This window comes from Ptychodera flava, chromosome 6 (assembly GCF_041260155.1).
Source record: "Ptychodera flava strain L36383 chromosome 6, AS_Pfla_20210202, whole genome shotgun sequence".
Classification (NCBI taxonomy): Eukaryota; Metazoa; Hemichordata; class Enteropneusta; family Ptychoderidae; genus Ptychodera; species Ptychodera flava.
Window position 1 is genome coordinate 17,365,877 of NC_091933.1, and position 143,274 is coordinate 17,509,150.

At 40.0% G+C, this 143,274-nt stretch overlaps 5 protein-coding genes across 7 annotated transcripts; 3 read left to right on the forward strand and 2 right to left on the reverse strand.

Moving 5' to 3' along the window:
- Window positions 1-208: 208 nt before the first annotated feature.
- On the forward strand, window positions 209-9,518 carry LOC139134998 (uncharacterized). Of its 2 annotated transcripts, none has more exons than XM_070702151.1 (5): window positions 209-352; window positions 2,746-2,824; window positions 3,949-4,003; window positions 7,548-7,844; window positions 8,697-9,518. In XM_070702151.1, exons 1-5 carry the CDS (start codon window positions 315-317, stop codon window positions 8,759-8,761), a joined length of 534 nt encoding a protein of 177 aa, XP_070558252.1. In that variant the 5' UTR covers window positions 209-314; the 3' UTR covers window positions 8,762-9,518. The 2 variants fall into 2 exon arrangements, with proteins under 2 accessions (XP_070558252.1, XP_070558251.1); XM_070702150.1 differs by lacking the exon at window positions 209-352 and adding an exon at window positions 2,410-2,600.
- A 4,270-nt stretch (window positions 9,519-13,788) lies between these two features.
- On the reverse strand, window positions 13,789-32,561 carry LOC139134997 (uncharacterized). Its single transcript, XM_070702149.1, has 17 exons — window positions 31,583-32,561; window positions 29,600-29,673; window positions 29,030-29,102; window positions 24,714-24,788; window positions 24,100-24,262; window positions 23,612-23,685; window positions 21,759-21,842; window positions 21,357-21,427; window positions 20,734-20,811; window positions 19,997-20,057; window positions 19,638-19,707; window positions 18,585-18,835; window positions 17,232-17,346; window positions 16,853-16,941; window positions 16,429-16,506; window positions 15,772-15,906; window positions 13,789-15,444 (listed from the first exon to the last, which is right to left on the reverse strand). Exons 1-17 carry the CDS (start codon window positions 31,931-31,933, stop codon window positions 15,307-15,309), a joined length of 1,980 nt encoding a protein of 659 aa, XP_070558250.1. The 5' UTR covers window positions 31,934-32,561; the 3' UTR covers window positions 13,789-15,306.
- Window positions 32,562-36,257: 3,696 nt separating this feature from the next.
- LOC139135000 (fez family zinc finger protein 2-like) lies at window positions 36,258-74,856 on the forward strand. 2 transcript variants are annotated; one of them, XM_070702153.1, is made up of 2 exons: window positions 36,258-36,319; window positions 70,251-74,856. In XM_070702153.1, the coding sequence occupies exon 2, from the start codon at window positions 70,271-70,273 to the stop codon at window positions 71,783-71,785; it is 1,515 nt and encodes a 504-aa protein (XP_070558254.1). In that variant the 5' UTR covers window positions 36,258-36,319; window positions 70,251-70,270; the 3' UTR covers window positions 71,786-74,856. The 2 variants fall into 2 exon arrangements, with proteins under 2 accessions (XP_070558254.1, XP_070558253.1); XM_070702152.1 differs by lacking the exon at window positions 36,258-36,319 and adding an exon at window positions 69,566-69,910.
- A 53,198-nt stretch (window positions 74,857-128,054) lies between these two features.
- LOC139135001 (gem-associated protein 2-like) lies at window positions 128,055-134,562 on the reverse strand. Its single transcript, XM_070702154.1, has 6 exons — window positions 134,041-134,562; window positions 133,217-133,304; window positions 132,068-132,217; window positions 131,428-131,598; window positions 130,507-130,686; window positions 128,055-129,223 (listed from the first exon to the last, which is right to left on the reverse strand). The coding sequence occupies exons 1-6, from the start codon at window positions 134,148-134,150 to the stop codon at window positions 129,119-129,121; spliced, it is 804 nt and encodes a 267-aa protein (XP_070558255.1). The 5' UTR covers window positions 134,151-134,562; the 3' UTR covers window positions 128,055-129,118.
- Window positions 134,563-134,964: 402 nt separating this feature from the next.
- LOC139135003 (MICOS complex subunit MIC19-like) lies at window positions 134,965-139,485 on the forward strand. The gene is made up of 7 exons (XM_070702155.1): window positions 134,965-135,123; window positions 136,924-136,972; window positions 137,452-137,480; window positions 137,624-137,716; window positions 138,114-138,184; window positions 138,354-138,489; window positions 139,149-139,485. The coding sequence occupies exons 1-7, from the start codon at window positions 135,055-135,057 to the stop codon at window positions 139,185-139,187; spliced, it is 486 nt and encodes a 161-aa protein (XP_070558256.1). The 5' UTR covers window positions 134,965-135,054; the 3' UTR covers window positions 139,188-139,485.
- Window positions 139,486-143,274: the final 3,789 nt, after the last annotated feature.

The window sequence follows — 143,274 nt, forward strand, 5'->3', positions numbered from 1 at the left end:
AAGAAGACTGAATTAAAAGAGCGAAACGAATATCGTAATATACAGTATAAATATATTCTGGGGACGGGGTAATGTTTGTTTGTTATGCAAATTCATAATCCATGATGTGTCACATCATGTCTGCATTAAACCTGTCTTAAAGAAATAAATTTTGATGACCAAATTAATGCCAGGCTTTCTTATGTTGATGTCGATTTCGATCGCAGTTGACAACGTAAAACTGATCGCAGGCCAAAAAGTTACAGGAACGCGGTACTAGTCAGCGCAAAGTTGCGTCGTTGGTAACATCTATCAGCCCGAGCTCCGTTACAGGTATGACGTTAAACGTGGACGGAAACGCTTATCAAACTCGGTGAGTTTCGACCATGCGTTGATTGTCGACATCTGTAAACATTTAAGAATATGCAAACCATCGTAAAGCGTCAAGTCTTCCAACATATAATGAACATGAATTGTTTCTTCATGCTTGCTAAAGAGAAGGGCCAGGCCTGGGTTTATAACGCGTCATTGTGTTTTGTATGCGTAAGGGTTCGAACAATAGGCTCCATCGTTACGGCAGTGTCTGGAACGGTTGTGTCTCGGTTGAAGTCAATGTTAGACTTAACGGACAGTTACCTGTCGTATTTAAGGCGCTTTCCCATCAAGTTCATGGCCAAAAGGAGCGGAACGAGAACCACTGCTTCTGAAAGGGGTCGTTAAACAGACAGAATTTTCAATATTTTTGAGGGACATCCAAAATGTGGCAATGATCGGTTGATTGATTGTTCACACATAGCAACAAAAAAACTGGTTATTCTTAGATTTGTTCCTTACACTCTGACATCTGCTGTAGAAAAATAAGTCAAAAGGGACAGGACAATCACACATAAAAAAAACTCGCACTGTTGGTACTAATTGTAACCATAGCAACAGGCAAATTAAGTTGACGAATTTTCTTTCTACCGAAAGATTAAAAATGAGTCATTGTTAATACCTCACACTATAGATTAGAAGCTACATCGACACAAGATATTTTGATCTCATGACCAGTGCACAGGGAAAATCCAGTACTGCCTTTATTGTTAAATTGCATTGTTCAAACCCCGAGAACACACCGCAGCGTATAATGTATACTTGCTTGAGAGTCTAGCTTGATTCTGCAATATACTCTTTTTCTGCGAAGTTAATGCAATCTTTCTAGAGTTGTCTATCGAGTATATTTCCTTATAAATTGAAAATATTGATATTTTTGCAATCTAAAGAGGATTGTTTTTGGTCCATATAGCAGATTTTAGGTACTTTTCGAGTACTTTTAATCCATACGGATACGGATTTTGTAAAACCACCTGTTGAATGACTAATTTTGTCATTGCACTGAATCGCGTTCAGTTTTCAAAGATTATTTTATTCGTGTCATTAGAGCAATTTCGCCAAGAAATGCTGACAAAAGCCTAACAGACATTAATCACGTGAATACCATCACGTATTCATCAACATTTAACAACAACATTTGTGAAATTTGTGTATAGTTTAGTTGTAAGAAACCGCCGTGTTCATTTTTAATACCCGTATATATACGTATCATAATGCGTGGGAAATCGCTTGCATCGACTTTCAGCGAGGATTTTGCTTTCTGCCGATGATGTACAGCTTTGGACAATCCGTCCCTTGTCCTCCGTCACGCCACGGAATTTTTCAATTGTACAGGATTGAGACCAATTCGTGCGTTGTATGCCCCAGGCGCAGGCGAAACTCTATTAGCCAATTGTAAGAAATAAAATTCACAGCTTAACCCCAGGCCATTGTGGCCGATTTACCAGAGTGTCACCGGGTCATTGAGAGTTTTTCCAGCGAGCAGTAGCAACTTTGGGAGTTAGAAGTCAGTTGAATTGGTAATGGATGGATCCAATCGGTGAAGCGCTCTGATGTGCATGCTTGTTGGATTGTAATCATCACTTAGGGGTCATGTTGGTGGTCCGGTCCTATCTGAATCTGTGAACCTGTGATAATGTGCCACGCTCTGAAAACAACCGTGTACGTTAGTATTGCGTCGCTTCACGTATGAGCTGATCTGAAAGGGTAATGTTCGGGAGGAAATCCCGATTCATCTCAGCGCGGTTCCAAATATAGCAAATCAATTTACAAGTTGTCATCGTCAATACATTGATGAAAGTCAAATCTAACTTCAGAAGCTTTTTTGTCAAAATAGTAAAGTCACTGTTTGCCTCGGCCCTTTGACAATAAAAAAGATTTCAGAATAGTTGGCTTTGAAAAGGCATTGATCGTTTGTATTCTCCAAAATTTATTGAATTCCTGAGTTGTCAATTGTGCAGTCCCAGGGCGACGGCGTTCGACGTGGTGTGCATGATACTGTATATGTCTGGTTGCTCATTTCCATAAGCCGGCTTTGTTGTAGTAACCGGCCATTGTCATGCAAATTACGAGCCATGCTCGATTGCTACTCACCAGCTCAGTGACAGCCAGTTACGATTGTCGTACAGTGTCAGTGATATAGCTGTAACATAGGGGTTCAACCGAGAGCAACTAGCCTGAACGCCGTGAAACCTAACCATGCCGGCCAGCCACGACCTCTTAAAGCCGAGTTGTCCTCGCAAGTCTGAGTGAGTTTTTCTAGTGTCAATTGTGTAATTATGTCATACTTGTGTTGTCAAACAAATCGTAATGTCACACGGCATGTTAGCCTGTACCGAGTGTATACAATTAGTGATGCTGACGACGTCCATCTTTATCTGATAACTCCCACAGAATGACATGGTGGTCGAGGCACGAGCCTGTCAAACTCCCCCAAGGAAACACAGATCATTGGAGCAAGATGAAAACTAAGGTAGGGACCGTCCATCGTTTACAAAGTCTCACAGTGGCGCTCGGATGTGCAAACTTTTCGCACACAGAGGCGCATTGTGCTAACAATGGTCGCTAAGCCACCTGAATAAATCATCAAGTTGGTAACGCGTTGCAGATTATGGTTCCTGCGAGCGTATTTAAAAAGGAATCCGACCAGAGTCGGCACATGAAATCTCACCCGAAATGGCTCTATTTTGAAACTACCCATCCGGGGATTCTTGAATGGGACTTCTTAAAGGAAAATTGAGACGTCACAACATGCTAGTGTTACGATAAAACATCTGCCGGGCTTTTTTTGCTTCTGGACGCGCTGTCGAATCCATAAGAAAGTGCCAGAGTTGGTCATACATCGATAACCAGCAGCTGTTAACGACTGACGCAAAACAGTCGTATTTTACTTGCGCAGAGAGAGCAGAAAACATCGACAACGTCAGACCACAGTACTTTGCATACTTGCTTTGGTTAAATACACGCAGTTTCCGGGGTTGATTATGAGATACTCAGGTGTTGCGAACGCTTTCGAGATGTAAACAATGTAGCGCGTGTGCCGATCAAACCGAAGCGAAACAGAGCGGGATAAGACTTCCACTTTTCGGTGTGACTTTATGCACGTTACTTTCACATTACGATTTTGAACTTTAAATCGTTCTCCTTGTGTAGAGGAAAAAGACGACAACAACGCTTTTTGTGTACCTGGCATATTTGCTTAACGGTGTTGTAGACCTAAACTCAATATTTGAGACCCTGTTTACGGTACGCTAATAGCCCATAATCCGAGACACACCGCCGTAATTTACTGATCGGGACTGAAATCAATATCAGCAGTCTTTTGCTGCATAGCCAGATAATTTCTGAACTAGTGGGACTATAGAATTCTTCTCTCAAACTGTTGTGTTCGGTCGCATTTCAGAACAGAATTCGAGCTACCATCAATAGGTCTGGAGAGATCTTAGTTACTGGTTCTTTAAGTATTAATATGGCGTCCGCTCTACCAATTGTTACCTCTCACCCTTGACCAATAGTTTTATTTAACGGTGTTAATTAGCTCAACAACCCTCATTTGCATGTACATTTAACTGTGGTTGTTTGTCTCTTTATCTACAGTGCACAACGTTCCAAGTTAATTTGCAAGGAGACTCGCTTCGTAATCCATACAAAAGTAAGTTTACAGACGACACTTTTTTGTCATAGTGTCTCCGTTAGGTTTCTTTTCATTCCATTGTCTTCATTGTCCAGAGGACTTTTATCGGCGCGTATTCCTCTGTTAAATCGGTGACATGAATTTGTTCACGAGGTGCTCAGCGCCGTTGTCTTCGAAGAAAAGCACGGCCCGGTGAGGGAGCTAACGGAGGTATGTGACGGTCGATTCTCGAGTCGCGCTACATACCTATCAAATGACTCGTCACGTCCGACCCTGAGTCACTTGAATGCAGATTAAAGCTACGGCCCTTTGCATATTTGTGCTCACCGGGAAGATTTGGCACGAGGAAAGACACAGGACAGTTCGTGGCACGATTGACAGTCTATCTATGAGCATTGATTAGTATTTTTCAGGTAAATTACAGTGAACAACGAGACTGTCCAACGGTGTTGTCTCGAGTCCTGTGGATTGCATCAAACTAAACCGACATTTTGAATGTCCTGTTTGTATGCACAGGAGCTTAAAGATCGATCAATAGTACGGACCACAGACGTCAAATAAATACAAAATTAAAAAAAAAGTTAAATAATTTTCCTGCCAGTGGAGCAAGTACAGTAATAATTCAGCCTTCATTTCTGACCTCAAAGTGGTCTGATCATCGATTTTTCCTCAGTGGACAATTCAAAGAGCCAGATCCCCCAGTACAAACATCACGACTCGAAGATCGATAGATTGTGAGCTTGGTGACAATCATAAGGAGTGGGTACCCTCCAATTACCTTTCAATATTGCAAACACGACTACGAGATTGTATTATCGATATCCGGGTCGATTTTGCTCCATGATTTAATGCCCTACAATTCACTTTCTGGTGAAAAAAATACTTAAAAAAATAACAACCTTATAAATCAAAACAGAAAACGTCAAACGTTGACTGTTTGTCTGTAGTCCTAGTTAATGGACAGCTTCAAAACACACGTCACGCCGGACCGGGGAGTAACCGGGGAATAAACCCGGAAGATTTACACATTTCGTGACAAAGTTGTACCCGGTAGTCGACATTGCTCTCTGAGGCCTTTCGCTTAGTTCTCTAGTTGGAAATTTACCGTCCTTCAGAGAGTAGTACTGCACATTGTCGGTTGAATCAAATAACAGGTCTAGGTTCCTGAAAGTTGTGTTAAACATAGGGAAAAAGCTACTCTGCTATAGAGGAATATTTGTCGGCCCGTGTAATTGATGAAAAAGAAAACCTTCTGCGTGAGCCATGGCCATGGCCATGGCCGGTTGTTAGAGTGGTTCCGTCAGCAAACACATTTATTTCAACACGGTACCTATCACTTAATATAGACACAGTCGTTTTACCCCGTGTCATTGCCCGGCCAGAACATGGTAATTTGTTTACGCTACGTGAGGATATAAAAGTAATCCGGTATGAAGGACGAGAATTGAGAATTTCGCTTGAGCAAACAAGCAAACGGTCGACATGCTTGTCAAGCATTCAGTTACAACCGAAGCCAAGTAAACATGACCTAATATCAACACATACACAAGACTGTACCACGCGCACATAATGCAATGGTTGATTACCGTGGTAACGCTTTGCGTTTCTCTCATTGGTATTTAGAATCTCTTGCATTTGGAAGTTCATATTTCTCCCATTTAAACGCGGAGAAACAATTTACGAACTATCATACCGTGGTTTCAGAGGAACAAATGAAGGTCGACCAAGGTTTGTCAGCGATCTGTGCTGTTTGTTCATCCTAGGACTTTGCACCAGCCACTGAATCGTTTCATTTGAGTACCTATGTCATCATTTTCTACTACTCCATACTAGGCCAATCACACCGCCATGTGTGTTTCAGCCTTTGAACGCATGCCCGTCAACTTGACCGTCAATCCCATCTATAAATATTAAGTTGTCAGTGTCATTGTCAGTAAATTGTCTCCCTTCGTATTTGTCCCTTCAATATTCGTTTTGTTTTCGTTGTCTCTGCCTGTTTTATCTCTCAAAGTATCTCCCTCACACTGTCATTTCGTCTCGTCTCTATAGTAAATTCAGTGATATCGTGCATGGACACGTGTCGATTCGAGTGTCGTCAAGATTTATGTTATTGGCATATAGATTTGACGCGTTAAAAGTTTACGGTCTATAATTGAAGGAAAAATGCCTGTATATGCTTTGGTAGTTTGGTCTCTCAATTAAACCATAGACTCTCGAGAAAACCCCCGAAGGTCTATGATTAAATCCACAAAAAACAAAAAACAAAAACAAAACAAAACAAAAACGTCATCCAAATTCCCCAAACAACAACAACAACAATTTAACAGGTCTAAAGTTATAAAGGCTGAAATTTACAACAATATCATTTTTCTATTCCGTGAGACCTTGTTTGTCACGGTGATAATTGGGTTGATCTGAACAATTAATCACACCATTAAATTCCACTGGACTGTAACGTACATTACGACTTCTACGCAATCGTTGTGAAGCTCCAACTCAGAACCCAATATCGAAAACAATCAAATCTGTTGTGCGTTGCTTTGCCCATCGAGTGAACCTAGACCTGTGGCCATGGTAACTGCATTGATGCCCTAGACAATAGGCGTCTTTAATAATCCAACGACTTTTTAAATTTTCTATGAGGAGCACACTTCTCTGGCCTTCAATTTTCGAGCTGACTGTTTATGTAGTGGTGAAAAGAGGGGAAGAGAAAAGCGAAATAGCGATGTCCCTACCATACCTGTGGAAACCGTACTTGGGTCAACAAAAAGGACCTTCCGGCAACTTAATCCATACTGTTTTAAACTGCCGGCCTCAAAGATTACTCGGGCACGTTAGTTGAGAATTGAAGAATCGGATGATGTCACCGACTGTGCAATTGTCATTCAATAGAACGCCTCAAAATCGTGGAGAAAGTTTCCTATTAATTTACAATTTTTTCGGAGACCAAGGATAGGGAAAGTAAGCATATTGAATCAACGATTGTTTAATTTGTGTACAAAAATCACGAGAAAATGCAAAATGTAAACAAACACACAACGCTTTGTGACTGAATCGGTGTCGCTGGGAATTAAATATACATACGGCATTCCATCGAATAAACATATCGATTTTTCATCGCCAGTCGTGATGTGTGAATTTTGAAGACAGCGTTTGTGCGTGGCAACAGTGCTAGTCTCTGCAACAACGGGCAGTAATTCAATGAAAGATTTATGATGCGTGACGACGAGTCAGATTATTTTCTGTTTTTCGTGGAGGGTTTAAAATCCCCCCACAACATTGCTCATTGTGTAGGGATAAGTTGGCAACAATGCCGCGATCTTAAAGAGTCTTTGACAATACCTTTCACCGGAGTGTCAAAGGGGGATCTAGACCCCTCCCGAATTGATATCAAACAGCCGGCTTGACCCGACAAAACCTCAGATCAACTTCTGACCTGTACAGATCCTTGACAGTAAACAACTTCTTTAAAGTCGTGATAACTTGTCCGGAACGCCGACTCTTGGTATTCTTGTCAGCATCGTCTGAATTGCATTTTCTATTTCTCTGCTTTGTTCCTCAGCAATAATAAACAGATACGGTGCCAACACAAATGACTTACCGGGATATACTAGGTCAAAGTCAGCTCCCCCGGCCATAGTTACGTTCAGGTACAACGAAGACGGGACAGTAAGTCGCCTGTCGGAGAGGTCGTTCCACGATCAAATAAATGCCAGGCTGAGCGGCCATCTGCCAGGCTCATACGCCATGAAGAGACCCAAGGCAAGACCTAGGACAGCCGTTGTTACCACGAGTTTCAACGAGAGAGCAAAAGCCGGCTTTAAATATTGGCCAATGGACAGACCCAAGCCAACGAAATGTAAGTTTGGTCGTCTCGAGGAGAATTAAATACACAGGAATGTGCGAGAGAGAGAGAGAGAGAGAGAGAGAGAGAGAGAGAGAGAGAGAGAGAGAGAGAGAGAGAGAGAGAGAGAGAGAGAGAGAGAGAGAGAGAGAGAGCCATATACAATGTATTATAGAAAGAGACGTCTGATCACGTAGTCTGATGTTGGAAGGAGTGTTTCCGTACGTAGTCAATGTAGTTCGAAAACTTTTTAGTAATGCTAGTACACAACTTCAAAGAGAGGGACCCTTCGTGGAATCTTTATAATAAGAGTGTCTAGTTAGATGTTGCGGCGGAGGCAAGCTGCAAGAATTAGTTTGATCTTCCTTGTGTGACAGCAGATTTTTCGTTTTCAGAATTTTAAAGCCTTCATAGTCGTTTAAACGGAAAAAATTCCAGCTTCTTTGGGTTGCTCTTTTTCGTGTTTTGTATGCTGATGGCAGTAACATTCGGTACTTAATTTTCAAAATTATACTATTAGGCCTACACTGTCAAATCCAGCACATTCCAGTTGTTTTTCCAATGTTTTGAATCAGTAGTCTGTACAGCTTATTATAAGCCAAAGGTCAACTGAGATTTGACAAGCAACCATTCGCCACATGTCATGATCCGCAACGGTATGACGTCATCTTGCCAATACTCTCTATTTAGACGACGCAACACTAGCAGAGACGATGTCAAAAGGTTGTGAACTTTCACCGTCTACACTTTTGACACAAATCTTTTATGATATTGAGGGGATATAGTGAGGAAGTGAATGAAGAAGATTTCTTTTCGGCACAATCGTTGTATTTTCTCATTGTCCGACTTTTTCTGATTTTCTTTCAGTTGGTCGCTACGGAATAGGTGCCGCCTGTACTGTCCTTGGATTGGGCAGTGCATGCAGGACATAAACAAACGACGGAAACATTGCTGGTTGTCATAACGACGGACATTTCTACCGCCACTCTCAGTATTCGATAGCCGTCTTGAAAATCTGATGGCAATTTGTTTTAATTTTCACGTAGACTTGGCAGCTGCAGGGTCAAATGAATTTTTCTTTTTCTGATCAGTAAAGATAAAGATCGGAACACTTTAAATCACAATACCTGAAGAATCTTGCTTTTCGTCTCCGTTACTAGCCTCTACAAGCGCGGGCAGTGGGTCTCAGAAAGCTTTAGAAGTTACAGATGCGTTTTTTTCATACCTAGAGCCAAGTCTATGCCAGTGTTTCAGTTGTCCAGCCATAGCCAGAATTCCCGACAGCGCCATCAGCGCTCACGTCGTATCTTCTCTTGTAAATAGTTGACCGTGAACAATGAATTCTTATCTTTGCGCAGACACTATCCAAAATGTATAAATATTCAATTTAGCCCTTCTGTAAGGTTAAACAATAAATCTTCTATAGGCCAATACAGATATGTGTATTTTCTAGCCGAATTATTGAAGGGTAATTTTTGATGCCGCAACCCGAGGAACTCCATCACATGTCTTGACTGACGTCGCAAGTTTGTTTACAAAGTTCGTTGCCAAGTTACATCAAGATTCACAAATGCGAATATTTCTGTGTACTGTATAGATGTGTACGAAGTGTTACGTGAATTTTTTTTTAGTCCTGTGTTTTCTCTGTTGAATATTTATGTAAAATAAATGTTTTTATTACGTTGTTTCCATCTGAGAGTTGCGTGTTTGACGGCCAATTTGCCCGTGTCCCCTATACCCTAGGAGATAGGTGGCTTTAATCAGAATTTTAGGTGAGGAAGGTTTGAAAAGTCCATTCTATGTAAAAAACGGCGCTGATTCCAAAAAAAGCAGTCTTATTGACCCCACTCAAGACAAAATTGCCATTTTGGCCACTTTTTCCTCAAAAAATGGTCATTTTTGGTCAAAAACTGAAAATCAATTGTTTTTTTCACATTTGGAGATCAAATGATGTATGAAAAGTTCATTCCATGTAAAAATGGGTGCTGATTTCAAAAAAAGCAGTCTTATTTTCACCAAACTCCAGACAAAATTGCCATTTTGGCCACTTTTACCTCAAAAAATAGTCATTTTTAGACAAAAATAACTTAAAACGATTCATTTTCTTCGCAATAATAGATAAAACGATGTGTGGAAAGTTCATTCCATGTAAAAATGGGTGCTAATTTCACAAAAAGTAGTCTTATTCACCAAACTCAAGACAAAATTGCGATTTTGGCCGATTTTCCCTCAAAAAATGGTCATTTTTGGTCAAAAACTGAAAATCAATTGTTTTTTTCACATTTGGAGATCAAATGATGTATGAAAAGTTCATTCCATGTAAAAATGGGTGCTGATTTCAAAAAAAGCAGTCTTATTCACCAAACTCCAGACAAAATTGCCATTTTGGCCACTTTTACCTCAAAAAATAGTCATTTTTAGACAAAAATAACTTAAAACGATTCGTTTTCTTCGCAATAATAGATAAAACGATGTGTGGAAAGTTCAATCCATGTAAAAATGGGTGCTAATTTCACAAAAAGTAGTCTTATTCACCAAACTCAAGACAAAATTGCCATTTTGGCCGATTTTCCCTCAAAAAATGGTCATTTTTGGACAAAAACGGAAAACCTATTGTTTTCTTCACATTTGGAGATCAAATGATGTATGGAACATTCATTCAAATGTAAACATTGGTGTTGATTGAAAAAAACAGTCTTATTTGCTCCACTCAAGACAAAATTACCATTTTCGCCACTTTTTCTTCAAAAAACTTGTCATTTTTAGAAAAAAACTGAAAAAAATGTTTTCTTCAAATTTCGTGAGCAGATGATGTATGGAAATTCCATTCAATGTAAAAGATAGTGCTGATTCAAAAAAAGCAGTCTTATTACTTGCCATTTTTACCAATTCTTTGTTAAAAAAGATCATTTTAGAAGAAATTAAGGAAAAAATTATTTTTTTTTCACAATTGGAGATCTATTGATGCATATTAAATCGTGTGTTTGACCACTATCATTTCTGTCATGGTGGACTAAAAAGCTCCCCGATGTTTGGCGTAAACCCACTGTTTCTGGTTTTGTATGATTGTTTTGTGCTTTCTGTTCGTGTGTGTTGCGTAAGTGTGAATTATCCCCTTGCGTAAATAGACTCTCATATGGATAGCAACATCTCTAACAGTGCGCCACTGAGTTCACTTTGGTGACGTCAGTGAGGCGTATTAGGTTTGTTTACGTGCGACTATTTGCGAGGCGAATTGGTGCCGAAAATCAGTGTCGGATCAAGACCGGTCGGTGACCGATATTAATTAAAAAAGTAATATATCACATCAGATAGGTTATATTTAGAACATAGAATGACGTTGTTCGCCAAATGTTAGCAGTTTTTGTGATGAAGATTGATTTCTTTGCCATGTGGTTCGGATTTTGGTGTTGTTTCATTATTCCTAAAAAGTAAAGAAAGGTATAGCAACATTCACATTATACGAAAAATTACAAGTACATTTGAATGCTAATAAGGTTCAAGAGATTTTTACGAAATATTCATGTTCTTTCTCGTTTAAGTTACTCGTGTTGGCTTTGATGAAGCAGAGCTGAGAGAAAAGCTTTCATCATCTGTGCTGATATAATAGGCGTATTGTACACTTGTGCTTCCATAAAAGTTTAAGTACAGATAATTTCTCTAAAATCCTGTATCAGAACAATCTACAGCTATTAAATGAAGTAACAAGTTACTAGTAACTCTTTGTGGCTCCGAGATACAAAAAAAATCTTCAGAGTATACAGTACAATTTGTTAACTTATTGAATTGAAAAACAAAATACTGTACAGTGGATCGATATTTGAGTACCTTTGTAAAAAGAAATCAAGTAGGTGTCTACTTTCAAGTCTATCCCTCCATACTATATTCTCTTTATTAAACAGCCTTCCTGTCTTTTAATAAGATGAATGATAATCTAGAGTTGCCTTTGCAGTGTGTGCTGCATGTGCGTGGTGATAGAGAACATTTAAATGAGGCAGTAACTCATTTTACAAAACAGACATGGGAGACAGCAGGCGAGATAGCTCAATTACGGAAAGCATATCAGAAGAGATCAAAGTACCTTGTTTTATGTGATTCTATTAACTTTGAAGTTGAACCATTGCCACATTATGGTTTTCACAGTAGTTGTTACAGTAACTTTACATCATATCAGGTACATTCAAAAGAAAGAAAAACTTTTTCTGATGTTGTGGAAACTAGATCTAGGGTGGAGAAATCAACAGTGGGAACTACTACAACTACCGGAGTGCTTCAAAGCAAGTGTATTTTCTGCAATGGCCTAGATCGCAAGCATTTTCCCGGTGGTTTTGAAACACTATCTGAATGTGTGACTAGACCAGGACAAGACAGCATTTTAAATGCAGCGAGGCAACTAAAAGATGAGCCTTTCCTCCGTGATTTTGGAAATATTGATTTCATAGCTAAAGAAGTCAAATATCACAATACATGCAGAAGAAGGTATATTTCAAAAGGAACTAAATTAGAAGAAAACGAGATGGGCACAACAAATACAAATAGACGGAAAAATGCTTTTCTAAAGTTATTGTCATATATAAACTGTGAAATTTTTTTGAAAGACTCACGAATGAAATTGGTTAATGTCAATGAAACCTACATTGAATTCCTCAAAGAAGAAGGATTAGTTGAGCCTAACCCAGAACCATACCATCTTTTGTCCATGTAAAGTTATTTTTGTCTCAAATTGACCATTTTTGAGGGAAAAGTGGCCAAAATGGCAATTTTGTCTTAAGTGAGGTCGATAAGACTGTCTGTTTTGAAATCAGCACCGATTTTACATGGAACAGAGTTTCCAGACATGGTTTTATCTCCAAACGTGAAGAAAACGAATCGTTTTTAGTTTTTTTGTCTAAAAATAACTATTTTTTGAGGGAAAAGTGGCCAAAATGGCGATTTTGTCTTGAGTTAGGTAAATAAGACTACTTTTTGTGAAATCAGCACCCATTTCTACATGGAATAAACTTTTCATACATCATTTGATCTCCGAATGTGAAGAAAACAATAGGTTTTCCGTTTTTGTCTAAAAATGACCGTTTTTTGAGGGAAAATCGGCCAAAATCGCAATTATGTCTTGAGTTTGGTAAATAAGACTACTTTTTGTGAAATTAGCACCCATTTTTACATGGAATGAACTTTCCACACATCGTTTTTTTTCTATTATTGCGAAGAAAATGAATCGTTTTAAGTTATTTTTGTCTAAAAATGACTATTTTTTGAGGTAAAAGTGGCCAAAATGGCAATTTTGTCTGGAGTTTGGTGAATAAGACTGCTTTTTTGAAATCAGCACCCATTTTTACATGGAATGAACTTTTCATACATCATTTGATCTCCAAATGTGAAAAAAAACAAGTGATTTTCAGTTTTTGACCAAAATGACCATTTTTTGAGGAAAAAGTGGCCAAAATGGCAATTTTGTCTTGAGTGGAGTCAATAAGACTGCTTTTTTTGGAATCAGCGCCATTTTTTACATAGAATGGACTTTTCAAACCTTCCTCACCTAAAATTCTGATTAAAGCCACCTATCTCCTAGGGTACTACGCCCACTTCGCTCTCTGCCCTCCGCAGAACCATTCGTGACGTGCGATCGATACTCAACATAAAATTGTGTTTGAATATCCCACAAACGTGACAACACTGAATATAGGTCTTGAGTCGTCATTGGCTGACATGCTTATTTTAACGGCTTGACACCCTATTTAATGGCTAACATCCCTATTTAACGAAATAAAACACAACCCTGCAACTTTCGATAAATCCAACACCTGAAAAACTTGACTGTTTTCCAAAATCTGTCGTACTTTTGCACTCAAACTGTCCGGATATTGGACTACCCTCATTGATGATCATGGTGAATGCTTCCCAAAACCGGTTTTATTGTACTGGTCATAACAGCGACCACAAATGAGATCAGTCAAAACACTTGTCCAACATTGAAATATTGCAAAGACTTTATTGAATAAATATATCATTAAAGAAATCTGTGTTCTTGAATTCATGGACAAACTCTCCAATAGACAATATAATGTCAATTAAGTATGCTATTAAACACTTTATTGCAAAACTTCTCTCAGGCCTACCTATCAATGCTAGTCGCATCGACAGAATAGTTGTAAAACACACACGTGTGCTTGGTTATTGATCAACTTGAAAAAAAATCCTGTAGCACAAAGGTTAGGTACCCACAGTAAGTGAGGCTACCCACAATTCTCCATGATCCGTACACACGGAGATCACTCACTGAACTGAAGCAAATTTCTTCTGTACACAGAACAGCTCGGTCCATATTTCGAAATTCTGGGATCATAGTTTTGATAATCATAATTCTCTAATTTCTCACTTTGAATACTATGAATGAAACGAGCAACCCCTTTTCCGCAGAGGAGGTAGCAATTTTGTGATTTTGTCAACATAGTTTTTTGACAGCCATATGCAATATTTTCAAGGAAACTAAGGGAATAAGTTGCATCTGTGATGGCAAAAGAAAGGGTATTGATTTTTTGAATGTTTGTAACAAAGGAAATTTGCATGTCTGACAGGTGGTATGATGAGACCATCTTAGTTGCTGATAACTTTACCTTGACAAGTGTACAATTTTTAGCACATTCAAACGTCAAATTGTTATTCAAAATTACTCCTGAATTTTAAACATGATCCTGACAATTATTTTGGACCACAGTTTTAACCAATAATTCTAAAATTAAATTTTAAGTTTCAAGAAACTAATAAAATTGAAGAAGCCTTTAGCAAATAATGTCTGAGCACACAAATCAAGGAGAATTGTGGGTAGTCTTACTTACTGTGGTACCTGCAGCCAATTTCAAAATAGCTTTAAAGTTCTGGCGGGAGCACTCGAGGTCTGTTGCTTGTCGCTATTGTGCCCGATTAAAAGTCGACTTAAGGGTGGTGTTTTCACGCAAAACACGAAGAATTAAAACGATCGTGCAACCATTTTTCACACCCGCAAATAATTCCACGTAAATAATAGTCGAATGAGGGCGTCATCTGTGAGAACGTTTGTCTGCTCCGGGCTGAGTCATGCCACGAAGAGACACACATAAAAGGACTCACCCCCGTACCAAGTTTGAACCTGTGACAAGTACAACTGAAAACACCTGTATGTCATATAATTTATACACAATTATTTTTTCGCCCGAATATTACAGCATTTATAGTCATAGCACCGAATGACTTTGAGTGGTAAAATGTAAAAATGTAAACAAATATTTACGTCTATACTCTCCTGATTTCGGAGTAGTCTGCGAGAAGTACGGCACGAGAAAACATTAGATTAAATTGAAAGCCCCCCCCCCCCCCCGAGGTCATGGCGTGACCTCACTTAATGAGTTGATGCCATTCGAGTTAGTGGATGCGACGTCACTGGTTGTAAACGTCGTCCGGTCGTTCGCGACAGCAGGCAGGTAATATTGGACTTCAGAAATCACAGCGACACTGCCGTTCGTTTGTAAGGCTTGCGATGTTGAACGGCCGAACGATAGCGGTCCTTTGCGTAAGAAGCCCAGTGGATCTTCTCCTCAAGGTCTTTAGTTAACATGTCTTCTGAAGGATATGGACGCATCTGGTGAACATAGCACAATAAAAAACTGAGTCAGATTTTTCATAATTTTTGATGATGCCCTGCTGTCCCATTCACCCCCTTCTCGCTGTAAATACATTCATATGTACCCCAAAAACAATGTATAAAGATTAATAAAAAGGTCTTCAACATACAAAGTCATTGCCAGATTAGGAAGCAGGCTGCAGAATGACTATTTCAGTTATGGACAGTCAACTTTTTTTGCATACTGGCACAAATTGAGTTAGAAGATGCGTTTTTCAACCCTCTGGTCGATGTTCATTCCTTTGGGAGAAACAAATTCTGCGGTAGATACAGCTGATAGCTTACTTTATCTTGTATGATGTTTATGTTTTCTTCTGAAGCGTGTTTGAGATAGAACTTCTTCGAGATTAGAATGCACTCCGCGCCATTACTGACTAGGCTCAGGCTTGGCTGTTCACCGAAGGCAGCATCCAACACTCCCTAGAAGAGAAAGTTGTTTAAAAAATTAAATTCAAAATTTGACCTTGGACTATCGGTCACCTTCAAAATTGACATAAATCCAAATAAGGTAATCTGACTTGTCAGTATTTTTATTTTATTTATTTTATTTTATTTATTTAATTAAGTAGCAACTAAGACAGATGAAAGGAACTACTAGGCCTACTCTATAAGGTAACACTATAAAGTCCTGGCAGTATACTTGTTTGAGCGCCCTCACTAGCAAAATGACCACCAATGACCGTCTACTATCAAAAGAAGCGATCGAATTACTTCAAACTCACGTCGATTGCTTCTTCAAAAAGAAATGTTAAAATACAATAAAAAAACCCTAAAACATTCAAATAAATACACAAAAAGAGAACAAACAAAGGATGAAGTCCAATGATAATATGTGGATGTGTTCTATTACAAGCCCAGACTCTTGTAAGTTTAGATAAGGCGTTGGATGACAAGAAAGATGAGTCAAACTACAACTCCTTAGCCAGGACAACGTTTACTTACGAAAACTCCTCCACGTTCCAAAGTATCAAGCTTTACAAAATAAGTGTCTCGTTTCCGCCGATGTATACCATTTGAACTCTGTAGGGAAATGGGACGAGAAGTCGATGTTACTATAAAGTACGTGGTACTGTATCAGATCAGATGTACTAGCGAAATATGGCACTTTGAATCCATCGGGAGTAAAGCGCCCTCATCGGACATATTTGGAAACACACCGCACCACCTTCCGTTGTGTTCGTAGTCTCTTAAACGATTATTCATATTTATTTAAGTGTGACGTCATGGAAACAATATCAACGAGAGCAATAATGACAACAATGAAAACATCAATTATGACAAAACATAAATGTAATTGTTAATTTACCACTTTTTGACCTTTATAATAAAATAAAAAATATATGAATAATAACGATGTCTCCTTTACCTTTCGTGACCTTTTAGTTGCTGTCGTTGACGTACTCGTTTGATTCGATGACACACTGGCCATATCGAAACTAACACTCTGCAAAGAATCTAAACACACAGACTTTGGTCAAATGCAACTTCTAGAACTGTCATTTTGCATTCAGTTCACGTGACTTCAAAACGCACATATGAAAACCTATTATAAATGGGCGGAAATCATTTTATGGCAGTATTTCCAAATCTGATCGATAGGATGACAGTTGTTCTTCATCGATAAACCAATAAAGCCACTCTATTTCAGCACACTCCTTTCACATTTCACAAGGTCAAAGCTATTAAACAATTCCATTTGAAATTGACACTTCAGGCTTACTACTTGCATCGCCTGAGTTTCCCACCTCGTCTGTTTCTGATTCTACTCCTGGCGGCCATTCTTTTCCTCCTGGCCTCGGCCGCCGTCGTCATCGCTGTTGATCCCTGAGGCAGTTTCAGTGTGTGAGTGAGGAACGGACCCTGATAACGAAAATAAACCGAACGAAATTGATTTCAGTGCATGTGAGGGCTCGAATAAAATTGGTTTCAGTGCATGTGAGGGATGAGGGCTCGAATGAAACTGATTTCAGTGCATGTGAGGGCTCGAATAAAATTGATTTCAGTGCATGTGAGGGATGAGGGCTCGAATGAAACTGATTTCAGTGCATGTGAGGGCTCGAATAAAATTGATTTCAGTGCATGTGAGGGATGAGGGCTCGAATGAAACTGATTTCAGTGCATGTGAGGGATGAGGGCTCGAATGAAACTGATTTCAGTGCATGTGAGGGCTCGAATAAAATTGGTTTCAGCGCATGTTGAGGAATGAGGGCTCGAATGAAACTGATTTCAGTGCATGTGAGGGCTCGAATAAAATTGGTTTCAGTGCATGTGAGGGATGAGGGCTCGAATGAAACTGATTTCAGTGCATGTGAGGGCTCGAATAAAATTGATTTCAGTGCATGTGAGGGATGAGGGCTCGAATAAAATTGATTTCAGTGTAGTGAGGGATGAGGGCTCGAATGAAACTGATTTCAGTGCATGTGAGGGCTCGAATAAAATTGATTTCAGTGCATGTGAGGGATGAGGGCTCGAATGAAACTGATTTCAGTGCATGTGAGGGCTCGAATAAAATTGATTTCAGTGCATGTGAGGGATGAGGGCTCGAATAAAATTGATTTCAGTGCATGTGAGGGATGAGGGCTCGAATGAAACTGATTTCAGTGCATGTGAGGGCTCGAATAAAATTGATTTCAGTGCATGTGAGGGATGAGGGCTCGAATGAAACTGATTTCAGTGAATGTGAGGGCTCGAATAAAATTGATTTCAGTGCATGTGAGGGATGAGGGCTCCAATGAAACTGATTTCAGTGCATGTGAGGGCTCGAATAAAACTGATTTCAGTGCATGTGAGGGCTCGAATAAAATTGATTTCAGTGCATGTGAGGGATGAGGGCTCCAATGAAACTGATTTCAGTGAATGTGAGGGCTCGAACAGTGCAACTTTGTGCTTCTCTTGATCGCGCGCTTGTTTCTGATATTAATCTTTAGAAGGGGAAACTTAGCATTTTGGAGATAGAACCCATCCATAATTGTCTTCTGTGATGCATTGTGAATACATTTCCTGATGGCGCTGTACCAATTCGAGATGCAAAAAAATTGCCATTGGATGAAACCTGATAACATATTTTTCCTTTACATGTAAAATTATGTCAATCCTACCTGAGAGAAGGAGACAGAAGACAAAGATTTCTCCCCGCCTCTGCTGTCTGTCTTCGAAGTACCATCCTCGTCCTCGGACTCTTCTTCGATGTCGCTTTCGAGGCTATTATGAACTGGAACCTGGGGCATGTACGAGGACTTTGTCGACGCCACGGAAATGCGCCTGTTGTGACCGCTGTTCCCCGAGGAACCGAACAAATCTCTGTTGCTGGGTTTCCTTTTGTGGTCGGGCGATGAATAGCTTGAGGATTCTGTCGGTGGAACAGAAAGCTGTCTATTCCTTATCTAAGCTAAATACTTCTATAATGCAACGTTCAACTTACTTGTCTGCTATCACTGGAGTACGAATACACCGACACAGTTTTTAAGGGCAGCTTACTCAAATGCGGTCAAGTTTCTTTGTATGACTGGTTCTCTTTACAGTACTCCTGCTCAGCGTTGGCTGTTTAACCATTATTGCACATGCATTTATGGCGAAGTATTTGGTAAGATAACCAGCTAGAAACGATTGTAGATCAAAAAATATCTCTGATTGTGGCAATTTTAACAGCAGAGACACGAATCTTTGATGTTACATATTTACCGGCGCTCTTTGTCCCTGATTTTTATGGTATAACAATTGCCAAAATGAAAACTAAAGAAAATCCCATGTAATTTTATTGAAATATATAGCACGCTATTCAGCTTCTTTCATCACGCCCGTCAGAAATAATCGAATAATGAATTTGACGGTCGTAGGGGAGGACGAACGTCACTGGATTGATTTCACATCACAGTTTTACGGCCAGCCTTGTATACTTTCATTAATCGTTCATTATCGTCGCTGTTACATTAATCTGTTTTCCTGTGCATTTCTAAAATTTGTTGTCCCAGTACCAATGAAATGTCTTTTCTATGATGATATCAGACGACCAATTATGAGCGTAATCTACATGATGGTTTGTGAAACAATGTAATTAAATTGATTGAATTGCATTGCATATTTTTACATGCTTTTCCGGTCATAAACTTTCATGATAAGCTGACGCTGCCGCATGATGTACAAGTGCTTACCTGCTGAAGAGTGTTTACTGTCGTTTTGGTCAGATTTCATGGTCAGTGTCTTTAAAACAGAGCAGGTACCCTGTAAGGGGGGCAGTTTAAACAAGTTAATAATTTAATGAAACATGGCTTATAAATATATATACATATACAAATACATACATACATACATACATACATACATACATACATACATACATACATACATACATACATACATACATACATACATACATACTCTCAGGCTGATACAAGTATATTCTAATATTGTACCCTTGTTTCTACAGAGTCGCTAGTCACGCACATCTACCATGACGACGAAATATAAATAGTCCTTATGGAAATTGGAACCTCTAAACATTTACACATACCGATTTGATGATGTAAATCCATTCTGACTTGTTGCTGTCTTCCTCGATAACTGTTCCACGCCTGTAAAAACGTGAATAGTAAAGTGTTATTGTGAGTTTTAAAATCACCTCTACAATGTAGTGAAAATTTTGGTAGATGGAATGTGCTTACGTGTACATGAACGAGTACATAGGGTTTACATGGGGGGGGGGGGGGCTGGAAATGAAAACCCGACTGAAAATAAATAAATACTCATTAATCAGATCAGTAAAATGAGTTCGGAGAAAACCAGTAAACACAGCGCAAGACCAAACAAATATCCCGAAAACTTCATACATGTTTAAACGTCAAAATATTGACGAGTACCCGGATGAACTATCCCATAGATTATTTGATATGTGCAGTTGTGTGTTTTATTTGTCTTGTCATTCTGTTATTATCTCTCATTGTTCTTGTCAGTGTATTTTCACATGATCTTCACTAATGCGCAGTCACCTGAACTTCTATTTGCTTATAATTGTGCATGTTATTAAGGTCCCCCCAGCCAAGCCAAAACACACTTGACATTACTAAGAATACAACTGTATGCAGTCGAAAAATCAATCTTACCAGAGCGAACTACATGAAAAGTTAGGTCAAAATTTTATCAGAAGCATACCGACAACAAATGGGTTGGTAAATATATTTAGTTTACCGTTCCATCGATATTTGAAAGTTGGCAGTGCACACAAGGTTTTGTTCACCGTTCTAAACTTACTTGTAATATTTGAACATACACTTTTTCGTGTTGTAGTTGAGTACATGTAGCGGCCAATTCTTAAAAATAAAGAGACTCCTGCAAAGATAAAACGCAAAATACAGAGTGCGTCGTAAAACCAAAGAACGCAATCAGACTGTTTTTTATTTGATCATTTTGAAGAAAGGGATATATCCAGCGTTTAAGCTACCAGTTTCTATTTTTGACTACTGAAGAACAAACAGCCGTGATCCGCCTGGCAGTACAGAGACGTAAGCACAACCATTGTGTCAAATGACCGCGACTGCAGACGCCCTACAAAACCGCGTTGCAAAATATTAATATTGCATGAATAGAATACGCAGGTAAATATTGACTTTATTTAAACATTCGTGGCACTTGGATTAGTGGCCATATATCGCGTTGACAGCTTGAAAAGCTAGTTCAGACGTTCTAAATCCCTTGCAAGCTTTTGGTGTCTAGAAGACCGGTAACTTGATCAAGTATTTTTGCTCATGAAATAAGGACGGGTAATGTCATGCACAAGCCCGGAGGAGATGAGGGCGGTCTTGTTTGCGAAGTGGAGGTCTGACAGTAGCTCAATCCTGCGCTGATCTGATCGACTGCCGAAGATGGCAACTTACTTGATAAAGACGCTGTGCTTTTTGTCGAGAAAATTCTTCATCCCTCCTGACATAAATATATCTATAAAATCCTACAAAGGAAAAAAAGAAAAATAGTTCAGTCGACTTTCTATTTTCAGCGAATACATTTAAACTTGACTGTTCAGCTTAGTAATGTTCATACATATTCAACAATCCAATAACTTGAGTTACGGATAAACTCTTGCCGACCCTAGAAAGCCGGGCAAATTTGTCTAATGACGCATGGCCTCGTCGGTCTTGTTCAGAAAAATTCCTCGTCACGATTCGGTGAAAAGAGGTAAATGTCAGACTGATTTTGAAACATAAGGATTCAATCGAGATGATAGCGTTGATCCTTTTATTATTAATGAAGTGCGCATTTGAAAATTTTAATACTCTCACCTCTTTCGATATCACCAGCAGCTCAACCGTTTCCCTGGAGATGACAGTGCACACTCGTCGAGTCTGGTTGACAATGGATGCATCCTGGAAGGAACGCGCAGAAAGTTATTAGTCATAGACGTTGGTATGACTCCTTGGCGTCCACATCGGTGAATGAATACATGTACTACCAATTAAGGTAGAACGCGCCTCGGGGACAGATATTCGGACCCTCAAACTTTCACAATTCTTCTCTGATCTACCACTTGTGGGGGTTCATTTTAAAGCTCTTGGTGTAAGGAAACCTTTCACCTGCTCAAAATTTCGAAATTCGAAAATTTTATTTTTCTCCATAGCGTTAACTCAGGGATAACGGTCATTTTGACTTTTAAATATCGGTAAATCTTGAGTTATTTGTTTCTCTGGTACCAAAATTTGTACGGTGACCCCCAATTTTTATTCTTGAGTTTGAAAGTGAATGGTTGAAAGATTCCTTAAGGAAAGTTTGATGAGCAAAATTTTGTCTTTCACTTTGGAGGCGCATACTACCTTAACTTAGTGTATAATGTAATGTAATTGAAGTCTATTACCCAAGTGCTCACTTCGTTTTGTAATAATTCGGTCATGACATATGCCTACAATACGATGATCCAATTGTACACTTATGTGATGTGGACTACGGAAGTATATCATGTGAATAACAGCGTTTCATCTATTGGTACAAGGTCTTGGAGATATTTTTCAATATTAATCCTCGTTGAACTATGCTGTGAATAAACACTGGGTTTCATTTTCTTCGGAGATCTTCAGAAGCTTTGCAAAGCACTTCGCGGGTTTGTGAAAGAATTCACCCTGGGACTGGCGTTCGTACTCTCAAATTGGATGTTGCAATCTTTCATAAGTATTCAATTTGTGTTGAATCCTTTTAAAAAAATTGTTCGGCGAGTTACGTTTTGTCGCTCCGATTTTAAGAAAATTAAAATTTCCATTTCTCTCCTATAGAGTTAAAACAGAAAACAGAGATCGCTTCGCATTCATAGAACCGGATATTTGAAATAACTTGCCTGTCAGCAAAGCAAAAATCCCCTAAGACACACACAAACACGCACAAAACTTAGTGAGATAATGTTTTCAAAGTGTTTTGCATCAAAGTCTTGACGCTTTAAACCGTCATTCTCAATCTGTGTATTATCCTAATAATTCTGTTTTATTGAAAAAAGGAGTTGGCGTGTTTTACATTTGGAATGAAGGTCGAATATTATTACAAATACACTGTTTTCGATCGATTATAAACCTGCATTCAGAAACTGGCAACAAATTACATCATTGCGTGATACACCTATCAAAAAAAACTGTTGGCAGAAGATATCTCATCCGTAGGTAATCATTTCTAATAGGAAGGGATACATTTAAAAAGCACGGTCTGTTAGACCCAAAGCACGAGCTGGGGGAGTTGCAATCATCAGTGGATTTTGCTTTGTGCCAAGTAATTGTTCCACGTAGATCGGTCATTTGTTCTGGTCCATGCACACTGTTTTACATCCTATAGCAAATTCTGCCTCAAAAAAGTAAAATCGATTTTGACGCCGTGTAAATATTGAACACTGCAAATTAATTCTTAACTTCGCTATTTACACAACATATTAAATTTTAAGAAGTCTTGCGTAAGTTTTCCTTCCAGTTAACGTTTTATTGTACGCCTAATTAAATATTAAAGACGGCAGCGATATCGCTGTACTCGGGCGAAACCACTTCCATTTTATCTTTTAATTGTTGTCATTAGTAAAATAAAGACCAATTTCCTGTACTCGTTCTGTTGAGCACACATATTGCATTTAATGCGTAAAGATGAAGAATATTTGAAAGACACTTACTCCATAACTATCTCCCTTGTTAATGACGCGAACTGCTCGGCCGACTTCCTCCGGATCGCCATCAACAACTATGGCTGCAATGAGAAAGAGAGTCCAGTATATGTGGAATGGGAGATCTGAACTTTTATAACTCGACAATGCCGTCATCGGCTGTATGCGCTGAAATATATTGACAAGCCCCGTGTCGTCTTTTAGTGGCGCTTGACCCATGCCCTCTGTTGTGCCTGCGTCGTCGGGGGGGGGGGGATAAAACATGCCGTTCTACAGCCACCAAGTCGACCAAAAACCATTAACAGACTATTAATAGTTGCACTTTACAGTTTACATTATTTCAACTAAACAAGCCCCACCATTACACAGATTAAACTTTATTTAAAAAAATATCTCCCATCACATCCCGATGATTTTGTGTAATGGCCGTCACCATGGTAACGCCAGAGCGTCTTCACGTCATGACAACGAGAAAACAACGAGATCACAATTCTCACCTGAACCGGACAATAGAAAGTAGAATGCCTTTGGGCGATGTCCATACCGGATGATGACCCTCTCGGCGTCATAGGTCGAATACATTCCATGTTTGGCAATCCTATGTTGCATAGATATCGGGTATTCTGCCACTGACCTCACGCTCTGTAGCTCTGCTTGAACCTGGAACGAAGAGTCAGATTATCAAGGTACAGAATAAACTATTAAATGCTTGTCAACTTTTGGTGGGGAGTCACTATGATTATTGACTCATTATCATCAGCTGACGAGTAAAATCTTTACAAATGATAACATTTAATCCTTTGAAAAATATTTGTATTTAATTTTTGACTTTTCTATACTCTGAAGGTGAAGCTTCCCGCTGTGTGATTTTCTTTGTTCCTCCAACTACAAATATAAAATATATGACGATGAAGTTCACAGCCTATCTTCTCATCTGACAACCAATCAGGCACTTCGTAATTCGCTTTGGCAGACTAATTTACCCGTGACCTTTTCAATGGGGGGACTCTCGCAAATTTGGGTGGGATAGTGAGACCTGGCCATACGAGGTTGACCTCAATGAAACAGCGGTAAACCCTTTATGTTTTTTTTTTTGTTATGAGTCGTTCACCTTATGGAGCTCCTCTGGCTTCCTCTTGGACGCCGGGCTGCTCAGTATACGCTCCGTGTCCTCGGATATTCTCACCTAGGAACGTAAAAAAGCAAGATGGCGCTGAAACAGATGATCATGTCATACCCGGCCATAGAGTCTAAACTCGAGTCCTAGCAATTCACAAAGAACGGGTTGAATGTCCAAAATGAATGTACTTGACAGTGCGAATGAGTACGAAGTTGACGACCAATCAGATAAAACTTCTCTTTAAAATAATGCCGTGACCGCTCAATACATGTCGGCAGTTTTACTGCCCCGAACAGTTTTATGTCATATTCTTCCTCTAGATCAATAAACCTTGCTCTGAATTGAAAGTGACAAAGAAACTGAGCTGGAGTATCGTTGGGAATATCTTGAACAGACTGTGCCTCAGTAGATAGAAGTATATGGCTCCTTGAGCAAGTATCCCATGCAAGAGATCGGAATATGCGTCGTAACACAAACAAATACGCTGTTTGTATTTGTTTGCAATGAGAGAAGCTGTCCCATGAGAGAAGGTGTCCCGTCTCAGAATAAAATACATTATGGTATTGCATGATGTAAAACTGGTAATTTTATATGTGTGAGGGAGAGGTCTGGCAAAGTCTCTCTCCCCTCCGAAGGTTGGCGTTTTCTTAACATATCTGAACAAGGGTCTTGAATGAGATGCTTTGCCTAATACTTATTTTGCTTTGTTGTGTTTTTAATAACCGTCGTGGTCTGTTGCATTCATCTTATAGTTTTATGAACGAAACAGTCTTCTGTAAAACCCATCAACTGTTTTTGTTACGTTTCTGTCTACCTACAACCAAATCAAACGCGTACACTCATCGCGACCTGGAATGTAGTTATTTCTACGTTCATTGACACGGCCTGGAGGAGCGTCCACTCGTGACTTGGTGACTTTACCAGCAGACAAAGATCCCCCAGTGGCTGTTTATCTATTTCCCCATTAAGTTTCTTTAAAATGTGTGATTTATGCACTGCAAGGCATAAGTGGACACAAGCACTAGACTATTGTTCCAAACGTCTTGATGGAATCCTAAAGATAAGTTTTAATAGCAGATGTGGATAAGTGTACGAGCAGACAGTCGCAGAATTTAAACACACAAAAACACGTACACAAAGAGACGAATATGTGCCTTCAGTTGAATACGTCACGGTCCCTCGAATACGTCTGCAATTGCAATTCTGCAATCCCATATTGCTATTACGTGAATGTTGTGTATGTACACACAGGGGCTGTACACAATTCAATTCACTTAGGTGGAGGTCACCTCTGTTCCATAGATTGTCAACTGAGGAGCAAACGCATGGTTGAGCTCTTGTTATTTTTCAACAATGCATCGTCAAGTTATAGTAGAGCTACCACCGATCCTCAAGAGACATCAGAACAATTGCCGTCTACTGGCTGGTCGATTTGGGTTCACAAGTCGCCCTACCGATGCGTGATATAACAAACAATGGCTGGTAGAAAATATCACAGAATAACACTCGATCTGCATAGTTAGCAACAGGGGTACTGTCTCTGACTTTATTGTCTCCGATCCAGAGAAGAGCTCAAACGGTAGAGATGGCGAAGGACTCAATTCCCATTTAGAACAAAATTCAAAGTCCACGGAAAAAAAAGTTTGACCGAGTCACGGACTGTGATATAGAATAAAGTTTCGATCCGATATCATTCTAATTGCATAAAACTTCATTGCACGCATTCCGATTGGCAAATTTCGCAGTCGGCGTCTTGCTGTCGTTACTTTAGACTGTTCTCTCACAAAAGAACCACTGGTAATTATTTTCAGTCCATCTCTGAAATTAATTTCTCTCTCTTTTGTGTGCCGAATTCAAATAAATCGTTGAATGTACTCTCTTTCTTTGCGTCTAACGAGTGACATTAGCCGCGAATTCACCTGTGAAGTCCTTATTCAGTGGCGTAATTGCCTACATAGCTGTGTCGACTTGGAACGAAACTTTGGCAACCAGAAACGATGATCTACGGACGACCGACAAACGGGTCAGCTCAAAAAGCTTGGCGTGGGGTCAGAACGCATAAAAATCGATACACAGCGATTATTTACACCGGCTGACTCACAGAATCACTCGGATAAAAATTGACGGGCAGATACACGAGACTGCGGGGTCGGCAAGGTCGCTTAAAATGCAAAGATCAAAGAAAGATTACCCTTCCTGACACAATGTATATGTAAAAAGAGACCGAAAACCAAGAACACACTGACAGATAGTTTGCATGACAAAGCAGTGAGAAAAACGCGAATGTTTATGCTTGGGCCAGTAGCTGTAACTCTGGACGATTTTCCCCACCAAATCTGTTTATATGTCAACTGCAATTTCTCGTTCTACTCCCGAACGAATGTTGAAACGTCGTCTATTTAGCTTGTCAATACAGCGTCCATATGCGTCAAATGCACTGTTATCGTTCAGTTAGGACCAGAATTCACTTGTAAACGATTATAATAGAGTTTGCGCAAGTACAAGCTGAGTTGGTGAGCTAAACACCATGTATCTCAACATATCTCGGATAGTAGGACATGACACTAGTTAACATTTAAAACAAAACACAGTCAAATTTAAATTTACATCTACTGGCCCTGTAAATTATTAGGATCAATCTATCACAATTGGCCCTTTCGCCAAATTCAAGAGTAAGACAGCAATCCAAGGAGGCGCTGCCTTATTATGCAACAGGGGTCGAGTGTCATAGGGCAAAAGTAGGTAAAATATAATTCATGCACGACGCATACTTTTTGGACTTATTCTCGGTACTAGCGGTTTCATAAGTTCAAGGTAATTATCGCTGCCAATATTTACTTGATTTTTGAAATATGTTACCAGTGGAACATTCGCTGGAAGAAAATGTCACAATAAACAACCATGGATTCGTTCACATCAGCAGTATTTTAATCAAACGATATCACATACATTGATGTATGACATAGATACATAGATACATACATGGGATACATACGCACGTACATGCATACGTACAGACATGTATTCATACATTATATCCATACATATATATTTACATATATAAATTAACAGGTGTTTGTTTCTATGAGAGAGAGAGAGAGAGAGAGAGAGAGAGAGAGAGAGAGAGAGAGAGAGAGAGAGAGAGAGAGAGAGATTCTAAAAGTGCTGTTATTTGTGATTGGTTACGATGACGTTGCATCAAGGAATAGACTTTCTCTATAAATCAGGTGATCCTATGATTCTACATATATTAGGTGATCTTATGATGACGTCGGACGTCAGTGGAGAGCATCGTTTGGCGTAAGACAAGTATGAGTTTCTTTGGTTGATCTGTGAGTGACTACACGCATGATGTTGTACCCGGCAGTGCTGAGTCTATCAACCCTACACCAAGCTAGTCTATCGCTCAGTGTGCAAGTTCATTATATTTCTTATCGTAATGCTGTTTTGTGATCCACAAACCACCTAGCTAACAGTCATGGTCAAGTGAGCATTGACCGGTCGAATAAAGTGCAATCGATCAAACCCTGATCCGAATGACCCAGTGCGATAAGAAAGACGCCTGTTATTACACAACACAATAACCATAGATCAGATCGTTTGTATGTTTTCACAAAGGCTGTTATGGTCAGTGGTCTTATTGATGCGATAAAGCATAAACGACATATAAACATCCCGTCTCATGCAAAGAATTTATATAAAATGTAGTGAATGGTGCTGCACAGATTATAGATAACACATTCACGATGTATACATATCACAGTCAAATAAGTTTTATGTATATGAGTATTTTGTAGATGTATGTTGAAAGTCAGATAATGTGTGAATCTTCAAATAGACATGAAATAACATTGACTAACAACAGACTTGTTGGTTATTGTGAAAGTGCGACATACGTTAGTTTTTAATTTTGTGAGTAAAATTGAGCGAAAATCCACTTCCATGCTTCTTCTCGCTCACACAGCTCCATGGTATATGTTTAAAACTTCGCAACTTCGCTGGCCAAGGATGTTTACTTGGGCAGCTGGGGAGACTATGCCACGCCGACTTAACCAAGCCGTGCGGGCCGGACGATGAAAAGTTCGATATGGCAGACACGTAAGTAAAAGAGCGTTCGTTTCCCATGTACGTTGGATTTATCGGTATATAAGTGTAGTTCAACAAACTAATGTATGCATTTTAACAGCCACGTATTTAGGTTTGGTGAAAAAATCGACAAATATTTTGAATGTAATCAGTGTAATATGGTGCGTGCAGTGGCAGTAACTGTTGCCATGACAACATGATAAAAGCCAGCATTGTCTCACCTTACAGTCAAACTCGAGCCAATTACCGGAGTCAAGGCCAGCGAAGAAATCCAGCATATCTCTATCACTTTGCCTGTAACATGACGTCAGACACGATTAAAAAAAAATATGTCAGTGGCAATGCGAGAACATCGGACGGACGTGAGGTCATGTCGTAAAATGTGGAGGTTGAATTTTATGTCAGTTAGTTTCTCTACTTGAAGAAAAAAGAATAAGTTAATATCCACCCTTGACTCTATTGGAATACTTTAATCTAATTATTGAACACGCCCAGTCATGAATTGATAAAAAATATGGTCAAGTGGCTGATACAAATCAGCGAGGTGGCAAAACCATAGACCCTGAGGTTATGGTACAAAGGTGACGTGACGTGTATCTCGACATTCCGATATATGCGCTGTTAATGCTTGTTTGCAAACGTTTAAAGGTACTTGTGCTTGTAAAACGGTCTAAACTCGGACAACCAGAGTATGAAAAATCAATGTCAACAAAACAAATCACTCAAGAAGAAGAACGGAATTACTGCAGCTGTTCGGTCAAAAAATCTGTAAAGTTGTTTTTTTTACATACCTTAATTTATAAGATTTGATCAATCGATACACTATCCTCACACAATTGGCAGCGACACAGAATTTATTGCGTTTCTGTTAAAAAGAAAGATAAAAATGGCGAAAATCATTATTGCACCTTATTGTTGTGTCCAGTTCCACTAAACTGGTTGCTCTGTATACATTTACCCGATAAAGTGCCTGTTTGTATGGATAGGAAGGTTTTAGACTGTGGGATTATAGTTGCTTTGGCGAGTTATGCATTTTCAAATCTCATGCTCGATTCTAAAGAAATGTGAGTCGACACCATATGTCGTTATATGACTGACTGAGAGCGATATAGCAACGGTCAGTTTTGACGTTCCACTTGACCTATCTGATAATGACCAAGGTTTACGCCAAGTCTCCCAAACGCTAAGATAGGACAATTACAAGGGGCGTGACAGAAAATTGACTGTTTTGATGTAGTTGATAAACAGATAAACAAGTAACATATCCATTGTGTTCGTTGGCAGAACGTTCCTCCAGTACAACATGGTAACTGATATTGAGTTCGGTCTTGTCTATTAGGACATTTTCTTGTGTCTATTTATGCAACTTACATAGTTGGTTGACATTAAAATGCTCAGTTTCAAAGATTTAACGCGTCATTAACTTATATTACGAGACGAAGTGCCACGCGTGTGTCGGTACGCAGAGATAATATTCTACCAATGTTTCGTAATGGCGTGTACGTGGCAACGATTGCTATTTATACTTGGTATCCACATCCGGCTTTTCAAAACGATCCAAATATTATCGATGTAGGGGGAAAGGGCACATCGTAATTATGAACTCTTATCCAGAGAACGAAGATTTGAAAAGTAAATGAAGTACGGGTCTTCCACTGCCGGAAAACAACCTTGCTCATAAGGCAGTTTCTTAAACAAAATGCTGTCCTAACACTTAAATAACGATATAGAATGGCTGATTACAGTCGTAGGGGGGAAAACAACGAAAGAAACAAAAAGAAATTAAAGGCATTCCCAAAAACACACCCATCAACCCCCAAAACAAAATCCAGACATTAAAAATAATGGAAACCTACTAAAATGATATTTATATGTAAGGTTCATTCCAAGAGCGATTCATGTACAGAAATTCGTTCGATGTCAATTATAACCACTATATTTTGATGTCGGAAACATATCATACACGCAGAATTTATGTCAGATTTGGCCATTAAAACGCCTGACGAAACACTTAAATGATTATTATTGGGACGTTATGATCTGAACTCGTCAACGTTGCAATAAACTCAGTCCTGGCACCATTGCCATGGAAACCATTGCCCCCACACTAGAAGTAAATGTCAATGTTGACATTGAAATCATTTGACCCGTAAATTGATTAAGTCGACGCAGCATTCGACGGAATAGCTGCGTGAACTCGTGTTAAATTGAGCCTAACTAATGAACGCAGTGTGTATTCTAGGTTTTTTGTGATAGTATGACCCGTAGAACTAGAGCCAAACGTAAGTGTCCCTAATCGGAGTTGGTCGCTAAGGACCATACATGTCGCCCGATGTACAATACTGCAAGTTACAGAAACCATTGACTACCGTGCAATGTTAACCAGAAAATAACTGGCGTGGAAATTGCATTAAGGCTTCATAATCACTAAGTAGTCTATTAAAGAACAATACATTAATAGATTGCCATATTGTCAGTTTCACGCCAGTTTTTTAAAACTCTCCTGATATACGAAGGGCTGCGCTGGAAACAATCCCCCCTTACGATTTGTCGACCATTTTTCAGCTCCCTGTGAGAATGTTTGTGTCGAGTCTCGTCGGTTGACATTTTTTAGGAAATACTTGTGATAAATATTCCAGCTCTTTAATCGAGTATGGACACTTGTTAAGACAACAGTTTGAACACAAAGCACGGCATGTGTTTCAAACTGCGTGTTTTAATGATCGTCTTTCACAGTGCAATTAACCGAGATGGAAGTGAATGACTCAGTTTACCTTTTCATAGACAAAGCTCTCATCGGTACTGTGAGTGTACTCCTCGCTCAGTCTGTCCTGGCTACAGTCTTCAAGTCCGGATTTCAGCGTTTTCAACGGCAGCCTGGGCAAGCCGTTTTCCGTGCTAGCCAGGCGATACCTCGACTGTCCCAGCCTGTCTCTGTGTTTGATATCGATGCTGTCGGTGCTGCTCATCAGCGACAGGGTGTCCTTTATCCGCTGCCTGCGTCGCTCGTCCAGGATTTTCGGATCCATGGCCTTTTTGTCGAACACCAGCTCCAGCAGCCTCTTTCTCCTGAGGGCACGTTTCAGCGGCCGGAGCCGGGTCTGCTTATCAACGACCTCTGTCATGGCACTCAGGCACTCGATATACCAAGCTCCAAAAAGTTCATAAATTTCAAGAGCCTAAGCTTGTCCAAAACAAGCCGCCAGAGTGTCGAACAGCCGAGACAGTACCGCGAGTACCGATACGATATATTGTACCTCCAGTCGAAGAAAACTGCATCAATCCAAAGTTAATGGTTCACCCATACTGATCCCGACACAAATGTGTGAATTTACCGCCGGTTAAGTCAATCAACCCCTAAACAATCTCAACTGAACCCGGTTCATCTCTCTTCGGAATGAACTCTACACATGTCGAACGCGTCTTTTTACCACCAACGCACTGTCAGCCAATGGCAGCGAGCCTGTCACCTGCGACGACTACCCTCACATGGTAACAGGCCACACGGCTATAAAGCGACTGGGCTGAAAAGACCCTGCTACGTCAAATTACCGGCAACGGCCTTACAGCTTAACTAAACTTGTATACATATCAATAGAGATGACTGAACAATCAAACCGGCAAACAATACTCAATTTTAACACAAATCGATCGTTCCCGCTTCTCGCTCTCGTTCAATGTGCGCTAAATACGACTGGGAAAGTGTCCGACATACACTTGTTTACAGCCGTTTCTGGTACCTCTGATATTTTCGGAACAGTAAAGCTGTACTCGAGTTTTCTTAACTTTTAACGCTCATAGAGAGAATTACACAAAGATCCTAGGGTCATTTGATTTATGTCATCACTGGTTATGTAAACACAATAATTAATACACCTTTCTCCCGGATCGAAAGTGCTGTTAATCATGTGCCTTTGTTTTGTTGTGGGTTAATCCCCGATTGAATCGTTCCGGTCTTTCGAACATTCCACCTTTATCAAGTCGGCAATGGACTTCACGTAATTGACGACAATTGACTTTTTCACGTAAATTATCTTCTCATTATGGTGTTGAAAGTTTAAGACTGCAATCTGGTCTGGGGGCGAATGTTGTTGCCATGTTGACAGTTGACACGAACCGCATGACGTCACACCGCGAAGTGTTATCGGGAAACTAAAAATGCCGAGTTGCCCGACTTCAAAACAACAACGGCAGTCCACTAATTTGTCATATGTTCAACACATATTTCACATTTGATGACATAATTATGTATTTTCACAAAGTCAGAATCGCCACTAACGCAACCATGACGTGCAGGTCAGTAAGGCCCCGGTTTGTTTTGATATTTAATATGCCAGCTCTCAAGCACTTGTTTCATGCGATTTGGGGAAATGTCTTCAGTCGGTTGTATCGTGTAATAAATTATTTTGGAAGCAACTGCGAAACATACGTTACAGCAATGACTAATGACCGATGCAAGTCGCCGGCGCCTAACTGTAAGAGAAGATTCACATGAACAAAGTTCGTGTCGTCTCGCTGCCATAGCAACGATTTGATCTTTGCCTCAGTTGAACGTGTGCATGATAAACATTCTTATATGTCATGACGAAGTTTAAACCAAACCCGAAGACGATATACGCTAGCTCCTCTTGCAGAAATTCATTCATACATCGTAAACTCAGAGACTAAAATTCACGTTGAATCACTTTGTGCCATTCTGAAAAGAACACACGTCGCTCATCCTCCAGGGGGCGCTCCACCAGGCGTCGCCTTCTCATGCGAAGCGGATGGGTGATTTCTCGTATCGGTGCCACTTTGATCAAAGCGTCGAAATATCGATTAAAATAACGTGAAGAACTGGACGCTTTGTATTGCAGTGCCATTCTTTATCCCGTCAAAGTAGAAGATTGTTTCAACTTCCGTTTCGTAAACGCCACTTTTTATAAGCCCAAGGCTATGCAACTCCATATCTCAAAACAGACTGGAAAATTACGTCTTGTGCAGGTACACCGCCAAGTCCAATCCTAAACAGCATGATCAAGGTTTTTGGATTGGCTGAGCACCTATACACTACTGATTTTTTCAGTCTCAACACGATGGTGTGTACCTTTATGGACACAATAATATGTGTTCTTAACTCTTTACTCGAGGATGAAATCCAATTGTGAGCACTGAAAGAGATCGCTGGTAATACCTTCCACATTTCAGCTACCACTTTTGGGGAAAAATATCACGACATTTTGTCCTTTAAAAGTTTAGAATCGGATTGAAGATATTTGTTAGGTCGCAATTATTGGCACCAGTAATATTTACAAATAAATTACATGTAGGTCTTGCATGTACAAATTTGGCCCATTTCCAGCTAGCACTGTGCAAACACCGTGAGAGTGCAAAACTAAGGTGATATGAATTAAATGAATATGGTTTATAGGAGTTGTTAAAACGAATAACTTTAATCAAGATCTACCGACTTGTTTACGGCAGAAGATCTCGGTTATTTGCTGTAACGCGGAATAAGATATAAAAACTAATATAAAGCTGCAGTAGAAATGTACGAACACTTAGTTGTGCATTCGACATTAGCTATTTCAGAGTTTGACCATGAATCTGTCACGTATTACACTGAATATGCGGTCACACAAATATTGAATGGTATGGTTTACTGGCATTTCTTGTTACATCAACGACATTCAGGATACGATGATTTTTTGTTCATGGTTCAAGGTTGCACTGATACTTCTTACAGTGGAGGTCAGTGAAACGAATGAAAATGTTGAAATTTTCATGGCGTGTTCGCTCGGTTATGTGATCTGTGAGTGATGAGAGCCTTCTGTGCCACAACGAGCACGTTGAGTGACGACCAACGTTGCGTGACAGCGCCATCGCCGGTGTCCAACGTTGAGAAAACAAATTTTTGACATTGGTGGCGCTAAAGTATCTACATGTATATCTCTCGTCGCTTTCTCTGGCTGATCCGAATTCAATTCCATTGACTTCATGCCATCTAGGCTTTATGTTCATGTCTGTGTCTGCCTTCCCGCGTGCTACTCTGGTCTCTTTCCCCTTCAAGTTTTCTCCAATCTTAATGTTTGCATATTTATCCATCAGTGTATACCTTAAGGTAGAACGTGCCTCGGGGATGGCACAGATATTCGGACTCTCAAACTTTTTCGATTCTTTTCTTATATACCAATTGTGGGGTTCATTTTAAAGCTCTTGGTGAAAGAAAACCTTTTACCGCCTTAGTTTTTCGAATTTCGAAAATTTCATTTTTCTTCATGGAGTTAACACAGGGATGGCGGCCATTTCGAATTTAAATTTCCTTAAATCACCGGTTATTTGTTTCTCCAGTACCAAAATTTGCACGGTGACCCCCGATGTTTACTCTTGATTTTGAAAGAGAATGATTGAAAGATTCCTTAGGGAAAGTTTGAGTAAAGGATTAAGTCTTTCACTGGCGAGGCGCATACTACCTTAAATTTGTTAGTGACAATCCATGCCGGTCTTGTCTGTTTGTAACAGACTATGTCCTTGCTCTCTTGCAGTCCTGGACACACTCACCAGACACAAAAGAGCTCACTCAGAGTCACGGCGCACACATGGAGAAGCCGCCCGACTTTGCACATCGTCTGGTGTGGGTGACAGCGCCCCCTTTCTACCTTTCTACGACCCCCAACTCACTAGAGATGACGTTGGTAGCGCTGCAGTCCAGTCTTGTCTTGTCTGTCTCCTTTGAAGTCACAAAGACTCCCGTGAGTGAATTTCCTAACATCAAAGCACAATTTTCTAAGTGAAGTTCTGTGTTAGCACGTATCTGTCTATGTTCCTCTCTCTCTCTCTCTCTCTCTCTCTCTCTCTCTCTCTCTCTCTCTCTCTCTCTCTCTCTCTCTCTCACGCATACAGACACTGTGACTAGTTAAAATGCATACTACTAGTATGTGTAAAAGGGGGTGACGCAATGTGGCAATCAAATATTTCATTGATAGATACATCTCTGTATAACATGTGACCGGTGAAAATGTGCTGCTGTTGAGACGATGTATTTTCAACTCATGGACCACAGTCTCTCCTGTGCACGGACCCTGACATTCCTCAGATTTTCATAATAACGCGATGAATTAATCGCAAAAACATAACTAACCAAACAAACAAAATAAATACAACATATGCAAAATCGAAATCAATGATTAAGCAAATAAATGAATAAATTAATAAACAAGGAAATAAAAAATAAATAAATAAATAAATAAATAAATAAATAAATAAATAAATAAATAAATAGCAATTTTCCCTTGATCTACCCTACTTCTCTGTGGTGTACACGCCCAGATTTGACTTCAAGGCTTTATTCAATAAAGTCACATTTCACTTCAGTCGCTTGCTTGGAACGTCGTCGGGCAAAATTTTAATTTCTTGGAGTCCTTCCTGTCTTCAGACATGACTTAGCGAACCGACTCCAGAGGTCGCTCATTCAGTTCCATTTGAGACGGGCAAGCAGCGAGAAGCAGGTATAGGTGACTTTGTTGAGTGCGGTAGGTGTTCAAAATTAACTTTCGCTTTCAAATAAGTTTTCCATGTGATTGCTGTGGCTCATTAACGGAGCTTTGTTGTTCGGGCATGACTTGGTGCCCAGTTTAAGGCATTACGGATTAATCACTGACGGCGCGACTAATGATGACAAAAGGGTAGACCCGGTGTGTGAGCCGGCTGACGAGCTGGCGGTCTCGTTGTATTAAAACACAAACACGCGCTAATGTTTACTCGGTTACAAAAACTTCGGTTTTGAGGAGGCTTCTTGTGTTGCATATTAGCAAATACCCAGTCTGCATGCCACATGCTCATGGTAATCGTATCACACCAGTCCTATAGAGAATCATAAATTAATTTTATTTGGTTCAAATTTTACTCAGAGGGGAGAGAGCGTCAAACGTGCTGACGTTTAGGACCGAAACAAATTTCAGTTTCATTCGATATTATATCGGTCGCGCAAATACTGCGATCTGATTGGTCGAGAGGTGAAAATAACCATGATACATAAAATAAGATAAAACTTTATTGAATCTTCGCAATATTCGCAATATAGCACGGTTGGAACAGACACGAGCTCTCAGCTAGAGAAAAAAATTCCCTTTTTGACGTTTCACGCCAGACTTTCAATTTAATATTATGATATAATAGAAATAAACCACCTCGGCAACGGGTATACTACTTGATTTTGACCAATTGACTCGCTTTCGCCCGTGCTCATATTATGTCATAAAAACTGGTCAAAATCTCGTGCTATACCGTCGCTGGGTGTGGTTTATTGCTTAATTAGAGCGCTGAAATCCTGATAATGCACGGAAGAAGCAAATTAAAGGGACAAAGTCACTATGTTTGCAAATTATTTCGGTTAATTTTTGTTTCATATGAGAATTTATTTCAGTTGTTCTGCTTCCTGAAACATGTTGAAATATCGACAATCAACGCTCTAATCACACCCTGTGTAAACACATAACCGTATAAATATGCTGGTGACAATTTCTGGTATGTATCGTAAATTACGTCACCGGATCATTTTTTATTGAGCACGGACTGAGGTTGTGGAGATGTGGTGACAAGTGATGATTTAGGATATTTCAGTTTTGCAGAACAACACGGATGAAACATAAACGATCGAAATTGAGTGAAAAGTCAGCGACTTTGTCACTTTGAACAGTAGCTAGACTGAACTTATCGCACCTGCACAGTGTAAAAAAAAACATCTGTAATTTTTGTGCGTGAGCTTTTCTTAATGACCCTGATGACTTACAATTAAATGACTCCGCCGGTGGAAGCATGATTCAGTAGACACTACTTTTCCAACGACCCCATCACTCTGTTGACGGCGGTCGAACTCTGGAATAGCAAATGGAGCACCACGATAAGACTTGCTCAAGTCTGTGGGCATGTAAATATCAAACCAGAGTATGTTGAAGGAATAAACTCCAGCAAACTGCCTCGGTTATGGTGAGGTGGTCGCGAAATCGAAGCAATATACTTTTGCAGCTTTGGCAGTCTGTAGCGTAGGTTATAGCTGCGTGGACAGCCAGGAATACCGCGTAGTACGCCCGGCCTAAGAACAGCAAAGCGAGTACTAGTGTTAGGGTGGTCAAGTGTACGCTACCATATCTAACCCGTTCGTTGAAACGTTCCCCGGGCGCCTTATTTCGGTAAACGAGGAATTTGCTCAAGATCATTTAAATATACTTGTTTATAAAGTAACACAGACCTTGATTGACAGCCATGAAATCACAGACATGTGTATTATTCCCTGCTGCTCTCGACACAATACTTAACGGCCACAGCTATGTCTGCGCATGCTCACGTCACACACAGTAAAACAACGTGCGTAGTTGCTCGGGTGTCGGTTGATGATTTCAACGAAAATTTACAAAACAAAGTGTCAACAATTTAAGTCGCATATTCCGTAAATCAATAAATATGACTATAGGTTTGGTTTAGAAACTAAGTGGTCAATTACTACTTCTTCACTGAAACAGATCTGGACAGCGAGGCTGAGCTCATAGAATTGGAATGTTCACTACCTCCGCTCATGTGTGATTTCACTCAAAAGCGCACTCAAAAGCAGAACTGGCGGCTAATTTCACTCGCGAAAACGGTCTATAAGGGGAAAACTCAGTGTTTTTCTCCATCAATACAACTTTTAAATTGTGTTTACATCTTTCGTTTTATATATTTTTGAAATTGTTGCTAGGCATGATACACACAAAGTTCTCAAAACCAGAGCGATTTCTTTATTTTCGCTCTACTTTCTCCGTTTCCCATACTGCTCCTCTTGCATTGATATGCGACAATCAATCAACTGTTCGTAAGATCATTCCCGTCATCCAAATCTCGGCGATGGCCAATTCCATCGAGTGCCGCTTCGCCACTTGGCCACTTTCGACACTCTATATACCTACCTTCGGGCAACGTCACAAGGTACCTGTTCCGAAGATCAGTCGTTTAGCAAAGTCAAGATAGCAAGCGAAATCAAAAAAGGTACACACATGACACGTGTCCAGTTCAAATATATGGGTCGTTTCAGCCACTAGTTCAAGGTCAAGTCGTCACCGGCGTTCATCGAAGGTCACGTGCCGCAACTCATCCAACGCGATTACACCAGTCGGGGTTAGACAATAGCCCATCGACGCTGGCTATGAACAGATTGGAACGGGAATATATAAATACATTAACAACTGAATGGCGAGATTAAAACTCCTGCCCAAATGAGATTACGAATTTAATCTGTCCAAAATGTTTTCCTGATCACAAATTAAATAGTAGTGGCGGTCTGTCATTGTTGGCAGCCCGAGTCCCACTTTGCCAGCGCGATACGGCTGGTAATTTAGTAGTTTTAATTGTGCGGGTACGACGCCGCGTCAGTTGGTAAATGGGTATAGTTCAAAAGCATTTCACGATGGTGATTGTGATCATAATTATGCCTTTTGACGCCGAAATCTCACCTCAAAAGAGCGATATCGTACTACAAATTTGACGCCTCTCAACACAAGCTCGCTGATTCGTTGAACAAATACAATCCAAGTCACCGCAAACAGTAAAAAAAAACCGTCAAAAGAGAAACCAGTGGGACTTATTTTCACGCTTAAAAAGTAATATCACCACGGATGGCATTTCAGGGTAACTCATTATGTATTAGCTAATTACTGAGTCACCAGATTTTTGTCACGTGTTCCTGGTTACTCCCAGTAACGCAAAGCAGTTATTGCATCCCTGAGACTCGCAAATTTTACATCCCTGGAATTTATTGTAACGCGTCATTGAAATTTACATCTGGTTTTTGTCTCCTAAACCGACGTAAAAACAAACTACATCAGAAGGACAAAGATTATTTTAACTTCAATAGTAACTGGCATAAAATGTGAGGCGAAACTTTGTTTCAGCCTAAATGTTGATGGATATTGCTGCAACTTACAGAGGGGGCGTACTACAGAATCTGCTAGCCTCACATTTTACTGTTATTCGTATCGTTCACATGTCTTCGAGACGGGCAAATATGGACGCAGTTCTCTCTTAGTGGTCGTGCGTATGTGTATGAGACTGTGTATCACGGTGTCTGTGAGTATGCATTAGATTAACGATTGCGGGTATAATATCGGCGTTTCTCGACTCCCTCGATATAACACACCCGTATATTTAGCTCCGTCAAACTTTGAATCAACTATCTTGTATAGAAGCAGCCGTTATCGGCGTAGCGGAAACAGTGCGCGGTCGAGTAGGTATGGTCACAATGACTGTATGCCAAACCCAAAAAGTTTGTCGGGGGTGGAGGCTTGGCTGCTTCGGCAAAGTACATACTTACACGCGCACACACCACAACATGTACATGAAAATCGCGATTGAGTTCGGTGTCTTAAGAAACGCAATGTTAAAATAGTCGGTTGCCTAGGCCATACAAAGAATCACCGAATAACCGCCAGCTCTCCAAATCTACTTTCATGCTATATATATCATGCTAAAAGAAACACGTTCCTCGTATTCCAAAACCACACAAAGAAAGGGTTTTTCGGTTGCCAGACGTATATCCGTGGACCAATCATATAATCGTCTGCTGTTGAAACACACGTACTTGAGACAGCTTTCTTACAAGTTTGTTTCGCGTGTATATTATATAATGCCTCATCCTCCATAGAAAGTAATCTTTTGCGTCTGGCACGACAAGATTTTTTTCCTTTTTTTTGAAGCTCGATCCTGATAAAGCGGTAAGTGCTGAGCGAAATCAGCAAGATCTTATTCAATCATAATCAATAATCAAGCAACAATCGCCAAGTTGCGTTTTCTATTTTTGCACACAGTTTTAATGAAAAGACGGGCAATTTCTGCAATCTCCCTGAAAAACACCCTGTAAGCTTCGGCGTTTGTGGACACCCCCAAGAGATTGCCAGCTCACTGTTTACAGTAATCTTCCAAATCCTAAAAATATCGAGATAAACATGACAAATTTACGGGGATCGTCAAAATCTTTGAAAAGCTCGGTGTCTGCGATGAATGCCTCGCAAATCTGTGCTCTGTAATAACGGATTACCGGCGCATTTGAAAGGAACTAGGGGGTCTGGAATTATGGCTGTCTAAATGTTGGATCAGTGAAATGAACACGGTAGATATTATTGGTATCGGCTTAATCAGCTGCCTGGACAATTACTTCAACAGATCATGCCAAATTGCTACCAAATATGTAATCTTCGAGCTGATTATTAGGGGAAATGGCTTTTTAATTATTACTGAAGCCTTCCCAGCTAACAAAATCAAATTAATTCGTCGCTCGTTTGTCCGAGTGGAGGTTTAATTCAATCGCTTCGTTCCGTTGGGATTGCAGGGAGAGATTGACAATTTATTCCCAGTTTTTTTCTTTTTTTTGTTGATGGAAAGTGTATAGTGGTCTGGCCAATGCTTCGGCGCATTCTGAGCAGCGCGGCTCTGAGGTACAAAGGGGGCAAACGCTGTGCATGGCAGAATGTTACATCGTTTCCGACCATTTGAAATATACATACAGATAGGAAGACTGAACTTGTCGCTAAGACGAAGGTTAACTTTAAAAACAAGATCGTAAATTTTCCCGCTCCTGGTAGTTTCAATTTCGTCCAATGGCAAACCTGGTTGCCGACGCTATTAAACTTTCTTTTTAATTTTCGTCCGTCTCGAGCTCACCTATTAATTAAAAGGACATAGAGTTGCCACTGTGGGTGTCTTTTTACCGTTGTAAGGGTGTTTGGTTTTCCGTTAATTTTCTTTTGTTTTCTGCAGACAGGAGGCTAAGATGGAGCATGCGCACAAGTTACCGAACTGACAAGACCATGATTAGTCTCGTTGTTAAAATATTTATTTTTTTAGAGACAGAAATCTTTCTTCGCCAAAGGATAAAAAGAATTACGATGGCGGCGACAATTCGTCCAACTTCACTTTAATTTCAAAAATGAAACTTTCTCAAACCGATGTGCTTGTAAGTCATTCTTTTCGATTGAAAAGGCAGATAGGATTTCCACGAACGTGCGTGACTAGGGTTCAAGTTTGTATTCCCTCAAAAGAAAAATATGAAGTATTTTTTTTCTATAGATCGTTCAAACCTCGCAGACACATTGAGCACCTATGATATTGGATGTGACAAGTTCAACGATGTCTGGGGCACTTGTACACGCGTCTCGATGAGAAGAGCGTCTATACCTTAAAGAGTCATACACACGCCGCCTTCAATCGCCAAGGTTAAATGTTTTTCGGTGGCATCGGGTTTTTAGGAAAGATGAAATCTGAAAAGCACCATAACAAATGTTGATTCTGCGGTGGTTGAATTGCGTCCCCTACCCTCGAAAGTTATTGTTACGACGCCTTGAAATGCTTGACATAATCTTCGGCCGCCCGACCTGACAATCCTCGCTGTTTCAAAACACTAAAACCGAAACAAATTCAATGCCAATCCCGAGATTATTCTAAATAATTACGACTTCACAACCATCATCACAAAGATTGGTATTAATACACATCTTCGTTGAAAAAGATATAAAAATGTTGTAAAAAGTGAAAAAATCGAACAAAATTACCGATTCAAACAAAATAATTGGCGAAACATTGAATAAAGATCATTGGTCCAATGAGATCTGAAATAAATTGCAAAATATGTCCAAGTTTAACTCTTGTAATTTTCGAGTCAGCTTGAACGCGTTTGAGTATTTACTTAGAAAGAGTAAACCGCTGTGTATGATTAAGCTCATCATCAAAAAAGCATTTCCCATGTGCTTCCCCTATTCATATATGCTTTAAGGCATTAATATTCAGAACACGTCGACGTATCGGGACTACTTCGACGCAAGTTTTCCCCTGAAAACACAATTATGTCTTTTCATTAGTGTAATTTGTCTTGCTTTTTTTATACAGTTTTTTCCCCGTGTCTGTTAGCCCAGCCGTTATTTTCATCAGAAAGTGATTAAAACGGCGACCTGTGACCCCCGCTCATTGTGGTGACCGAGCGACAGCGACGGGGAAAACAAATAGGGTAAGACTCGGCCCAATTGGGCCAGTGTTATGGTCTTTGCCGTTGTACAAACTAAATATCTTACTTTCATATTACCAGCGTATCAAAGAGCAATTAACAATGGGCGCAAAGTCTCTCGCTGCTGGTTGACTATACTGAAACCCTCCGGTGTCACGCGCCTCTCCAACATATGGGAGGCGCACTGGTTGACGAGCGGCACGTTTCTCGCTATTTCGCATCTCCGGGATTAGGAGGGATCGAGTTTCTAGGTCTTTCTTTGGGTCGGCGTGGGTAATTGCCTAGATTTGTGCACCAACTATAGGCCTACCGTCTTCATCGCCGCATCGTCACACACGGCGATGCAAAACACAACACCTCGGATTCCGGGTGGAAGGTTGTGTCTCAGCCGATATTCACAATTAATTCATTTTTGATAGGTTTGCAGCGTGCACGAAGGGCTTTTTAATTCAATTACGCAGGTCGCAGCGAAGTTAAAAAAAGGGAATATACGCGTCCCTAAGCTTGAGTCGACAGTAAAGGCGACTAAACGGAGGCACGCGACCCGTCAGCTAGCCGCGGCGACATCAAAATAAGCGAAGTAAGTATTGTTTGTTTTGCAAGTAACGGTAAGATGGGAGAAGTGCAGCGCTATACTTGTCGATGCTGTCTGGAATAACTTGTTAAATCCGAATTGTGTGGTTACGTATGAAGTGTTCTTTACCCCGAGGCAATGCCAGACTTTTGTCACTGACTCGCTTTCTTGCGATTTATTTTTTTTTTCGAAAACGGGCATGTAGACGCTCCAATTATTCCGCCCAGTGGCCACAGTGGTAAACCAAGACAAAATCGCTGCCAAAAACCAATTCTCTCTTCAGGGAAAAACAGGTCTGTGCCAGAATCTGCATTGTACTAGAGGAAAATGGATGACTGTAGCGTTTAATCTTGTCAGTCTCCATGTGTTTCCCCCTCTTTTCCTCTGGGGGACTTTTCGGACATGTGACCAATCCAGCCCTTGTGGCGTTAACGTGATATTCCTTTCACTATCTATGTCGATTGTCCAAGCGCAAGTCCCTCAGCTCCAATTTGCCCTAGTCTTAAACGACCTGTTAATTGCCGCCGCTCTCTCCTGTGCAATTTGTCCGTACCGCCACCCATCTGTGATGTCCGTTCCTCTGTTGTTCCCCGCAATTGCTGGGAAAGTGGAAATACTCAGCGTTTTTTATTGAATGATAATTGATCTTATGCGGCGGTCAGTTGGGAGGGGCGACATTTCCTATCCCATTTGTGTCGGTCCTCGTTTTCTTTTCTTTTTTAAAATTAGCGACACCTTTTTCAACACATTCTGAATCCATGTCGTTAGCGACTGTTTTTGATTTGGACATTGTGCTAAATTATGGCATATTATAGCACCATCAGTTGTCGTATTGTCACAGGCACTGTCGAAAAGTATCCGCCATTCCCAAGTGAATCCCTGCAGTTTTCACGGAAACCTTGCATGTATAGGTGATGGCCAAGGAAATACAAAGTCTCGCTCACGTATGTCATTAACGATTCGCAATTTTACAAGGTCAAGTTCATGTAGCCATAATATTCACTCTCAACCATGACAGGAACTTCATTAGCAGACTGATTAATTATCATGTTATGCAGAGCTTAACACTTTACTTCGCGCATCAGCCTCCAACTATGAGAGAGAGAGAGAGAGAGAGAGAGAGAGAGAGAGAGAGAGAGAGAGAGAGAGAGAGAGAGAGAGGAGGAAGTAAACGCTTTTTATATCTAAAATAAATTCTGACCATGAGCGACGGCTGTGTTCAGGTACTCGTGACTGCAATGTTTTGTAGCAGTACAGCATATGATGACGACTGACGATTTCTCATAACATTTCAACATCACTTACTGTATATTGTGATCTGTGTACTCGGAATGAGAGGCTAAATTGGTCGCGAAACGCCCGCTTTTTCGAATTGATAGACTTTTGGTTGCAAGGAGATACGTCTTGTTGTCTGCCCTTGTGTTCTGAGTAAAGTTTCGGCATTTCGTCGTCGACAAGCAAAATATTGAGAGACGACGACACATGGAAGACGATAGCCTGTTCCCGATCCCCTGCGCGGTAATTGGCCGCAAGTCTGTCGGCAAAAATCACCTAATTAAGGTGTACGTAGGTTGCACGGTTCTCCTTGAAGATACACGGGGTATTTTATTCAAGCCTCTCTGCGTGGTTGCTGGTAACTAGCAAGGCGAAGAGACTCGGGTCTCATCTCGACTGGCAAAGAGAGCTCATCAGCGCTGTTTGCCGCCTCGTCGTTACCAAGTCAAGCTTCCTCTGTCAGGACGAGAGAAGCCTTATTTACGGAGTAGTTAGCCCGTAATAAGCGCTCATACATGCTTGTGGTGCATGCGGAGAGATTGTTCGGGCTTTTCAACCAGAGACCCTATTATGTTAGTTTTCGCAGGGAAGTCCCGCTGGTCTTTTTCGGCTTGCACTTATCGTCTTTGTACGCTCATTGTTCGCCCGATGTATGCTCGTCCACAAACACCCTACAATCGAATGACAAATAAAACTGGCGGGAAATAAATCGAATTTGGCTAAATTCACTCCAAATTGGGAACAGTCACAAAGACAGTGAATACTGGTCAAAAGAGGTTATTCTGCTAGTGTAGTGCATTTCACTATGGCCACCTTATTTCGTGGGCTGGATTAAGGCAACAATAACTGAATGGGCCCTCACTCGTCACAACAGACGGAATTGTTCAAGTCGACATTTCAAAGGCATAATCGCCTTCAAATGAACACGAGTTCCATGTTTTTCTTCTCATAAAAAAAAAATCGGCGACGAGCCCATGTTCCATCTGTTCAACGTGTTTGTTTGCGCTTTCTGTTCTTTGACGTCATCAGGTGATTCGGCTCGGGCGAACTTGGCCATCGCGAAGGGTGTCGCCGCGAGTGACACGGGTCGGGTGATGACGCCAGTAGCAGACTTTGCCCAGGCTTGAGCGGCGGAGACCGTCGGTAGCACACAGGTCATTAAATTAGGAGATTTAGAGCCTTGGATGGTGACTTTGATTGCCCTAGTATTTGCTCAGCACTTAACTGCATGCAGTGTAAACAAACCTGCGTGGTAAAAGTCAGCCGCACATCGCTTGTCCGACGTCCACCTTTATTAACGTAAAGTGCCACTTCAGACAATAAGGAAACGGGATCGATAATGGGGGAGCGACCATGTCGTACACGGTGCTGTTGCGTAAACAACTCGTTAACAACAGAAAAGACGCAGTGGAGACTTATGGAAATGAACACGCTGTAGGTGGATGTACTGCGGGCAAAAAGATTTATTTTTTTCACCCGACTTGGTCCGGAACGATTTCGAAATAAAAAGAAAAAGAGTAAAAAAAATGACGACGTTTGAGACACTGTTGGTTTACAAAAGCAGGAAGTACAGCTACTATTGAGCATTGCCAATCCTATTAATGATCAAGTCACGTGCCCAGACACAGGAACAATGCCAACCTTAGCAAAACTTTTGTTTAGCGTCATTTTGTTGTAAAAATAGTAGGATTTGCCATTTCAAACAACAGTCTAGTCAAGTATATAGCCTAGAGTCGTACTTAGGCGCAAAATAATGATACAGATTACGAAGTGGTTTGTCGATCGGAGAGAGTTGCGCTACTCTCTCCTTCGCCGCTTTGTCTTTTCTGCTTCCAAGCACTGGATCAGAGCTGAAACCACAGTCCAGATAGCATTATTTTGTCACAAAAACGACCGAATGTCTGGGTGATACTGTGATTGTTTTTGCGTTTTGTTTTCTATTTTGTTTGTCTTTTGTTTGCGGCATGGGGGTTACATTAATCCACCTAGTACCATTGTTAGCTTCTTGTCGGGGGTATTGTGCACAGCATGTCGGACTAAGATGCCATCGTCAATCACCTTATCCAGCTCAAACGAGCAACCACTGCCCCCCAAAAACCGCACAACTGCACCCCTCCCCCTCGCATTCACCAGCGCTAGCATTTTTACGAAAACTGAAGATCTTTTCTTTCATCCTATAGAGCGAGGATCACATTTTGATCCTTTCCCTGTGCGCTCTCCGCCTAACCCGTTTCAAGCTGTTTTTGTTGTTTTTTTTTCTTTTTAGCTTTTGTTTAGTTTTCAAGGTTATTACAATACCTTACATAAGTCTATATCAAGAAAGTCCTTCTTGTCTTCGCCGCTGTAAAGGAGCTGAATCGAACCCATGCTTTTTTGAAAAGTCCTCTCTTAAGTTTTGAGAGGGCCGCTTTTTTGATCCCGAGTCGCGCGACAATCCGAGTCGTGATTTTAAGCTGAGCAGAAAAGACTAAAAAAGAAAATAAAAACGACAAATAGGGAAAATAATTAGTTAAACCACACGGTTAGTGAGAGAACCATGGATAATCCATCGATCCATTGACTTTCACATAACAAACTCGCCGTAAATTGACAGTTAATAATAGTTTTTGACGGGCATATTTCGTGTATGTCATATTAGTTTAATTTGCCAAATAAATTGTATTAGGCTCGTGTGACCTATCAAATACTTACGTGACCGCCTCTCCCTGGTCCCGTGGTCGGTCAAAGTACACTTAGCCAACAAGGCGATGAATAGACCCGACCATGTATGTAATGCCTCATCCCAAACGCGGCAGACTCGCTCCAAACGCAGTGATTTTTTTTTATGTTCATTACAAGAAAATTAGCATATTCAGCTGCATATAACGACACTGTACAAATGATCCAGTTTTTCTTTTCGCGCCAGTCTAATTGATTGCAAACTGTACATTAATTAAACCTCTTCATGACAAAATCACTCAGAGTTAGAAGAGACGTAATATAGTAATTGCTCGTTAAGATAAAAAAAATGAAAATAAATTTTGCAGTGGACCACTGAAAAGCGAAGAACAAGAATCACGCCAGCACAGACAGATTGCGACAGATGCCTAGTACATTGGCCAGGGGTTCGAATCAGCCGGATATTTGCTTTGGGCGTTAATTGAGGATTACAACAAATTCATGTAATCTTTTCACGGCAGATTGAGTTCCTTTTGTACCTTTAAGTTTGTTTTTCAAAGCCCTGTCAGAAATATTTACCCTTAGAAACTAGCCACTTTTCCTCCTTTTCTTCATTTTCCAAGGTGTCCGTCCCCTGTTCGGCGACTGGTGCGATTTTTGCCCGATTTCAAGTTAGTTTGGCGGTGTATTCCATCAACAGTTTGCGAGAGTTACGCTTCATGGCTTTTCTGCAAACCCACTTGATGCAATTTAACGGTCTGCCAATTACTGAAGAAGAGTACGGTGTGGCATTGTTCAGCCACGGCGTGAGAAAGTCACCTATTCTAATCAAAGGGCATTTACAATCCGAAAATCCGCGAGCCTCCGGGCAACTGGTCAGGCGCGATGTTCTCATGCAAATCCGAACATCGGAAAACTTCAGCGGAGGGGCTCGGGGCAATTGTCAGTGAATCTGTCCTCTCGGATGGGATAAATTGCTTAGATGCGAGCACCGTGTGTTTTGCTAGTGGTCTCTATTCTTTGCTCTCAAAATAGCCCCCAGCGGTGAGTACCAAATTTGGCTTCAATTCAGTCCATCTCAATTGAGATGTGTTCGAGTTAAAAAAGAGGGATGCACGCAGTGAAATGAACATTACTGTCTGTTTCATGACATAATCTGGTTTTTTTGTCGTTGACAATAGCCAGCTTTGCCTGTCATAGACATTGAAGCGGGATTCAATTGAAGCTCTGCAGGTGCTACTTGGACAGAGTTTTTCTTCTTCTGTCTGTCTGTTTTGTTTCGTTTTCAAATGCGCGGTACATGTTCCCGCGGGACTCTGGAGAGTGATTCCAACTGTACGGTAAAGTACGTACTTAGTGCGATGACAATGCCCGCTAGGGTGAAAAGCAGAAAAAAAAACCGCAAGGAAGAATATTTCTCCGTCTCGAGAGGGAATAAACAAATGACTGTAAGCTGTTGTAAAGGTATTGACAAACTGAGAAAGCCGCTTGTAAATTTCAACGACAAATAATCATGTGAAGGTGGTGCAAGTATTATGCACGGAGTAGCATATCCGTGTTTCATTCCTTTTTTCATCGACATTTTGAACTCCTTGGGCAGACCACGGTTACTTGTTTTTCAACATCACCGTCTTTAGGTTTTGTCGCAACTTGAGCTTCTCCAACTGACTGATTGTTTTACCTCCAGTCTCGCTCTACTTTCGCGATCCAAACGTTTGATTTCCGCCATCGTTTAAGCTAGCGCTCAACACTCCGGTTTCCTGAAATGGGCAATGCGTCGAAATACAAAGTACGGACGGAAAGTAATTGCTGGTTATTAAACGAAAATTAGGCATCATAACTGATCGTTTGCATAGAATTGGGCCACTTTTAACTCACAACGCGTTAAATTGGATAACGCTGTCTATAAGTCTTGGGTAAAAGAGAAAATACATAAATTGCAGCTCACTGCAGTTTGGGTATAGTATATTGGAAACTTTTAGTTGTGTTTTCTTAGTTACTTGTACAGGCAATTATGATAAAAATGAGGGGAAAAAAGAGCATTTGAAACTTTTGTTTAGTGCTAACTGGCAAGTGCATCCGCAGAAGCATGAGTTGAAATAGCTAAATGAACGACCTACTGTCCTACGCCAAGATGACGTTGCTGAAAGCAAACGATTTTTTTATTTTGACAAAATCCCCTCCCCCGCGTCAGCCGGGATAATCAAAACTATGCTGGTGATGCAAACGATGCGATTTACACGCTCCCACATTGAGTCGCATCTTTGTATTCTGGGACCTGTTCGGATGGATAAATCTGTATGACGGCCCCCGGGCGGTTTACCCATCGCCCCGCCAATTGATAGCTAGGCCATCTCAAGTGTGAATTCTTTCGGTGGAGTCTGTGTTAATTTGTGGGCTAATTAGCCAGCCCGGCTTTTGGATCCTTTGTCGCGTAACTGGCCTGATCCTTCATACTCCAATAATCTCATTCTTTCAGCAGGAGAAAAAAGTCTGTCATCTGTTGTGTCACCAAAACGCCATACTCATCTGCCCATTTCTATGCTCCTCATGCCGTGGAGAGCGTTTTTTTAAAACACAGATTGCAATTCTAGTTGTCGTTTCTTGTCCCATTCACGAAACAATACTTATTAAGTTGTTCATCTGCGAATATCTTCATCCACAAACGCTTTGTCAATGCAAGCGTCGTGTGTGCATGGTCGATCCTTTTAAGTTTCTGAAATTCTGTCTACTGTCCACAGTCCAAGAGTTAGCTTCCATCTCCAATATATTTGTTTACTTTCATTTCTCAAAATACAAATTACTGATATAACAACGACTTGAAAGTCATCACTTACCTTTCAATCAAATAATTTCATAAAGTGAATGTTTCACAACATGATTGGGATCAACGGAAGTGGATAGCCTATCTATAAGAGTATCATTATGCAAGAAATCGGTATAACGTTACTGTAAAAATGTCCCTTCTCGAGAAAGCAGAAATATGTTTACTAATTGTCAGAGCAATTATTTGTTCGATTTTGCATTCGTTTTACCTCTATACCTTAATATAAGGCCACGAACTCACACTGGTGTACAAGTGAACTATCGTGCTACCAGAAAGACCTCTGTGACTATGCTATCTGTAGCAGGATAATCGAAAATCAGCACTTGGAACTTTTAAAACTACAATTTTATCATTTCAAGCGTCTATTCCAATTATACGCTGCATTAACTATTTTCTGCGAAATCTGTTTCCTTCTCACACAATCGTGAGTTCTTCTCTTGGTTTTCACCAAAGTTTGATGGCGCGTTTGGAAATTCGGGGCGAGTCGACTGGGGGCTTTGGGAAATGCAGTGCAGCCAAGGCGAGACAGCGATTATGAAAGACAACGTTGGGCTAAATACAAATTAGCATTGCCTTGACAAGATTACGTACTTTACTAGCATTTAATGGCTCGGCTATTTTCGGCTTAACTCATGATATTTAGTAATTTTATTAGAGCATTAAGATCCAGAGGATTTTACGTTTCCGGGATGAAAAAAAAACCGGATTCCGTGGCGTCCAAGGACCATGTCGTAATCACGTGACACACTTGCCAGCGACAATAGGATTTATCTGTCTTATTTGAAAAGCCGGAGACATTTCAATTGTGCGGTATTATTTTTGCTGACGGGGTATTCGTACTTCAATACTCTCACACTGCACGAGATTTCAGTATCGTCCAGCGAGATCGTGTGGTTTTTTTTTCTGAGACTTCATACTAACTTTCAACTTCAGGTTGACTTTTCGCCAGTATATAGCAGGTGGTGTGCGTAGTATTTCGTATATCCAGTGATGATTGACTGGTAAGAACAAGTTGAAAACAAGTCGGGTATCAGCAAAATAGTCGACACACTAGGAGCAAGTTTCAAAAAAGTTTCAAAATCATGCCAATTGGTACGAAAGGTCGCAAAAGCAAGTAAAGAAAGAGGGAGGGAGCCAAAATTAAAGCGGCACATCACTTTTTTTGTTTTCCATCTATATGTGGAAGACACTTTTGACCCAGTGTCTTTAGCGTCAGGGGGATAATTTAGACAAATCTCTCAGGGGGATTAGGAGATAAGTCGGCATCAGTCACTTGTTGTGACGCATTACTACTTATTAATGTAGCCCCCAGGGGGATTGAAATCTGTTTTGACATACTTATGGGAATGTCGTGAAAGTGACTTATGGCAAGTCACGTCAGGCTGGTGACTTATGGTGACTGTGTTCCCTTGCAAGGATAATGTGGAGTGAAATGCCTTCTGCAAACGAAATCGTATTTCAGGTGCAATTAAATTTGCAAAAAGACTTGAATTAAACAAACAAGAGGTAACTTATTCATGTTCTCTTTTACAAAATGAGTCATGAGATCTCTGAATATCGATAGGATCACAGTACCCATCCATAATTTTAAGTTTTACAGGGGCATCAATTCAACACGTGAATAGAGAAACGAACACACAGAAAAATGATAATGTTACATCATCATTGACCTTTGACACATTTCTTGTTTGTTTTCAAAGGACTCGAACACAGTTGACAAGTGTCTGAACCAGATCTCGCTAAATGATCATTCTTTTGGCTATTAGATCAGTGTCCCGTCGTGTGCTTAAGATGATGACATAGTTATCTTGGCCTAAAACACAGCTACTCGTTGTTTACAAAGGGTCGGATATTTAGTTCCTATCTTTACAAAGATGAGCCTACATATGCACACATACCTACCTACACACACACGCACACACACATACATAGATACATAGATACATACATACATACATTCATACATACATACATACATACATACATACATACATACATACATACATACATACATACATACATACATACATACATACATACATATACATATATACATACATACATACATACATACATACATACATACATACATACATACATACATACATACACATACACACATACATACATACATACATACATACATACATACATACATACATACATACATACATACATACATACATACATACATACATACATACATACATACATACATACATACATACATACATACATACATACATATAGGAGCTTGTGGCAAAGGGTTGCCATAATATAACCTTGTGATTTGAAAGGGTAGTTTCAAAGTTTTTGTAGGAAGAAGGAAAGCAGAGAGATTCCTGTTTGGGAGTAAGGAAAACTAATTGACGGAAAGGAGATTTTTCGAATCGTAGTGGAAGGACAGTTCAGGACAGTTTTTACGTCCCTCTGTACAAAATAATCCAGCGTGACATATTGACGATCTAAAGCCATCCCTTGTTCTCCAAAATAGACTAGTTTGCCACTCCTGATATATACATTCTTGTAAGAAGCAAAACAACCTTTCATTGTACTCCGATCTCAGTCTGCCCTTCTCTCTAATTCACTTTGTTCAGTCTCAATAGTTGTTATCGTTTTAATTTTTTACAACTACATTACTCTCCGGTTTAACCTTAAACACCTTTAATGAGCACTTGAAATTGACAAGGCGCCGAAATTCGTAAGGTGATTAGGCATAATATGTTTAGTTTCTTGGTGCTGCGAAAAGCATTGAACTTCCTACCGACAACCGAGCATTTATTATATACCTTTATAACTGTGTTTTTCTTGCAATCTTATATTTTGAACTGAAACCGTTGACAATATATAAGCTCCCTATGACATGTATCCAATCGATTTAAAATTCCTCTTAACAATAATAATACACAAAATATCTTTCGCTGTTCAGATATCTAGCAGGACTGGTTATCTTTCATTTATGAGCCGTAGTCTCACCGAATGGCAATACTTCAGATCCATGGATTGACCCAATACTTGTTTTAACGAAAGTGTGCTTCCTGATAAAACAGTTAACTACCTACTATCATTTTAAACTTGGACAATTTTGGCTCGGCAAATTGGATAAAAAGTTGTTTTTCGAAGAAGGATAATCTAAAGTCGTCACTATGCGTTACTATGGTAATAGACATTTTACCCTCGTTGCAATTATGGTCTACCAGTTAATCCAAAACACTTTGCGCTCAAATATTCATTGCCATGTGTACGCCACGTGGCAGGATGATAACCATTTCACCAAGCAACACTGATAGGTGTAGCATAGTTAGTTATGTTACCAATCTACCATTACCAACACCAAGACCACTTAGGGTTTTGGTACGTTAGAAATGTCTGGACGGTAAGTACACATACGTGCAGACCATTGTTGAACATTGCGGTCAACATGCGCACCCACCGAAACCATTAGGTCAACTTACACCCATCCAATACAATCGACCCCCTTCAAGCCATGACGTACAGTGACCAGTGGCAAACTATACGCCCAGAAATCAATACGAGCAGTGATCCAAGTAACTGAACTAATTTGATGTCTGGGCGAGAGATCTAGACTGCCCAGTATCGCACAAAAATAATCGACGCGGAAGTTGTTGCTATCGCTAATAATCATAAATCAGGCATGGCATGTGGCTATAGGTTACACGAACCTAGTGAACATAATTTTATAGTTTGGCAACGTATGGAAATGGCTCTGACCATGATTAAACCACCGGTGACCCGACCTTTGCTCGGATACATCAGATGAAGATCGATGTTGTTGACAGAGTATCACAAAACTGCCAACCGTACAGGTTGGATATACCGATACCATGACAAACGAACAGAGGCGGGACCGTGACAATAACTCTTGACGTCATCATTTCCAACGATCAGTTACGTCGGATACCTTTAAAAGCTTTCAATAAGTTGCATACGATATCACCAGACCCGGATTGTGATACGCAAATCAACGCGAATGGCGAGTTTTTCCTTTTAAAAATGGACAAAAACATGAAGTACCATGAAGTAACGTGAAGTATACCACGGTGACTTTCACCTACTGCCGGGTCGATTTGATTCCTATAGTCTACTCGGAAGCTGTAAGCAGCCGAAGGCGACCAACGTTCCAGACCAAACTAATAGATAACTTGAAATGATAATGTACGTTTGTATTTTCGTCAACAAAGTTAGGACAATTGTACACTGGGTTTCTGTGACAGTGAGGAATAAAATCGAGGGTCAGCATGCCAAATCGGATGGAAATTAAATTGTGTCCCCTCTACTCCTCCCTCTGAACAAACTCCAAAACCGTACTTTTGCTGCTCGTGAAATTACCACAATTTACCGTGAGTACTCGCCAGGGACAAACAGCATGGCTACCTTGATTTTAGGTATGCTTGACCCATTTATTCGATAAGCATTTTCTATACCTTCTATTGCAAGAGATATCAACGTAAGTATAGTTACTTCCTTTAGGTCCTAAAACTGCTGTCACAAAACCCCCCCTGTTTTGCCATGGAAGTTAATACACACTGTCGCTCTTTTTTATGGACGGTACAAATCAACTGTTACTGCTATTTCCAGTAGTAAAGGACGCCCCTGATTATCACCTGTACACCTTCACTCCAGCTACGAGGAACCGTGCCCCGTGGAAAGCGCCCACTGCTGGTTACGACGGCAAGAGGACAGATACGCCCGCCGTACTTTGGAGATACGGTAACCCTTATCAAAGACATACTATAATCACACTAACTGCTCCTTCTTTTGTACCTGGCGTACTAAACGTTGAAAGTAAAATAAGCTTAGAGAGTACATTTTCGATTAAAGGGACACTGTAGAGCTGTAGATGTCTCCTTGGCACACAAGCACTCACACAGAAATGGGAGCCGGGGCCTTATTTTCGAGATTGTACCCTCGGGCGCAGAGGCTGGTTTCATAAATGTTCCGCCATCAACCCGTCTGTTTGCAACCACCAAAAAGACTCCTTTAACTCAAAGTTAAAATATGAATCGCTTGAAAAAAAATACATAAAAAACTCCAGCTGCACGCATGTGTATTCACAAACAAGTAGGCACGGCACATCCAACTCCATCTGTGCTTTGATCAAATCCCAGGAAAAGTGTAGAAAAGCCATGTAAACAAGTTTGCTTATCAGTGTGTATGGTGACGAGTGAAGTTTCGATGATAGGAGAAAGTGAGAAACAGCCGCCAGCAAAATGTGAATGTGTGCATTGATTTCATACCGACGAATGGAGTGTCGATTATTTCGTGACCTTTTGACATCGTCGTCTGGATAAGTTCACTTCAACAACAAACTCGCCAAAAAAGAAAAAAAAATCGACGGCGCCGTGTTCCGCCGCCTCATACTGAACATACAAAAATTTGACGAATGGCAAACTGACTCCGCAAATTTCGTCTTTATCATGATAGAAGGGATATCGGGCCAATGGTTAGGCTCTCAGTATGTTCGCGGGAAATTCACCGCTTCAATCCATAAGCAATGGATCGTACTTTCAAACCCGAGTCTCTGACGAACAACGTATATACCCATAATACATTCACTTTCTCTCAGACCACGTTTTGTGTTAACAGATAGCGGTACGATAGGAAAGGAAAAAAGGGCTACTTTCTTGGAATACTGTGATCACAAAGCCGAACTGCACTGTACAAACAAAACAACGCCATAACGATTGATGCGCCCAGTATGTAAACCGTGTTCTCTATCGTACCTATCATCTATATCATTTGAAATGAATTTCCGATCGATGGCTTCTGTCACGACGCAGTCACGGCTACTCCGCTCGGCGCTTGTGTTCCTTGCGGTCGATACAAAACACTGTCTGTTGTGAGTCTGATTGCTTGGAAATGGCCAAATGAAAAACGTGAAGTGAAAAAAAGCTGCGAAAGGTGCGTCGGATCTCTCTAAGTGAGAGCATTTAAAGTAATTGCTTGCCTTTGCATTTAGATACAGTTGGTATTGATCTCTGCCGGAGAAAGGGAAGCTCTTTTATTCTTAATATCTAGCGTAAGAGTGCACCTCAATACGAATCGATAAAGTCTGTCCAAGCGATACCGAGCCGGATCGATAATCTGAGAACACGGCCCTGAGACACAGAGCACCTAATATCCGATTAATCTGCCGATTTAGCGGATTTTTGAAAACCACTTATTTAAACCTATCGAGGCTCTAATTTGTCACGAGTTCCTTTTTAGATTCTAAATCGGCAACGCTGACTCAGAAATTGCTGCAGTCGCCACCGTTATACCGATCGTTTATTGCGAAATGGCACGACTGATCATAAAGGCAAGCGCATCATGGGTGAGTAAAATCATTAGAGTGTGTCTAACATGCTTGGGAAAATACGGATAGGGAGAGGTTATTGCAAATGAAAATAAATTTAAACACTACAAGTCGTTGTAGGCATGAAATTTAAGGCACACCTTCTGAGCAGCCACGGTGAAATTGTCGATAAGTCGGCAACACTGCAGCGTATCAGCAAATCAAACTTATATCGTTAGCATTTCCCCCCTCGGAGTAAAATTTATCAGTTTTGCGGCTTAAGTAGTCACGTGACCGAAGAAATCGATAGAATTCATATGCCCGTTGTTGCTGCTAACCAACATTCGTGTGGCTTTTCTGCGCCTTCATCGACTTCGGAGGTCTCAGATGTGATTCTTTGCGTGGCGTATCGGAAATTTCATAGCTTTAAAACTTGCACCCTCGACGTGAAGATCGATCCGTTTCGGAGGAAATCTCTGTTTAGGTCAATAGGAGTCCCTTGTTATGGAAGGGCCAGGAAAATCCATACACACCTCTTCAGTGCTGAATGTAATTTCATTTTACTCTGTAAAGTCGAGAATTTCGAACAAACAATATAGCATTGCAATATATTTAACCCTTTATCATTGATAAATATATACAGGGTTCAACCCACGGTAAAATTTTTTTTTTGACATAAGATTTTTCAAATGGTATCGCATGAGTGTGGTTCAAACGATGAAGCAAGACACGAAAGAAGGAAAACCAACCCCGCCTAGAAATAAACTAGAGAAAACAGAAAAAAGACCACCAAAATCCCCAAAAAACCACAAGTTTTGACCAGTGCTGGGCGTCCATTACGAAACCATGTTCCTTTCGGAGGAGAATGCGGCATTACCACGCACAGTTATTTGCTATTCACGCCAGGATGTCAAATTTTCCCTTGTGTGAAAAAGTGACTAATATCCGTAAGACTTCAACGTTTTCTTTTGTGAGCCGATCCAAAGTCACGCGAGAATTTGCCATGAATAATACACCATGTCTCCGCCATGGCTTGATGTATAGGTGAGATCCAACGTACACGAAAGCTGACGGCTTCATTCGGGCTGGTATAAAAAAAATGTACAAAGAGCGTGCTAGGCTGATGATAGGATGTGCATGGAACTGAATCTCTTTGAAAAGACTGATCTGAGAGCTGTGTGACTGGATAGCCGGGTATTACGGAAGCTTCGTGGCGACAAAACAACTTCTACAGAGATTGGGGGGATTTTTATTTAAGCCACTATTGAGATATTCTAATCGCTCACCCCCGGTTTTTTTTGTAAGAGGCACAGACGATGTGTCGTGGGACTACGTTACACCATGTCAACATCGTTTCTCAGTATTTGTTTAATTTCGCGTAAGTGTCGCTCCATAATGACTCGAGCTATTTTGTCACGGAGAGCCCTTCTATTCCCTAAAATAGACAGATTAGCTGGCGCACAAACGATGTCTTAGCGTCGAGTTAGCATCAAAATATTCGTCTCATCGCCCGGTATTAGTGAAAGCGGGCAGACTCACCACAAACATGCCAGCGCTGATAAGAAGAAAAAAAACGTATTACTTATTTAGACGCAACTGTGTGTTTAGTAACTCAGCCCGTTAGCTTATGCATCAATCTGGTGATTAATTTTTGAGGTCTGATGGTGTCATAATATGGAAATTATGAATGGCTTTCCCCCCTGAATCTGTTTTAATCTGTGCGGCTATACACTGTGATAAATCATTCAAGTGTCTATTAAATAGGAACGAATGTTGTCGAAACTCATCTCTGTAAAATGCCAGTCGAAGGCTTCGACGGACGGTCTTCCTGTGTCAGTGTCGACAGAAAGATTATGTTTTAGTTAAATGTTCGCGACGCCCACGTGATTTCGACCTCTCTCTTTCCCAAGAACGGCTCTCAGGTATTGGTAATAGATAGAAATACACCATCACACTCTGACTCAAAGTTATAAGAAAGGCGCTGTCAAACTATTTGAGAGATGACAACGAAATGACGGTTGCCAGTATCGCTTCAATGCAAATCGTTCGACGCTGAACATGCCATTTTCCACTTTTCTATTATTTCCAACAAGGGTCTTGCTCAAGTGCCATTCTTGGAGTCATTTGCCACCCAACTTGACTGAAAAAAATGGGAGTTATTTACCTAATTCCGCGTCTTTATTCTCAAAGACTTTAAGATGTTTAAGAATCATTTACTACAATACAGAGCTTCTTTAGGAATTCTGACACTCGAATTAAGAGCGCGAGCAGTGAGTGCGAGTGGGGGAGTGAGAGAGACTCAGGTAGACAGGCACATAGACTGGGTCACAAAGAGGCAGTCAAATGGACAGAGACATACAGAGCGTTTGGCGAAGAGAACGAAGGTAACAAGAAAGAGACAAGGTGTGTGAAAAAAAGAGAAAGACTAACTTAATTTTTGGTTGTGGGTTTTATTGCTGTCAGAGTGTCAGGGGGGAGAGAGAGAGAGAGAGAGAGAGAGAGAGAGAGAGAGAGAGAGAGAGAGAGAGAGAGAGAGAGAGAGAGAGAGAGAGAGAGAGAGAGAATATTATGAGGTGTCAGTTTGCCAAGGAAGTGCCTTTCTGTTTCAATCTCATCGATTGAAAAATGCATGCAGAACTCGATGATATTTCCAGATATGAATTTCTATCGTCTGCCAACTTCCTGATATGTGAAAGTGCTTCATATTGATTCTCGCCAAAAGTGTCTTCACAAAGTCGTATTGATCGTATCGGCTTCAGCAGACAATCCAATCACCAAAGCATATACTGCAGTTTCCCAACGGATTTCTTTTCGCGGATTTTCTTTATGAGAATGGATTTTTCCCTTTTCTCCCAGAAAATGAGAATGTGTCGGCTATTCTCTGCCTCGACGCCAAATAGGCAATCAGTGAAGTTATCACAATTCATCCCTTTTCCCGCGGTCTCACCCCGGAGTTCTAGTTCATTCTGTAGGTGATAGATGTGTTCATCTGGAATACTGAAAGACAGCACGCGCATGAATGGACGCCTCACGTACGCACGCACGGCGCATTTCTAGTTTTAACGGTAAATTCTAGTGTTTGTTTTATCCATGATTTGGTGCGTAAGTTTCCATCCGACAAAAACTTAGGATGAGCATTCACTTGCCTGCTCTAAAGGGAAATATTAATAACTTGAATATGCCCTCTTTGATCATTATGGAGAGCCTGATTATAAATCAACTATTGAATTCGGCCTTTGAACCCCACCCTCCGACATTAAGAAAGGTCCACATAATGGCGCTGATCTCAACTCAATTCCGTCAATTTAGCCCCAAAATACAGTTTTGATAAACTGACATCTCGTCATGTGGTAAATATGAGACATGGATTTGAAATAGAGATTCTGAAGCAAAAGCATATACAAATGGCACTTCCTTGTGAAAGTATTGTTTGTTTGTTTTTGTTTGTTTGTTTTTTTTTTGGGGGGGGGTTAGATTGAGAATTCCATTAACTTCACCTATCACATCCACAATTTGTAGTGGTTACTCGACAGCACCGCCAGCACGTGTTTAGTATCCTGTGTTATGGCTGACAAATGAAGTTTAGTACGGACGAGAATTAATTCGTCGATAGTAAACTGTCATCTAGTACATAATTCGTTGTGACATCGAAGCAAAATCTTTGTATTTCAGCAAACACTAGGGAAGAGAAGGATAAGAAAAAGTACCCTTTTCATGAGCAAAATAATTGTACTATTATCAAAAGTTACAGATATTGCCCTTCTTTTTCTCTGCGTCGTGGCTTGTAAGCATGTTCTTCAACTTTGAAAGTAAACAAGGGCACAGACCATGTACAGACCATGTTTGAAATTCGAGTTTGCCGTGCTGCACTCCGGTCTCAACGACACTTATTAAAGAGATCCACCGGATCCCGGACTCGTGAAAGACAGTTGAATCGAAAGTCAGGAGTTTAGTGAAAACACTTTTTAAAGCTGCCCCCTATTATGGGATACAATCGGCCCAGATCTCAAGCCCCTCTCATTGCTCTTCTGGTCCGTACATCTGCCGAAATCAATGGCGTGTTCAAAACTGTTCACAATACGAGATGTCGATGAAAACACTGTTCATCTGTGCGCCTGTTACAATGATGCAGTGGCCTGCTGTGTAGAGCCATTGATTATGAGGAGAGATTAGCTTTCTCTCGCCCCACGCTGAGTTTTCACCGCATTTCCCCTCAAAATGTACGGAGGGGGATTTTGTAGCGCTTCCAGTTGTCCTGAAATGTCATAATTCTGGACTTCATGCCCACGGTAACCGTTTTCTCATTTAACTGGTCGTCATGTAGTTCTTTGATGCTGTCCGTATCACCACTGATAGATTCCTGTAACTCTTCTCACTCACTTTTTAATTATTGCTGACGTAATGGTATATATTTAAAACGAGCAGCGCAGCGGCGAGTGTCTTCGTTGCGCATAAGGAAAACAAATAACTAAACAATAGCAAGTGAACAGTGAAAATATAAAAAAAACATAATAAAATCGAATTAAGCGATAATCTTGCAACGTCAAATGCAAACAATCGCCATCTCCATAGTTCATAACTGCCCATACCTTTGTCTTTCTATTCAATTTTACGACATGAAGAAAATAAAGTGCAATCCAATAGGGGGTACATGCAATTGTAAATTAATACATGAATAGCCATACTTCTTGTCACATACACAAAAAGGCCAACTCTTATCGGAGCAGTCCGGCGTGTCCCTTTTTTCTGAAACTGTTACATTTTGTCTCCTTTCTTCATTGTTCGCGAGTAACACGGTGACAAACTTATCAGTGTTGCATTATTCAATTGTGGGGGAAAAAGGTGTCGCTTTTAATCAGCTCGTCAGCCATTACCAAGGCCGGTTTCTCGACGTGCACCTGGCCTACTTTGCCATTGCTGAAGCAAATTTGCATGCTCTGTTGTGGAGCCCAGTTTGATCTGCTTCATTTCAAGCGTACCCACTTGCATTGACCCACGGCACCGCAGCGCCACAGTCACATGCATGGGGACCGCATAATGGCTAGGGTTCTCTGTCGTTTCGTCGTACAGAGCGGTTGTGGCATGAACTGGTCTTTAAATAGTCTATCATGCTGGTTTGTTGGGAACTGTACATATCACCCGTTGATGGGCATTTGAATAGCCCCGCATCATTTGAATTAAAATATGGACATTTAGAAATCTGAGAAACTCAGAATAATATGGGAGTCCATGCTTTGAATTATTTAGCAATCCCGCCTCGCCAAAGGACTTCATCACCAGAGAATTTTACCTCAGAATCACAATACGCGAAATGCTCAAGTTAGTACCATAGCGTTTAAGGCAAATTCTACAAACTGAAATCACGGGTTCAAATCAACTTTCCTTTGAAACAAAGGGATAGATCGTGGAAAAAGCTTTAAGTCAGATATAGTGAACAGAGAAATGGATCTGAATCGGTCAACACAATGCCATTTCTCAAAAGAAAAGTATGAATCCACAAAGAAGGGAATATGGTCGCATTTGTCGGGGCGTATGAATTGAAGTGTTGGCTAATCGTTGTGGATGAATCAAATCACTGCGCTGTGATTTCACAAGACTAAATAGCAGTGTTCGTTTCAAGGGACTGACTTTTCAATTTCTTTACCAATTTTGCCAATTACCTAAAGAAAGTTAAACGACAAGGGTGTGTTGACGGGCGAAACTGGCTTTTATTTGCCGCACAAGCACGGCGCGATTCATCATTCAATGAACGGTCTCCGCTTTTCCTGCGCGCTATTTGATTAATCTCCCGGGAGGTCAGGCACGTCTTGATCGTGGAATTCTGTTCTCGTCTCGAGGCGGGTTTTGAAAATGACCGGCGACGGTAGACTCTCGCTGCTCGCTGCTTCTCGTCTCATTCGCTCTTTCAAAGGGCACCGAACATGTTTTTCTCAGCTGAAAAGTAACAATTAAAACGGAGCTCACAGCGATGAAGCTATTGTAAAGAAAAAAAAATCCAAAGGTTACCAGGAAAGGAATCACGCTCAAATTGAATGCAAAAAACTTCTTCATTGGATCCAATAGTGAAGGAAAAAAAACTCTGGCGAGGAAACTCACGGAGCGATTCTGGGACTGAAATCGAAGCGAAAGCTATTCTTACCAGCATGAGTACAACTTACAGCGATGTCTACATCCCTTGCCTGCATTGAATATCATGCAACCCATGCTAGCAAAACAACTTCATAATTGTGTTCAAAATTTTCCGTTTGGATTGGCTTTTCCGATCGGCTAATCGCTATGGATACATGAATGCGCGCCATCCTCTGAACATTCCGGCTACCCACCGAGACACTTTTATTTCTGTAGAAGCAGAAATTCGTTTCTCTTTATGTTTCTTGTTAGAGGGCCTTTCTTTCAGTTTGATAACCGTCGCAACGGGCGACTTCGGCGTTGTCTGTCTGTGACTCCCTGTACCAAGTGCAGACGCGGTGCAAATCAAAACATCAGCTAATTCGCGCATTTTTCAAAAAATTCTAAAACTCAAGTATGTTTTCATCACTACACCGGCTCACACGTGGCAACGTTTGTTTACGCTCAAACATCCGGCGATGCCACTTGTCGGGTGTATTCGAACGTGTTTTAACGTCCGAGAGTTACTCGCATTGTGTCGATGCGTCACCTCATCCAGCGTATTTCAAAAGATGACCATGTCAATTTCACCTTGAGAAGAGAAATGGTGGTTATATTGTCGCGGTTTCATTTTTAAATGGACGCGGATATCTCTCGGTCGCAGCGTTGTGAAGTCTCTCGCCCAGCCATGGTCGCAATGTGCGAGATATATGCCAACTTTCTCAATCTGAACCGGATTCCACATTCAACCTATGAAATCACTACACGCCGACTGGAGTGAAAATAAACCGGGCAGTGCAGTTGCTAAGTAACGAATCCTTGTCAGCATTCACGTGTACATCTATGCGTAGCCACACTTCCCTTAACGCATGACTTTGCTTTTGCTGTCGAATTCCGCTTACAGACGCGTTATGTAAGCGTGTAAAGATGTACTGTTCTCAGTTATTTCCAAAAACTTTTTGTTCCAGCGTAGAGATTTTCTTAACAACGTTAGAATCAAACAGCATTCGTAATCATACAGTTACTAGTTCTTTGATTATCAATAACCACAATGTCGAGACGGGCTTTTGCCACTGCCTGGTCCATCATTCGGTGAAAAGATCATAAACCAACTCAAATCGTGGACCAACTTAAATCATGGACCTACTCAAATCATGGACCAACTCAAATCATGCGAGAGAACTGCGGAAAAGAAAAGTCAGGTACTAACAAGCAGAATGACGAAACCCGGTATTCCAGGAAGAGCTTGATTAAGAATTCACAGTGACGTGCGTCAGTAAATTCTAAGGGAAATGAAATCGACATTACCTTGTAAATGAAACGAGTTTGATTCAAAGATGTGATATTCATTGTCTGTCTGTTCATCAAAGTACCCTTGACGAGACAACCTTTGCGATTCTACATCGCATTGAGTCATTTCATCACGAAGATACTCTAAGTGCTAAAAACTACAAACTATTTTTCTAGAGCTGATATTGGCTTCGGAACTTTGATTGTAGATTTATCGACTGGATTTGATAGAAGACGTCACTTTTCACTTTTCTTGACTATTTTTGTAAAGCCCTTTGAAGTTGTGTTTAAATACTAATTATTTGGTACTTCACTAAGTCTCTCCACGTGTAAATTATTATGTGTGACAGCATTGGACTTCTCCAAGACTTTTAATTTCTTTTCCGATATTTCTTCCTTACTTACGATGTGCCACTGACAAGCTGCAATTTATTTAAAATCTCTGCTGAACCGCCGTCACTTTTAGGTAATTGAACCTTTTCAGAAACCGTTTGCAGTCACACTATGGTCGACGTTTAAGTGATTTTTCCATCTCAATTCAATGCACCATTTTCATTTCTGGGGATGTTTGTGTCTGTTTCACGACGTGAGACTGGAAACAGACAAGCCTCAATGCTCCTTGATCGAGAGTTCTCGGCCTTGAATGTTCATTGCTGGATTTTTTTTCTCGTTGTTGTCGTTCTTTTGCCCTGCCAAAGCACAGAACAAAAGTAGCGTGCTGTTTCTTATTTGACATTGCCGTGTGATCCCCTTTTGTTCCCGACACAGGTTTACACCCCGTGTAAATCCCAGTTCTCAAATGTGCCCTTTCGCTAATTCCCCTTTCAAGGAGGGTCGTACAATGTTTTGTCACTGAAATATTTTACCAAGTAACACACTGTGAGACCCTGGCCCACCCATATGGCCATTTGCCAAGTGATGACCCGTCACATCATTTGCTCGCGCTATGAATCGGCGTTATAGAAATCTTCTGTACTAATAACTTTTCAATGCATATCTCGACAGATTTAACAAATGAATTTTTCAGAGGACATTGCTCGTTTGTGTTTCTTCCACTGTCCCGGACGTGAAGTTGTAAAACAGAGAGAGTGAGTTACGTTCAATTTATTTTAGACATGGATAGAAAGGGACATATTTCTGCCACTGTGACTTCATGTCATACGGATGGAAGGGAGCACTAAGCAGAAGAAAGAGCAAAACAGAAAGGGGAAATTTTGACCACAAAAAGACACAATACGACGCTGATTGCTCGCTATGGCAATTTTGTTTTCTCTGCGAGAAAGTATGTCGACCAAATTCAGTGGTGCCCGCACCCGGCCGGCACTCGTGATCGAAGTCCTGGTACTGTGTCCTTCAAATTATCGGCGTATTCAAAAATGTTGAAAGTAATTGGAACGCCACCCACTGACACCGCTTGTGGTTAATTGTGCACGAAAATTACAAAGAAAGCTGCGTGTTGACCGGTAGCCATGCCATTTTCATCAGTTTTGCCAATCTTAGTACTATTTTGGTATGTTTTTTTCTCTGCGTTTATGTTGGCGGCATTTGCCGTTTGACCCGGTCCCTCTGATTGTCTATTTCGTCGTAGGGATAACATGATATGGAAAGGAATATAAACTTGACTGATTACGGCTCTACAAAACATATTTTAAACTTCATTTGTTTTGTTTTGCCCAATATTCGATCGTGCAATTCATTCTGCTGACTTTTAAGCTCAACGCAATTCAGTCATCCGTCATGGTTTTGATGCATCTTACAATTAAACTTGTTCTCCGATATCAAAATCGAATGTAATTAATTCCTCCGAGGGTGCAATGTGTGCATATACGTAACAAGAACAATAAAAACGAAAACAAACACAAAACACGCAAGGACATTAATGTCAAATTATGCCGATTCCTTTCCAATTTATGATCACGATTACTTCGTGCTGTCTTCATAACGGGACATCGCTTTTAAAACCACTCACCATGACGGTTTTTTTTTTCATTCTCAACCCAGTTTTCAGAGCAACCTACCAGACTCGATTAATATTTTACCAATTCTGGATTTCAGACAAAGTCTCATTAACATCCAAGACGCCGCTAACGAATGCATATTCTCTGTGCGTCTTCTTCAAAAGAGGAGAATATTCATTTTCATAAGGGTTATTATTCTCTGCCTTCGCACCTGAATCTTTTGTTCGTTGTCACGGCAACACTTTCGGCCTCACTTCTTTCTTCATTTTGTTTGTCATCTGTGCTAACAGTATTCCACTTGCATGTCTCACATTTATTACATCAGAAACGAAAAAACAGCGAGTCAAAAAGGAGAAACGGGGGCCGGAAGACACAAACCAAATCGTCTGATTAAAAGAGAGATTGTGGATTTACAGACCTTCCATCAGCGAGAACTCTTTCCTTATTACGGTCTTTGCTGCACGATCAATATCAAAATAATTTTGTAATTTGACTGTAAGGCAAATGTAGCATCCCATAATGTTCGATCATGCGCACGTTACTCTGTTAATGCTCAGTTATGCTTTCAGGAAGACGCCGACGCTGTAGTTTGGCTATAGGAAATGCTTGATTGTTTACATGTCTGTCTGTCTGTCTGTCTGTCTGTCTGTCTGTCTGTCTGTCTGTCTGTCTGTCTGTCTGTATGTATGTATGTATGTATGTATGTATGTATGTATGTATGTATGTATGTATGTATGTATGTATGTATGTATGTATGTATATAGGTATCTATCTATCTATCAATCTATCTATTTATCTATCTATCTATCTATCTATCTATCTATCTATCTATCTATCTATCTATCTATCTATCTATCTATCTATCTATCTAACAATCTATATGTCTATCTATCTATCTAACAATCTATATGTCTATCTACAAATCTGGCTATCTGGTACAGTACCTAACGGTGTAGAAAATCATTAATGTGTGCATCTTTTTTGCAGTATCTAAGTCATTATGTATCAGGAATCACGATAGAATCGGGGTATAAAGACTTCAAGCTGAACTGAAACCTTATCTTATAGACATTTTTGATCTTTAGAAACTGCATCTTTCTTCTCACACAGCTTCGAAGGAAATTAAGCAAAATTATACCAGAAAGCGAGACATATGGGAATGTTCCTACCCAAAATGAAGTCTACAAATATTGCAATAACATAAAAAGTGACAGTTATTATTACAAAGTCCGATTGGTAAAGCCTTTAACGTGGTGTCATGTAAGTCTGTAATTATCAGCATCGTCGTAGAAGTTGTTTTGAGGGGAAATGTGGTTCGTCATGAAAAGCAGCCTTGTCGACGTCAGGCAAGTTTAAAGACACTGTCTGTTTGCGACGGCCCTTCAACTTCGCAAACCAGCAGATGCCATGCAGGAACGAGGGCTTCCCCGGCAAGGCAGCGGACACCTGCACGTGTCCAGCGTCAAAGGCCTCGAGAACATCGAAAGGCTCAGAAAAGCCGCTACGCAATTATTTTATTTTCACCTTTGTGACAAAGGAGAATGTTGTAACTTGGGGAGTGTGAAGTGGGTATTAAGTGAAATCGTGAGGCACCTAATTGCCCGAAAATGAGACTCGGCGTTCCATATGCTTCCACTGGAAATTGGAACGGGAATTGCTCCCGAACCTCCAGAATCATTGTTGCAGGAAGGAAAATTACTCCCACCTGGTTAGAGAAAATTCTGTAAACTGAGAAATAGATCGTCCTAGTTAAAACAGTATTGAAACCCATGCCTAATGACGCACAAGTAGAAATAACAGGTCGTTTACAAGATCATTAGCAGAACAATAAAAAAGAATAAAAAATAGCAATTTGCAAGTGATTACATTATCGCCACGGACACAGATACATCCGGTATAGCACAGTTTCACACTCAATCTTTATTAATTGGCAGTGTGTTAAGCTCTGAGAGAGAAGCCCCTCATTTGTGAACGTTTGGCTACACTCTGGCTCTCCCACTGGTTACGGCTTGTCAACGACTTCAAAGCCGTTTAATATTGAGGGAGTTCCGGGAACTAGCCACGACGTTACATAGGTCACCGGGCTTATGAAGGTGAACAAATCGAATATTCAGTGACTATCAAGCGTTTTGAATCCATGAAGCTTCAGAAATTGTATATGCTCCAATGCTCCAGTAAACGAGCTCTCAGAGTGATTTCTATAGATCGATCTACAAATCTGTTAAACCCTCCCTCGATCCCCCCCTAGCCTCCCCTCTCTGCCCCTTTCATTCCGTCCACCTATCATTCAATCCATCACAACTACCTGCCAGTCTATGTATCTGTGTATCTATGTATCTTTCTCTCTATGTATGTATCTATGTATCTATCTCTTTATCTATCTTTCTATCTATCTATTTATCTATCCATCTATCCATCCATCCATCCATCCATCCATCTATCTATCTATCTATCTATCTATCTATCTATCTATCTATCTATCTATCTATCTATCTATCTATCTATCTATCTATCTATCTCAAAAGTCATCCATTCAAGAACTTCCACAAAAAAAGTTATTAACAATTTCTTGTAATATGTACAAATTCGGCCAAAGCATGTTAAAACTGAACTCTGACGAGATGCTGCTTCTTTCGACTCCCCGATGTCCTCTATGTGACGTCATGAGATTCGAGCAAGGGTCTTCGAGACGGATGCCGTTCGCATGTAAATGAGTGGGTCGGTAAACCTGTCAATCACGATCCGTAAGAGATTGACAGTCGCCGTCTTACGGTTCCTTGAGAATGCCCCTCCCACAGTTTGGATAGCTTTCACCGACCCTTTTCATAGCGGGAAGCCAGTCATTTCCGTGCCGCGCATGTTCTACGTGGTTGCTCCTCTGTAGGTGATGCAGTCTTAGAACCCTGCCGATGTTTGCAAATAAAGTTTCGATATCTGGGTACCCTCAACTGTTCCACAGTGAGAATGGCGTAGAACAATAAATATGTCATGCTGGTCATCGGGACAAACAAAGAGAAAATGTGATCTGAAAAAAAATATGTCAAATAATATCACCGATGCCCGATCAGTGTGGACGAAATCCTACACCGTTATTCGATCAACTGATATGAAATAAAATAAAATATGACGAAAATCGACAAAATGTTTATAAACCTTTGGTTGCTACTGCATGCGTATAATACACGGTATGGTACTGGATAATTTATATCAATTGTGAAACTGCGCCGCCACGCTCCTCCGCGGCGAAAACTTCCAAAATCGTAGCAGCTGAATGAGCGAGCGATGCCGTCGTCTTTCTTAGGTTCGGTAGTTGTGTTTCATTGATTTGGAGGACCTGGTGTGGTATGATGAGCACCGGCCTTTTCGACAACTTAGCCGCCGAATCATACACCTTTTTTTGTTTTATTGTTTTCTTTACTTGATTAGTGCCACTCAAGGCGTTTTTATCACAATACCCAATTAGTTGGGGATAATCGGCGTATCTAATTATTGTCCCGTAATTGTCACTTCTTCATCGCGTTCCGGAACCCTTGCTGTTTACATGTTGGCGCAGTAAGTCCAGGGCAGACCGAAAAAAAAAGAGAATAAAGGAAAAAATGGGTGTTGCCGTCTTTTGGAAGCCCTGCCAATGGCTGAAGTCTGTTGCGATCGCGCCGCTTTGTACGCAGCAAGTGTGACGCTTTAATTGAATTGCTAGCTTTATGATTGGCCTTTTGGGGATTGCATCGCGCAGCGTGCGCCCGCTGTATTCCAACGCAAAATACATCACCGTAGCCTTTGTCATCGCTAGCTGGGAGTGTCATACAACTAAAAAAGACAAGCTGAAGAAGTCGTTAGTTGAGCCTATACGAGCACACCTACAACACTGTGCTGCCCACTTTGTTTTTCGGCTCCCATTGCCACACATGTCGCCTGTCTAGCAGTCTATGGCACCAGAAGTCGCTAACTCATATAACGTATTGCCAGGCTCTGGAAAGATTTCAAAAGCTCTATCGACAAAAACTACACCAAAGGCTGCTCTACAAGGGTCACGCCGATTTGTTGGACTGAAACGTTTTTTGGAGCTCAAAGTTTTGGCATAGCGTTGGCGCAGCGCATAGGAAGTAGATATAGTAAGTATGCGGGTTCAATCCAATGTGTTAAGCGTGCCATCGTTCAGACGTGAAGTCCCACTGTATCTCTGCATTTTACCTGCGATGATATATTTCATGGAGGGAAAAGTGCCACCGGTAAACTTTGACCAATAGCAGTCATCGTACGCGCTTTTCAACCGTGGTGACCCAAAGCGGGCAAGAGACTGACGTGTAGTGCACAGCGCAGCTGATTTTACGCTAGAGTTTGCCTTTCATTGGTCGATTGGTCGATGGTCGGCTGTCATCGACATTTCGTCTCTTCAAACAAAAAGAAAGAAGTTCGTCTTCAAATCTCCACTCTTTTCTCATTTTCTTTCAGATACCGAAAAAGTCTCGGCTATGGAGGAAGTTCGCCAGCTGCATCGACCAGAAATTCTGAGAGAAAAACTCCACAAAATCTCACGAACGGCCAATTATTCGAATGATGTGTCCAGGACGAGCAAGAAAAAACTGGCCTTTTCCATAGAGCGCATCATGGAGGGTACCTCGTCGAGCAAGACGGACTTCCACGACGAAGACAAGCATCTCAGAAATCTACCGGACAAGGCCGTCAATTTTGCGTCGCTTGTGGACGACTTCAAACGTAGAATACAGACACCGAATCTGAACCATGTACTGATTCCAGAAATGACTTTCTCGTACGGTTTCGGAGCTCAGCTAGTGGCTAGTCGATCAGATATACACACTGAACAACAGCCACGGCATCTCAGCGTTCTACCGAGCACCGTGAAAGATGCAATGCAAGGCAGCGCATATAAGAAATATCTACATTCGAGCGGTCTACCTGTACCGATGCCTCGTCTCGGATATGACCTCCTCCGACCGGTGCCTTACTATTACTACCCGCCAGGACACTTGCTGACCAGGAAAGACGCAGCGGCGACTTCTGATTTTATGAAAAGCGACAGCTTGCCAGTGACGGGAGCGGCACCGAGGAATGAAATCAAAAACCCCAGCCACAGTATTGCCGGCGTGTCAGCAAACTTACTCCCAGCGCCGGGATTCAATTTACCTTACGCAAGGAGCGTCCTTTACGACAAATTGACATCGTATCCGCATGCTCTCGGTCTGAGCGGTTTCAAAACTGATGGCAAAGTTTTGGAGGGGCTCAGCCTCGACAAGGACAAAAGCGCGACCAACCGTCCCCATGGGAGCGGGATGCGCGGAAAGCGAAGTGCCAATAAGCAGAAAACCTTCACTTGTTCAGAATGCGGAAAGGTGTTCAACGCTCACTACAACCTGACTAGACATATGCCAGTGCACACCGGAGCAAGACCGTTCGTCTGTAAGATCTGTGGCAAAGGTTTCCGCCAAGCTAGCACCCTCTGTCGGCACAAGATCATTCACACCTCGGAGAAGCCTCACAAGTGTCAGACGTGCGGCAAAGCGTTCAACCGAAGCTCGACGCTGAACACGCACCTTCGAATCCACGCCGGCTACAAACCATTCATCTGCGAATACTGCGGCAAGGGATTTCACCAAAAGGGCAACTACAAGAATCATAAACTCACACACAGCGGCGAGAAGGCCTACAAATGCAACATTTGCAACAAGGCGTTCCATCAGGTGTACAATTTGACATTCCACATGCACACCCATAACGACAAGAAACCCTTCACGTGTGACATTTGCGGGAAGGGCTTCTGCAGAAATTTCGACTTGAAAAAGCACATGCGAAAGTTGCACGAGTGTGAGTCGTCGCCGCCGCCGCCGCCACCACACGGTGCTGAGATAAACAAACTCTCAATTGCAGAAGGTTCGGAAACTGCCGTCAATTCTCTCAACAACCAAAGATTAGAAAGTATCGGCACGGTGGGCCAAAATCATGACAGCGCCGCCGGAGAATACCGTTAGACTACTCAAGTTTAAAAGAATCACACCAAGAACGAATTCGCAGTTTATGCCAACAATCACCAACTTTTTGAACACTACGTGGTCTCTGAACACTCTGCTTGGACTAAACGAAATTACTGGTAATGCAATATTAAGTTTTTAAACTTGATATGTTGAACTGTTTGCCTGAATAAGACTCGATAAAATTTGAAGTTACATAAGCTATACTATTCTCTCGGTCAAATTGCTTGATTTTTTATGTCATAGTGAATGTATATGTATATATATATATATATATATATATATATATATATATATATATATATATATATATATATATATATATATATATATATAAATATATATATATATATATAAATGTGTGTACATGTATTGCTATGTATTTTGTGTTTTCACAAAAGGACTCTAATTTCTCGTAATTCTCCTGACGGGCCCTGACTTTTCTAACTTCTGCAACTTTCCGTTTTTTGACGTTTGTCACTTTTAATGTAAGTATCTTCAATTTTGACAATATAGCCTGATTTATATAATTGTCGTCGTTCTAAGGTTAAACAGACACAGAACCATATTGGTTCTCCATGGATGGCTTTCAGAATTGAGCTCTTCGCTTATTTGCGACGATTAACAAACGCATGTGAGTTTGGCCTCCTTTGGGCTGACCATGGGCAAAACACGGCAAAATCGCAGCCAAGTCACATATTTCCAATTAGTTGAAATGCCAATGGTAACGCTGTAGCATTGCAACCGTGTTCTGCTCTCGGCTCAATACCTCTTTAAACAGAAAAAAATATGCAGACGTCAATAGTCTGTCGCGAAGACAATCCCCGTGCTGTAATCATGTCTATTTGTAAGAGGAACATGGTGTTTGGGCGTCTGACATGACTCTCCGTTCCAAAGTAATCGCCCACAATTGTTCCCCCTTTAGTCATTGGCGAGGAGAAAAAAAAAACGATTGGGGGAAAGGAGAGATGTTAAAAAAGCCGATTACGGGAAGTTTAACGATTACAAAATCGATAAGCTCTTCGAAGGAGACTCCGGTTATCTTATAGCTGACAAACCTACTAACTTACTCGCTAATTGCTGAGAGATGTGTAAGTTGAAGAAAAGACGGCGATCAAGTTAATAAATGCACGCGACAGAATGATCTCATTCCACCGCTTTTCGTCTCAACTGTCGTCATGGTATCTTATCTTTTGTTCTCATGACTTTTTTTTCGATTTTATATGAATGTACATCATGTCTGTGAATAGTAGTACATTGAGAAACCAACACACTTTACTTTCTAATTTCGGGGCAAATCTCGATTTACCACGCTCAAGGTATGGTGCTTCAGTGTTTGTAAATAGGTGTGCGTCTTTATAAAAAAACCCCACAAAAGACACCACTCGGAGTCTGCTATCGAAACTTTGTCCTGATTTGTGGGCATGGTGTAATTTCTAAACTTGATCTTGTACGAGTAGTGTGACGTTTACCACTTTCCGCTATTTGAAAATAGCATTACGATATTAATTTGCACGGCTTCACGAAAATTTTGTCAAAGACCGGTCTTATACCCTTGCAGATGTTTGTCGCTGAATAAGTAGTTTTTATTTATGAAGAATTGCCAATATATTGTTTTCATTATGTTTTGTGTAATATTGTTATATTTCCGCCGTTTCGTCAGGATGATAAAGTTCCCGATATCTAACAGCTCACTTAAAGATTTTTGACGAAACAGTGACATTAAAAGCTAGTAACATGCCGCCTTTATTCTATATAAATGTTTGGAACTTCGACTGAAATTGCAAGCAAACCTAGCCGAACAAGCCCCTTCTTTAACTTTATAATTGCATAGTCGCCGTTATCGACACACTTGACAGATAATCGCGTCCTGTTCCAATGTACACAATACTTCGCCACCTATCGGGAAAAAGCCGTGGATATACGTACGCATCATTTTTTCCATTGAAATAATTTAATAAGAGGGAAAAAACCTTATAATCAATGGAAAAATTTACACCCACTTACCGTTTTTCTTAAAATGAAATAAGCGATGTTGCGTCGGATGTACTCGTACTCAGAAATACATGTAAACATTTCATCGCTTTGATTTCTAATACGCGTCTTAATTTCCAGGATTTATCGGGTTTGTGTCTGTGATCGCTAGCTGTAGCACTTAATAGGGACGTATTGTACGAAGCGCGCACAATTAATTATACTGCAATTTTGTTTGTGTCACATGCATGCAAATTACGCACTTTTCCCCTGTTCCATTTCATTTGCGCTGTTACTGAGGATTTTGTGGTCACCGATAGCGTATCAGTCGCTCCCCAGGCGAGACCTAGCGAGTGAATATCCAGAAAGCAGACACTGATAGGAGCTGACTATATGTATTCGCGTCGCCCGATCAACCCTACTTTAGCGAATTGTCACCGCTCTCAACTCAGGTGACCCGCAATTTTCACGAACGCTAATTTACGCCCAGCGTTTGACACGGAGCGTAGATCTCGGCGTGCCGCCGATTTCATTTATTCCTAATTGAGTTATTGGTCTTATTCTTCGTGTTTTTGCGTCCACCTATATTTCGTAAATTGACCCCCGGCTTCAAATGTAAGGTGTTCCAATCCGCCGGTGTCATATCTGAACAAACGAGATCTGTTCTCATCTCGATTTTTGCTCGGCATTTCTGGCAAATTTGTGATCTCTTTTCTTGGTTCTTGTGTCATATCAGATGTAAGCGTTCAACTCGCTTCATTATAGTGGTACTAGGGTACATTGTTTCATTTTCAATAACTTTCGAAATGACAAGGCCCTATTTAACGAGGCGCATTGTGAATCGATGCTTCGTGATCAGATTTCATTTTTTGTTCCTTTCTTGTCTTACCAATGTTCATTTGCATGTAGTTTTGTAGTTTGCATGTGTATTATGGCCTTGTGTATTGATGAGGCTCCAATTTAATATACATGCTGTATATTAAAGCCCCAGGTTGTTATCGACGACGAGTTTTTTTGAAAAGCTGTATATTTATTGTAGTCGTTCTGATCACGTGAATAAAAGCGATGTGTTCATACAAATGAAAGTGTTTATTTGTGACTACTGTTGCATCAATCGGTCGCCCAACGAGGCAAGCGACTGGCATCTTTGTGCAAATTGATGTCACACATAATGCCGAACATGGGAATGGTGAACAAAAAGGGGAGAGGGGCACAATTATTGGCAGTCAAGCTTTTTCTCCGGAGAACACAACGAAGACGTTTGAAAACGCAGCTGACGCTACGAACTCTATTGCCCGGCGGAACGATCATCAGTCACGATCGCTTCGCAGACACGGCCACTAACATCCTCCCCGTTTATTCGCTCCGTACATTCGTCTGTCTGGCACTCTAATTATTATTTCAAAAACGCTTAAGTCAGTCGCCACGTGGCCGCTAATTAGGTAAAGTTCTCTTGTTTCTGTATGTTTTTTATTTCCTCCGTCGTTTTACCAGCTTACGTATTGTGGCGAAACAACGGCACACTTGACTTCACTGATATGAAGTAAAGGTATCGCAACACTGGCTGGGCGACGGTAGAAATGCCGGTTCACGCGTGAGGAATATTTTGATGAATTAGAGCTGAACGCTGGTATAATCGCGCTCTAAAAGAGAGGATGAGATGGCAGAAGATGATGGAAAGATCAGAGTTGGCTTCGTAATGAAAAAAAGTTAACAAAACATTTAACTCGTAGAGAAGGGGTTTTGCAATGATCGTATTTTCAATTATTTTTAGAATTAATGTCATTGGTCAGCGTCATTGCCTTGTCACGTGATAATGACTACAATCTTGGTGGCAAATAAAAACATGATACTAATTCGATACCATATTGATAGACTCTATCAGTGGGCTGTCAGGTTGTCTTGGCGACCGCAGTCCCCCAACCATTTTTTGTTTTACAGTTTTAAAGAGATGCCGATTTCGGGATATTTATAAAAAACACGTGATCATAGTTAACACTTTTTAATTTGCAAGCACGCAGCGATTAACACGTTTCCTTTGATTTACGACAACATATACCGTGTAATCGATGGCTGGACGTATTTTGCGCGGCCATGAAACTGCATTTTGATCTTTTCTAGCGTCGTTCTAACAACATCGACGAAGCCAATGCAAAAATGTACTCAATACCACCCTCAAACCCTCCCATCACTTCTAGATATTGGCGACGAAATTCTCACGCAAACATTTGTTACCAAATTGTCTGCAACAAAAATGTACAAAAGGCTACAGCCAATACTGACGACTCCACCAAGAAATGACGCGAAAATTTCCTCCCGCGCCGCTTGGTGGCCTGTCGCTGAGAATGAAAAGCTTACTATTTACAATGGTGACAGCCAATAAATACCCTCTTTGTTAGAAAGCAATATAGAATTAAATAGGAAACGGAACAAAAAAAACGTGTCTCTTGTATGACACAGATTTTTAACTTAAACCAGGGTCACTCTCAGTGATCGCTTCTCTCTCCGAGATCGTGTCGTATTGAAAGTGAAACGGCTTAATAAGGAACGTATTTATGGTTATCATATTAAAACATTGTTTCCCTCCTTCTCAATCTTCAAAAAAGGCGCATCGTCTCTGGGTGAGATCTACAGTAACCTGCCTTCAACGCTCAAGTGTTGTTAAGCAAATGCTCATATTTGTGACTCTGAAAAGTCTCAGAACGCATATATGCACGACTTTTTTTTGTAGCAAGGATAGCTTCAGCTAACCTTCCCCGTACTGGTTTTTTTTTGTGTGTCATGCATTCTTTCATAATTTCTCCTGCTTCCGTTGTTGCTTTGTCTTCCTGCCAGTCGACCTGTTTGTTTCGCGCTTTTATTATCGTGCACCTCGTAATCCATAATGTGTATTTGTCTGGGGCTTACCAACAATGGCATAACTGACTTCTTCCCTGCACTTTGACATGGAATGGAACGCGACTCGTCTCCTGTTGGCCTTCTTAATACTGCTGCTGACGGCAAATAGTAACATAGACAGAAAGCGACCGTCCACATATGCAGCAGCTAATGTTGACCGTAGCTTGGGTAGATTTTTGTACAATTTCATTAGAGAGAAAAACAAAACAAAGTGTTTTATCCTTCATGGTTTATTAATGCCATAGCATAGGAAATTCAATTATATCTACAAATTATTCATCACTATTATGATACGTCTTCGCAAATTAAGACAAAAATAAACATTGTTTTTTGATCTACCGTTTACACATCAAACATGTGGATTATTTGGAAAGCATAGTTTCTAACAAGAAACTCAGAAACAGCACGCACAAAGACAGTATGGATTATTTCAACCTTTTGACTCATAACCAGCGGTTAGTCACTTTAAACTTAAGGAAACTGTGCCTGTACGCCGGAGTTGTGCCCGTTGTTTGTTATACGTGGTTACAAGAGCGTGCGTGTCTGGCTCAGGCGGGGGGGGGGGGGGGGGGGGGGGGGGGGGCAGCCACAGAATCGCTCAGCCGGTACAAAATGACATACACCACAAAGAATCACAACGACAAGACAAATATTGTTACACGATCAATAGAACAATAAAACAGACCCTTTCCCTGTCACGTCTCCTTGTCGTTATTAAAATGTCTATTGACATTAAACACAATCCATGCTTTTACTTTGGGTCCCTCGTCTTTCGTCTGTTGAGGACATATAAATAAATAGATGGCGTCCCTGCTATCTCTGAGGTAAATCGGCGTCAAGTCTATACCGGCGAGGGTAGCTATCGTGAATGAGAGGAGCAGACAGACTGTCATGGTAATAATTGCTACAAACTACTCTCGTCGCTTTTCTTGAAGATTACGAATAAAAAGTGCTATACTTCTTAAAGATGGGGTCAGCCGTACCAGTTTAACACCTCAACAGGTCGGAATTGACGCAGGAAATACAAGCAGATAGACATATGTTATTTAAGCGACACAGGCCAATCTTACGCACGTCTTCACACACAAAGGCTCGGCTAGCCCCAGCTATAGTACCCATTCTGTAAAATAGCGGTAACCATGACAACTTATTGGATTTCTGCGTCTTTATGGGCACAAAGGCACAAACTTGAAGGCATTAGTTGAATACGGGGAAATCGGAATACTTTCTTACAGGGAGTCTTTCTTCTGTCTGGGGGATGTATGACTAAAGATTCGAATAAGCACAAATCCGCGGAGCGAAAGAGATCAAGTAAAAGGTACTTGTATGGGAAGATATTAGCTGGTGATTTTGATGTTTCTTAATTTAGATTTCCCTTGCCTTCTTGAAAGCAGGCAAGAAAAACAGGCAAGAAAACGTATTTAAAGTATAATTTGTTGAATATACTCATATGAAGAGAGAGAGAGAGAGAGAGAGAGAGAGAGAGAGAGAGAGAGAGAGAGAGATTCTTTAAATCATCATTTACTTGCTGGCTTTCCTGTACATTTTTCTTCGAAGCGGAAGATATAGCCGTGTCGATTGATCAACTTTGGTATGTGTAACATTGTTTTCAATAGGTGATACTAAGCAACGAACAAACAGTCTCTATGCCGTTTATGAGCGTTCATCGTGGAAATTGGCGATGGCATCGAATAGTATTATCATGAATTGTCAAACTGCAGTTCAAAGGGACAATGGCGGCAACTTTTGATAACAACTGTTTCATTGTATTTGTCGTGGAGTCAAGCACATTTTGTTTGTTTTTTCGTCCTACTAAAATGTATTTCAAGAGATAATCTTACTTGTTAAAACTTATGTGTAAAATGCAATGTTATTGACATTGAACCCCATACAGTTAATACATCAAGTTTTAGAGGCTGTGTGGAAAAGTTGTACTGAGCATTTCGACTTAAATTCTTTGAGTAAAACAGCTGTAATTTACAAAGAGAACAAATTAAACTACAATGCATTAAAAGAACCGAGCTTTAACAAAAATACAGTATCACCAAGGCCTGCTTGCACTAATATGGCTCAAAGGCGAAATCAGACTAACCGGGAAATGTCATTGGGGAAGTGAAGTTGAAATTTCCCGGTCTCAAACCATACAAAGTTCCAATCAGATCATTTTTTGAATGTTCGCCACAGTATACAATAATTTTGCTCCTATAATGTGTTATTCAAGAGTTTTTGGAATTTTCTAGAGTATTCCGGAAACGAATATCCTTCTTTTACATCTCGTTCAATGGACCGGCGAAAGAGTTTAAAATGGTTTTCCATCAGTTCCACGGTGCGTACACACAACCACACCCACACATCGAGGCAAATGGTAAAACTCACTCTCATCACTGCTTTAGAGCGAGCAATGAAAGTTTTTCACCATATAACGAATCTAACAATAGATATATGAGGAGAACACGATTTCAGGTCATGACTTTCCTGTATGTTTCATTATCTTTCTTTTCGAAACAATTCTCTTGATGAAGACATTTCAATTTTAGCACAGATGGTAGTCACGCATCCAAAAGCCCACAGGTAAACACTGTCTCAAGCGAGCATCGTTGGATGAGTGGTTCCGCCAGACAAATGTTACCAAGTTAAGATCGTAATCAGTTATACAGTCGTGTAGATAAAACTACACAAGACATATGTACTAATAAGGACACTGAAATATTGTACATCATTCGAAATATTAAACATCATAAAACTATCATTACAGATTATAATCTGCAGCATCTTCCGGATATGCAGCCTTAAAGACCAAAATTTACGCGCAGTTCCATGAGGTGTAACTATTGATGCATTTTCCTGTATTTTTATTCTGGTTTTTGAAAAACACAGTTTCTACTCTCAAGTCATGCCGGAATGCCTTGTGTTCAGCCTGCAAACACAGGTTGCGTGTGTGCAGTGTGCCATACGGTTGACAGCTGATACTTATTGCGGACCGGAATTATTATGTCGACATTAATGTAAGCCTATTCGACACGATACTCTATATTAGTTTGTATTTCAAGGCACTTTAGGGAAGAGGATAAGAAGGTTTAAAGGTTTTATACGACAAAAGTTACTCTAACGACTTATATGGGTACACGACTAGAGAGACTGACAGACGTACAGACAGGTAAACATTCATACATTCAGTCATTCACTCACGCATGCATGCATGCACATGCAAGCATGGATTTCGCATCCCTATACCTACAGGTAGGAAGTCTTCTTAATAAGCTGGGATCAGAAGAATTTTGAAATTGACATCGTTACATCATATGTATGATTTCAAACAAATATACTGTTGACTTTGCGCTTAAATGTACATTATTTTATCTACCTACCCATCTACCTACCTACCTACCAACCTACCTACCTACCTACCTACCTACCTACCTACCTACCTACCTACCTACCTACCTACCTACCTACCTACCTACCTACCTACCTACCTACCTACCTACCTACCTACCTACCTACCTACCTACCTACCTATCTACCTACCTACCTGGATATTTGTAATTTTTCTCGTGAACAGAAGATGTTAAAAAATATTGCAATGATGGAATACGTAGAGTTATCTTCTGCATTCTCCAATTTTTAGGAGCTTCGTTGAACTTCTAATTGACAACTATTCACAGTATCATTGCAGCCAGGCTGCCTTATGTTCTAACTCTACAGTGCCGTAAGAGGTCTTCACAATAAGCTGAGGTCAGCAGAAATGTATATATTTGAACTTGACAATATTAGAACTTAATAATTCCAAACGAATATACTGCTGACTTTGCGCTTAATTCTACATAATTTTACCTATTTCATTTTTCATAAGCACTACATAATGGCCACAGAGCTTACTTTAGTATTGGTACAGAAACATTTACTTAGTCTATGATTTCGGAAAGAGGGACATTTTGTGACACAGGTGTCACAAAACTGAATTGATCCTTCAGCTCACAGATATTTCGCAAGTTCGTACAATGTGGGGAGACGCGAACGATGTTGCCGTGACGTGTAAAAGTCATGAGAAAACGAAATGTACGTCACGATATTCTCGACGTGTTGTGAATCATTCCAACAGCTCATCAGCAAATATTGCATGTGTAAAAAAAGACCCTCTAGGAATCGACCTTGCCAAGTTGTGTCCGTCCAGTACCGCTTACTCGAGCAGCGCTACTGGTTGGCCGTCTCCACTCTCTGTGACTAGATGCTTATACTCCAACAGTTTGAGATGACACGCACCTAAAACGTGAAGGATTTAAACCCTTCAAGTTGCTTTATACACTCCAAATATCTGATAAACAATTCTTTTGTATGGTCAAGCATAGCAGTCAGAGCTATAAGCTGACTTTTGGATTCGGAATGACCGCCATTCTGCGTTAACTTTGTAAGAAAAAGTCAACTTTCGATTTCCATAAAAAGAAAATGGTGAAAATTAAATTTTCTTTGCAAAAATTCAAAATCAGTCCGTAAAAATTGTAGACACGCGAAGGATCTCAAGATTAGAGTATCTGAAATCTTTCGTCCAGATACCGGTATCCTCTATGTGATGTGTTTGGTTGGGGAAAAGGCGCTGGAAAGTGTATTTTTAGGGATTCCAATACCAGAGATCTGATGTTCAAATTTCCTTGACTTTTGGATTAAACCCTCAGACGTGCACCAGGTTAGCAAAATTGAATTTGTGCACTCTGCGTTTTTGCTAAGATTTGGGATTTCTTATTGCCAGAAACACGTTTCACGCCTTTTTCCATTTCATTTTTTTTTCGACAGGAGGGTGGGGGCGTGTTTATCTTTGCCAGACCTGTGGATGCTTGACGACGCGTCGACGATGGCCATTCTTGAGTCTTGCCCGTTTGTTTTGCACTCGGTCTCAGCTCTGATTCCTAGAAGCAGTTCGCGACACTGACGGCAAGGATTTTAACAAGTTCCATTCGGACGTTTACGCTCGATTTTGGACGTGTCCCTGGGAGAAACGTGAAACTTCCTACCGGCGGTTGACTCTCTTTTATAACTCAGCCCTCAACCAAAAGGACGACATCGCGCTAAAACAGCAAAACAATTATTATTTCCTCCTTACGACGGAAGCGAGATTCGTGCAACAAGTTCTAAGAGTGTTTCAAGCTAAAGATGGACTCTTGTGCATTGAATTCATTGTCACACCCTCTCCCCAGGGTAATCTCCTTTCATCCCCTCCCTGTGTTCCCATTCTACGCATCTCATAGGGCCTAAACACTTGCCCGTAATTACGTCTTTATCAAGCCTTGACGAGTGACAATTTCGTTTCTTTTTTTTTGACTGTTGCGAGAGAAAAAAATGAGTGTTATTGTATGGTGGCAAGTTAAAATTGCGGGCTAGAGGGTAGATTAACAGAATTGTTGTGCGAAAGAGTGTCTCTATTTCCATTATTAGCGGAGGAAGTGCTGTAATTTTCTTTTCATTCTTGCCAATTAGGAAATGGCACTTCCAGAGATCACTTTGATGTTGATGTCTTCTGCAGGATGAAGGGGATGGAACCGCATCGAGAGATCAGTCAAAGAAATTCTTTTTTTCAAGTCTGCCTGAAAAGATGCTGTTCGTAAACGTAAGGAGGCAAAATGGAGGGAAAATTGGTCCCAATAATTGCTTTTTTTCAAAATTGCCCTTATCCATCAAAGGAACGACAGAATGATCTTCGGATGGAAATTTACCGTTTGCTTTGTGATCTCCTCGGAAGTTTGTCCTCAATTTGGACCAGTTTTCAGTGTTCTTACGATCCGCAGTGGAGGGTAATGACCAATATTATTGAAATTTGAAAGACGTCGCCCTTCTCTGAAGAAATGAAAACGCCCTTCGAAATGCTCCGCCAAAGCCTGCCTTTGATTGCCGCGGATTATTACAAGCGGTAAAATTGGAGATTTCAATAACACTAAATTTCCAGTCAAAATATTTTTACAGGTCAAATCTCTTTCTTTTTTGTGGTGCTGAATTTGGAAAATAATACATCGCGGTTACGAAGAATATACCGGCGTAATATTGAATTTCGTAGAATGAATCACGAAAGTTGTGGGTTGAACTGTGTCTTCGACGTGCTCTTGTCGGAAGTTTGTGCTCGATCTTTCTACGAATACACAAATATCTTTAAATTCAGCGTTGCAATCCTGACTACAGATAGAAATGTATTACTGTCATATACATACACCACAAACCAATGCAAACCAAAATCCCATTAAAATGTCCAAAAATACTCTCTGCTATTCTATTCAGGCGCCAAAAATTACAAATAGGAAGTATTATACGACTTGACAGCCTGAATTGTCAACTCAATTAATGTATGTGCTGCCTACATATTTTGTGGTCTGGTTCACGGGCACCGACGCTTTTGTTGAAACCACGTCCCAGTTGAACTCGTCCGCGTTTCAATTCTCAAGATGACGAAATTTTTCTTTCTCAATAATTGTAACAGTTGTTCGCCAGTTTTACTCGTAACGCCACGGGCACCTGCGGGAGCCAACCTGGATCAAACAGACAAATATACTAAACCAACGTTAATTAGAAAGCGATCGGTTCTAGCCCGGGGCACAGCGACTATACACAAGTGCTTCGCTTTTCTTTTCTGTTTGACTGGGGATCATAGTACAGTACCCCAGGTTGGCGAACTGCTGCTCGTGCGTGGGGTTTTATCACAAATTAAATCGCATATGCAGCCCAGTCGCCAAAAAATTAATATACGGCGCGTTCGACTGGTGCAATACCCAACAACGAACTCATTATAAAATGAGGCATTTAGTAACAATAGCTAAAATATACACGACACAAACGCTTCAATCATTAGAAAAGCTGTGCCCAGGCCGTTCATCGCGCTATAATGAGTTTTTGATATGAACGATAATAAATAAGTAAATGGCCAAACCATATACTGTATGTCGAAGCTATTGACTGTTTTAATCTGTCGCCCCTCGCGAGGGGGAAGAAAAAAAGGGCCCGGATGGTTCCATAATTTTAATTTGACGGATACAAGCCCCAGTGATTTCTCCCAGTGCTGTCTTTTGTCAGTGACCGCGCTCATGATGCTCTGCCTTTGCCGCAGCGTGTCCTACAGTGCATCGTTCTCTGATGATGAAAAAAAAAATGTATACAACGACGGCCTCTTCGTAAAAAAAACTGTCTCAATGCGTGTGTAGGTACGGAAGCGGTAGCTGGCATATAGGGGCAATTTTTACGGATTGCTATTTGAAAAAAAAAACCCCTCCACAATACCTTTTTGATTGGCCTACTTGAGTGCAAGGGACAGAAATAGCACCTGATGTGCTGATGAACCCTATTCAATGGAGCACATACAAACTGTTAAATCATAAAATTTGAAAGCGAACTATTTTAACAGCCATACACAAAAATATCGAATCTTCGTCGTCAGTTTTGACAGTGCCTTCCTTAGTGTACCCTGTAATAAGAATTGATAGCGACGTTTGCTCGTCTTTGTTTCATCGCCTCTTGCCGACACATCTTTTAAGGTGCAAAGCTACTAATGACGGCTTTATTCCGTTTAATCGCGTTTAATTTACGCAATTACAGTGATTGGGAGACACTGTCGGGAATATGTTAACACGGTGGAGCAAATTTATTTTTATAGAGCGATAATGATGGGATTACTTGGCCATTGTGGAGTGATAGGAGGGAGGACTCCGCAGTGTACAAATGTCATTCCGTTTGTTTACACTACACCCAATACTTGAGCCGTAATTATGAACTGTAGACTACGGCGGTTGCTGTCAATATGGCAATTTCCTGAAATGGGTCATCGTCCATTGGGGAGAGCATTTTTTCCAAGTACTCGCGGTAACCAGTGCCTCTTTTTTGGGGGGGGGGGGGGGTAGCTGGGGCCGACTCTACGTCGCTGCTTAGTAGTGATAAGACGAAGAAACTTGCATTTACGTCAGACCCTAATTATCAGCAGAAGTGAGCCATGAGGCTATATTTAAAAAGAAATACTTATTTTGGAGACCTTGAGGTTCATGTACAATTTGAAGGACGAACGAGGCTTGTGGCCATAATTAGAATCTAGAATATTTTGCGTTGCCATGAGAATGACCGGTAGTATGAGAAAACATTCAGCAATCACAAACATTTTTCAACCGCAATTTTAAAGCGAAAACGAAGGTCAAAATGGTTTTCCACGCGCAAATGAAAATGGCCTTTTACAAGACTCTCTCAATTGCGCGCCGAAGAATGGAATTGTATGTCGCACATTACACACCCTGATTAAATATACTTCCATGATACGAACTATCATTCTGCCATTGATAATAATAATGATGATGGCAATGAATGGCTGATACTTTAAATGAATGATTGATTTGGTGACCGACAGATCGATTCTGCATTTTATGTTCCTTGTTTCCCGCTCGTGAACTTTGATCCTAGAATATAAAGCCTGTAATTTGATATCTTTAGGTTTTTTTTGTCACCATAACAGAATTTTCTTTCAGAAAGGGCCACTGATTTGTTCTTTTTGTTCAAACGTTAAAGAAAAAAAAAGCAGACTTAAACGATGACTTGCAGCGATTTTCCCGGTTTAATATACTTTTGTCTTCTGCAACTTGAAGATAAATGATAAGTGCAGTGAGCGCGTCACCTGGTAACGTTATCTATCGCCAAGTTGAGGGGAGAGTTTTAGACGTAGACGACAATTTCTCTGTCACTTGTCGCATTTAGTTTCACTACGAAGCGGTGCTGATCTAAAAGTGATACATTCAAGCAGCAATTTTAGACTCGAAAAGGCATGGGGAGAACATTTCGCCAGATAACAAAACAGAAAGATACCATGGTTTCGGGAGGTAAAGTATTGCCTAGACTCCTCAGTCGTCAAAGATCTTTTTTACATTGGATATTCCTTAATCTGAGATTGCGTTCCGTCACGTCAGATAAAAGCCGCTTCGTATCTCCAAAAAAAAAAAATCCCAAAAAATGTTAAAGACGTATTTTGGCGGGACATGCCTTTTGTCCGGACATGCCTTCATGTTGATAGCATACATGCACACTAAGTAATGCCTATGCTGCCGCATTTTGACACTTTTTTCGGCTACCCAGCATCCGGGACTTCTACTTAATCAACATTGACTTATTCCGGCCGGACGTATACATCAAGCACTCATATTATCCATTACACTAATACTGGGAAGAACAGTTAGAAAACGGTATTTGTATCCCATGTCACGGGTGGATTCAAAACTGCCCGCGGCCATGTAGACGTGACGTCCTCAATTAGAGGACCCGCAATCCGCTTGACCACGTCTGGTTCAAGTTCATTGTAATGTGCTATCAAATCAATTGCCATTGTTGACGACGGCAAAATTCAAATCTTTCAGTTGACGATGGCAAAATTCAGATCTTCAAGTTTACGTGTATCAGCTGACATGACAGTCCATTGCGCAGGGCACTACATAGAACCCAGTGTTTTTACAATTTTTTAAAGAACTGACAGTCGGTGAAAAATAACCATGTAATCAGGAAAAACAGTCTGAGGTCTTCGTTGATAAGGGGAAACAATGCTTTCTATATGTTTAATGTGTATAGTGGCCCATACGTCACCGACATGGCTAAACGCAAAGTGACTCGAGAAGCGTCGAGTTATCAAGATAAGATCAAATCAGACTTTTCCCCCATTTTAGAGGGGCAACCTCGACAGTCGAATGAAGTGTCTTTAATATGGCCTTGATGCCGATTTTTGAATTGATAGTCACACTCTTCATCTGTCGAAACAAAGTATTTGTATTCTTTACTCCAGTTCAACGTTTCTGGGAAACTACACCTGCATACATGTGCGCTGTATTCTAATCGTGTACTATGACATCTTCGTGAATGAGTATATAATTTTCATCCATGATTGGATGCTGGGTTGTCACTGTTGCCTAGGAAATGTCGACTTGGTTATTATCGTGGATAAAACACAATATTTAATTAAAATCTAGGGTTAAAAGCAAAAAAAATATCCAAACAAACAAAAGAAAAAGAAAAAACCTCACAAGACAAAAGATACAAGCTGTGTAGCTTGTAGCTAGTAATAGTGAAAAGGGTAAGCTGCGTTACTCCACTTTTAGAGGACAGTTTCAGAGAAACGTTGCGACTGATAGTAACGAAGAAGTGTTGGAAATACTCTGACAACGACATTACAGAATTACAAACCATTGAACACTCCGATACATACGCAATAGTTAAATGAAGCATTTCTGTGCAACGCGACTGCGACATAGCAGAGGGGCTCTTGCTGCGGCGCACCCTCACTAATTTTTTTCTTCCTCTCACTCTGATCCCCATGATGGAAGACTAACGGACGCGATAACACTGGAAACTGGACAACAGCCAACTCGGGGCGCGATGAGATGTGTAAACCACGGCTACAGAGGATACACGTGTCTCGCGTGTAAAGCAAGCGAAACGAAAGCAAATCAGTTAAAATCGTGTTTTCAGGGACTTTTTTACTTATCTCTAATAGATCTGAGTCACGTAGGGGAGCAGGCCTCGCTGTCAACCTATACATGCGGGTTGTAACGTTCGGGACGCGATTTCCCCGCCATAACGAGAGTTCCCGCGCGCCCTGATACTTCGGTGTCGTCTGCCACATACAAGAGTCTGCTATCATCGCCTTGAAAATGTCGACCTGCCGACCATTTAGCCATTAAGGTAATTGAGACGGAAACTGCAACGGGGGAGCAGAGATAGAAAAAAAAGTCGAATATCTGTCGACGAAATACATTTACCAATTACGCGAACGTGACCACCGTCACAGAAGCAAACCGACACATTAAGCTAATAAAACACAATCCAATTGAGAAGACAACGACTTAGGGGAGTTTGAAGCGTTCCTGGAGCATCGACAAGAAATCACTGTTAATCGTTGCCAATCGGGCTGCACTCGTTTACACAGGATGCTATTGCAAGCTAACAAGCCATTTGCCCAGTCCCAGTGTACCAGACCCAGCGTTCCCGAACCACTTAAAATGTCATATGCGATAAGGCGCAGAGAGTTCGGTAAAAGCCATCTTTCCCGGCTAGTTGTCGTTCAGAGCTGTACACGTCCCTCTGCTGCAGTAGCCTCGCTTCATTTACTTAAGTGGGATTTCTCAGATGCGTAAATTGACTTACACCGGATTATTTCCGAATGAGCGCCCGGGGCTGGCAAGGTGTACACTGGTTGAGCATTGCAGCATTGCCTAGTAAGATGACACGCTAACAATGATGTCCCGGCTATACCGTCTCTGTTATCTGCCATGATATTGAAAAGAAAGTCGACGTAAGTTTTTTTTTTGATACAACAAAAGACATCAAACGTACATCAAAGCCAATATTATCTAGCATAGCACATGCTCTTTTCCTGAAAAGTTTGACAGATATCGTCACACAACGTACAGACGACAATTAAATTACAATTTAACCAAAAAGTCCCCGAGTAAAAAAACACAGCATGCCACCGCCATTCTTAGCCGACAACTGAAAACATTGTTAAGTCAGATTAACAAATAGTTGCATAGGGATATGACAGACCAGCTTACACTATATACTATCAATAATACAAAATCAATTAATTTTAATGCAATTTGCCTCAGCGTTTATTCGCCTCATTATGAATTATTTCGGATCAATTAAATTAATGGAGCAAGCAGCGAAAAAAAATCATTAGTATACATTTGGCAGCTATCTGCCCAAGGCGCTTTTTGTCTCTGCGTGTCATTTTTAGATATCAGTTGATATTGAATACAAGGAAGATTTTGTACGGAAACTTTTTTTTTTGAAGTGTACTATTTGATTCGAATCACTCTGTCATCGGTGGAGGCGCCTTCGTGTTAATATGGACTCCCGACAACATTCGAATGACGAAAACCACAATGACTTGCCGCTCGACTCGCCTCGTAATTTTATTTCCCCATAAATGATACACACTCCACGCGTTCGGTTATTGCGGCTAAACCCACACTTCGTAGAGCTGGAAAAAAATGTTGGCTGAATGAATGTACAATCAACCAGGGAGTCGCAAAATATCTCGTCAGCTGTCTTGATTCGATGCCAAGTGACATTGCCGATTATGAGGGACAAATAAGTCTGTTCGACTCGGAACCGACGACACCGTTATCGTCTTCGTACGATTCTTGGAGAGATGGCAGGTAAAAATTGCCAATAATTCAACAAATGAATGCAAACAACGAAATACATTTGATAAAGGGAATTCACCTTGTGATGTAAGGTACAATAAAAGCTTATGAGGCGATAAATCACTGGCCCAGTTTGTTCGCCGATAATGGAAAATTATGAACAATATTACAATGTAAAAGCTTGGGATAACTTGTAAGGTTAATTTCCCTTGCATGCAAATATGCATATATATATATATATATATATATATATATATATATATATATATATATATATATATATATATATATATATATATATATATATATATATATATATATATATATATATGCGTGTGCGTGCGAGCTTATGTATGTATGTATGTATGTATGTATGTATGTATGTATGTATGTATGTATGTATGTATGTATGTATGTATGTATGTATGTATGTATGTATGTATGTATGTATGTATGTATGTATGTATGTATGTATGTATGTATGTATGTATGTGTTAATGTTTCTTAAGATTGTAAAGAGTTTTTTTCCCGTATGGAACTATAAACAGAAAGACACATATAGAAAGACAGACATTTTTTTCATCTGCACACCCCTCTAAATACCAGCTAAAGTTTTCTTATTTACAAATTTCATCATCGACACACATATGAGGAAAATCTTGCGAGTTAGCGCTTTCAATTCTCGCAATCAAATTGAACACTGAAACAAGAACTCCCGTTATCTGCACATGAAGGGCGAATATAAAACAGATTCATAGAGGAAAACGTAAGACAATCTAAATCAACGCGTGTGATTTTCCTGGACGGGCGAGCACATTCAGGTTGAAATTATGTCTTTTCCATCAGCAAGTCTGAGTTACATAATCAAGGTTATATGCCGCACATTTAGAGCAATAATGCACATCATTTATTAAACTGCATCTGCAACTTGAAACGTAACTGAGTGAAAGAGAGCGTTTAGTATAAATCCGAGACTGGGGAACAAATTTGAGAAAGTACAAATTTATAGGACAATCGATAAAGAATACCCGAGGCTTTGTTCCTAAAAGGGTAGAGAGTGTTAAGACAAAAGCAACTGGCTAAAGAGCGCCTGTGAAAGCATAGTCTGTCTGCCTGCTCTGCCCGCCGACGGTAAAGAAAAAAGTCAGACGTAGCGATCGATGTATTTTGGTGGAGATTGGCTGACGAGGCGACTCGTAGGGAATTCAATAGTGTTGGGTTTCACCTGCAGGCGTTCATTTCCTTCTCGTTAGGGTAGTGGGCTGACTTGGTACTATCGCTGCAAAAACGACCCACTACGGAGCATTAATGGGCAGCGCACAATGTAGTAAAACAATATTACCGGCGACAGTGAAACACGTACGTCGAACCAGGGACTGAAAAAAGAGGACGCACTGCGAACGAACAAAAATAAAAACACCAATGCGTGTATCTTGGAAGTTGGTTGGGTAAAATGAGTATTTGGCGCAATACCGTAATGGTAAATACGTCTAAGAAGAAGAAGAAGAAGAAAGATTGATATATTTTATTTGTTCATACATTTATGAACATGTTTATATATACATCTATAAATATATTTATATACATACATACATACATACATCCATGAATATATATATATATATATATATATATATATATATATATATATATATATTAGTGTGTGTGCATAATATATGGATATATTTACGTGCATGTATGTCCACATATATGATATGTGTGTACACACTCTTTATATATATATAATATATATATATATATATATATATATATATATATATATATATATATATATATATATATATATATATATATATATATATATATATATATATACATGTGTGTGTGTGTGTGTGTGTGTGTGTGTGTGTGTGTGTGTGTGTGTGTGTGTGTGTGTGTGTGCGTGTGTGTGTGCATGATAATTTCTAATCCAGCCGTGACATTCACATGTAAAACATGGACGATTGTCTTTGTCCTATTTGACATTTGGATTGCTATGTTCATGTATAGTCAGGGCTACATATTGTATAGATTAATAGCTCCGGGCAATAATTACACTTCCATTGACATTGCCCATGTACTATAAGCTATAAGGTAAGGCCACAGGGATTCCACTATTGTCCCCTTTGTTTATTTCCGTAACTAAGTAAACTTGTTATGGAGGAAGACGAAAAGGCACGCTTTACTGGAGTCAACAACACTCTCTTACGTCATTTTTCAGGTTATCGTCCATTGTATGGAATATTTATATTCGAGTCTTTAAAAAAAAACGTTGGCCTAAAACTGCGCCGTACTTGTATTCAAAAATGCGATTTATGGAGTAAAAATTGACAAAGTTAATAAGTTTATTAATGGCGAGTCGTGTTGCAATCATTTATCACATTAATGTAACATACTGCTTTGGCAGTCGTGAAATATTATTATGTTGGTTTGATGAATTGACATTTGGTTACGTGGTTTATGACGATAATGTATTCCTAATCGGAAGACAATGGATATCGTGTCATACACATCTCAAAATGTACGCTTAACGAGGCAGAAAATCACAATAATTACAAAAGAAAAGAAAATTATTTGCATATTCGATTTTTTTTCACCTTCAAAACGCGTCATTTTAAGCACCAAAACCTGAAGGACAAGAGAGAAAGAATTTGAGATTAAGCATCTGAGAACGTTTGCGTTCCCTGAAGCTGTATCTGGGTTCAAACGACGAGGTCAAAGTTCAAATATATCTCTTGCAGGAAGGCAATTCTTGCCACGGGCTCACAATAGGGGAATTGGCTCTGACGCAACATAAAACAGAAAATAGACCACGAATGTTGAGACATCTTACTTAAATGAAACATTGGGGAATCTATTACCTCTAGGTATTTTACGTCCGGTGAAGTTCTTTTTCTTGTGGTTTTTTCCATTAGCTGAACAAAAAAAAACGTATTCTGTGACCAGAATCGTAGGGCAGCTTCGCTGCATTATTATCATGCTAATGCAGCGAAAATGAAATTTCCGGTATGCAACCAAACTGATGCGCAGTGCCGAGACTCTAGCTTTTTGACTGGAGACGCACCGCATTCAATGGGGAAACCATTAACTGTTTGGTAAGAGGGGTCAACAGCGGGTCATCAAGCCGCCCAATCAGCAGATATGCGTAACAATACGCTCTCATTGGAAACAAAGTCATAGCAGAACATACTGTGTTTTCCTCTTTGTACGCCGGGACGAATACATATGTCAACGACAATGCAGTGGGTTTGTAAAACAAACCTTTGTGGTGGGTTTTCTAAAGGGGCTGTCGCGAGTGTTTATTAGCGCTTTCAAACAGACCGTCACAAGTCAAGCTCTTGCTTTTCGTGAAAGAGCAGAACAAGTCAATTGGACAATAAATTGTTAGATTGCATCGTCTCGTCAGATCACGACACAGGCTAGATAATAATGGCCGGTTTGCGACTATAAACAAATGCCCATCGAATGATTTTCATCTGTGGTTGACGACGAACGTACTTGCTACACGTCAACGAGGGAGGCTTAATGTTAGTCCTTCGAGAAAAAAACCCAAACCGCACCTGCTGTGTACATAGCACGTATGGGTTAGAGAGAGAGAGAGAGAGAGAGAGAGAGAGAGAGAGAGAGAGAGAGAGAGAGAGAGAGAGAGAGCTTTTGTTTGTTCATGTAACTTACACTCTTTATCGAAAAAGGATTTCAATAATACTTCCAGTATCCATATACCTTGAATAAACTAAGAAAAACGTTCACATAACTAGCTATGATATCATATGATATCAGAAAAAAGATATATTAGACAATTGCAAAGTGCGCTTGTAAGCGGCCTTCACAGAGTCCACCAAATAAACCCATCACCTGATCAGAAATAACCGATACTACATGCATGTCCAAACCCTTCGCAAGAAGGGGTAACGCTGTTTGCTGAGAACTGTTACAAGCGATTCCGTTCAAAACTGAAGACGGATGTTTTTTATCTAATGTATATCGTTGTTTGTATTTGTTCGTTGAATTCTGTGCAGTTTTTACGCTCCGTCTCTCCTTTAATCATTTGAAGATTACGTGACAGTTTACGCAATCTCTTCGTTAACATGTAAAAGTGGAATAAGACAAATGTCCACGGAGCTAAATCTTCCTTGTGTGAATTATTGAAAATCCCTGAAGACTTCGTTTGGCTTTGTTGACGACAAAATATGGCGCATGGTGATTTTTGTTACGGCAAAGGTGAAACTGTGCAGTGTCTACTTGAATTATCCTTTAGAAGGGCATGGCGTCAAGTTCTGTCGGGGAAACATTCAAGTGTTTTCACAGACAGAGCTACGCGATTAATTTGATGATATTTGGAACAGCCTTGGCGAAAGAGGTGAAATTAACAACACGGCACTCTCTGTTGTTTTAAGGGGGCCAATCGATGAAGTGCGTGAGAGCAAATAGCCTAACCACTTTATCGTCAAGTTCGACGAGTGTTCGTCACCGTGTCATCTCTCTCTCTCCGAGTTCTCTTTGTGGCCTGCCGCATTTCTGCCAGAAGACGTCAGATATTAACTCAAGTGTCCTTGGAAGTTCCGGCCTGAAATCAAAAGCACGAGGCTTAAGTGTCATAATATCAAAATCGCCCGGTTTTCATTTCTCTCGGTCGAATGCATCGTCAGAACCTGTTGGTTGGCGAGCCACTACGAGTGGTTTCAACAGATCACTAAAGCTCGTTTCTGTCGGCCGACACAGTGCGCTGCGCAAGGCCACCGCTGTCATCGGAACATCTGCTTACCGAAAGTGAATTGGCAAAAGTTTCAAAAAAAGTAATTCAAAGTTATAAACAATAAGCAATCAGAATTTGTTTTATTTATTTGCTTGTTTATTCTTGTTTATTCTCCATTTATATATCTTCTTTACTGACAACAAGTTGACAGAAAAAGGTGCGAATCGCTGATATAAAGATCTTGTGTCACAGATTGATCGTATCGTATACCGTCAAATATTCCTTCTCTTCTTTCTTTTCCTTGGACCACGAAGCTCGCTGCGCTCAGCAGATGTACGTGCAGTGTGGCCATTTGGAAACCAAGTGTGTCTCCGTCAGTGGGTGTGTACATCTGACTGTATATATACCTACGTCTGTTTCTCAATGCGTTGAACGTTCACGTGCATTGACCAAACCGACCCTGAAAACTAGGCCAATTACAAAAACTGTAGCTCAAAATATCATTACCAAGAATCGCTTTAACCAGTGCTGCCAACAAGCTAATAGGGAGATGGGTCTGCATGCACATTTTGATCCCAGGCCTCCCCTTCCCTTCTATGAGCTGTCTTCGCATTACAGACCGTGTGATTGGGCGCATTGTGCGGCTGCATTTTGTTGCAGTCAGTCCCGGCGGTGATCCCTTGCAATTGGGCATTACAAATACTTTAATTTGACAAAATTGCCTGAGATAGTGCCAGCGTCATGACACGGTGATTGCGATTCGTTTCCTACTTTGCCTAGGCACCCTTCCTTGTCGCGAATCAACGTCGCTTTGATCGCAGACCGACGATTATCGGCGGAGCACACGCCAGGCGCCCAGTTTTGAAAAAAAAAAGCCGTCTTCGTCAATGTGTAGAGCATAAGGTGATCCTACATGACGAGATACCGGGTTGCAATTTGAAAAGTCCCAGTACGACAGAGATTTAAAAAATGTACCGGTGGCCCACAGCATTAAAACTGACGCGATATATCTTGTTGCTATAGTAAGTAGAATCGCTCAGGGAGAAAACTCCGTATTTGTTTTAATCTTACAAATTAAAGTTAAAATTATACGAAGCTACAAGTTTTGAAAACAAAAGAAGTTTTGATACCCAAAGTAACCCCTCATGTTTTCACAGCTTAGTTTTGTTTTCGCTGATAGGGCATGTACAAGTGTTGTACACGTTCACCGTGACAAACACAAAATAGTTGTCCTCGTCCCCTATAGGTGGTCGATATTGTCCACATTTCGCTTGATTTTCCAACTGTACCGTCAATCATTAACTAATAAAGGGCGAACTATGCATGTTAGGGATACGTCGCAAGATTGTAGGAGAGAGCAATCAATATAGGAGAAGATCTGCTCATCCAAAACCTTTTTTCAAAAGTTTCACCTGCAACCTCGCCCTTTCGGGAAAAAACCCATAACGACAAAGAACTGACAAAAGGCGTGGAATGGATGGGGTATAGGGGTGGTAGACTTTGAATGCTCTTTGAAATCTGAAGAAATATATGAAATCTTGAAACATGATAAGTGATTAGTGTAAAAATTCTGACATCGCCCGGGGCCCCGTCCGAGATACAACTGCCATTGTTTACCTTAGAAGTTGAAATTGAAATTGAAGTAGAAATTGAAAGAAGTTTGGGCATTTCATTGAGTTATATAGAGGTTACTACAGCGTTGCTTTGTATTCAACCTTCCAAGTAGACGCCATAATTGCCCACATTGTTGACGCCATAACAACATAACACACTGCAGGTAATAAACAAATGAAGTAATAATAAACATATTGATAAATGGATAAACAAATAAACAAACAAATAAATAGATAAACAAATTAATATAAAAACCAAGAAAATAAATAAATGAATAAATAAAAAAACCGCAAGGCAATGATCACGATAGTGTTGCTACTGCTGCTAATGACCATAATCATAATGATCGGAATCACTGATGTTTATGATAATTATGATGATTAGATGTGATGATTATGATGATTAGATGATGGTGGATTGATAACGTTGATAAAGCTGTAATGAAAATTGTAATTCCATACAATTTTTGCAATATTTTATTTGACTTTGCTACTTTCAAAAAGACAGGAAAATATTTATGTTTTGGTAAGAATGCCATCTTCGCCTTGTTTGTTGTCTTTCTTTCCGCATGCTTACTAAAGTAAACATATTTATCATTTGTTTCCGGCTGAAGTCGCCGACATTTTAACCATCTAGATCGTGAAACTCTCTCTCTCTCTCTCTCTCTCTCTCTCTCTCTCTCTCTCTCCATAGCCCTGTCATGTTACTTGAGTCGAGGTAAATGTCTGGATGAAAGCAATATTCGTGTAGTACTTGTAGACGCAATTCAATATCTGCCACTTGGCACGTACATCTGGTGTCGCCTATCGCCAATTTGGAAATGATTGAAGGTCATATCACTGGTTGGCCGGAGGGCAATTTGGAGCATGCGTACACCGTATAGAACATCGCCGAAGTCTGAACCACTGCTACCGCTGGAGGGACTTGAGAACAATTTGTCATTTTTTCTGTACAACCTGATCAAACAATAATGTCGCCTATCTCGGCTTATTCTGCCACTGGGGAGAGTCACAGAACAATTTAGTAAATGCGTTTAAACAGAAAACAGTCCTGGCGAAAGCTCCGTTAAGGGGCGCCTAATGAAATTGCTCTGTATCAGTGACGTATTATCAGTCACTGAAGAGGAAACCGATCGCCACTGACAGCAAAGCCTGTCAACGCCGTAAAAAGGGTGGCACCGAATAAAACTCCTTTTTTTATGTTTCATCTTTCGGCTCAATGGCAGACGAAATGGCTACCTTTTGGACGAAGTGAAAATCAGTGAAGTCGCTGAATCAATGTTAACTTACATTAGATAACTGCACATTTCAATGAATGCACTGCTCCCTAGAAGCCTGAAAGGAAAAAAAATGTCAAAAGTGCGGGCTGTTTACAAGATATTCGAATGTTTTCGCCAGGGACAGAACTAGCATTTCAAAAACACCGCATCAGAAACTTGACTGCAAATGGCAAAGTATTTTCCGTGTCGAAAGAAGTGGACGTTCACAGATACCCTTAGCAAACGAGCAGATAACCATCTTACCGTTATTTAACTGGTATCTGGCACAATTAAAAATACATTTTATCGACGTTCGTTTAATTTGGCTTCATCGTGGACAAAGCATGTCTTTGACAACAGCGTTAATCTCTACCAGGAGAGAAAAGACGCCATTGTGTCTTTGGAATCATTAATATTGCTTAATAGTACCACCATTTTGCAAAAAATAAATGGAAATTAACCTCTTAAATGTTTTGTCAATCCGGCAAATATTTCCGGCGACCTCGTTCCCGCGGATTTCTATTCGTTTGTTTGATTCTATGAAACCCCTCGTGGTCAGCACCCACCGCGATAATGCCCGGCCAAGTAAACGCTAACATATCCGATTGTTCATGTCAGCTCTTCGATGGCTCCTCGTGTTAACAAGACGAAAAACAGTTCTAGAAACTGAAAAAAAATGCCGCAAATTCTGCTTTTCGGGTTCAATGATGCGCCAAACGAAGCTGAGGTGCCCCCGGAGACGTTTCATTAGAGAAACTGCCGATAACGTGATATAAGTTGCGCTGTATTGTTCTCTTCAGAAAAGTTGTACAGCCGTCTACACTCCCCCTGGTTACAAATCCTTATTTTCAATAGTTTAATCAAACTTTGCACTCTCTGCCCTTTCTATTTTCCATTTTTCAACAGATTTGGTAGAAATCTGTGATCGTTGCTCGTTCTTGCCTGTGGTTGACACTCACCGAGAACACTCTCAATATTTAGAATACAAGAGAAAATAAAAAGTACAGAGGGAGTGAAAGTAATTGAGTCAATCGCCAGCCTGCCCCGAATATTATAAGCTCGTCAGGGGCATATGTTCTCATCATGGTACATTTATGCGAAGTCTATTGTATGGACGAGCGATGATCAATTTTGTATGAACAGCCTCCGGCCAAACAAGGCGAATTCCCAAATTGTGATAAGTCTGTCTTTTGGCAAAGTCCTCAATGCCATGAAAGATGATATTATCAATCAGACTAAAATGCTTCTAACATCGGTTCCATGATAACGGCACATTGTCCGTGGGAGACTTCGGCTCGTCTTCTTATCTTCCTGAGTGAAATAAGCCAATGCTCTTCTTTTATCTCGCTATCAAAGACGAGGTCGTTTCGTAATCCCGCCATAAGCAGCGGCGCAACCAAGTGCTATGCCGTTGTAAAGTGGGCATGCTTCGGTTGCTCCCTCAGTACCGGGTCGTGTTCTTTGATGAAAATGGCAGTCGCTGAAAATAAAAAAAGGGGGAAAAACCCATGTCAGCTGTTATCGATAGAAGCACAGAAAGACTACAAGCCACGCATGGGTGAGGGTTCTAGCCGCACAATGCTCTCACGTATGGCGGCTTTCAAAAGTTGCTTTTCAATCGATTGTATGGGCACTATGTTTGGTTTCTTGATCCAGATTTTGAAAAATCGGATTTGATTAAGTGCGAAATAGGATAGAATGACTGCACAGCTATTGTACAAAGTTGGCCAATACGAACCCACGCCAATGGAAATGAACGCACATCATACGTGTGAAACTGAGTCAACAAAACTTGTTCCTCAAATAAGAAAAGAGGAGGAATTATTTCACCTTTCGGAAGACACAGAAAGCCACTTCCTTTTCAGGAATTAGACCCGCCATGGCACTCTCGACATACATGTTGGTTTCAAGCCTCAAAACTAGCATTACAATCTTAAAAATTTATTTTCATATCACTTTCGTCAAGGTAGGAAAATCAAGGTTGAGAAACAGTACACTGTGTACGGATGATTCTAGAAGTCAGGAAAACCTGATAGATCAGACAACCAAGGTCTGCTTGCATATTAGACACTTTAAATCGAATCTAGAGGAGTTCAGAGAATTAACTTTTCTTATACGAACCAAACGTGTCAGAATGAAATGAATTGCCCGAAGTCTTATTGATAACACTTAGAATACCTATTCGTTTCCACCTCACTCATTGAATACATGTAACTCATATGCGTTAGATAAAATATTGACATAATTTACCATTTTAGGCTTTCCACTTTGGTCCTAGCGACTACCATTGGCAAAGAATTTGCCTTTGTTTGTTTGTATGTATGTATGTATGTATGTATGTATGTATGTATGTATGTATGTATGTATGTATGTATGTATGTATGTATGTATGTATGTATGTATGTATGTATGTATGTATGTATGTATGTATGTATGTATGTATGTATGTATGTATGTATGTATGTATGTATGTATGTGTGTGTGTGTGTGTGTGTGTGTGTGTGTGTGTGTGTGTGTGTATGTATGTATGTATGTATGTATGTATGTATGTATGTATGTATGTATGTATGTATGTATGTATGTATGTATGTATGTATGTATGTATGTATGTATGTATGTATGTATGTATGTATGTATGTATGTATGTATGTATGTATGTATGTATGTATGTATGTAATGGATAAATGGATGTATGTATGTGTACCTACCTGACAGCTTCATTTTCTTACCTTTTGATTAATTTACCTTAGTGTGAGTGTTGCAACGTGTGAATTTATATCAGAATGGTTTCATGGGCGTTGTCTCTGCCAGATATTGCCTTTGCATACATTTTTTCCCGGTTATATTCTAGCATTCACTATTCAAGAAGCCTACAGCCGCAGGTCTACCGACTCGCTGATATACTGCCATCTTTGTCGACGACATTCCACCTGTCTTTTCTCCGAGAGGTCAACTTCAGTAATTCTTTCCAGTCAACGGCGACCACGAGGCACCTTCTGAGCGTTAGCATTATTGTTAAAAATAGGAAGCGCATTTTTAAAGCGACTGTTCCTGTAGCTGAACTCTTTTATTTTTTGTGTAATTTATGTTCGAAATGAAAAAGCTGCTAATGTTTTTAGCTTTTATTAAAATCATGTGTCATCGTAACCGGCGGCAATACCTGGCACTATACAGAAACTGACACAAACTGTCACCCGTGACGTAAATCCATCTACCTTGTCGTAAAAAGAATTTGTACATAATGTTGCCAGCGCCCTATAGAAGGAATAATCAATCGCATTTTGAAATGTTACGAGTTCAGTTTTAAAAGACGGATAATTTTCTTGCCATTAGCAGTGGAGGTCAATCAAAAAATGTTAGCGTGTTAACATCAATGAACGATTCTATTCTCATAGGCGCGGTGTTACAGTAGTAAAAGTGCATGAAAAGACGAGTCTGTAACTTCTCTTTGCTTTCAGCGTTGGTTGCTTGGCAAATGTTGTATGACGAGGAATGCCAAAGTCTTGGAATCCACGGATGAAAGAATCCGCACATCGCATGCTTTGTGCCTGTATCAGCGTCTAATATATGCGCAACTGATCTTCATAATCCGAGCGCCATGAACGGTCTTGTTTGTATAAAAGTAAGCCGGGACAGAGACTTTGGCGGATGACGGCCGTTTATGAAAAGTATGAGTTTATGGTCTGAGTTGAGCAGGCAACCAGCGGGGACGCTCAAGTATTTAATACACATAGCATGATTTGGTCGTAAGATAGGAAACATGACACGCCCTTCATCGTGTATATAGCAAATGCAATGATATGTGGATATATACACATTGGTTTCTGTGCAATACATAAATGTTACGTTCACAAATGCCATGTGAGAAAATTCGTTATGGCGTCCGTGAAAACGTTATAGGGGTTAAACAGACTTACAAACAAACAAACTCCATTTGGCTCAAAGATATGCACCATTTTCGGCATTTTTATAACTAATGCATTTGACTAAAGAAACGGAAAAAAAATTCACAACCGGTGACACACATTGAACGAGAACAAAAGGGTAAATGGCAACACTGATGCATTTTACAGCCGCGTGAATGTCAAAGGTGTTGTTGAAAGTTTAATTCACAAAACCTGTCGACTCCCTCATTTATTCGTGGTACTTTCACGTTTTTTCTCATTGGCAAAAACTAAATAAACCCGTGCTTCGTAGCCAGGTAGATGATCCATTTGTTAACTAGAACGTCATCTCACATATGTTACAAATATCAGGACCGATGCTAGCAAGCAAAAACAACAACAACCAATGGACACTGAATATTAAAGGGCAAAGTCGGCCAATTTTCATGAATTTTGTTTGATGCAAGTTACTACTTATATTGTTTGACATGTTGAAAGATACTGAATAAATTGGTGATCATGCATATATTAGACCCCGGTTTTCAACAAATTAAATGAAACCATCGCGAAAATGAATAAATGGTCATGACCATTGATTCATTTTCGCGATGGTTTCATGTATTGTGTCTAAAACCGGGGTCGAATATATGCATCGTCACCCATTCATTCAGTATCTTTCGACATGTCAAACAATATAAGCGGTATCTCGCATCAAACAAAATTCATGAAAAATTGCAGACTTTGTCCCATTAAAGGATAAGTAACAATTATATTTTTTGCGGGTCACCAATTATTTTGCAAGGATATCGAAAAGGTCAACTAAAACTTTTCAATGCTGTGAGCTGAAAATGAGAATGTACCAAAGCAAGAATTTAACTGTATGGGGGAAACTATGAGACATTCACTTGCACTGTCGAATGCATACTCCATGACTTTCAAAGTATGACATATTTTTTAAAAAAACTGCTGTCAAACATAAATAGAATAATTAAACATGTCTATGCAAAGAAAACTATACACTTGGGTTATGCAAATAAAATAACCTGGTAGTGAAATATTTACCTCATATTGCACTGTATATATATCTTTCATATTTAAATACCGTATAAAAAGATGGAAAGGCCATGTCTTAGTAAAAAAGATAAAGAGAAAGTTATGAATCAGTTTCTGTCTCTGCTACAGAAATTATTTAAAAAAACCCCACACACTGAAGCTCTGAATCAGTCTCTATCAATGACACATCTTGTCCAATTAGTAAATAAAAATCAAACAAACAATTACTGAATCACCATCGCCATCACCATCACCATCACCTTCAGGATGATCACTGTTACCCCTCCCCCCACTGTCATCACTTTCACATCACATCCTATTCATCATCACAACCCTTCTCCTCCCTTTCTCTTCCTTCCCCTCCTCTTGCTTCTCATCATTTTCTTCCTCTTCTTCCTCCCTCTCTTTTGCCACCACCACCACCACCACCACCACCACCATCACCACCACCACCACCACCATCATCATCATCATCATCATCATCATCATCATCATCATCATCATCATCATCATCATCATCATCATCACCACCACCACCATCACCACCACTACCACCACCACCACCATCATCATCATCATCATCATCATCATCATCATCATCATCATCATCATCATCATCATCATCATCATCATCATCATCACCACCACCACCACCACCACCACCACCACCATCATCATCATCATCATCATCATCATCATCATCATCATCATCATCATCATCATCATCATCATCATCGTCATCATCATCACCACCATCACCACCATCACCACCACCATCATCATCATCCATATACATTCATGTAACACTAATATTAATCAGTAGATATCTTTTTTAATTTATCGAACACATTGCATGTTTGATGATTTTTTTAAATATTGCTGTCATTATAGAGAAACTAGATTCTTCTTTTCCTCACATAATATTGCATTCCTCATTTGAATTGTCAACATATCATACATGTAGTCAGCAAAATTGTGGTAAAGTTGACACTTAATGTAAATTACTTTGTCCAATGTACTGACAACACACAGAAGCACAAATTGTGTTAAGGCGGTACATGTAAGTTGCAAATTGGCATTTCTATTGAAAATGTAGAAAGACTACTAGGTCAGTGTGGGGCTGTTCATGGTTGCAGGTTTGTTACTAAAGATAGCCACACGCGCGCACCACCACACCAGACACTGCTACTTAAAATTCGGAAAAAATTTGTCAGCGTTGCATGTATGCGTAACTGTCGTAGTAGCTTGCAGTCAGACTCGTTAATATGTTTTCTTTTGTGGTTCATCGTTAGAAGTCACCCATTAAGTTGTCTTTAATCGTTCTTGCATGCGCAGTTTCCAAAAATGTATTACTTTAAAATTATGAGCAAATGTTTATTTTTGCATATTAACTGATAAGAAAACAATGACGTCATTTGCAAACAGCCTCATAGAAAAGCAAATTAGTTTGCATGGGGAGGGCAACTTTTTCCGATCAAAGAGAAGGGAAGAGTCAGCATTGTTGGTGCAACTAATCAGGAGAGGGTCGATAACTTCCATGCAATATGTCTTTTCTAAGCCCTTGCCAACTCTGAAAGAAACCAGTCTTTGAATTTTAATACGCATGCAATCTGAAAGACAAATTTAAAATCCGAATGAATGGTCAAGGAACGGGAAATATGAAGATTCCGTCACATCATCGCCGTATAAGACCATACAGCTATCCAAAATTACTTGTATGTTTATGTTATAGCCCATCAGTTGTCCAGCATTGTAAGACACTGCCGTGAGCCTGGACAGCTGATGAAAGGCTGCACATGGTCGTCGATCAACCAAACTGAATGGCATTAAAAACAACAATTTGCATTGGATAATTCAGCAATGTATTGTTTCATATCTTTAGAGCTTCACTGAAGGATCATGATGTCGGTGAAGGATAATCAAGTTGAAGATGAAATTGAAGGCAATTGACCGATTAAATCGCTGACAAAGTTACAGCTAAACGTACGGTGTAATGCTATTAGTGGCATATCTAAAATAAACAAGTCGTCATTCTCATCATATCGTAAAGTGAAATTGCAAGTCACTTCCTTTTCAATTCTCAAAAGACAGATAAACTCACAATATCTGTCCATATCTCTGTCTGTCTGGCTGTCTTTGTTTATGTCAATCTGTCTACCTTTCCATCTACCCGACTACAAAGAGATACACAGACGTATATATATATATATATATATATATATATATATATATATATATATATATATATATATATATATATATATATATATATATACATATATATACATATATATATTCTTTACTATCAATCACGTGACCTGGACATGCGATCCACAACATTGTTGTTACCAAGTGACAGGCAAAACAACAGCTGACAGGTTGACAAGCCTTTTTTCCACGTCCAAGTCTACTCAACTTTCTTCATTTTCCCTTGTGTACAACTTCCTTCGGTATACTGAGAAAATATCTTTCGAACTTCCCTGTTTGATCATTTATTACAGTCATACACGTAACATGTGTCCGGCATGGCATGGCAATGTCGTCTGCACTGTAGTAGTGCTTATTGCACGCAGAACGCGAAAGTTGCTCGTCAGCATATATATATATATATATATATATATATATATATATATATATATATATATATATATATATTATATATATATATATATATATATATATATATATAGATAGATAGATAGATAGATAGATAGATAGATAGATAGATAGATAGATAGATAGATAGATAGATATAGATAGATATATAGATATAGATATATATATGTATGTCTATATATATATATATATATATATATATATATATATATATATATATATATATATTTATATACACACATAATATGAGCAAATTGTGTGACTTTCATTTTAACGTTTGAGGAAGGTCTTCCTCCTTTATCCAGGAAGATACCATAGTGATGGAAGAGACATATACTCGCATTTACACGCATGCATGAACTTTCTACTTTAGATATGCTAAAGAACCCCAAAAACAAAAGGAAAGTGAGAAAAAAATCAAGTTATGATAGATCACCAAGTAATGACCCCAGAGAGAATTGTATTTACACACAGGCTTGGACCTGAAAGCAGCATGTAGCCAAGGTCAATAGCAAATGCCATATCCGAGTCACCATCCTTTTCTCCTTTATTGTTTATTTTCACACAGAAAAAAAATTAATATCCAAATTGACATTACGGCGGCTTCGGGACACAATATGTGTAATTTTTTTGTCGGAGACATTCAACGATTGTAAAGAAGCACGGCTGGTTTTACGCATGGGTTCTCTGACACTGTTCATTTGAAGCGAGGCATGAACATCGGAGACAACTGCCTCGATTACTTATTTAGTTTAGTATTTTCCACCAGTCTTTCAATCCAACCATAGTGTAAATCACCCAGAGGTAATTACGGCGCAAACCCATCTCCCAGCCGCAAACACTGTATTTGGACATTGTTAAATTCATCTGCATGAAAATACGCGACTATCAGGTGCCTTGGGTTGATGAAATTGGTTAGCCTTCTCTCTCACACTTTAAACTCATCAAAAGGTACCTCCCTAAATGAAATGCATAAGTTTAGTGATCATTCAATTATTTAACAACCATTTCAAATGCACCCCATCTGCCTTGTTGCAATTTGATGTCCACACTAATTAATGTTGTTCGGTTACCTTTATCGTATTCAAGTAAAGCCGACAAATTAGGAAATGCCTTGGAGTTATCATCATCAAGTCGACCACACGATATATTAAAATTAAATAATAGAAACCCGCCGCGGACAGAAGTGTGAACCAACTTTACCATTGGAAAATCGATATATTAAATGGACAGCGAAATGGGTCGTGAGTTTTAAATAGAAAATAAGGTAATATCCGCCTCGACACTGATAGTTTTTAAACTTGTGCTCGAGCTTTCATAGAACACGATTGGAACTAATTTGGGATAATTGGATGGTGAAGTATTGTCTTTAAAATCTACAAATGTAAGCTCATCTGCTTTTCCTTTTACGTTACACACTTGTTTGTATGAGTAATTTGTAATATTAAGACATTCAGCTATAGGACACCTAACATTTTTGAGAAATTTGAAAAATATCTAGATCCAATTATCCCAAATTAGTTCCAATCGTGTTATAGGGAAAGTTTAAGCTTTAATCAGGAACATGAATCTGGGTTCTCGGTGCAAAATCTTGGTACAGGAACACCAAATTACTTAACGTTTTCCGATGTTTGAAATTCCACATTGCAGTCACGTCTGCGTTAGCTCTATGTTGAAAATGAAATGTTTGTTTCCCGAAAAAATCCCTAAGACAGTGAACACTGCATTTGCTCGACAAGCTTGAAGCTTTAAGGTAGAACGCGCCTAGGGGACAGATATTCGGACTCTCAAACTTGTACAATTCTTTTCTCATCTACCACTTGTTGGGGTTCATTTAAAAGCTCTTGGTAAATGAAAACCTTTTAACGGCTTAGTTTATCGAAATTCGAAAAAAATATTTTTTCCATAGCGTTGGCACAGGAATGGCAGCAATTTTGAATTTCAACAATCGGTAAACCTTTGGTTATTTATTTTCAGACTAGAGAACCGAAATTTGCACGGTTAACCCTTTTATATTCTTGATTTTGAAACACAATGGTTGAACGATTCCTTGAGGAAAGTTTGAGCAAAAGTTTAAGTTTTTCGCTTTCGAGGCGAATAAATCCTTAATGTGAATTCACACACAAGGATCAGACCAGCTCAGGGACTAGGACATGACGGAGAAAAATGTTAGAGTCCAAATGTCTGTCCCCGAGGCTCATTGCACCTGAATTGTAAGTCGTAGGAGGAGCTTGAAGCAAATAAACTCTAAAGTAACCGACTTTGGTTATAACAGGTGCAGCCAACGGAGCTATTCATCGAAAAAGCTATGTTCCATGAGCATTTTTGAGGGCGGGGGAAATTTTAATTTTGCTTAGACAGGGGACACATTTTTAACTGGCAGGGAGCTGATTTTAATTTTTGTCGGGCAGGGCAGATATAGGTTGGTTGGCCTGCTGGGGACCGACCGCCCGGGATTGGGGAAAAACGAGAAAAAGGGAAGTTACTCGTAAAAAAGGGGACAGGGGAAGTTGAGCCTATATATAAAATTAAATTTGGGGAAAATCGTCAGGTTTTTTCATCACATGGCAGGGGAGCTTCATGTCTGCAGGTGAACGATAAAATTTTAAGGGGAATTTTTTCCAGGGCAGGGGAAATCGACAAGTTTTTTCGTCACAGGGCAGGGGAAACAGGCAAAAATTCGCAATGGGAGGGGAAACAGGCAAATAATTGTGGGGAGTGGGTAAAAATTAAGTTCGAGTGTGGGAGGGCAAGTCGAAAAATTTTCATTTGGAGGGAAAGTTATGAACAGTTAATTAATTACCCTCTGGACTTAAAATTAGTCAGTTCACATTATTTGTCATGCACAATATATCTTATCATAATAAGGACCCCTTCGAGTGCATTGTTGGCTTCAACTGATATAAGAGACTTTTCAGCAAGTATAAAGTAGTACATTGAACTAACATCGGTTTAACTCTCTATAGCTAGGGGCTATCCATTTGTCTCTCCGTTCAGATTAATTATATAAGTTACGGATATTGCCAGTGTACTAATAGACTACAATCATGCTGTTAACAAACGGAAAATTGCAGTAAGGACGTAAAGAAGTGAAAACGAGAACTGGCCTCCAAAATTCGCGATTTAATTTTGAAGTTTTTGAAAGTTTCAGCGAAAGTCGATTTCTCCTAAGGTTCCTCATTATTCTGTCGAACATTTGAAATCTTTTAACCAGTAAACATCGCAGACAACTTCAAAATTTTATGCGATGTAAATGTACGATGTGTACGAATTGCCATGCTGCATGACAGCAGCTTTTATCTAAGTAATCATTTAAAACAACTTCAGAAAATGATGCCGTTGCTAAGATTATGTAAGTGATGCTACTGCCGCTAGTGATGCTGCTGCTGCTGCTGCTGATGATGATGATAATGGTGATGATGATGATAATGGTGGTGGTTGTGATAACGATGACAACAGAGATTATCTGTGATGTATGAAAGGCTAATATCATAGGTTGCTTAAGTAAATTTTGTCGAAACCGGCGAGAATTTGACAAACTGACGCTAACTCCTTGGTTGCTGGAGTTGTGTTGGCATTCAGCTGGGATATTAGGTAAATATTTTCTACTTTTTCTTTGATCGTTCGTGAAACAAAAATACTTCCATTTTCGCACAGGTATGTGCCAGTTATTGATCGACTCATAATGATACTAATATTATGGTCTTATTACATTCCCGGCTGTATGACATATTTGTGGTGCTGTATAGTTGTTTGTCAGTGCGTTTGGAGTGCTTTGTTGATACGTGGAAAGTCTGTTGCACTTGACCTACGCCCCGTCCTCTTAAAGGTCAGCTTTGTTTAGCAAATTTAAAGACGAATTTTATCTGTTGACGACTCTCAAATACGGTACGTATATTTGTAAACAAGAGGCCCGGTGTGCCTCCGTCGCATGTCTCATTGTGAACAGTGACCTCTCGCCATTTGCATGATCATCGCTGATAGTCATGATATAGCTGATAGAGTTTACTGACTGTATACTCTTAGTTAGGCTTAAATGAGAAAAAGGTAGCATGAACTGATGAAGGATACAGGGTGCAGAATTTGCATAGTCACGACCTCAACTCAACCTGTGAGTCAAGCATATTTTAAATATGTTTTTTCCATCGGTGGTGAACCACAGACAGCCACAGAGAGAAGTAAAGAAATGAAGAGAGGGAGAGAGAGACAGCAACAGGATAATGAATGGAATACAAGCTGTTCCCAAACACAGTAATTGAGGAAAGTGTTGGATTCGTCTTTTGTGTTGATTCTGCTGGAGAGGATAACACTGTGCAGCTGATCGAATGTTATTGAAACAGGTGGAACCATTATCTGTGGGACCAGATGTTGATGACAAGCTCGAGCGTTTTTTTACTTCATCAAGTGGTCATTGCAATGCGTTCAAAATAACGCTGCTTCGCAGAAATCGACAACTGCCAAGGTACTCGATTGAAAAGAAGCCGGGGCACGGCTTGTATCTTGAAGCGCGCATATAGCCGTTCAAGGGTCAACAAATTTGTACAAATGGCTTAATTAACGGTTAGGGAAAAAAACCATACGTTGACAAAACTGGAAACACATGGCTCACTTCAACCGTGTTTGCAACCAGTGACACCACAACAGCTGAGTTGAACGATCTATGCTCTGTACAGAGGTGGCACGTAGCGTTGAACCGTGGCAGAGTGGTTTAGTTCAGAATGCATTTGTTTTGCACGCATGAACACAGACAGTTTCATGAAAAACAAACAACCGTCGCGACGATTGTAACAAACTTTTTTTAACATTATTTCGCACACAGAATATTTTCATTATTTTGTAGATAAAAAATCTTCCTTCTTTCATTTTATCGTTTTATTTATTCAAGCCATCATCCAGCAGGCGAACGCCAAATTACAGGACAAGGTACCCATAACCCACTACCCAATGGAGCAATGAGAAGTAAAAGTGCCTCGCTCAAGGCCGTGCTGATTCTACTGGTGAATTCACCATCATCCAACAGTGAGTTCTTTACTCTGGACTCACCGAGTGTTGAAGACACCATCCTCTGATAGTGAGACCGGTACCCTGACTTCTGCCCCGCGGTGCCTCCACTACTTCTCCCAAAAATATGTTACAATACAAAGTATTAATCCTTCGGCGCATTCTATACGATATGCACTGGTATTGTTGCTCAAGGAATTTTAGTCCTGACCAAAAATTCAGTCGCCAACAATAATATCGGGCACTACATACATTCAGGGAGACGAATTTATATGAGTTAAACACCTGGCTTCTTCGATGTTGGTAAAGGCGAATAGAACAAGAACTTGCATTTCACAAACACACAAAAAAAACAACAACAACAGAAAGTACGTCGAAAGTTATCGTAAATGGTGCTTTAATGACACGTTCTTGTTTTACCCAATGCAACGTTACCGTTCGGAACACTGTCGAACCGTGTTGATTGCTGTGTTCACGAGTTCATGGAATCGAAAATTTTTTTTCCCGCTAGTGGTTTCATGCAAAGTCCTCACTGAGACGCTCCTTACAGCAGTTTTCAAGTTTCTCGGACAGACATAATGTATCGCTCACACGAGATCGGCCGAATCCAATAACGCCGACTAAATACGTGCTCAGCAGAGAACTGCATGTTATGCAGCGTTGCTTTCCTATTTCCCTATTCCATAACTCAAGGAACATTAAGTTAATTAATTAGAGGCACGTGCGCGCGATGTCTCCTAATTACATGGCCCTGAAACAGACGCACAGAAATGCGCCACCGCGAACATCGTGAACGTTGATATATATAAAGTCTACTGAAATTCGTGATAAATTCACCTCAGCATGAACCTAAGTTATGGTCTACGCCAGCTGGGACGAAGGGGACTCAATTCTCACAGTTCCCATCTCATCGTGTTTACGTTACAGCTGAATGCTGATCGGGAGCCGTATAAAACGGCTTCTCGTCACAACTGGGAAGGCTCTGGTGACAAATGCGGAAAGTCTCCTTTTGGAAATATATACATACACCTGGCTTTGCATATTTTACAGTAGACAAGATACACTTGTTGACTTTAAACCCAATCCCAGTTAGGTATGTCCAAGCCTTTCCCTTTCAATCAGCATTTAGAAAATGAAAGTTGTATGCATTCTCAAACTTTTGCTGGAGGGAAAAAATTACCACTTTCTTTCATAATAACGTGTAAAAATCAGCAAATAAGTACATAACGCAAAAGTTTTGCTGAGAGAAGCCATGAAATTACATCAACTTTACCGATACTTAAAACTCCCAGTTCAAATAGCTACTATTCTTTACGCCAACATGGAATAAAGTCTTATTTTTCCATTTTCATCGAAAGCAAACTGTCAGCACTTGCTTTTCTCTGTAAGTTTCAAAATGACTCTACACGTAAAAGGTGCAGAGCAGCGAAGAATTATGGGAAAAATCTGTCCCCCGCGTAGCTATATGCCTCAAAGCTCCATTAACATTCCATCGCAATATTTCCACGATTTTGCTAACTCACCGTCCTATACACGGACTCAGCGACAAATCATCAACAAGTTTATACGCCCTATCAGTGTCGTCGCGTTCAGATAAAATATTGGGACTTCGCCGATCGTCATGGATTCCGTGTTCAAAACATAGAGACATATTACACGCCATGTTAAAACATACAGTGTTAATGCTTTGCGCACGAAATGTGAATGGGGCAATAAAAGGAAATTGCATGGATAAAAGGAAATTGCCATGCAATTCTTTTTTACCGAATGTTTGTACCAGTGACAGGAGATAATTTATATACATTTATTTTGAGCAGGAAAAGTAAAGAATTTCTATGATTGCAACGAAAAGTGTTTATAAAGTGTAATGGAAGATTTCTTGAAGAATACAAATGCAATTAAAATGTAAAACAGAGGGTGTAAATGTAAATCTAATGAAAAAAATGTACGGTCTATGGCAAAAACATTCACGCCAATAACAAAATTGCATAGCTTTCACGGGAAATTAACTGCACGATGCATACCAAGATTTCTGCGATTGTTTCAATGGAAGAAAATTTGAATCTCCCCCGTGTAAGCATTGTATAGAAATTGACACACTTAGACTTTTGGGATTGTATTGTTGCAAAAACATTTGGAGAACAACAAAAATATAATTAGTAGCATGTTGGTAAGAAAGTTGACCTTTGAATTCGAGTAAAATTAAAAATAAGGAAAGTTAAACAGACTGTTTGTTTTGTCATATTGGTTTCGAATTGGTCGATACATAAATATGATATGTGTGACATTTGCAGTAATTGTTCTTCAGCAATTTTTGTGAGAAATGAGCTCTATCACGGAGCTCAAACTCAAAATATTGATATGCTGTAAGATTTCGTAAAGGACGAAATAAAATGTTCAACCAAAAAAGATGTTAACGCTTTGTAGTTAATGCTGGTATAATAATAACTGATTGACTACCGGAAAAAATATATTCAATAGTCGCAACAGAATAATGCATCATAAAAAACTGCTTTGCAGCTTTTGTGGATGAGTTTTTCGCTTTCCTGAATTTCCCACACATATACCCGCCCCGTGCTTCCAGGATCACCTCCGCTTTCCGGTCCATTCCGCTCACCCGTGTACGCAGTTTTGTATAACTGGTTGCAATTATAATTTCCCCTTTCTTTGTGTATCCGCCAACAATCCCCCTGATTAACTTTTTCCAGAGTTGGAATTGGCACTGGGTATCAAATGCTGCGTTTTCTTTGCAGGAGCCATGATTACCTGTGTCAGTAGCAATGTCAACACTCACAACGCAAACAGCGTATCATCGTGCGAAATTGCGGGCAGGCCATGATAGGGAACACGAAAAACGCACAAAAAAGAGGCGACATATGCTGAAATTTCCACTTAACAACTTAGTTTGTGCACTATTTAATTATTGTTTCCGTGCGTCACACACGATCAGGCTATTTACCCGTAACTTGCTACGAGATATTAAACAATATTTCAAGCGATAAATGAAATTGATCACTTAGCACAGCGTGATCTATTACATGCCACCGCAAGTAAACAACAAGAACATAATGAAATTGGAATGGACATGCTCATATGGTTAATGGTGTTGCCTATGTAAATTTCATTTCGTAAGGGACCGCATAATTGACTTTAGTCACGTCATTTCATCTCCGTGCAAGGTTGGCCAAACTTCCCGGGAGTCCTAAAATGACTTCTGCGGGATTTTTGGAGGCGAAATATCATTTTGCTCATGCGGTGCAATATGCCTTCTGACTTCGCCATTAGACATTGTCAAACCGCACACGGAATATTCAATGGTTGTTTGCTATCCACCGTGTACGTGTAGTTTGATGTAGTTATGTTTCAAATCAGTAAACTGGTGTGCGATGTCAGACAATAGTAACAAGAGGAAAGGGCTCTTTATGTACATGTACTTTTGTTCTGTTATCGCACTTTCAGTGTAATATTTTCGGTTTCTCAATGTGTGCAGGGATGGCGTCTCATCGCTTGTTGTTGACCTGGCAACAGATGCGTAGAAATGATTGCCTCCTTCCAGTACGGGCTGTGCGCGGCTGTCTTTTGTCTTCTCGCTTTGAGGCAACTCGGCATTTAAAAATTGTCCCCTTTCAGATTTAACAGGATTGAGATCTCGCCTGCTAGAGGCAAAAAATTTTGTCTTCCGCTGACTGGCCTTGTCACGTGGTATGACGAGACGCAAGGGGTGCCTATTCTGTTAGTGTGAAATTGCTTCATCCAATGTATCATGTGAATACGCTAGGGTGATTACAACAACAAATTACAACAACACAACTCCACAGTGCTAAAGAGTACTGTAGAAATATTATTCTTATTAATATTGTGGAACATGTGGTTTGTTTACACGCCCATGAATAGCATTGTTGCCTCGGCAACACAGCATCGGTTTGTTCTTTAACCAGGGTAACAACACTGCATCCTCCTGTCATCTTTTCATCATGCCACTGAGGATCAACGTAACGACGATCGAAAGAAATTTGACGGAATCACACCATTCGCAAAAGCATCTCGTAAGAAGCACGTAGAAGATTATACTATTTCCTTGAAAATTCAACTCGTCAACGTTTAGATGACTGTTTCACATTTTAATGGGTTACATAAGCAAAGATAGGCGTGTAATTTTCTTAGGATATTAGCTCGGGCTCAATTTGTTTTCAATTTGGCGCGTTTCATGACTTGTAAATGATTGATGCATCGCCCACGACACAAGCAAACGTGTCATTGGAATACACTGACGTTATGGCGTGTTTCTGTTGCATACTTTGTGAGCGCTGCGTGAAAACTCAGTTGACTTGGCAGAATCACTGTGTTTTATAAGGCAGCTGTGGTATCTTGAGTATAGCTTTACGGCCTTAAGTTCTTGCCGTCAACACTAAAGCGTTGACATGATGACATAATACGCTTTCATTGGCAAAATCTCCCAATGTTGCGGACACTACAGACTCTGTCAATGTTGCGGACACTACAGACTCTGTTACAAGACTATGGACACCGCCAACAGGATTAAGTAGCTTTCTAGGCCATTTAAAACACACCGTTAACTCAGTAACACCCTTCCACTTTGTGACTTGCCATCCAAAGTTGAGTTGAAACTCTTGTATTGAAAACAATGGCACTGAGCATTTTTTTTCGAAAGCGTTCATCAGCTGGTGCTGCATCACAGCATCTGAACTCATTTCACTGAACAGTATGCTCCGATATAAGGCATTCCTATTCATCCCGCCACATCTGGGTGAATACAATATGTAAGACCCACTGCCGGCCAGGTACCTTTTTTTTAATTACCATATTTCTGTGGAATACACGAGGCATCATCGTCAAGATGTACAGCACCGACCGAAGTAAACGTCGACTGTGCGGACCTACAAAGCTTATAAATATTAGTTGATTGGCGCAACTCGGGGACCATGAGATTCGTATCGTGTCCCCCGGGTTATTGACTATGTTCATTTGTGGCGTAAAGAGTTATTTTTGCCGTTGCCCGTCTCTGTTTCATACTGAACACTTACATTCCACGATATTTTCCCTGTTCCCTTGCCACTAATGTGCCTTTTGTTGATCTCCAAGCACCGACTGCGCTCCCTGACGTAAGCGTAGCATATACATAAAGAAATTAATAAATGAATAAGAAAACACAAATAAAATAAAAAATAGTGAATTAAAATAAATAAATAAGTACAAAATAAATAAATCAATAAATAAAAGATAAATATGTAAAAAAAGAAAATAAAATTGAATAAAAAGTAAAAAAATAAAAAAATGAATAAATAAATAAATAAACAAATAAATAAATAAATAAACAAATAACTAAACGAATGAATAAATAAACGATTTGTAAAATGAGTTATTGGGTAACTTAGCTATATATTGTTTCAACCAGCAACATGAGAAACAACTATAGCGGCAGCTGCAATAACATTGCATCTAAACTTCTTAATAACACCACAGTGTAACCGGGCAACAGTGTATGTGTATAGAAATCTCATAAATGAGACAGAAACAGCATCACGGTTGGTACACACGGCAGGTAAAATCTAGAAAAAAAATTATTCCGAACGTTCAGTAATCCATATAGTCAACACTCGATTATGGTGATATTGCTTGTCTTGTTTAATTGCCAATTTCCATCAATTACGTTTAAATGGTTTTATTGCGTATATAAAATAATAACTCCTCTCACTGTATTACATCGACACATCTTAGTTGGATGTTTAATGAGACCGCCGTGCCGTTGTAGAGAGTCACGCTTGCGCGTCTCGATGATGATGACGAAGACTGGCCGCCTAATACATACAAGGACACCATACGAAGACTGCAAATATCGGTCAACATGCTTTTCGCTTTTTCGCAGCCGATTCCGTGAGAGTGTATTAACGGCCCTTGTGAAGAGAAAATTGGCGTCTCATTTGAACGGAGGCCAGCAGCGGCGGCTTACAACACCGCTCGCCACAATAGTCGAGTTTTTTTTCACAACGGTCACATAGTTGACTCCGACTTAATAACGCTAACATCATGTCATCACTCAAAGAACCTTCAATTTTGAACGGCGAAATGGCTTCTCTTTTGGCGAGGGCGGAAACTATGTGAACCCTACCGCAATTACTGCCACCCCCTTCCAGCGATGTTCCTTTGTTTAGCAGCAAACATTTGGGCTAATTGAGAAATAATGATTTTAAAGTATCGGCTGGTCGTCGTGCAGAAAAGAACGTTGCCATCAGGCGGGCCTGTTGTTCTTTTCGTACAGGTGTGAAAAGGCGGGGACCGTTACCTTCCGCCTTCCAACCAGCTTCCCCTAAATTACAGAAAATTGAGGCAATTTTGACCTTTATGATGTTCCTGTCTATACTTAAGCAAAAAATTTCAAAAGAGGTTTTCAGTATGCGCTGCGTCGGCGGATGTGCGAATTTTTTCCAAAGCCTCAACAGAAGCTTAGGAAATATATAATACTCCACAGCTGAGAAATTACAGTTTTTATGGAAAAAAGCACTGAAAGCGTGTTGGACAGAAATGCGCATGAATGTTTTCATGACTGCAGAGAGGTCAAAAAGTCGTACGTCGTCCTAGTTTAGGAATATTCTCAGCACTGGTAGAGATCAAGTAACGATGGAAACTTCTATATGCACTCTGATTGAGCATATCTTTTGCGGCAATCTTTCTTTTAAGGTAGTATGCACCTCGAAAGTGAAATATATTAAACTTTTGCTCAAACTTGCCTTAAGGAATCAATCATTCTCTTTCAAAATCAAGAATAAAAATAGGGGGTCACCATGCAAATGTTGGTACTAGAGAAACAAATTTAATACTCAAGATTTACCGATATTAATAATTCAAAATGGCCGCCATCCCTGTGTTTACTCTATGAAGAAAAATGAAATTTTCGAACTTCGAAAAACTAAGCCGGTGAAAAGTTTTCTTTCACCAAGAGCTTTAAAATGAACCCTCACAAGTGGTATATCAGAAAACAATTGTAAAAGTCTGAGAGTCTGAATATCTGTCCCTGAGGCACATTCTAGACTACCTTAAGTATGTCCGACACGTGGTCTTCCTCAAATATTTTTCGTTTTAATCGACCTATGACAACGTTACAGTCTCGGAATAGCAAGTTTTCCTTCATTGTCTTTCATGGTAGTCACTTGTTTTCATTTCAATTTTCTTTTGCCTTTTGTGTTGTATGAATTAAGTTTTATTTGGTAAATTTTTTGCAAACCACCGAACCCTTAAGTCCATGATTGTTATTTTCCATGTTAAATCTGTAATCTCCTCATAAACTTTCGTACAAGCTTTCCACGATTAAACTCTCAACCGTTCTCTTGCCAAGTCAAGAATAAAAACCGGGGGGCGCCACCCTGCAAATGTTGGTCCTAGAGAAACAATTGACCTGATATTTACCGATATTTGAAGTTAAACATGGCCGCCATCCTTGTCTTAACTCCAAGGAGCAAAATAAAATTTTTGATTTTAGAAGAAAGTAACACGGTAAAAATTTTCCTATATTTCCAAAAGATTTAAAATGCTTAGTTCCCACAAGCCGAAGACCAGGAAAGTAGTAGAAAAAATTGAGAGTCCGAAAATCTGACCCCCTAAGTGCATTCTCCTAAATGTCTTAAGCTCTTATTCAAACGCACACACACACACAACTCACAAACTACTGGACCTACAGTTGTCTACTATAGTCGCTGTACATCAGCTATCCGGAACCACACAATATATCTTTAGCTCGTAACAATCAATATGGGCACACGAAACTGACAAAAACATGTAGATCATGACACGTTGCAATGGACAACTGGGTAGTACACGCAGGCTGCGACAGTGCAAAGGGAAGGTCACATCTGTAAGCTGAAACAAGGTGGCCGCTTAGATCATCGGCCAATCTCTCAAGGAAGATGCTGGCCTTGTCATCGACTAGAGTACTAACACAATATTGTATTACGGCCTGTGGACGATGTTCTGGAAGCTATATTTGAACGTTTACAGTGACTTTCACAAATATTGCTGGTGATTGCTGTAAGATCGAGAACAAACGATGTGAATTGAAAGATCGACCTTGCTTCTTTATGTACAATTCGAGAAGTTATTGAGAGATTGCGCACTCAATTTCGCATTTCAGTCGCGACGTCATAAATTAATCATCAGCCATCGATGATGAAACTCACTGTTGATGGACTGCAATACGAGGTATACAATTCGGTTCTGAGAAGTTTGTTAGATATTACTTTCCGTGTTTGAAAGCGCAAACACCCTTTGTTATCAGACATGTAAGAGTTTTTCTTTCTCTGGGAATCGAGAGACCCTCGCTACTTGGCGTCAAACTTCCTCCAAATGAAGGGCAAAGATTAGTCACTGGCCCTCGGGGCCGCAACCCGAGTCACACAGCAGTGCGAGAGCGCACTGCCACCCGAACTCATCGCTAGTGTTCGATGTCCCCCGGCGAAAGTATAAATTCATTTGGAGAATGTATCCAGCAAAAAAAGTGAAACCAATGACAATTTAATTTAATATAAAAGGTACTAGGTGAACGACGTCTCTCAGCCAGTGAGTTCTACAAGCATTCCCCGCGTGAAATATGGAAGACCAGAATACGCATGCGCGGAGACCGAGCTGACGCTCAACCACACAATCAATTTTATTATTTAGTATATAGCCATATTGGATATGCCCTATATGTTCGAGCGTCTTGGTTTCCAAGTCTCAATTGAATTTGGTTTTGTAACCCACGTAAGAAACAGGATGTGTACGCCTGCATGCCCGACAAATGTTTACACTCTGAAAATATAACCCTTGGAAAATTATTTCGAATTTTTATCTGCGATGAATATTACTGAACATTGATGAACGCGGATAAATAAGAGTAAAGTAAATATAATTGAATACAAGACAGAGTTCGTTCAAATTAAACACTTTGGCCTTAGTAGAAGTTAAAATGACGGCCTGGCGTGAACCAGGCATTTTGTGCGGAATGTATGCGTCCGATTGAGCAGCTACAGGGTTTCCCATTGTGGTGTGAGGGAAATTGCAAACTTGATAAAATGAAAATAATGACAACAAAACAGAGAAGATCAAAAGAATAAAAAATATGTATCAAGCATTATGATTTGCGAACTTTACCCAGAATATGAAACTTTTCTGTCATTTCTTTTTTCAATTTCTTATGACAGGTCAAATTCCAGAATCACACGGACTAACAAAATATACTAGTAACATGGCAGGACAAATGAAACAAACAAACAAACAAAAAGATCTACAAAAATGAGCGAAGTGAGGAAAATAAAGACAGGACAACTAACACTTCAAACGAATCCATTATCATAAGACCCTCCCTCAGATAAAGCTAAAAATTCATTTCTGTTTCGTCAAATTTTGTCCCAAGGACAAAATCATGGTCAGAAAACTACTCTCGCGCGCCTACACTGTACAATTCTCCTTCATCAGTTTGTAGTATTAACTGACAAGGAAACAGGCCGTGTCTTGACAAACATCACAAACTGGGCGGTGACGTCAAATCGATATCCCTGTAAACCGGCGCTGTTTGGCCTTGTCCAAAGATTATACTGTTATCACAATGATGAAGCCAGGTGGCTGTGTCGAACTGAAAATGCCGCTTGGCCCTGCAACAACTGGGGGAGCTGCAGAGAATCTACCTTATCAAGTGACCGGAATATAAAAGTGGATTCATAATTATCACTACAGGCCAAAAGCAAATTTAACTGATGCAAGCGAATTTCCCACGAAGTAGCAACAAAGTAGCAACGTCGAAGGTAATTCACCAATGAAAACATTAATTAGTTGCTAGTACCAATATGATCACATCCTCACGAATGATAATTTGCTGTAATGAACACAATTAACATAGTTTGTTTAAGGCAGTCCGCGCTCGAAATTGAAAGACGAAGTTTTTGCGCAAACTTTCCCAAAGGAATTTTAAATGGCCGTAATCAATTTGACAACTCCAATGCGAAATTTGAAACTACCCAAGACGGTGAAACCCAATCAGTCACATCATAGGTTTCAAAATGAATCTGCACGTACAGTAGACCAGAGAAGTATAACTGTAAAAAAAAAGAAATAAAAAAATAAAAAAATAAAAAAAAAATAAGATTCCGAATATCTGTTCCTGGGGCGAATTTTACAATAAATATCGATTGTAACTGACGGCCATCATACCTTTGAAATTTTGCTGTACAATAAAAGAGCGAGTTTCCGAGTCATGGTGAAGACCCCGACCTTTACAGTAAAAGTGTTCAATATTAACCATCGGTGCCTACTAATGAGAGTCATGGTAACCGTTCCAACAGCTCTCATGAAAGATATGCCGATGCATCCAATCTCTGGTAGTTACGTAGTGAAAAAAGACCCGGATGTAGTATAACACTTCTATTGGAAGCGCAGAAATCGAAATTGGACTATTAAGTAGAACTTGACCGTGACTGTTATGTCTTATGTTCTTTCAATTATTTGTCTTCTGACATTAGAAATTCTTCCGGGTATAGTGCACTGTGGAGGGCACATGTGCCTCAGTGGATTTCTGTATATGCACGTACCGTACCTTAAAAAAATCATCGACTGTGAGTTGAAACTCGTAGTTTTACATTTAATAATGCCAATAAAGTCGGATGCCTGAAGTGAAATTCTGTGTTAGACATTTTCAAGGGTAACCCATATCATTGTGTATAAACCTATAAGGCGCAAACGCTTCCTTTCTGTAATCAGGCCAATATGCACTCTTCTGTTAAGTTGAACTTATATTGTAAATATCATACCCTGCGTCAACGTTACTTTCACATATTTTTTTCGCGAAATTCGGCAGCTAATCACTTTGAAATATTAAGTACAAATAAGGTTTAAACATTCATAAAGGCATATTTGAACAGATACTCCCGAGAAAACAAAAGAGATGCCATGTACTCTCGGCGGGTATTGCCATACACGTCGCATAGAAATTTTACACAGAGCTTGGAATGTCACACGGTATTTACGGACATTCATAAGTGCGCTCCAAATTTAACGACAACACACACTGTGTACTCAGACCAATCAAGCATTGAGCCAATCGTGCCACATTCCATTATAGACAGAACTTTTCCATCTGCTCCTTGTTTCGCTAATCATAAAACTGACAACTGAGAGCTTCCAATTTGTGAGACCGCGTCGTCTTTTTATTGGTCCAATACATAAACCAGGCAGCGTAACGAAGCCAACAATTTACCTACCGACGAAATTTACACGCTTTTGTTTTTCAACGAGGGATAATTAAATGTATAAATCTTCGCGGTCAGATGAAGGCATGGAGCCATTGTTCATTTTCAATTTGTCTCGATATCTTCTAATTGGCGGCTAGACTGGTCCAAAAGAATGTGAAATAATGTGTATTTGTACAGAAATTCACCCACTCAAGAGCGTGCCACTTCCACTCATACATCCACCCACCCCCTCACCCACCCACCCACCCCCTCACCAACCAACCCACTCACACTCAATCACTCGGTTACACACACACACGCCTAAACATCCTCTAAACCAATAACTTACAAAGTGATGGTTGTCTCCAGGTCAGAAATACATGCTTAATGCCAAATGGCAGAGCAGTATAACGAAAGGAACAGAGTTTCTCCTTCAGAAATCAATAATTTGTCAGTTGATGATCTTTGAGAAGGCAGGTCGAAACTTACAACTGTGACCTGTTTATGTGTATTGCATATCAATAAAGCAAAATAGCATGAGATAAACATCTTTAACCGACTTGCACAAAGTTTATCGAAAATAACCTGTGACAAACGGTACCTCTGTGGACTCGGAACCATGATTAAGTTTTGATACTTGAATATAGATGTTGTGTCTAAACTGCAAAACTGTGACACTATTTTCTGTCTGTCTGTCTGTCTGTCTGTCTGATACACACACACACACACACTATTTACATATATATATATATATATATATATATATATATATATATATATATATATATATATATATGAAGAGAGATAACTTTAAGTTCTTGAAAGCCAGTAGCTCAAACTCTGTTGCTGTTTTTCACTATAATTCATGATTTTTACTAAACCGGAGAATGTTGACATACACAGCATTCAGCGAGTCAATAGATTGCACTGTCATCATTAACAATTGAATTCTGGCCCGGACGAGAATTCAACTCTTAACAAGAACAATGTACTAACATGCTAAATAGTAGGTATTTGAACACGTGCTTTTGGCAGTAGAACAAGAACTTATAAAATGACATACAAAACAAAACTTAACCGGACTTTGATATATATATATATATATATATATATATAATATATATATATATATATATATATATATATAATACACGCATACACACAAATGAGTGTTATCTTCCTGAAGTTTGGTCATACGTACCTATTATGAAAAAGCGTATGTTGTTCTTTACGAAAAGACTTGTGTTGACTTTTCCACATTGGAATTTGCAGTCAGAACTGTAATCTTATACGCTGCACAGTAAGGCACGGCGATAGATTTCTTATCTGTTTCATTAATTTACTAAACAAAAGGTAATGAATTTCACGGTGTGTAGAATGCTGTAATTGGGCAATGGGACCGAGAAAATTGCCATTTAATTTGTTGTAGTACATGTAATTTCTGGGATCCCACGAACATGATCGAACAAGTGCAGCACATGTGCAGTATCCCCAGCATTGCTTGAACCAACAAAGGGACGATGAAGTTGATGTCTGTGTGATGTTTAATGAAATATTTTTGGGGTAATGTTCTTCCCTTCCTTCCGCTTTATTTTGCCGTTTCACAATTTTTTTTTGATCATTGTGCGCGTGGAGCCACAAAACGTCTATCACCCAAACTCACTGTAGTGTTGTTCTGGTTGTTTCCCCGTAGCAACCACAAAATATACTTGTATTCTATTATTGACACAGAAACACATTCATCGAGAGTAACTTTGTAATTTGATTTGAATTATTAAAGCTGTGACCACTGTAAGTGTGTGTTTTTTATGTGTGTGCCCTCAGATGCGGCGAGTTAATTGTGTTGTCCTTATTGCTCGCGCATGTTCAAGCTTTGTGCGATGAATATCCAGATTCCATAGACCATGGGTTTAGTCACAAGTGTGACTAATATTTCGATCAAACGTCGTTGTACTTTCAGTATATTCGTCCTGTGTGCAGAATACAGTTTATTGGTCTACTCCCGAAATCACAACAAATTAATACATGTACAATGTTGTTCAAGACTTGTCGATATGAACCTGTAAGCATTCAATATTCCATGCCATTGTTAACAACCGAGGTTTAGTCCGGACAAGAATTCATTTATAATCTCTTTCCATGCATATTGGACATTATCCATTCGTTTGTTCAAGACCAATACCTTGCATTTCGCCCTACTTTCGGAGAAGCATGCATTAAATTGTGTTTTATAGAACAAAAATTAAAACCGTTCCCATGTTATATTCAACTCAGTGGGGAGGGGCAGGTCAAGCGACAGTTTACCACGAAATATTCTGTATCAAAAGAAACCTACGTATTTATACCTTTTGACATCGAAAGTTGCGGAAAGGTATGGACTTGTAGAAATCAAGAAAACGGTGAGATGGACATAGAGAGCGAAAAATTACTTATTAGTAAGGGTTTGTGGTTAAATATCACTTGATATGCTGTATACATTCATATACTTACAGTTTGCCCTTACTATTTTGCTGAATATTTAATATTTGTTCTTAAAATATTAATCGAAAAGATGAATATTTTTAACGGTTTGATTAGATGTATTAAAGATAAATTGCGGCACTATGTACTGTTCCCATTAAGAGAAACAAGTCTCAAAATTTGGAAAGTGAGAGACGCCGACCATTCCTAGCCGCGTCGAAATGGCCACTCTGACGACGGGCATTCGCAGTGAAGAAAAGTAATATTATAAGGTGGCGTTACCGCGCCATGGGTACTATGAGGAACGTGTTCCATAAGTCGTTGCCGCCATAAATATGCATGCTATAGTACGAAGACTATATTTAACACTAGTGTTACTTGCTTCTCAGTGGATTTTGTAATCGGGGTCCCACGCGAGTCAACTTTTAAAAGAAGTGGGCGAGCGATTGCTTTCAGGTGAACGAAAATATTATTTCCAATTAGGCCACCTCGTCGTATGCTGTGCCGTGAGAAGTGGCAGCTTCTATACCCTCTCCTTTGAAAGAAGAGCGGGAAAGGTTGAACGACAATTATCTTTTTGTCGTCCTTCCAATGGTTAACGCTCGATTGTGCTGTTTTAATTCTCCTGTGCTTATTTTTTCTTTCTCTACATGAGGTGGTTGCGGTCATGAATGCAACACACGTTTGTTGACTAATTCGCCAGTCCGTTGGACGTAACTCTGTGCAAGCTCGATAACACACCCGTAATGAAATGGATCGTAATATTAAATTCAAATTGGATAGGATAGTTCAATGGATGGTGGTCTCTCGTTTTCATTCTGGGTCATTTGATATTCTTCATCAACGTATGCATTAAAAATGCAACGATGTTTCACTTAATGAATTAATTTCAGCGATGGGTGCGCTGGTGAATCATTTTTCATCGGCAGTGCCCTGAAAGTTCGATGATCTGTTGAGGAATTCAAGTCTCGCTGGACATTTTCTTGGCACGTACACCTTGGTGCTATTATGGCGACCAAAAGTTTCAGAAATCGTCAGTTACTAGTATGGTATCATTTTTGATAAAAATGGCCTCGTTACAAAATTAAATCAGCAGCGGAAAGTGTGTAATTCTGACAATTGGCGATTGATCTCCTTCAGCGCGGAAAACAAACATAGGTATATCAAATTACATGATGATGATTCTGGGGAAATTATAATTATCTGAGACTTGACAGCGGTATGACGTTCGTCCTTGAGCTCGACCCAAACAGGAGCAGCACGCATCGTTCAGCTTGTGTGTTAGTTCAGTCACGACTGTTTGTGTGAGAAAATGTACATTATGATCAGTGTTTTGTTGAAAATAAATATCAAACCCCAAAAAACTTTTAACGATGGTGTTGTTGCTGCCTGTTGATCATCGCACAACTATAAACTTACAACACACAAAGTCGTTGCGATGTCATTTGGCCTACATGTGTATTGGGTATACACTCTCCTTCGTGTGTATAGAGGAGTATCTATATGTCGGCCACTGTAAAAGTAGTCCGATATTACGATGCTGAGTTCTCCGCGAGTTAATATTATTTTATGTAATTGATAACAAATAACAAAATACTCATCAACAATAGCCCTTAATGAATGGATATTTTTCTAAGAACATTAGACATCCAAACACCCATTCTCATATTACACGGACAACGCCTGACAACGACAACTCCATGGAAGTCTGTCTTACCAGTGCTTTGTCGTAAACTTCAGCTGGAGTGGTCCCCCTGAGATCGATTTCAGAAAAAATGGCGAATCTCTTTACTTCGTGACTGCAGGGAGGCGCTTGTACACAAATTGTGAACTGTTAGAATGGAACCAAGCAGTTCTTAAGGATAACAACCCGACATTAACAAAATAATGACATTGACAAAGCATTCGAATTTTACAAAGTAGTTTTTTTTAGTTTTTATTGGTACATCCGAAGTGGAAGCTTGTCTCTCATCGTTGGCAGGTATTGTCACAGCACTACGATGAATGGTCGTTATATATATCTGGGTATCAGAATTTTTAATAATTTTTTAACATTTGAAGAGGTTTTATTTGTAACATTAATGAAGGGTGACATGTGCTTGTAAGAAAACTGTAACAGTACAGTTCTAATCGTCAGTTAATGTTGGTAGTATTTTAATCCGTTTATAATAAGGTGTCTCACTTGATCTTTTTCCACGCCAGTTTCATTGAACAGAGGCTCTCACAACCTATGGAGTTATCGAGATTAATAATTAAAGATCAATAAATCAAATTCTAGGTGATAGGTGTATTTGACTTTCAGCAAATACACAGCAAATGATGGATTTCTATGTCAACTCACCTGCGAAGCACTCCGAAAACCGGAGCTGCAGTGTCAATGTCGGTTAACTTGATACCAATGCCCTACTGTTCAGAAAGATGGGTGTGACTATTTCATTCCATGTCAAATGATTAGCTATCCTTCCTATGATTCTGTACAAATGATCAATATGACATGCTTATCACAATTGTCAGAAACCCGACGCCTGTCCAAATGCAAACGGAGAGAGAGAGGGGGAGGAAGAGGGCATAATCTAGAAAGACAGACAGACAGACAGACAGACAGACAGACAGGAGACGATCACGTACGCTTTTATGGTAAAGAATTTTTTCGAAGAAGATTAAAGATGTACCTTCATTAGGTATACGGCAACGCTGCGAGTAGATTGTTAGGTGAACTTTTGAAGATAAACAAATATTTACATCATGATCCGTACCGTACACGCCGTAATTTCCTGCTTTTCGTCAACTGTTACTGATGAAAATGTGCGCTTTACAATCTTTTCAAAGATCACATAGAGGCTGTTTTCCAGCATTCGCCCACCTCACTGACATATGTATGAACGCGTGGTTTTGTATCGGGGAAGAGGTTCTGAACCCCGTACCAACGATACCACTAATAACTGTTAGGTTCACGCCTAGCTACGCGTCTTTGTATAACTTTTAAAACGTCTTTAAAAATTCATATCACGTTTTCGTACATTGTCAATAGTTCTCCGTGATATTTGTTTAACAGTCACTTTATCTAGAGTACACCAAGTCAATCACATTTGTCAACCAGTTGGCGTAATGGAATGACCAAAACAAGATCCGCTTGCAGTAGCGTCAAGGACTGTCACTAAGCTTACATGACGTACTTTCACTGTGTGATGTTCGCGACGTGAAATCGGAGACAATTTCTCTGCATCGCTCTCGCCATTACATGAGTCAAATTTCGTGTAGCAAAACAATAATGTTACTTTGGATATCTTGTAGCAAGCACATTAATATAACATTATGATAAGGACTCCATAGTTGAATTTGAATTCGGTGCCGGGAGGCGAAAGTTGTTAATAGGGGAGAATAGGCAAGTCATGAATGAACGATTTGCTGAAGTATCAAAGTCACTGATTCAAAATCAAGCTATCGTCCTTAATTACTTTCCTTATCGATTTCTTTTCTGGGAGAAGTCTCCCTGTTTGATCCGGGAACTTGTACTCGCGACAAAGACCGAGATGAAGTACGGAACACAGCAAGTCCAAGAGGGGTATCTTTGACGCTGGGGGCGCCCTTGCCCACTGATGGGGCAGAACTCAACTTCGCGATCACGGTTCTAGAGTGCTATCATGGCACAAAATGATTGCTACCTGTTTTTGTCTTCATCACAGTTTCCGAACACATAATTGATTAAACTTTATGAAATAGTAATTGGACGAAATGCCTCCTTTATGAAACCACCTCTGCAATGAAAACAGAACATCGCCAGAGCTGACCACCGCACCAAATTAATCTATGAAAAAAAACATGGTTCTTGTTGCAGAACAAAGTCAGAAAAACGGGCGCTTTTATTGATAAAATATGCTTGAGGGACAATAGCTTCAATAACAGAGTCAATAAAAACACCTACACTTATGTATGCAACTATAACCCAACGTGTTGAAGGGACAATAGATGTTACTGTCAATATTTTCTTTACTTTTGTAGTATAAACCAACATATTTCTCATTACTCTCTCTGAAGTACACTGACACAAAACTAATTATCCTCAAGGGGTCAACATTGAATAGTGTACAATGTTATTGTTGACGAACGAGCTCTAGTTCAGGCTAGAATAGATGCCAACAATGACAGCATGGTTGGACATAAGCTCTGCGTGGCAGCACTGTGTCACGTTGTTACCTGCTGTAGGCTGTGGTGGGGGCCTATTGCCAGTAACACACAGCCCTGGCACGCTGAGCTAGGTTCAAGTTGGAAATCACCCAGCAAAGCTGCACAGAACATCATGAACTTGAACACTAGGCTCTTCGGCGTAATTTCGGGGGTGAATCTTGACCTTGCACCGTACGAACACAAATATTGGAAAACGCGCGAAAAGTTACAACGAATGGCCTTTTAAAGGGAGGGTGTCGTCGGAACTGCGCCTGTGCGACTTTGTTTACAAACAATGTATTTCATGCATGATCTCTAGATGCATCGCATCAATAGAGCTGCAACATTTGAATTTTACGATATTCATTGTCAACAAACATGTTTTAACTTTCATCGATCGCCAAAGTACCCTAGATTAAGTGTTTACATCGGTCGTAGGGGTCCCTGGCAACCTTTGAGCAGAGTTCCGACGACACCCTCCCTTTAATTTCAAACCACAGACAAGGGGAAATTGTGCGATCAAACTGAGAACCACAGCTTTGGTAAAGGTTGCGGCAAGAGCACTGAGGAAGGACGAATTCTCAAGTGCATCGATGGTCTGCATGGATTTGATGCAAGGCGGACACACCGACATCGGTGATTATCGTTGTCTTTGCAAATGTCCGAACATTTACTTTTAACGTGGAAGTATAGACAGTGGAGCTCCAGTGTGTCTATAGCGGGAGTTTGCCATTTGGACTTATTCAGGCCGGGGCTTGTCACCCATCTACACACACCGTACAGACACACGTGTCGTTCTCCCGTGATTCACCTGATAATAACGTTACATGAAGGTTCACTCTTTTTTTTGAGACAGAAGAACACCCAAATTCATCGACAGATATTGGGATGACTGAAGATTAGTGGATACACCGTGGTTGTGATCCAAAAGGGATTTTCGCCTCGGGCTCTACAGTGATGGGGAGTGATGGTATGAGTGGACTCTCTACGCGAGGTTACAAACGAAAACTCAAGAAAATTTCTTTGTGTCCTCTTTCTGTTTGCAAAGATACTTATCTGATGCTATTGTTGCAGCATCTGATCTGCCGATACCAAATATTACATGCCACTACCATGAGGCTGAGCTCGAACAATACGAGTGCGGAGAGCCAATTAAAACGAAACAAAGGCAACGATCGGTATCGTCGTAGGGGGCGCTCTCACTCGTCACGATCTGTTTCGCAGGCTTCATAGATTTGTTTACTTTATCACAAACCGTTTATCGGAATATCGAATGGACCAACAGATTTTTCTGTCATTACTAACAAGATTTATTTTTTTCTTTTCCTGGCAACAAAAGGCCAGGGTTATAACAGTGATTCAAAAAAGGTTAGCCTTCCTGCCCCTAATATCTGAGAGGGGATATCACTGGGAATATTTGTCATTTGGTGTTACCATGTGTGATGAGTGAGCGAAATGCAACAGGCTTTGTAGGGTAATTAATGTAAAACGGTTAAACAAGGTCGGAAAAACATGTGAAGCAACAGTGAAGCTGTTGCATAGGCAGTGTATGTATAAACAAGGAAATGTACATCTCTATAATTATTAAACGTAGATAGGCAGTTTTAACATAGCTTCCTGAGATGTCCCTGTTTGTTTGCTTTCTGTGTGCTCTGTTCCACCTACAGATATGATATACTTAGTATCTTCACTACCTTTATACATACAATTATCTTACACATATGCTTGTAGTTAGTTTGGATCAGAAGGCATCATTGTGCACCACTCCTGATGGAAAGTCTGTCATTTATCTGTAGGATATGACAATTTTTTTTAAAAAGTTCCAGTGAATATGCACCACGTTTTTGTCATTCACTATTGACTGAAGCTTCTAACAGTTAGGTTGACTTTGACACCAGAGATTTTTGGGTTCCCTCGAAACGAGTTTTCTGCTTTCTTGCCCTTGTGTTTAAAGGGAAACTGTCGTTGGAACAGCACCTGTGCGAGTTTCTTGTTTACACACAATGTATTTCGTGCTGGATATCTACATGCACCTCATCATCATAGCTGCAACATTCAAATTATACGATGTAGATTATGACAAACATACAGTGTTTACATTCGTCGCATTGGTCCCATACATACTTTCAGCGCTGTTCTGACGACTGTATCCCTTTAATTCAGAGCATTCACGACCAAGCCACATGAGTGATATTTCAAGTTGGCTGGTAGAATAGAGATGATCCAAGCTGAGTTTGCATTTGTTCCATATGACTACAGCCAACTGTTGTTACCATGACAACAACCAGTGATTTTAGTCTTCTCTCAAGTTGAGCTACTTCCCTTGCTTAAAATAAATGGACCAGTTCTGTCACCTCTCCAGTGATGGTCTATCTGCTAGGTCAGTTTGATCAAAATATCTGGCGACGACACAGATGAGTAAATTCAGCTCAGGAAGTCTCTCATCATTTTTTTCCTGTTGATGAAAAAAAATGCCAATAAGTTTAACAACAATACAACAACAGTAATATAATATTTGTCATAAAATCTTTCATTCCAAAATTCTATGTACTTCTAATTTCAGGCTTAAAATGCTCAAAGGCTTTCAGATAGGTCCTGTCCATGTGTGTGTGCCTGGACTTATTTCTCTGACATATCTGAATGAGTTTCATTTGAAATGGGCACAAGTACAGGTGGTTTCACAAGCAAATAAATTTGCTTCAAAATATGACAAATACAGCTGTTTTCACATACGATTATTAAAGGTATACTGTCACCTGTTCCAATTTTGCCACAGTTACCAAGGAAAGAGAAAATCTAATCAATCACAGATTTTAAGCGGGTGGCCGCTTTTTAAAAACAGCGCCCTCACATTGGCATTTTGAATACCAAGGAACGCCCCTTTGACCATATATGGTCATATTTAGACAGGTGACTGTATACCTTTGAGTGTTGAATTATTGAGCTTATGTTCATTATATACTTCATACCAACTTACTAAAGGTACTGTTGTTTGAAATGTAACTCCCTGCAATGGGGCCTTGAAACACAATAAAGAACTAACTACCCAATATAGCCATCTTGCAACTAGTTTATGAAATAATTTTTCATTCCAGCATCATCCTAGAGACAACAAATTTCACTCAAACTTCAAATGCAGACACTTGGCTATGACATACATACATGCATAAATTTGTTTTTCAATATGATAGAATGTGACAGCAATTTCCTTTAAAACTTCTTCACATTCAGAGCTATTACGCACACAAGCCTCAACTGATTTTCTTGACAAAGAGGTGTCAATTACTTCCTGTGTGAAATGGATAAAAAAGTTGACCGTTTTAATTTGTACAATATGCCCACTCCCTGCTTCAATGTTTATTTCTTGATTGTGCTACAACTGAAAACTACAATACATGTTTGTTATCATCAGGCTATGAAGTGAATGGATGCTGTGAAATTTCATAGCCTCCTCATTTACCCAAGTCTCTGTGGTACTACAGCGTTGCCCACACATGGTAACTGCACGATATCACCTGGATTACTAAAGTTGTGTGCCAGCTCTGACATTTCTCTCTCACGATATTTTTGGAGGTCAGACTTGACCTTGGTTCAAGGTTTCTTTAATCTTGTCTGTGTCCGAAGAGAATAGGCTACTTGGATGAACAAGATTGGATGACATGCATGGCTTATACAATGTAAGCACAGTTCTCTCTTCGATAGATCTACACACAGACATGTAAGAGGACTGGTACGTACCAGTCTTGCTCTGAGGGAAGCACAGTGTCTTGCAAGTGCACGCAGCAGGGAGATAAAGTCGGCTAATACAGGTTTCTCCAGGCACAGCAACAAAGCATACAGCCACCTTCCTTGCCTGGTTGAAAATCCCATCTTGCTGAGCCATTTGATGTGGAAGGCGAGAAGCTGACAGACTGTCACCTGCATCATCAAAGTAAGACAAAAGAATGGATCACAAATTTACATATGATTGTTATCATGTATACGTCTTATTTTTATGAAAAAATCAATAGCTGTAATGGTACAACGTATTTGTTTGGACTGTATGTTGCTGAGTCATGTATTGTATAACTGCTTTCACTGTCAATTCAAACAAGCTAAACATGGACCTTCGTTGCAATGAAATGTGTACTGAATTCAGTGGAAAGTCGAGACTGCCCACTTCGTCCTCCCAGTAGTTTCCTTTGATGATGAAGTCCATAAAAGTGTGAAAGCATCTGACAAAATCAATCATGCGGCAAATGAAGCCTTTATACATTACACACAATACTTAGTACATGTATGTATTAGAGTTGACGCTAAACTGGAATAATGAATTTGAACTACCTTTAGCCTCTAACTTCGACGACCATTGTATTACATTTTTTTCACATGTATTGCAATATTATAAAGTTGAAATGAATAAATATCTGTTTGTCTTACCTGATGTTTTCATATATACATTCGATGGTGAAACAACATGTATTTGTAATGGACATATATGGCATTACAGTAGTGATCAAGAATTTCATTGACGAGAGGTTAGGGCCCTGGGTGAAAAACACAGGATGCCAGACCAACGATGCATTGAACATCCTGGATATAAGTCCTGGAAACCCACTATGCAATGTGAAAGTACTTAATGACCATGATTATTCACTGTTTGATATGGGGACAACTGACCTGATTCAAAGATACGATAATGCTGATTAAAGGCGGAACTCCAGCACTCACATCCTCTGTTTGGTATGTCTCTAATATTGTGGAACCATCCGAGTTCTGTCCACAACGAGCATTGTTGAACTCATTTCCGAAGCACAGCTTGCACCAGCCGTCTTCGTCTGAGGATTTGGGCTGTAAGAACACGCACAAAAAAGATGAATGTGAATATAAAAAGAGTCTTCATTCTTCTTCACTATTCAGAAAACAGATAAAAAGTACACATGACTTTTACAAGACTGAGTAAATTTCTGTCAATTTATTTATTTTTCCGACGTCTCTTTTCTCATGTTTGAAAAAAAATACAATGACCGCAAAGATTGATGTAACACTGATCCTGAATCAGAAGTACCGTGTGTATGCAAATTAGTTATGTTATATGAATGGAAATTCAGCACGTTTTCTTTGGGTAGAATACCAATGAACACAAAACACCATAACCACAGTCTTAAAATAGAGGTCAAGGTATTTTGTTTGCATTAGAAAAATATTAGAAAACTTGCACGAGTAGAACATAGACATGCATTTATTCATGAGACAATGTATCTACTGTGTAGTTTTCTTTACTTAGCATGAGCGTTAACAGCAAAGCACCGCCACTGACCAGAGAAGACCTGCTGGTTGGGTTGGTCATTTTCTGTCTAGCCTTGTGTCTTGCAAGTTTTTCCCTCAACTCAGAGAAGAAAGCAGTCTGGTATCTTTGCCATTCAAGACTAGCAGCAAGCCCTTCCGGTGCCTCCTCTATACCACTGGCCTGCAGAATTGAATATGATTAAATGTAACTTGTAGCGTCTACATGGGCATGTTTCACACACCACAGAAAAGTATATGTTGGCATCTGTGAGTGTAATCTTGTCATAGTACACTTTGAATTCAGAGCAGACGCATTCTGTGAGTTTGAAATGTGTTGTTTATTGAGCTCTACAAAATAGTGAAGTCATGCTAAATTAGCAATACTACACGACAGAATAACACATACTAAATAAACAGTTCATTAGAGACAATAAAATTCTCATGGATCATGTTCATTGATTGTTATTAAAAGATTTTACTGTCAGTCGAAAAACCTTCATAGGACTTATGTTGATTAAGTTGAATGTAAATAAAGCTAGAGAGATATCTGCAAGAAAGTTATTATCAAACGCTATGAGTGTTTTTGTGAAGGGTGGTAAGCAGGTAAATGTTACCAGAGTTCCCCTTGGTATATCAATGCAATCAGATTTTAAGGGAACAGCAGAAATGTTACCAGGGTTCCCAAACCATAGCAAAAACACTGACTATGATTTCACAAAGAGTAACTGAATAGCCATCAAGAGACTGGGTATGAGCAAGCAGATGCTACAAGCTGACAAGTATTTTTCTATTCCCTTCACAAACATCTAGTTCACTCATTCATTGGTACAGAAGAATATTATTGTTTGAATCAAACAACAATTCAATAAGAAACCACACTCTCATTGGGATTGCTACATTTTTAAATGCTGCTGCCTTTGATTTAGTTTGAATACTAGACTGTGATAATAGCAAGCAAAGATAAACATGAAAGTCTATCTGTATCTCAGTCTTGATTTATAGTTGCCAAATGACTTATTCAGAACCAGACCGACTTTCTCAAGATGCGCTAAAAACTACGGTACCATCAATTTATTGAGCGGCCACTATGCCTGTTGCGTCAAAAGTGAAGTTCTGTGTTATTTTCCACAGTACGCCTACTTTTCCTTTCGAATGGGTCACAAATGGGAAACATACTTACTGCTGACACTTTGACAGTTTGTTTGTTTTTGAAGTTCTCGACATCAATATCAGCAACAACAACTTGTTCACACTGAAGGGCTTCCTGTCTGTGGAAGTGATCAAAAATAACGTAAACAGTGTATACTCTCGGTTTGCTTTGATTAGAGTGATACTGGAGTCTCCTTGTAAGTATACATGCTTATTTCTGTTGCCGTACAACATGGCCCGTTCTTCTGTAAAATTTTCATGATGGGATTGGGAGAGACTGTAGTAAAATGGGTAGAGATGACTTTTGTACCATGGAAGGGGGAGCTTCTCAATGTATTATCTCTTTTGCTTAATTTATTATTTGTTGGATAGAGGTCACATAACTTTTGAAAATGTTTAATTTTTTTGCCAACGATTTACCCTGATGGAAGGTAGTGAACTTAGCAATTTATCACGGGCTGTGGAGGGCTTTCTCTGGTCTTCCATCATAGACTGTTGCATCATAGAGTTAGACTATTGCAGGAGAATGGATTGCACATTGCAGGGACAAGGAAATGACAATGCTACATCAAGAAAAATGTGTGAATTGAGCGAATATGAGAATGAGAATACGACAAAAGTGAAATAATGTCTCTTGAATTACTTTATCTAGTCACCGAGAGAATTGAATATCCAAGTAGAAGTCCTACAGAATGATGAACATAAATAAGGGACACTCCCATAAATACATGTACACCACAAGTACAACATTATTGATAGAAAAGATTCACACAAAAACTTTTGAAATCTCGTTCAACTTTCTACTCGAGGATACTGAAGTATCCTCGAGTAGAAAGCATACATGATCATATATACCTGACCCTACGAAGATACTCCAGGCCAGATGTTGGCGCTCCAGCCAAACCATTGTCAGAACTGTCACTGGCAACTTCAAGAACTTGGTCCATTAAAACTGGGGACTCCATCGTCGGTGTAGCCGTGAACACCCTGCTTTGAGCCAATTCCTACCTACCCCCTCGGAATGGGACTCGTGATAGGTATGAACAATATACCCTAATTTAATGTGTATCCTGGCCTGGAACTGGAGATGCGTTTGCTAAACGTCACACGGTGAACAATGACTGTACTGAGCACTGTGAAAGCACTCAGTTGACATGTCGCGGAATAGTACGCAAAACTGTCACTATAGAGCAGTCTGTGTCATGAAAGAAAAAGTGCACGAAACGTGCAGATTATGTTAGATATTTGGATCAATGAATTCAAAAGCGGTGACGATATCAAGCGGGTTACACCGGTTCTCACTGGAGGAGCCCTGGCAGACACACACTGACAACTTTACGCTGTTCGCATGTTGATATTCTGCACAGAATTCAGATTCAAATTACAGATTTCGGATGTTCGTTGACAGTAATCCTTCATATTTAATTCTCGCTGTATCTTTACAATTCAAACGTTCCGAGGAGTTATCTCGATCCATAAATCATAATGACAGAGATCAATGAGATAGGACCATCATAGTTCTATCAAGGACTTGTGTAGAAATCTGATGCGATCTGCTCCTTGAAATTTGGAACTTGAGGTTGAGTTCAACTACGAACTTTGTCACGGTGCATGACCTTCGACTCAAGAGCTTCGGCTGTGTTTGCATAGACATTTCCCAATATTTATCAAGGGCAAAGTTTTCAGCAAAATATCTTTGAGGAGAAATCACTTTCATCTTCCTATCAATTTTTGAAGCTACCTATCTCGCGAGAAAAACTCATTTGAGAAGAGAAACGTCAAACAAATCTACATAGGTCAGAGGTTAGTACGTGTAACTCGCCTGACCCGGCCTCGATACATCGTTGGACTCTGTAACAGCACTGAAAAATGGGCTCTTCGGGAAGTACTCCGAAGACTGTAACCGTAGAGATGGATCAGGAGAATGGAACAGTCAAGGTCTGCTTAATATAGTTGTAAAATCCACACATTTCGATTTGAGAGACACGGCATGCACTGCACGCGAATGATGTATCTCAAGACTCGATGTACACTTGCTGCAGTTCCATAGCCCAGAACTTCCCTTCAAGTTGGCCATGGAACTGCAGCAAACTGTACACATGCCGCACGTATTCCACACGTTGAGGGTAACGTTTCACAGGTCATACAATATATTAGTATTCGGAATCATACCTTCAAAATTGTATGGCCTCCCTTAACCAGTCATGGGTGCATCCTTGCACAAAACGTTGTGGAATGGCATCACTCATGTCACTCTTAGCACTGAGGTGAATTGAGGTAAAATTTAGTCAGCAACTCCAACCCTCCTCCGTTTGCCGACAAATAATTTTCACCAATGTGTGCAAAATTTCAGAAACCAAAGCAAAATTATTCTGCGATTTCAGAATTAAAAAAAGCATCAAAACTGCTACTGTACTGGAATAAACTATACCTAGTTGTCTCGTACTTTTGATGGATACAATAGCTGTCTGGACGTATATGGATATGGGTGATCAAAAGACCCAGACACTTCACACAAAAAGGTCACCCCACACAAACTCGTCACAAACCAGCTCTTTCCTAGAAAGATGTCGTCCTAACAACTTCTCTCCAAATACCAACTCATCCCAAAACCATAATTGGTCGCATGTTAAGTGTAATGTTTTCACATGTAACTTGGCCATGGAGGTAGAGCCAATTGTATCTGATGTAAATGTGCCGGCGAAATCACATCCTAATGTTGAGTATCAATTTCTATGATGGTCCAAACACCCTTGTCGTAAGAATATCATGACATTAAGGTAGTATGCGCCTCGATAGTGAAAGACTTTAACTTTTGCTCAAACTTTCCTCAATGAATCTTTCAACCATTCTCTTTCAAAATCAAGAATAAATATCGGGGGTCATCGTGCAAATTTTGTTACTAGAGATACAAATTACCCAAGATTTAATGATATTTGATATTAAAAATGGCCGCTATCCCTGTGTTAACTCTATTGAGAAAAATAAAATTTTGTTTTTCAAAAAAAAACTAAGAAAGTGAAAATTTTTCTCACACCAAGAGCTTTAAAATGAACTCCCACAAGTTCTGCTTTTCAGTGAAGCATAAACTTAGGATCACTCTGTCATTTGCAGCTTTCACACATGCACAAACCTGTACAAACATTCTTTCACCGAGACTCCAACATCAGCGCCATCACTTTCCATGTCCATCAGATCATTTGTGTGTATTTGAGGATGCATTCTAGGTATGCAAGAATTTGCATCAAATTTGGTCAGTTTAGGCCTAACAAAAAACATTGTGCTGTTCCGATAACCTGACCTACCCTATTTTTACCTGCTGACCCTAAACTTTTTAGAGCTATGTAAACACGGAAGTAAAAAAAAAGAAAGAAAAACCACTGAAATCATGCGTTCGTTACTTGGCATTTGATTTTTTGCGTGAACGAGGACGTCTTTTATGGTTTTTTCCTGCTATATGTATGATATATTTTTCTGGAAATGTTGCGGCCAGAATTTGATCGCCCTGAACCCCTGAAAAATGTATATTTAAAAATGAAAACATTTTGGAAAAAAAAAATCCCGCCGATCTAACCTATTTTTTGAAAACCATGTTATTGGAACAGCACAAGTTATTTTTTTTTGCCTTATTGAAGAAGGCATATGAATACACTATATTGAGTGAAATGTCATAACTTGATGCACAATGTGAAAATACATGACCATTATATATGTAGTGTAAACTTTCTGTTCTCTCAGATATCTGAAGCTGTTGTACAACGCATGATTGGTGAAGCGGAGCCACAAGGTAAGTCCATTATGTCGAATCACACAGACATAGATGGACGCGTGAAGAGCTAGCTTACAGACTTGAGAACAGTAGAAAAGAGTCAGAAACACAAGCCATGTATTTCAAATTGTCTTGTTCTTTCTTAAAAAAGTAAATTTGCAAGAGCACAGTTTTAACCAATGTGTTCGTGAAATGTCAGGAGGAAAAATCCTGTGCTGAACATGAAGGATATCCATGCAGTTTCTATGTTGAAGCGTACATTTGAATTATATTATGGATTAACACATGTAAAGCTTATGACACTAGTAGTTCTGGACTCTGTAATTTTGTGCCACTACAAACTCTAGAAGTTATTCCATAATTACTGTATAGGAGACAAATGTTTTTAACTGTTGTGTGTCAGAGACACTGTGAGAGAGAAGTACAATTTTTCCTGAATGACGCATGGTTGGTCTTGTTCTCATTCGACATTTGTTTGTTGTCAATTTTGATTTCAGAGACAAAAGCTGAGAAACAGAAATCTCAAGTAAGTGAATTCCACACCATCTCTTATTTCATATTTTTCAGAACAAAAGGACAAGTGCATATGAACTCTGTCTGTTTTTAATCTTATGTTGTAAACATCCAATGTATTAAATAATTAGATTGTTTGTTGGTGATTGTTGTCAGACAACTCGAACGGAACCAGATGAAGCTTATGTCAAGAAAATGGAAGACAATGAGAAGAGGTGGAAAGAAAAACTCAGAAATGCAGAACTCAAGGTAAAATGGAATCGAGTTTTGTAAAACCATGTGGTATAACTCCAATGTTCCATTTTTAGGGAACTGCTGGACAGTTATTTCTCTGCAGGTCTGTGTTTTAATATGTGCACCAGGGTAAGAAAGCTGCCTGTCTTGAGAATTGTATTGTACTGTAGCGTAGCATTAGTGATGAGTGTACCCCTAGTTTTCATATAAGCACACATCATCGCCTGTAGTTCACATCAATGTTATGACCATTGAACCAAGGTTTCTCCACTGTTTATTGGTACATGTACAATGAAAATATTTCATGGTTTGTTTTTGTAATGTTGAATGTCTGTGAGCCTGATCGGTGATGACATGCTCTTCTAGGAATGTAAATAATAGACTGGATGGATGCTTTCGATGTATCTTTCAGAATGCTGAGCTGTACAGGTTGACATCTGAGCAGTTTGCCAAGGCTGCAGAAGAAGTGGAATCAAAGTTCATGTGAGTGCCCAGAGTTTGCTTTTATTGTACTGCAATCGCTTTATGCTTTCCTTGGAGTATTTTAGTCTTCTCTTGTCTTCCCAGACACTAAATATATCTTTCAAGAATGTTGTATGCAGCCAGCACTGGCTATCTGTAGCACAATTTTTTTGTCCCTTTGTGTTTCTAGACACCAAACCTACAGACCAATATGTAAAGACCTTCAGGAGGAAGTACTGAAATGCTACAGCATGAATCCTAAAGAGATGCTCAATTGTACCGCAGAAGTCAGGGCTTTTACAAGCTGTGTTGAAGAAACTAGAAATGTGAGTGAAATGCAGTTTGGGTGAAAATTTCTCGATAATGCACTTATGAGAAACACACAGTACCCCTGAAAATTTTTTGCTGTCACATATTAATTATCAACAATGGGATTGCATATGCTGTTCTTATCTATTCTATGATTGGTACATGATGTTATCTGGACATGTCAAAGTGGTAAGTTTTATGTTGACAGAGCTCACAGTAAAACACTTGAGTAGTCAGAGGTAATTCGCCCTCAAATCAAATGTCTGTGTTAAAAAACTGAGAATGGTATCAATTCCAGGAAAGTAACAGAAAAACAATTAACTTGTAAAGATTTATGGAGTGTTAGATGATTGACTGAGGCACTTTAACAGGCATGGGTGAAGACTGGTGGTCAAAAGCCTTTGAATAAAAGAATGGTTTTCCAGGGGACCCTTAGCTGTGCTGTATATCCCCAATCCAGATATCTCCCTAAGCTATCAGTAATCAATGAGGAAGGTAGTCTGTATTTTCTACATCTTCTGTTTTGCCTTTGAACGTAAGATTCGCCTTTCCCTGCCAAGTTCAATTTAGATGGGTCAGAATTACAGTTAGTCCACGCAGCATCATTCATCCAGTGAGTGTCTCCTGGCATGAATTTACATGCTGTATTTATTTATTTTTTTGTTCGCATTTGCAGAATTTGTTGACAAAGAAGGAAGTGTCTGGGAAGTCATGATGGACAAGAACAGATGAAATCAAATAACTTTTTTAAGTAGACAGAGTTGTGTTCCCTTTTATCTTCTGCTGTGAAATTCTGGCAAATATAAAAATCTGTGAATTTCATTGCAAACATCTCCCTTCTATCTAGTAGGTTAAATGCATCACAATTGAAATTTCGAAAGTCTTTGTGTCAAAATTTGTTTCCATGGTAAAGTGTGTGTAGGTGTTCATGTAATTGACATATTTAAAGTGAATCATTATGGCATGGCTCTTGTAAAATTATGAATAAAAAAATCCTTGGTTTGTCAATGCGATGGTTGTGTTTTCAGCATTATTCAGTATTCACCCAATGTCCCTGTATACCAGGTCCAATTATCTCACTCAAAACAATGGAGATGTGCCAAGTTATGTTTGTGAAAGGATCCAACCATTCCTTCCTCACCTGGAACATTTTTGTGTTATCACATTCAGACCCTTGCAACTTGGAGAGCTCACTAAGAAAGACAAAGTGACAGTCTTCCTAAAGCTTCTGACAAAGCAAAGAACTGATCTTATGGTTCCAAGACAAGAAATTGACCTTTTCTTTAATCTAACAATTTTCTGGTGGTTAATAAACTCAGAACCCCCGTAAATTGTACATTTTCTGAAAGCCTAGATATATATAGGGAAACATTTTGGTAACAACAGTGTCACCATCGTTTACATAACTATTATATGACAGGTAATTTGCACAACCATTTAAAAATCGGTTTTCCCTATGTTTTGTCTCAATTCTTCAAAGTATCCGATTCTAACTTTCTGGAATGCATGCTGTCACAACGCTCTTCCAAAGGGTGTCTCAGATTTTTATATCTTGCTTAGTTTTTTGGAGCACAATTTTAGAGAAATCAACTAGGATTAAATTCATCACTCTAGAAGTTTTTCTGGCACAAAATTGTTTTAGAAGATTTAAAATAATTTTGAGACACACTTTGGAAGATCCTTAGGACAGCTTGCACTCTCACAAATGTCAGCCTTATAGCTCAAAGCATTGAAACAAAACCGATTTTTGAAAGGTTATGCAAATTACCTGTCATGTGATAGTTATGCAAACAATGGTGACACTATAGTAACCAAAATATTCCCCTATATCTAGGCTTTCCGAAAATATATAATTTATGGGGGTTCTGAGCTTATTAACCACAAGAGTTGCTACAGAGAAAAAATAAAATTTTTGATTTTCGAAAAACTAAGCATGTGAAGTTTTCTTACACCAAGAGCTTTAAATTGAACCCCCACAAGTGGTAGACCAGAAAAGAATTGAAAAAGTTTGAGAGTCGAATATCTGTCCCGAGGCACATTTTACCTTAAATCTAGGAATGCAAATTCCAAACCATCATCAAGTGTCTGGCAATTTGCTTTGGAATTTGAGGAGGACAGTAAATTTCTATTAAAAATAGAGTTTGGAATTTATCTAGAAAAGGGTAGATTAGCAACTGATGACAGGTGTTATCCTGATAACCTGTTCTCGACAGTGAGAGTTTCGTTGACAAGGACAGTGTTTTTTTATCATTTTTGCGCAGCATCATTAAGGCAGCAAAAGTTGAAGATGTAAAGCAATTTGCTGCACCATATAATAACATTATGATATTCGCAACAGGCAAGGGATACTCTGAACCATGGATGCAATACGGTCACGATGCGATTTTAAAGATATGATACAAGACATAAAGGATTATGTGAATTCTTTTATTTGTTTTCACACGCCAAACCGAGCAATTTCATCCTTACCCATCCGTAACCCGCAGCCTACGTTTTACCCCGATCCATAGCTGTGGAAACGCAGCTATCTGTGGCGGGGTAGCGTGCATCTATGCGGTCAACAAAAGGTCAACCCTGGCATCGGATATGGGTTGACCTTTTGATGACCCGCATAGACGCACGCTACCCTGCCACAGATAGCTGCCTTTCCATAGCTACCCGATCCAATGGACCGGTACTTGTGTTTAGACCCCCACAAAAAAGTCACGGAAAACTGTAGACTACATAACTGCATCTAGATTTCACTGCACCCCATCATCCGTCCGTCATGTAAAGGATGGAAACAGAATTAGTGAGCCCTGTGTAAAAGACTGAACGTTACAGGGAAATCACGGAATATCCTACGAAATGTAGTTCAGCATTTGTTAGGCTGCCGACATACAAGCAGAAACTCGGTTAAAGTTGCTGTTGGAACAAGTGCTTTTTATCTGATTTTCGTACCACTCTCTTTTCACTCAGATCGAGGCTCAGTTGTTAGATTTCGCTGATAGAACAGAAGTCTGCGGGCATTTTGACATAAAGCCAAAGTACTTAAATTATCATCTCTTGCGTTCGTGCGCCGTAGGTCTTTTATTGGGCCAACACAAAAATATCGTAGACTAACAAATGACATGTTCAAATCTGTCACCCGAACGTCACTTTCACAGGCTGCATCAGGTCGAACTCCCAAGATTTGCTCGTGTCATCGTCATGCATCAGCGATATGAATTTTATGGAAGACCTAAAGTCTTTTTCATTGTATCCTGCAGTTTGCTGGAGAATACTCCTCCCAATTACACAGGAAATGAGGGAACAGCCTTCTATCTCAGCTTCTCTGCAAAACTTGTATCACATGCACTTGTTGAAATATCGAGGGCGCAAGAGATAAAAGGAACGTTTTATCGTGACGATACACGATGTCATCCAGTGTTATATTTACGCGAGTTTGCATACTAGTATTGCACAAGAACACTGTCGAATACTGAAAGGCAAGCAGAATTTGTCTACCCACTTACCTTTCAAAATTTTGAGAATTTATTCACTTTCAGTCGGCCCGTAAATATCCAGTGCCGAGTATCATATACCATCGGTCAATTCAAAAGCGAGACTTGTCCAAAGTCTTTAAGCTGATCATCCAATAATCGACGGGCGGGCTTATTGTGATCGCCCAAAATGTGAAAGTATTTCATATCCCTATTTATGGACATGAAGTGTATCAATTCAGTGTAAAATTTGGGACAAATTCTTGCTAATTGTCAGATCAAATACAACACACTTCATACCAGTAAAATGTGGTCAAATCTCATTTGTTGTGTTTCATGTTTTACCATTACAGAGGCACTCCCACTTGGTAACATTTTTAAAACACAATTTTTTAATGCCAATGGTCGATATTTGACGTGGCGACTGCGAGCGGATCGCGAGATATCGATAAAAACATGTCCTCAAAAAAGTAAAAGTTTGAATTCCGGTGGCCCACCTGAATTCAGCTTCCGAACATCGAACGTTCGGCACTGGTGCCATTGTCAACGGCCTCGGGAAACAGTCTGTTTTTGGGGATGACTCACAGTCCCTCGGGGTACAGACGTATGCTGTTGCCCTCATGGCCAGTCAATATGTGTATACTGTTTCCACCAGAATTCGCATAGGTTACTAGTACTTGCGGTTGAGTGGCCGCGCGTGGTATGCATAGACGCATACCACGCGGCGGCCGCTATGTATCGAACCACACCTGGCCACACGTAACTGTGTGGCAGACGACAAAATGTGAGCTTAGTCATTAGAGGCGGCTAATATTTTACACGTAAAAACTGATATCTATGTGGTATTGGTAAAAAAACATATAATAAAAACTGATTGAGAATGATGAAAATGACAAAAACTAAAAAGAAATTTAAAAAAAACATACCTGAGGTAAAGGCATAATGCTGTATATAAAGTCTTCGCAGTGGGAGGTAAATTAATTGCGTCGTTCGAACTTATTATGGACTCCCTGGAATATCGTCAATCAGCACAACAACAAACCTTCAGGGGACTTCGGGTCATAATCAGAAACGATCGTAAAACTTCGGGATGCGAAAAATACGCTCGGGAAATGACATGTTTTTATCGATATCTCGCGATCCGCGCGCAGTCGCCACGTCAAATATCGACCGTTGGCATTTAAAAAATGTGTTTTAAAAATGTTACCAAATGGGAGTGCCACTTTAAGCTCCAATAGCTGCGAATGTATAAAACCGATCTCAAAATATCCTGTTTTCAAAGAGTTTTCCTTGAATAAGACCCATTAAAGGCTAGAAAAGTGTATGACACTGTCATAAGTG

Coding starts and splice junctions, on each gene's coding strand:
- LOC139134998 (XM_070702150.1), top strand. CDS start 2,551: ATGCCGGCCAGCCACGACCTCTTAAAGCCGAGTTGTCCTCGCAAGTCT. Junction 2,825..3,948: donor GGAGCAAGATGAAAACTAAG/GTAGGGACCGTC, acceptor CTTTATCTACAG/TGCACAACGTTCCAAGTTAA. Junction 4,004..7,547: donor GCTTCGTAATCCATACAAAA/GTAAGTTTACAG, acceptor TTTGTTCCTCAG/CAATAATAAACAGATACGGT.
- LOC139134997 (XM_070702149.1), bottom strand. CDS start 31,933: ATGACAGAGGTCGTTGATAAGCAGACCCGGCTCCGGCCGCTGAAACGT. Junction 23,686..24,099: donor CTTTCTATTGTCCGGTTCAG/GTGAGAATTGTG, acceptor TTCTCATTGCAG/CCATAGTTGTTGATGGCGAT. Junction 20,812..21,356: donor AAGCACAGCGTCTTTATCAA/GTAAGTTGCCAT, acceptor TTATCTTTGCAG/GAGTCTCTTTATTTTTAAGA.
- LOC139135000 (XM_070702153.1), top strand. CDS start 70,271: ATGGAGGAAGTTCGCCAGCTGCATCGACCAGAAATTCTGAGAGAAAAA.
- LOC139135001 (XM_070702154.1), bottom strand. CDS start 134,150: ATGGAGTCCCCAGTTTTAATGGACCAAGTTCTTGAAGTTGCCAGTGAC. Junction 130,687..131,427: donor TTATCGTATCTTTGAATCAG/GTCAGTTGTCCC, acceptor TTGATGATGCAG/GTGACAGTCTGTCAGCTTCT. Junction 129,224..130,506: donor CTTCCCTCAGAGCAAGACTG/GTACGTACCAGT, acceptor TTTCATCAACAG/GAAAAAAATGATGAGAGACT.
- LOC139135003 (XM_070702155.1), top strand. CDS start 135,055: ATGGGCTCTTCGGGAAGTACTCCGAAGACTGTAACCGTAGAGATGGAT. Junction 136,973..137,451: donor TGGTGAAGCGGAGCCACAAG/GTAAGTCCATTA, acceptor TTTTGATTTCAG/AGACAAAAGCTGAGAAACAG. Junction 138,185..138,353: donor GAAGTGGAATCAAAGTTCAT/GTGAGTGCCCAG, acceptor TTGTGTTTCTAG/ACACCAAACCTACAGACCAA.